This window comes from Strongylocentrotus purpuratus, unplaced genomic scaffold (genome assembly GCF_000002235.5).
Source record: "Strongylocentrotus purpuratus isolate Spur 01 unplaced genomic scaffold, Spur_5.0 spur5_scaffold_14, whole genome shotgun sequence".
NCBI classification, from domain to species: Eukaryota; Metazoa; Echinodermata; class Echinoidea; order Camarodonta; family Strongylocentrotidae; genus Strongylocentrotus; species Strongylocentrotus purpuratus.
The window spans coordinates 33,664,580-33,808,758 of NW_022145599.1; the positions used below are offsets into that span (position 1 = coordinate 33,664,580).

The following is a 144,179-nucleotide window of genomic DNA, read 5'->3' on the forward strand; positions in this document are numbered from 1 at the left end:
TTGAGAGATTTTTTTCCGGATTGTGTGCGTATCAGAGGGTAAGAACAGTAGTAGAAAGAATATATAAAGTAACATTTTATACAAAAATTATGCAATTTTTCACTTTAAGGTCATGATTATAATAATTTTTGGCAATATTTTATCAAATTTGCGGTAATCTGTTTCTCTTATTTTTCAGATTCCAACTTGATATAACGGTCGAATTTCCCTTTAAATGTGAAATATTATAAACCTACCTTCAAAACATGATGGGTTTGGAAGTCCGAATACGGGTGGAGGTTGTCTGCAATGACAATTCCCGGATGAAAGGCAGACATTGTCAGCGTCTACCATCCCGTGGATGATCACCATCAAGGAGGCTATAAGTATCCCTCGGATCATCTATAGGTAAGAAAATAAATAACATTTTAAATAAAAATGATGACTAGATGATAATATTTAAAATTATTTGCGGTGGAAGAGAAACAAAATGTATATCATCATATTTGTAAAATGATTGCAAAAACAATTGATGACTGTAAGCTTCATGCCCAACATTAATTTACTACTGCTACTACCAAGACAGAAATTACTATCTTGCTGCTGCTGCTGATAATGATGATGATGATGACGTTGTTGTTGATGATGATGATGATAATAATAATGTTTGTTACTTATTATTATTCTTATCATCATCATTACTATTATTATTATTGTTTATCATCATATCAATTTCACTACTTCATGTTCCAATTGTTTTATTATTGACTTTATACTATTATATGCAGGTTTATGTGTTGTATTTCTATTATTAGCGAGCCTTAGATTCTGACACCGAACGACCTCGACTTCGAGTGACGTCACTGTTATGCTCGTCTTTGAATCCACGTCGGGCCTTCACTTGCTGGCGCTTATAGATTGTCACACGACGCGGTGCCAATGGTTAGACGCATCCGCAGAGACATTCGTTTGTCTCGCGACAGATTTTCTTTGTTACGCCATATCGATATCGAATTGTAAATATCGGTACGTCTTTACAGACTGCACAAAATCCTTAATTCCGGAAAAAGTGAATGTAAATAGGCTGAACTAACGCGATTGATAAAGTTCATATGTATTTGTTGTTTTCATTGCAGTCACATATATCTTCCTGAATTATAGTCTCACCAAATACTGTAGTCTCACTGATGGATGGCTTCGGCATTTGTGTCCAGCTCGAAGTCGTTGTCAAATCATGAAAAAAGGCATAAAGGATGACGAGCTAGAAGCAGGTGGCGCATGCGCAGTTCTTCCAAATGACGTCACTGGTAGTTGAGGTCGTTAGGTGTCATAATGTAAAGCTCGCTTTTAAGTAAATTTATTAATCTATTAACCTTTCAATTCATTTCATTTCAATCAGCTCGGCAAATGAGTTCACTATCACTTCTTGAATATGGCTTTAATAACAATACTACTGTAGCAGTATTGTACTCATATTCTTTGACAAGACATTAATCTACATCTGCAACCTTCCACCCAGGTGTTAAATAAACACCCTGGGGGACGGTCGGGGCGGCATGTGTGCGTTTGTCAACGAGGTGCCTGAACGGAAGGCTGCCCATTGAGCGTATAGTCCATAATTTGGCCTAATTAATTTTGAGCTCCACCACACCAACACTACCTCCCCCTACTTACTTGCAACCAGCCGATGATGGCGTGATCATTCAATTCTCAGGTCGGACTGGTGAGCATAATTATGAGTTTGATGATAACGCCATCTTCGGCGGCTTAAATCAAGTGTGTAGGGAATAAAGAACCGGGCAGATTATGTACTTCACTGAGCGAAGAGTGAGCACAATCATGTGCGGATCAGCATTTGAATCCAAAGACTGGGTTTTTATAATTACAATGTAAAGCGCTTATAAACGGAGTATTAAGCGCCATTCAAATGTAATTATTATTAGAATCATTATTATAATGAAGATGATCATAATCATGATCATGATGAAATGTGTGGATCCAGGATTTCTTAGGGGGCACAATTTAAATCATGGTATTATTATTTATTGGTACGTAATGGTGACCAGCAGTGAGATCAAAAAGGTTTGGGGGCCGACAAAAAAAAAATCCGCATCAACACCACATTTACATGCAGGCCCCGCTGAACGTTTTTCAAACTGGGTGGTGAAGGCTAAAGTATTTACGATCAGGTAGAGCGTAGCGTAAATTAGTATGGGGTTTAGGGGCAACGCCCCCGGGATCTCGCTCAGGAGGTATGGGCATTTAATTACGGTCAGATGAGCATTCATGGGTCCGCGTTAACACCCTAGGTGGGGTCCAGGGGAACAGCCCCCGGAAGCTCAGGGCCAGTATTCAATAAACTTCTAAGACATTTTTCTTAAGTCTAAGAATTTGTCTAGGTTAAAGGTATAGATAAGTTTTGGAAACGCACCCCCCCCCTATAATACGTGATGATTAACATTTTCTGGGAAACTGCGTATAAATTATATATGTAGTAAATCTTGCAGTGCACACCAATACTTATATGCTAAATGTTCAACCTTTCCTGATTGATTCCACATCATTTCTTTCACAACGCAATCGTATGACCGAAACTCATCTTTATCTTTAAGAAAGTTGCCTAAGCCGTATTCTTAACACATAAAGCAGTTAATTTTAGCTAAAGCTACGGTTACAAAGTCACAAAATCTCCCTGTTTTACCATGGTCTTACCGAATTTCCATGGTCTGAAAATCGGTCGTACGGCGTTCGTGGAATTTGTGACCGAGGCTTTAGACGACAGATACGGGATGGACGCAACAAATTAAACATGTTTAATTTTTTTGCGTACCTTCGGCGTAGACTCTATACGCAGAAAGTACGCTGAAAGTACGCAAGTCTACGCAACACTACGCTACTGTACGCCATTCCTACGCAACACTACGCTACTGTACGCCATGCCTACGCAATTGTACGATACACTACGCCAGTCCGACCACAGCACACAAGACGATGCTGATGGTGAATGTTTATATGGGTTTATATGAACTGTGAATCATGAGAACTTTTTAATCGGTGTTTCAGGGTGATGAAATACTATCATTGTTACTGTGATTTTTAATTCATGATAACATGTATCTTGTAAATATGTCCATGAGTAATAACAAGTCTTGTTTAATTACACACTCTAATTTTTAGAGTGTCAGCAGGAGTTTATTGTCAGTTTTTAGGCTTTTTTTATCATTATGGTAATCATTACTTCGTGATTCGGTTACAGTAATGTAATTTGTGTTAGTTATTTTCATTTAAACTTCACGGTTTAAATTTCACAGTGTTAGCAGGAGTTTAAATGTCAGAGTTCTTTTCCGATAGTCATTATTACTGAAATTATAACTTCATGATAAATTTATACGGTAGTTATGTTCATGCCGGAACACATGTAAACGTCTTTCAAATGTCATAATTTTCAAACTGATTTTTATTAAAGTATGCATTACCTCATGATAAAGTTATAGTTGTGTAACAACATGCAAAATTTTATTTGTAAATCCAGAGTGTCAGCAGGGGTGTGCTTGATACACTTCTTGTTATACAAAACTGTACATTAGTGCATTGAAGTTGTAGTTTTTACAAAATTACCAGTCATGTTTATTTCTTCCACATCTAGGTGATATTTTCTTTGATCAACATTTCTTTTTCTGTTTACAAATAATCTCGTCCTTTTAGTATTTTGGTTTTGAAATCAGCATCAATGTTATGTAATACTTGTATGTTTAACTCTGAAAATTTTGATAGAAATGTAGAGGGCATTACAGTATTTTCTTTTATATACCTGGATGTAAACTTGGCAGGCATTTATAATTATTTTGAAGGACAATTATATTTTTGTTTACATGAGTGCGTTCTCACATTTATTCTTTTCATGAAGGAAAAGTGTTTCTTTGACTTTATTTCGTATTCTTAATGTTACAAGGTATTTCTGACTGACATGTTTTGTTTAGTTATGGTTTATTCAATTTGTGATTTTGACATCTCAAGATGTTGAAATAATTTTTTTTTAAAAGAGATAAGATTCACAAACTGATGCCTCATGCGAAATGTTATTATGTTTTGTGGAAATCTGTATGTATTTGTGTGGGGTTGATTTACTTGTGTGTACGTTTGTGGTCCTGTTGTTATGTTTGTAATATAAGTTTGTTCGATTGAAATGAGGGCCAAGGGCCCAACCAACTGTAATTCCAACAGCAGTGATGTGTTCTGAACAGCAGGCAGCAGTGCATTGAGGGGCATAACACTGGTTTATAAAGCGCAAATGGCGACACTAGCGGCTCCTACGAGCATCTATCGCATTTTTACACGGGCAAGCACTGAATCCAATGACCGGGGTAATAGTATATTTGTAAAGCGCTTAGGGACATTTGTATTAAGCGCTATATAAAAATTAAATATTATTATTATTATTATAAAGTAAGCAACCGTACGCAATCGTAAGCAGCCCTACGCCAGGCCTACGCAACCGTAAGCAACCCTACGCCAGGCCTACGTAAGCGTACGTAACCCTACGCCAAAAGCATACGCCGTAGTACGGCGTGCCTACGCACAGAGTACGTAACCATACGCCAGCAAACACATAACCTACGCAGGGACTACGCCGATTTTTCATGAATACGCAGCCTAACCGGTGTGAAAGGGGCTTTAGACCCGATGATGTAATATTGGAAATTCAAATTGGTCGAGTCGAGCGACTTTTTGCAGCTCAATCTGGTTATGCAATTTGAGTGTTAAAATAAAAATCGCACCGCACGACAATACACAAAACGTATGGGAGATAGAGTGTATGGGGGGAATTGTGCCAACATAATTGTTTTAGGGTTGACCAACTGACACTAAAACAATAGTAAGGCAGCACAGTCAAGACCCCCTGATCTAGATCAAAAATCCACCGTATGCTTGTTATACTTTTCTGTCAAACATCTTCGAAGAGCCAAACCGGGCTATCTTACGCCACGGATGCGGTCTTTATATCATCGATCTATATGGATCCATTAAGTAAGCACCGTCGCTAGCCGGCCGGCCAGCCAGCGCTAGCATTGGAGCTACCCCTACATCATATACTGCCATAGCTAGCCTAAAATCAATCAAATAGCTACATTTTACCTTTATCAGACTCATATATAACAAATTTTGTCTCACCTAACATTATGCTGATGACCATCATTCCTTGTTTCATATTTTAATGCCAATGACTAAGAGATGATTTCTTTTCGACAGCTAGACTATAGGTCAATAAACGGTAAAAAAAAAAAAAAAAAAAACCCAACCCCAACAAATTGCAATTTCTTTTTTCAACGGTTTCTAGGAGTATTTCGACCTCAGGAAGAAAAAAAAAAAATAATGGGAGTGAAGGGATGAGCTAAAAGGAGTATGGTCCTTATGCCATAGCCCAACCCTCATATATGATAATAATAAAAGGTAAATTAAATGTTGAACTATTGGAAGCATGGGGGGAAAATGGGGAAAACAGGGGGGGGGGGGGGGGGTTAAGAGCCTGGTGAGTTATTACACGTAAGATTCAATTACATACATATTCATATTTTCGTTAAAAAGTTTGTAGATTTTTGCAATTTTTTATATTTATTGGAATGGAATTCCAAATTTTTGGACCATCGAAAGATATTGTCTTTTTCATTAAAGTTGTTTTAATTTGAGGTTAGTGGAAATTAGATGCATTTCTAGTTTCATAATCATGAAAAGTCAATTTCAAATTAAAATACTTTAGAAGTGCACATGGTAAAGATTCATTTCGACACAAGTAAATAATGATTGGAATATGATATTTTCAGATATCAAATACACTGAGAAGCTTTAATTTATGAAAAAATAGGTTTCGAATGAGCTCTGTAGTGAGAATTTGAAATTAACTGGATGGCTTTCTTTTGCATTTTGAGTATTCTATTCATATTGGTTTGGCTTGTCATGGCCCATTCTTCAGAACAGTAATATAAATAAGGAAGAATTAAAGTATTATATGCAATTCTTAAAAAACATTTTGGTAGAAATCTAAGTTTGTTTAGAATGCCAGTATTTTTTGACATCTTGTTGCAGACAGCACCAGTGTGTTCATTCCATGTAAGTTAAGAATCAATTTCTATAAAGGCCGAGGAGTTTGTTTACAGATGCACGTTGGAATTCATGATTATTCACCTGAAGATCAATCTCATTAAAATGTTTTTTTGTTGTTTTGTAAATACCATGTAGTTAGTTTTATTAACATTAAAAATTAATTTATTTAAAAGAAAGCCAATGTAATAGCTTGTTTATTTTATTACCAATGTCCTGTTGTAAACTTTGAATATTTTTTATGAGACATAAACACATCAGTGTCGTCTGCAAATAAGATATATTTTAATTTGTCCGATATATTGCACATGTCATTTATAGAAAGTATAAATGAAAGTGGGCCTAAAATAGAGCCTTGTGGCACTCTACACACAACTGTTTGTATAGACGTAAGTATTAACTTTAATTTTGACAAACTGTTTTCTGTTTGTTAAATAGTTCTTAAACCACTTTAAAAACACACCACGTATTTCGTAACTGAACAATTTTGCAAGTATAATATTATGATCTAGAGTATCAAAGCCTTTACTGAGGTCTAAAAACAATCCCATCATGACTTCTGATTTATCAAAAACTTGAGAAACTTGGCATGTAAAATCAGCTAAAGCAGCTAAATTGTGAATTATTCAAAATATTATGCAGATTCAAAAAGGAATATAAGCGATTATAGACAGCTCTTTCTAATATTTTTTGAGAATACTTGAAGTAGTGATATCGGTCTACAATTGTACATTTCAGTTTTATTACCACTTTTAAATATAGGAATAATTTGAGCGATTTTCAGCTCATCTCTGGTACGATCCCAGTTTACTATAAATAATTGAATATTGCACATAATGGATAACTAGGCTCGACTAGCACTTGTGCTAACTTCTAGTTCCAATTAACAACTTCACCTAAACATAGTAATATGCATATTTAAGTATATATCTTTTGTACATTTAATAGTATGCAGATGTATGTCTACAAAATATTGTTTTAGAACCATTACTGTTCAATCGACATTACTCTTATGTTATGTATACATGTATCAGTATTATTATTATTATCTGTCATTATTGTGATGTGTTGTTGTTAATAAATTCAAATTCAAATTCATATTCAATCCATTTGTTAACTTATTTCTACACTTCTTGTATGCAGCAAGTCTATACGCGGTACGATTATTCAAATATTTATTGTAATATAAGCTTTTCTTTTTGTTCAGCTGTCTTAAGTCATCACTGAACCAGGTTTATCAAATCGTTTTTTCTTCCTTGATTGACATTTCATTGGAAAACATATTTCATATACATGTTGAAATTGTTTTAGAAAACAATCATAACTTAAATTATGATCGTTTTTTTCTTCAGAATCCAATGCGTATTGCCAATATTCGTAATAAAAGTATACATATTTTTGCTCTAAATTCTCTTTTCATTGTAATACACGGATCTGTTACGGTTTGAGTTCTTTGAGAATAAATGCAGAATATTGGGAAATGATCACTAATGTCTCCTAAGATTGTGCCAGATGAACAATTTTCGAGGTTGTTTGTGAAGATATTGTCAATGAGAGAGATTGAGTTATTTACAACAAGTGTTTGACCATGAACTAGAGGGTACATACCAACTGCCATAAACATTTCAATAAAATCTTTAACATGAGATTGACAATTTACTTTAAATAGGTTTATATTATAATCCCCAATCATGTAAAATATCATATTTTGAGTGTTTACAGTAGTAACATTCTCAACCGACTCAAGAAAACTTTGTATAGGTTGATCAGGAGGTCTATAAACGACTCCGAGAATTGCACTTTTATAAGCAGTAACAACTTCAATAAAAAGCGATTCAATATGTGGAGTATTTATATTAAGATCATGTCTACGGTACGAAGGTACGAAGTCCCATTTGCAGGCCAACAAAAATGAAAAGGTTACATTCCAACGGCATTTGAAAGATAATACTAATTCAGAACTTCCTTCAAAAAAAAAGGGGGGGGGGGCTTGAAAATGTCTTTAAGTGGAAAAATAATGACTATTACTTGTCGAATCGACTTAAGAGCTATGGAGCCAGTAAGTAAAGTCTGATTTTCAGACCATTGTACCGAGTAGTCGTATATTTTATGCTTCGCAAAGATTCAATCATTTTAATTTTGGCCATTACAAGAAGTGGGTAATTGATGTAGACAAATGCTCATGTAGCCTTGACAGCTCATTTTATGAATGTTATTACCAAAGGTGAAAAAAGGCAGTTAGTCACTCAATAGTGTCTGACAGTGAAGTCTAGTAAACGGTTTCGTTGCATAATTTGAATATTATGACACTGCTAACGTTTACATTTCACAGATAGGACATTACATATTCATAATTCCTGCAAAGTTCTACAGAATTTTATGTTGGCTGCAAAAGGGATATTGTATCTTAACACAACAATTATTTTGCCACTCAATTCAGGCCTGACTAAATGTTTATTTTTTCGTAAGGAAACCGTTATTTTGTCATATTACTTATTAACATTTATTTTGCCACTCAATTCAGGCCTGACTAAATGTCATATAACTTATTAACATTTGAAGATTTTCTACACTACGGTTCCTGGCCGTGCGTATCCCATATTTGATCAGGTTTAGAAAGGTTGCGGTTAACATGTGGGGGGGGGGGGGGGCCTTGGCACCCTACCCGATCCGAGTCTGGATGTTGATGACGATGCACAAACTATACAGAACTGTATCACTGTCTAGCCTATGCAATATCAATAAGGTATTTCGTGAAAGCGGTATCACTATGTCCACACAAAGATTGGCCTACAGTATCATCCATCACCACCGTCACATTCCGCACATATCAACGCTTGTTACGAGCAAAAACACCATATTTATGATAACATAAATACACATACTTACCTTTTTCATATGTTAAACATTCAAGGACAAACACTATATTCCCCTCGATTCGCGTGAAGTCATTTGAAACAAAACAAATCAAAACAAGGAATCAAAACTTGCAACTCTACAAAAATGTGGATGGAACACTACAAGAAATCTTGACAATTCATTTGTAGATATCATGTGCAAACATACACATGGAATGCATGAACATCAAAAGAAATACTAGAAGGCGTTTGGTTATACACTCCGTACGCAGCGTGTCCTCAAATACCTATAAAATCACAATCGTTCTTGGATATAAGTTGAGAGACCTGTAATACATTGCAGTGTGCGTAGGGAGTATTAGCGGGTTTCCCTTTGTCGTATATAGTGTGCATGGGACGCCTGTCTGTATTACAGTGCGTATAAATCATATATTATGGTAATGAAGGGTAACTAACCCCACTGTCTAATGGTAACCATGATCATACTTATGCTGCCACGGATGACTGAGCAGCAGGCCTTTTCAAAAAGTTTAGTACTGAATCCTCTCCCATCAAGTTTGGGCTGGAGCAGTGAATGTGGATCAAAGGCCATCATATTTGTGATATTATCATTTCAGACACAATAGGCTATTTTCGTAATATACTAACCAGGAAGCCGAAAGTTGAAATTGCTTTACCCGAAAGGGAATAAAAATAGTTTTAAATCATCAGTCATTGAAGCATGTTCTCCGTTTTCAGTGATGAGTAGACCGATGATGGCGCTATGCTGATCGTGAAAGGATCCCTTTGTGGCACTGGTGTTGAGTCAAGTTTGGCAATGAACGGAATTGGTTGTCGACTATGAAGAACAGATAACACCCGGGTACACGAGAACAATTTTCTTAAGACCCCGAAGATCCACTCTGGACAGAAAGCTGAGGGAATTTCAATATAAAATGTTATATAATTGAATTTATACAAATAAGCATCTATACACTTTCAAACATGCAGTGACCAGTCTTTGCTCCTTTTGCAATAAACACGAAGAAACCTATGAGCATCTGTTGTTTACCTGTGAAAAGGTAGCAAATATTTGGAAGGACTGCGGTGACCTTTTTGCTTTATCAGCGTTAAAAAATCTACGCTGCCAAGAAATTCATATCGAGATAAAAAAAAAAAAAAAGATTCAATGCGGGAGAAGAACAACTGTTAAATCACGTTATTCTTTTAACAATACATATGATTTTTAAATATAGTTCAACTAAAAATAGACCCTCAATTCCTCAAGACATTTAAAAAAGAATGATAGAAAATAGGCAAGAAGAAAAGGAATTAGCGGGGGAGAGAGGCACTTTAACACTTCACTTCAAAAAATGGGACAACTTCCACGGTTAAGGACGGCGAGGCACATACTTCTTTCTCAGACTCAGACATGTTTGTATATATAATTTGGTCTTAAGGAAAAGGAAGAGACAGGATTTCCCAAAAATGTGTAGATGTGAATGCTCGGGAAGGGAGGGGGGATTTGTTGAGCTTTGGAATGAAGGGGGAGGGGGATTTGTAAGTTTGTATGTGTGTCTGAGAATGTGAGCGTGCGTGGTGTGTCTGTCTGTCTGTAGGTAACTCTTTGATTTATAATATTCGTTCAGTATAATTAATTTGGAAACATTATGTACTGTGTATTAAACTATCTTATGTATTTTTTGAGAGATGTACAATTTTTTTGTTGATATTTTGATATGTTATGTAAATCAATGAAGCTGTATGTTTGTTTGTTATATATTTTGTACTGAATGAATACAATAAAACAATGCTACAATAAAACAATGCTACAAAAAAAAAACACCAATAAGACCAATACGGGACCGACAACAAACAGAACAAAATGGACCTTTACCCCAAAGAGATAATAATATATATTTTTTGAGGTACGGCGCCATCTTATTCCTTAAAAAGGAGCACAATTCTTCTCGTAATCTAGATAGTATAATAATACGAACCCGATGGCAAATATTTTCGACAAAAAAAATCAAAAGCAATTTCAATGCCCTACCGTACAGGCGGTACAGCCCATATAAGTCATGTTCGGATTATTTAATATGTTATTGTCATGTTCGCACATTTCAATAGGTGATGCACAAGGCTATTGAAATCGCCTTAGGTTGATTTTTTCAAAAATAGTTGCGATCATGTTTACGAAATGATGGTGATGATGGTGATGATGATAAGAGTGATTATGTTAAAGGCTTTTTGTATAAATGCTGGTGTCCGCCTCTGTTGGCGCTTAACCATGGTGCTTAATCTACAATGTCTCACAAATTCAACGTTGTTAGTCATTTCTATTTCTTACAAAATATAATTTTTGGCTTTGAAGATAAGAGAAACGATGCCCTAAATTTCATTGTTATATTAATTACACAACAGATGTTTATTTGTAAACTGAATAGTATTGTTCCGCTTTTTGATAAGTTGAAAAATAAAGATGAGAAATATATTGTACGTCGATCTGGAATGGAAAGACATTTTGCTGTAAAGTGGTAGTTGCTACAATTGATGTTTGTATAAAAATATTATTTTGAATGTGGTTAAACGTGCACACATATTGATTTGTTATTTGTGTGAAAATTGTTTCAAATAGCATGCAGAGGGCTCAAAAATTGGAAGAAAACAAATTTATATTAGCTTACCATGCTTACTTAACGCGTAATAATGAACTGGTGGCAAATTTGGAGGTATTACAAACCTGCCGTCTCGGTAAGAGGCTTAAGTGACTCTCACACTCTGCCGTGTAGGCCTACCCAGGCGCGGATCCAGGATTTCTTAGGGGGGGGGGGCCCAAATTTGAAATTATGCGAGCCAAATGTTGGTACGTAATGGCGACCAACAGTGACGTAATGCGGGGGGGGGGGGTCGGTGCAAGGGGGGGGGGGCCGAGTTTCTCCCTCCCAGGCACTGAAGTTTCATTATATTATTAGAGAAAGAAGACGATTCGTTGTACCGTTCTCGAAAATAATTCTCGCCTGAATTTAGTTTTTCCCCTCCCGCGCGAAGCGCGGAAAATTTTACGATTTATTTAATTATTAGAGAAAGAAGACGATTCGTTGTACCGTTCTCGAAAATAATTCTCGTCTGAATTTAGTTTTTCTCCTCTCGCGCAAAGCGCGGAAATTTTTCGATTTATTTAATTATTAGAGAAAGAAGACGATTCGTTGTAGAGTTCTCGACTCTTACTCCTTGTCTAAATTCAGTCACCCCTCCCCCTCCTGCGCGAAGCGCGAAAGCTTTGACGTTTAATTAAACTATTAAAGAAAGAAGACGATTCGTTGTACATTTCTCGACCCTTTATCCTCGTCTGATTTCAGTTCCCCCCCCCCCCTCCCGTGCGAAGGGCGGAAGCTTTTACGTTTCATTAAATCATTAGAGAAAGAAAACGATTCGTTGTACAGTTCTCGACTCTTAATCCTTGTCTAAATTCATTCCCCCCCCTTCCCCCTCCTGCGCGAAGCGCGGAAGCTTAGACGTTTTATTAAACTTTTAAAGAAAGAAGACGATTCGTTGTACCGTTCTCGACCCTTTATCTTCGTCTGATTTCAGTTCCCCCCCCCCCCTCTCCCGCGCGAAGCGCGGAAGCTTTTACGTTTCATTAAATCATTAGAGAAAGAAAACGATTCGTTGTACAGTTCTCGACTCTTAATTCTTGTCTAAATTGAGCTCCTCCCCTCCCTCTCCTGCGTGAAGCGCGGAAGCTTTGACGTTTAATTAAACTATTAAAGAAAGAAGACGATTCGTTGTACCGTTTTCGACTCTTAATCCTCGTCTGAATTCAGTCCCCCCCCCCTCCCGGGGCGGTGAAGACGGTAGAAGCACGTTCAACACCCGGTATGCGCCCGGTGAGAACGGTCAGAAGATGGCAACGAAACGGTGAAAAGATTAATTTTATGCATTTTTTTTTGCGGCCAGGGACAAGTTCGCTCAAAACCCAACGTTCTGGACTCTGTTTTTTTTTAATAGCCCGGCAGGTGGACGGTAGGCCTACACGGCAGAGTGTGAGAGCTCCATTAGGCTAAGAAGAGGTGACAGTCTATAGTATGACTTCCAAACCAATATTTAAGTGCTTTACTATTTGAATTATATTATTTGATTGCCGCATATCCGTACAACCAACAAGCGGTCCTTTGTCAATTCCAAATTACGCGCCTGTATAGCCCAATCTTTGAACCAAATTCGTACCTCAGTCACACCGACAAGACCTACCCTAGACAGATAACATATCGATCAAAATGATTTTATTCCTCCGACTAGCCAGGAATAAGCCGGTTTGGAGTCTGTTTGGTGGATGTGACCGCGGTAGAACGGCGCCTATTTAGAGACGCTGTGCGAGGACATTTCACAAAATGGGCAAATTATACATAAAGAAAGCTTATATCATTGAGAACAGGAATCATTTGCTTTAAAGTTTTGTAATTATTAATTAAACATTCCAATTAGCATTTTCGAAGACATTTCTCAGGACTTCCAATCCTGGCTTGAAAGCGAAATATACGGGTCCTCAATAATGACGTCACACTTGGGACAGGGAGCCGGAGCGCTAGCGCGCCATATACTGTCATACACAGAGTGTACACGTACAAGTTGCAGATTGAAAGTGGACTAAAAATCTCTCGACGTCAAGTAACTAAACTTTTAAATTGCTTATTATGGCATTTGTATAATGTAATCATTTCGATTATTCCAAATGTCTTGTTATTGTTTTTTCTCGTATAATTGGGGATGATGATAATCATGATGTAGATTTTCTTTGCAGTTCAAACGCTCCTGCTTTCAATCCTTAGGCTGAAAATCACCATGATGCCGTGCAGTTACATTTCAACTGTAGATCTACAAGGCCCAAAACGGTCATTTGGTTGTCCTCGATTGCTTTTCTGGAGCAGGGGCGGGCGGGCGGATTTTTTATATTTTTAATTTCATTTGTTTGGGGTCTTTTTATGTTTGGTTCTTCTAACAACCTTCTCTCGTTTCGCCCCCCCCCCCTTCCACACACACACCACTCCACTAAAAACTCATAGCATTAATCAACAAAGTACACTCCGTTTCTCATTCTTGTAATCACTTGCATCGACGCTCCCACGGACAGTCGCATAAACACTCACATTCACAAGTTATACACCTTCTAAAAGCCCCGTCTTAATATAACTTTTTCGATCTCACCCGAGCGATATGTGGATAAGAAACAGTTGGGGGTCTGATCGTCAAACACGGGGTGAGCTTTTGCCAGGTTCATGGACACAGTCTTAACCAGCCATCCGCAAAAACCTCACTCGGGTAGGTTACCATAACAACCGCACCTCCCTCATCGCGATCAGCTGGCGCGCGCTGTGTACGTTAGCGCGGGAAAGCAGTGCCCGACTGTTATTGAATTGAATGCGCACACTCAGATATTAGTTGTTGTGCTTACCTACTTTTAGCTTTTAAAATATGGCATTTATTTATTGATAGTATTACAATTCGTATTATTTGAGCAAATTCAAGTGTTAAATTAGGAACGTATTTATTAGTTTACGTATGTAAAGTTAGAGGAAGTTAAATTGGCAACCTTGTTTACAAGAGTACCTTGTGTTCGCATGACGTCATCTACCCGGTAGAGTTCGGCACGCGTCTTAATAGGCCGTTTATCTGGATTTTGTCAGGATGTCGTCCGGACGTTACCGCCATCTCGCCCTGCATGGCCCGACTAGGGTGAAACTCACCTCGATGTCACCTCGATATTGTCCTGATGTTACCCCGATTGACGCGTCTTCACTGGAACGGGGTAGAATGTCATCCGGACAATGTAGGGGATTCACTAAGTACAAACAGGAATGACCTGAGATCAGACAGGAATTGGAGATTAAAACACCTTTAATCAGGCGAGAACGGCCTCCGAAACAACGATCAGAATATCACAGACAACTGTCCATTTTTACAACGTCCGGATGACACCGCGACTATATTTTCCGGTTAAGACGGGGTTATACATTGAAGTAAAATAAGGAAAAGAGTAACAAACTTGGACACCGTCTGATCTGAATTGCCATGTCATGATTGATACAAAACCTTATCACTGCTCGATATGCATAACATTTACAATAGGTGTTTCAAGTGAATGGATACATAAAATATTTGTTTTATTCCGAAAATTGTCCTAGGGGTAATCTTCCGGGGATAATTTTCGGGGGGGGGGGGGGTGATTTCCAGCGGGTAGTTGTCCTGATATGGGCGCTACGTATGGAATATAAGGTCTTTGGCATGGCGTAGAGTGGACGATTGAGAGGCACTGTGTTATTAGGGCGGATTTAGCATTTTGTAAGAGATGGGGCGAAATTTAATTTGGGTTCCATTTTTTTTTTTTTTTTTTTTATTTGTTTTATTTCATTATTATTATTTTTTTTTTTGGGGGGGGGGAGTGGTAGGATATTGACCAATATTTTAAGTCTGACCTTTTATTTCGTTTATTTCCATTTCAAACAAAATAAATAAGGTATATGGGATTGCATTGTACATAGTAAGACAATGAAAGTGAAAAATATATTTGTAGTTGGTCCACAGTGTACAACAGGCATATAAAACAGGTTGGTCATGGAGGGGACTGCTGAAAAGCTGGGCTTGTAGATTGCAGCCCCCGTTATCTTATAATTTCAAAAATAGTATATCAATAATAAGGGAACGCACAAATACATAAATCAAATAGACATAACATAAAAAGAGTAAAAGGGACAGGGAAACAAGGGAAACAAGGGAAACAAGGAACATCCTAGAGATGCATAAGATTTGGTTACATTACGAAAATGGTATGGTAAACTTTTTCGGGGCTAGCACTTGAACAAGATGACCCCCAAATATTCACACATCTTTGATACATGGAGACTTACGTCCCATTTTGTGTGTGTTAGAATAACCATTGCCAAAGAGATAGAGGTTGATATGAGTTGATTATATTTTGTTTTATTTGCCAAGCTAAACATATCAAAATACGGAAGTACAAAAGACAAAGGAAAAAGCATATAACAGTAACATAAGAGATATTTGACAGGATGGCCCATGAAAGTTCCAAAGCAGTCACGTACATTGTATTTACATTTAGGTGCTTCTAGAACACTTTTTTTTTTCCCTCTTGAAAATAATACCTCCACCTGTTTATCATAAAATGTACCGCCAATGCATACATTACTAAAGATAACATAATTTTCATAAACACGTATCCACCATCGTCGCGATGGGTTTTATTGTTTTCTCCAAATTACTTTCATCTTTATTTTATTTTACTAGTACTCTACGTCTAATCTATATTCTAATGATTATGGAATACAATATATATATAGACTTACTGAATTTTTAAATGGAAATATTGTAGCTTCTGTATATAATATGAAAATCAATGGTAAAAATACAAACTTACAGTATTTATTTTATTTACAGCAATGTCCATGTAGATATTGGCTGGTACGGGAACTTCTATACTCAACAAATGACTCGACATAGCTACGGGATATTTAATCTTTTCTTAACCTAAAAAGATGACATATCCGATGTAATTATAAAGCAATCAGTACAACAAATTGATAGAAACAATTATAATGGTAATGATAATAATAATAATATCAATATTATCAATAATGATAATAAATACATAACAAATAAAATTAAAAAAAAAATAATAATAAGGTCATTGTATTGTGTATTTTAGAAAAGAAAGCTCTTTCAATACGCTTTACAATATATAATCTACAATAACTAAAAACAATTTTCTTTTTTTATTTTTTAAATACCAACAAAAACAGTAATTGGGGCGTTAAAGGGAAGTCGGAATGTGCATCAGCGTAAACAAGCTCATGCATGTTGAAAAAGAAAATGAATATGACTTTTGCCCATATGACAAATTTTCTGAAGAAAATGACATGTAAAACAGAAATTTGATGAAATATACCCTTTCTATCTTTTCGTGTATTTAGCAAAGTTTTGAATTTGCCTGTAAATGAAAGTCTACCCCAGAACAAAACCTCTAATTCAGAATAATAAAAAAAAATGTAATATGCACAGAAGTCATAATTGATATTTCTTCTCATCTAAACAATATTCATATTGCAGCACCAAGTAGCTATAGCCTACTTCAATTGTGGCCGCAAACCTTGTCTACATGTTATTCATAATGCTAATGTGTCATCAGTGACTCAAACTGTTATAACTTCGTTCTTTTTTGTTATCAAAATTAGAAATCACTATTTATTTCGGGAACCTATAATTTACAAGCTGTGCTACTTAATAGGTTCCTCATTATTTCACATCATCGATTTTCTATGTTAAATGTCTAACATTGTTTTATGTATTCTCTTTGTCAATCTTATGCATGAGACATTATTGTTATGTATAATGTTCAACAATAAAGCAAACTAAACAAAGAAACAAACGCACTACCCCTCTACAACCCTTTCGCGTTATTGCATATGATTATGTAAATAACAATGTGTCAATTAATCTTTCAAACAAATACCCCCACACTCACATCATGCATGATTGTGTATCAACCTATAATGCTTATTTATACATAATAATTCCAACAAGTCAGATAGTCCCTACCATCAATAGCAAATAACAAGCTACAAAGCGTTTCATTACATTCCAGAGGGTTTCAATTATGTACAGCATGGTCGCTAGGACTTTCACAAATTCTACTTCAGGCAATTTCAATAGACTTGGGTGTTACACATTGAAATGTAGGAACACGCCATTACGTAATCCGAACATAATTTCAAAAGGCAATGCATTAGGGTGTAGAAATTACCTTAATTAAATCAAAGTCTCAGTGCTCATGCCTACTATCATTTTCTGGCTATTAGTTACAAGAGATACATCGTTTGCACATTAATCATTGCAGCCTGATGGTTTTATATCTAATTTGAGTGGGTCAAAAGATGGATTGGCATGGGGTATTGTAGAGGAAGATTCAAACATAGGCTGAGAGCATCCAGTCCCACTCGTAGCTCTTGATGTTCCACCGGAATTTCCTTGGGACTCAGCGCTGCCTGCACCTTCCCGCAACAGTGCACAACAAATACATCGTCGCCATTGCATCCTGATGGTTTCCTTTCGAAGACAATAGAGGACGAAGATGAAGAAGCCTTGCAAGGAGTTGAAGATGATGAAAAGGAGTTCAGTGAAGTCCACGTTGATCAGGGTCAGGTATCCAATAGTCCAGGTGAAGCCAAGCAGGAGCAACATGGCGATGCCATTCTGGATCCGTTCTCGGGTCTCTTGTCGTTCGGTCTTGCAGTCTTTCTTCACACGTCCTGCCATTCGTGCAGAATTTTGCAGACGACGCATTGCCAGAATGAACACAGCGATATTGATGATGAGGATGATAGCCATTGGGACCAAGAGACCACCAATGAGGGGCCACTTCCGGATGTAACAACTGTGGATGGAGATAAAGAGAAAATAGAACATTGCTCGGGGAAGACTTCAGAAAACAAGGTTGACTACGAATAGGGACTTTTAGATTTGCACGTTGACAGCTTTGACTGCAACGTGTGACGTCATTTTAAGGCACTGCGCATGCGTCACGTCGTCTCAGTCGGCGATCGAGAATGCGTCAACCGTGATTTTCCTCAATCTAGTACGGTACTAGCTAGTATGCCGCGTGCGCATACAATATACAGTTCATCAGGTAGACAAAGGAACATCCCTTCCCTGCTATTATGTCAAAATGTGTAGAACAGGTGTCACATGCATATTCACCTGTTCTACTGACATTTTTACATAATAGCAGTGAAGGGATGTTCTACGTACCACAGCAATAGGCCATTTTCGTAAGAATAATAGTATTTCAATATAGACAGAATCCTAACTGCATACATTAGTTGTTGCCAGGTTGGACAAACATTATGGCTTGACCTACCTAGCAACACTTAATATATGCAGCTGCATTCTGACTATTGAAATACTATTATTTCTATCAGGTAAATGAAATAATTTGTATTGAGGCACTTCACAAAGACCTATGCATTAAATTTGGTTACATTACGAAAATGGCCTATTCTTGAGGGTAGAATGAGGAACTGTATATTTTGTCTTCTTTCTTTGTCTGTCATGTTCATAGTGTTATTTCCTTCATGCATGTATATCGTCGAGTGCAATCTAAAAGATTTCTAATTGTAGTCAACATGGGCAGTTCAGTACGTTGACACGCATGATCAGTCGGCGTTCGTCGTGTTCTCGTCCACTCAATCTAAAAGTCCCTAATACATTTAATCAGTACCCTAGTCATGAATAGTTCACGCGCATTTGTTGTATCCTCTATACCTGAGCTGTATTAGAGCCATTCCGCCGATATTCTAGAACAGTAGGAGTATTCTGTTAGAACGTCAAGACATAGATAAACACAAATTGAAATGCAGTAATTTTCATTAATAGTAACTTGCACTAACTATCTATTTTGGTGCAAGATTCCTCATGTACAAGTATGGATCAACTTACTAATCTTCTTCAGCATAATAGTTCCTAGTGATTGCCCCAGTTGCGGCAACAATCACAGCCGGGATACCTGAATTTGAAAAGAAAAAGAAAAAATATTAGGAAAATGTCCCCGTTATACTTTTTTTCCTCGATCTTTACACGTTGGAGTATATAATAGATAAATATATGAGTAATTCAAAAACTAACAAAATAAAGATATACTAGAATAATCAAACAAAGAAATAGAAAATGAATTAATAATCAAGCAAATAATTAAACAAATAATGAACAAAGGTTGACAGTTGCCCAAAGCGTTCTTCGCTTCACACAATGTGGTCCTGATCATTCATGGGGTAGAGGTGGGAGGGGGAGGGGGAGGGGGGAGGCGGTTTGGGTAGGGTTTACAATCGTCTACGTCTGTTAATTAACCACAACTGAAAACTCGATAGTAGACCCGACGATCAGGTAATTCCCAATAGTGAATACAGGAATCAAGTGTAAAAACAATCTCTGTCTGCTCTTGAAAAATCTGTGGTGATCCTCATCGTCATCTAGACACCTATAAAGGTCACGTCTCTTGTCAGTGTTTTGTTTTAATAGTACGCACTATAGTTGTATTTTTTTGTACTATCAAGAGAAATCAACGGTTCTTACCCCATCCTACAATCGAAGCTTTGATCATAAACTTCGGGATGTAAGTATTAAACACTTTTATGATGACCAGATAAGTGTTAAATCCCTCGATGCCCATCCACGTAAGCGAAGAGAGCACGAAGTAGTGGACGAGTGCCGCCAGGACGGAACACGGTATCAACTCGACCTCGGCATACTGGAACTCAGTGTCAAGAGCAATGATGGCGAGGGATACGGTGTACAAACAGAGCAGGGTGGTGCAAAGACAGATGAAAATCTTGTGAGTCTGAGATCTTCGTATCTTCCTGTTGATGAAAGATATTATCGTAAGTACGTTTTGTCTGGCTAGTTTTCTTTTTCTTCCAATAAATAAACGAACATTCTTTGATCTGATTGCATTAACAAGAGCAGTTCCGTGTAATGTGACCTTTATACGACATAATGTCTGCCCATCTATCTTATCCCAAAATGAAAACTCTCTACCCTTTTTTCATGGTATAAAAGACAACCATTAGGTAATGAAAACGTTAATAGTACGATTGATTTATAGCGCATCTAATGTAATATACTGATTTGCGCGGTGGTGGAAAAAAAATCATAAAGTGACACTTTACGGACACACAACCAAAACTTATTCAAAAGGCTTCTGATAATGAACAAAACTTTTTAAACGGCCACAGACGGGGCTCTTCCTATGTCTAGTGCATGGTAGGTCATTCCGAAGCTTTTGAGAGACACACCAGAAGCAGACTGGTGAAAGTTTGCATGAAACCCCCCCCCCCCCCCAAAAAAAAAAAAACAAAAAAAAAAAAAAAAAACAACAACAACAACAATAACAACAACAACAAACAAACAAACAAAAAATTATAATAATGATAATAATAATATAAAAAAAGGAATAAATAAATAAATACAAATTTATGAAACAATAAAAAAGTAAATAATTGAATAAATAAATACAAAATTATGAATGTTTGCAAGTTGTTATCCCTCTATGTAGATGGTGTATAGGTGCTCTTTATTGACACAATCGGTAGGAAGGTCCTTTCTTTTTAGAGAACCTATGGTAATATGCTATCCATAATATGTTTCGAATAGTGCCCCGAGGGAAAAGGCACTTAGGAGCAAAACATAAAATAATGATGTATTTGTACGCGACAAATGGTATAGTTGTCCATGACTACGTCACTTTCTTATCAAATTGCCAATCTGAGATTCGGATAATTTTGTGATATGATATTTCAAACATTCACAACTTTCATATGATAGGTCCTGTTTATTCAAACTTTCACTATTTTGTTTCTCTTATTTGTCTGCTTTCGTACGAATCGGAACTGTTCGATTGCCCTTTAATTGCCTTAAACATCATCTATTGAAATATGTGAACATTCAAATGACGTATTACGTAATCAGAATAATCATTATTCCTGAGGCATATAAGCCTTAAAATGGGTACATGTACTGAACATACCTGATGAAATGAATCAATTGAAATGACTTCTCGTATGTCTTTGCGATGGTTTACTGATAGACATCACTCATTCTGTTCTAAGAATCACTATCAACTCTTTCATTTTCAATCGCTTTTTGTACATTATCATGATTATACTGAGTTGTTTCTGTATAAATTCATGGATTTAGACTGATAATATATTATTATGTAATTGTTTTAGGGGATGGGGAGGGGGGGGGGGGTTAAAACAAACAACTGCCACAAACAATTTGACTCACTTGACACTAAGATAGGACGCGATAGCGATGACCAGACACACAATTGATATAGCACACCCAATGATACTCAATAAACGGAGTACAGGTTTCGGAGGTGCGTCCTCTGCATATATGTCCTTCAGCGTAAAACGTGTGCAGGAGCAATGAAATAAGATTACAGTAAAGGATACATTTTGAATTTGTATACATTATGAATTTCACTCATTGATAAAATGTTTAATAAAAAGGTGAAACCTACAAACATACAAACAGGCCATTGGGTTTGAAGCGCGTCACGGCAGTCAATTATTATGCGATTATCTTTAGAACTTCGGGCGAGCAATGTATCTGTCACTGCTTTATTAAATTCGTTTACTACCCGTGTCTCTGGATTCAATCGAGCCTGTCTAACCTGTAACCCAAATCTTGAAACCAAACTCACATTAACCACGTTTTGGAGGAAACTAGAGGCCTCTAGATATAGGCGAATGGTGATATCTAGGCGTCCCGAGTACATGTTTGCCAGGCTGAGACTCTGCTAGACATTGGGAGCGACCGACCTATTCTACCTTTATCCCTCGTCCCTTAAACCAAAATACTAGCTGTCCGTTAAAAACACAACATAAGCAAATCTTTGTTCATTATTTTGCTTTAAAAAGTGTGAAATCAAATTTCACGTCTGTTCGGCATTATTTTCATTTGCAAAACGGTCAAGAAATAGGACATGTAGCTTTAGCTGATAAACCTTATATGTTAATATAGGATCAAACCTTTGCAACAGCAGTCTCATGTTTACTTACTTGTTTAATAGTTTAATGTGACTACCGTACGTTAACACACTACTCATTGAGTTTGAAAAATAGAAAGAAAAAAAGAAAGAAGATATTTCAAACATGTTGAAGGAATCACGTACCACTAAGACGGCAAAGTTGGTCAGGTGGTCGCAGGCGCATGTGTAGTATTCATTATTGAAGCTATTGACGGCGTTATCAGGTAACACTTGACATCCCTCCATAGACCATTTAACAAGATTAAACTCCCAAAAGTTACAAGTAGGATCGCTGGAGTTAGGCTGAAAGCAGTAAATAAATAAATATAACATTTTAGAGACATGCGGCCCACAACCACTGGCAACAGAACTTAGCACATGCCTGTTTACGACATGTAAAGTACAAGTATAATCAATATATACTGTATATCCAGGCCTATATAATGTTAAGTAATCTGGGTTTTATAATAACATCGGCTAGTGTAGGGGAAAAAGTGTAGGCCTGGGGTGCTTGCAGGCAATTAATGGCGTTAAATTTGTTTAGCAATCCGCATAGAAAATGGCTTCTTGATCCATGTTATCGAGTGTCCTATGCTTTTGAATATTTATCTTATGACAACTTTTTTCTTCTTCATTTCCTTCTTTAAAGTTGTTGAAATGCCATCCTGGGAACCCTTGACAAAATTGACTTAATGATTAAATAGTGATTTATTAACACACCAGTCAGTGTTGTTATTACTACCGCCCGTTTCTTATGAGAATATGCTCCAGCTGGTGATGATTGCTCCGGGCGTGTTTCGTGATAATTGTTTGCATAATTATGGTGGTGTGTATAGGTTTCTAAGTGATTCTTAGGTTATGTTTAGTGTATAGGTATAGGTCGTTGGTCCAAGACTGAAGATACGAATTTTGTTCATAATATTGACATCAGAGCATTTGTCACCGGAGCATTTGTCATACAAATCTTCAGTGCACCTCATACCATGCTTACCTTGAATCTGTAGAAAGTGACGTTGACACGCTCCATGAGATTCTCTATCTTCTGTCCACCGATTGTTAAGGACACCACTGGTGTATCAATCTCACTGTTGAACTCGTGTGTTTCCCGGTTTAGTAGAGCAAGACTTGGAGAAGGAAACATGGCATCATTGGCATACCCAACGAAAGCAACCCTGAGAGACTCAATAGCGTTTCCCCCCACCTCGATGGGTACAACAACCCTGACAAAGGTGTCTCTTGGGACAGAGTCAGTAGGTGTGTCTTGGTGTGTTCCTACCATGATGTCACTGTTGCTCAAGGAACTGGTGTCCATACTTAACATGGTGATCACTATGCCGTCTCCAGCAGTGTCCGAAGATACGTCAAGCACCTACAGGAAAGTGTGTACAGTTTAATTTTCGTTATAATTATTCATTTATCTAAATTGTCGATATTGTTGCTTTCAACTTTGAGTAAAAATTTACAAAAAAACACCATATTTTTACAAAATCATGATAATGCACACACATCTACGCCTATGTCTATGCTAGTACTCGTCGAAAGCCCTTTCAGGCTCAGCAACTAAACAAGGACATTGTGGTGTGGTGTCTCTCATAGTGGTCATGATTTATTAGTGCACATTCACACGTTTGGAAATATGACCCCTTTTGAGGCTGTTTCTTGCCCTTATTAAACCAACAAATTGTTTTTCTTCAAATCCGCGAGCACGCCTCCGCAACCCAGTCAACATGTCAAACATTTAAAGCACTCAATAACTGAGCACGTCTGATTAGAGAAGGGACACAATTCATGTATCACTGTGTACTTGGATGCATGCATCGATCATCTGTAATTTTTCACACAACGGTCTACTTGGGCAGAAATAATGTAAAGATTTGTGAGAGTTAAGGTCTAGTTTACCTTAACTGCTAAATTAGGATAAGCTGCATCAAGCGTGCTGTTACCAACGTCGACGGTATTCAACTGAGATTCTAAGACCTGGACGATGAGGGCAGTATAATTTCCATTCTCTTGGGCAGAGGCTAGCACATCCTCGTAGACAAACATCACGTTATTTACTATTCCCACTATAAGACCTGTTACCTATGAAAGATGAGGTAAATATCATTACACAACAAAAGAGATTAGACTTTCTTCGTTCATTACAAACGACATATGCCAAACAATGACAAGCCGTAATTTGAAACACCAATGTAGAGGGTCTCAGGATAAACAAGCTTCTTATTTTAGACCCTTTACTATAAGTTAGGTTTGAAAGAATGTTTTTTCCCTGACCATTATTGAGGATCTGTATGCTTGTAATGAGGCTGTCACATATACGCTCCGGGGCCCCTACGGCGAGTAAAAACGTTTTTTTTTTACGAGCCTTTTACGGGCTTTCTACGGCCTAACGGTCAGATAAAAACGCCGGGAGAATTGAGAGCAGCCAAATCAGCACCACGGCGCCCGTACGGCTTAGAAAACTGTCCCGGCGCCCGTAGGAACTTTACGGCAGCCGGCCGGAGACCGGCCGAAAATTACCAAAATTTATGTTTTTACTCGCCGTACGGGCCCCGGAATGTATATGTGAAAGCCCCATAAGCAACCAGGGACTTGGTAATGATGATTTGATAATGCCTTATCAATCGATGGGCACTATTACATCGTCTTGGTTTCGAATCCCGGACCTCCCGATTAAGAAACCACTGTTTATCGCTGAGCCATTGCGCCTCTATTAATACCATGGCTTATATAAAGTATACAACCAAATTCATCATTCATCTAACATTGCATAATTTTCAATAATAATATTGAGTTCATTCTCTTCCAGACCTAGCAATACTGATAGGTTTTAACATGCTCGTTTTTATTCTCTCTCTACGTCAAATGATTTGGTGATATAAGTTAAGGTACGTAATGGAGCTCTCACACTCTGCCGTGTAGGCCTACCGTCCACCTGCCGGGCTGTTAAAAAACAACAGAGTCCAGAACGTTGGGTTTTGAGCGAACTTGTCCCCGGCCGCAAAAAAAAAATCATAAAATTAATCTTTTCACCGTTTCGTTGCCATCTTCTGGCCGTTTCCATACCAGGCCCATACCGGGTCTCGAACGTGTGCACCGGGTTTGTAGCAGCCACCTACCAGTCACTTAGCGTCCCCTCACCGCTCGGAGCGTCCTGTGAGCGAGTCCCCGGACTGCTGACGTCATGACAAGAAAAAGTAAAGCTCATCTGACGAAACCCCTCTATATATACCCAATAATTAGTGACAAACGGTGGCACACGGTGACAAAAGTAAATTTGTTGGTAATGGCACGTTCATATGACGCTACTGTGAAGGTAAGGACACGTTATGGACCCGTTATAGGACGTTATGGGAACGTCGAGGCGTTAACAGGATGTTACCCATGCGTTAGGGAGGCGGCGCCGTCAGAATCAGGCGGTACCGCTTTGGAAACACCCGTTGGCAGTCCGGTATGAACACTGTAATGAGGACGGTATGAATACGTTATGAAGACGGTGGCACAGTATCAACACGTTCATGACACGTTCACAACCCGCTTACAACCCGTTGCAGACGGTGGATTTGTTTTTGCCCGTTCATCACCGTTCTGTAACGGGTTATGAGCGTGGTGTGAACGTGTTCATACAGTGTGACCGTTTTCATAACGTATTCATACCGTCCTCATACCGTTCAACACCGTCCTCTTGCCGCTTACTTGCGGCCGGTGCCAGGCGGCCAAAGTTTTGAACATGCCCAAAACTTTCGCCGGGTCCCACCGGGTGTAAATAAGCGCCAACGCCCTATTAACGTGTTTCCCGCTTTGATAACGAACCACCGTGTGCCCTCGCCGTTCTCCACCGTCCGCAGACATTTTCGCGCACGGTGGCACACGGTAGGCCTACACGGCAGAGTGTGAGAGTCACTTAAAGGAAAGGGAAATGACCTATTAACTCACATTTGCATCAGAGTTCAGGTCAGCTATCACCTGCAGGATCTCATACAGCAAGCCGATATCGGTAGCGGTAATGTCCTCATAGTTCTGGGTTATTGTGAAAACTTCTTCAGCAACGTCTTTCACATTAGCATCATATATCCCGTTCTTCAAGTACAAAGAGACACACGATTCAGTTGTTTGTAATCTTTACTCCAAAACACATCAATTCTTTGATAGTATAAAGACGTTAGATTAGCGTAGACTTCTACTTTTGCAGGCCTCGACATTAACTTGCTAACAAAACAATTATTTTTACTGGACCCAAATTCTGAAACAGCCTGAATAACGAACTAGTTGAAAGTCCCTCAATTAATTAATTTAAACGAAAGCTCAGGTGTTTCCTTTTGAGTAAGTACGCATAAAAGTAATGTTTATGTCGCGATGGATCGTACATGTGGTTATACATTTGTTTTTGTTATTTCACAATGCCATTGATTTTTATCAATTTGCTTTCTCTACTTCTTCTTCTGCCTCTCCTTATTCCACTTCTTTTTCGTCTTCCTCTTCTTCTTCTTTCTTACCTTCTTCACCTTCTCCTACTTATTATTATATTATTCTCTTTACTCTCGATTCTATTCTGTTTTTTATGTAAAATGTGGAATAAATAAAACTTCAAACTTCAAATATTTTAAGAGGGAAGGACTAAATGTTATCATTCATCCTGAATCTTGTCTTTCTATATAGACTGATGGCTGGATAGGGCTGACGAACGAGCATTTCATTTTAAATAAAACAGTACATAGGACACTAAAGTACAGGAGGGCTGAGTGTTAGAGGAGGTTGGATTCTTACTCCCAAACTACGATTTATTGTTTGTTTTTTGGTAAGATTTGAAAAATCACGCGCATTCAATTTATGATTTTACGAAGTGACCTAAATGCTTATTGCGAGAAAATCAGCAGTTGCTGAAATGCCGCGATATGTTTTTCTACAATAATCATAATATTAAATTGAATTCATGCAAAAATAGTGCAATATTACAAAACTAGAGAAGTTATGCTTTACATTGATATCAAACAAAACGGAAGGTTTCTGTAAACTTCTAAGTAACGAGCGTCGGCAAAATGCCCTAACTTTTGAAGCGATTTTCTCCACAGTTTAGTTTTGCCTTTAAAAGTGGTTTATGACGGTTCGTAAAATCAACGACGATATATGCTGTTAGGCATGTTATAACGAAGGAATATTTGTTTCACTCGAAAAAAAGATGAATATTACAAAGTGGTAGTTAACATTCACCCAGGATGGGAGTAATTCAGAAGGTTCACCATTCAACCATACCAATTTTGAGATTAGAAATCCTAAAGTTCTGACATGTAAAATAGGGGCATACGATTTATTAAGCAGGGTTTGGGTATATGAACAACTGAGTAATTGATGAGATGCGACTAAGAAATAAAGAGCTAATAAGAACAACAAAAAACAGGAACTACAGATTAATCACATTTCACCAATTACGCTTTAATTGTAACATTGTTTTTTATCACAAAATAAATAGTTTTGTATACCGATTATACTATTAATTTTACATTTTTGACATTAGACAACATAATAGCGGATGGGAGACGATTACTTCATCGCGTTTTTATTATGATTATTACTTGCCTCTTAAAGTATAATTATTAAACCTCGTTTAGATATAAGGCGTTAACCAGCGGCGTTAGTTTGTAAATGATGTTGAAAAGTTAAATACGCGTAGGCTTATTTTGTTCCATCGGATCTTCGCGTCGGTCGAGTTGGCTTGTCTGGTTACACGACCTTTGGTACAAACGTACCGCTATATTCACAAAAGGTCGGGTGCTTCACGTCGGGCTACACGATATGTTGTGAAAACATGCCCCTTTATTCATGAAAGGTCGGGTGTACTGAATGCACAAAATAACAACGTTTCAAAGATTTTCCTAGAGAAAAGGTTTGTATTTTAGATGTCCATTTGTTTGTGAAAAAAATGCCTATACGATCAGACAATGATGAAGTGTCGATCGCTGGCCTTTTTACGAACTATCTTGTGATTATTTAACTCGTATTTAAAAGAAAAGTCGGTCGAGACGCCAGTTATCGTGGATTTGCTGTAAAGGCTTTTCAAAAAGTGTTGGTTAAACTAGACAAGGACAGGCTTTTTTTTTCTTCACAATTATTAAACCAGACCATTCTGAAATTAGGGCTTAGAGCTTGATTATTCACGAAAAGTTCGTGTAACCCAAAGACACGAAGAACTGAGAATGCCATAGAACCTATGTTCCGCGTAGTTGCCATTCATTCACACATTAATACAAACCGCCGTGAATACCCCTTCATATCTTAAAGAGCATCTAAAGTAATCATGGTGAAACTTGCCATTAATTTTCTCTTTAATTGTCGCGTGACATAATCTTGACATCTTATGCTGGCGTTCCAAGAAGTTGTGCCGTTATTAGAAACTTGACAAACAGCTCTTATAATTGGTGCAGCAAGGCCTATAAAAAAAAGAACATTAAACCAAAAATATAGGAAAAAGAAGGTAAGAAACATCATTTTAATACGTTTTGCTATCTCTGCTTCTGATCATGGTGATACAGCATGAAAATCATGTTTTACCTTGAGAGAAATAGTAACATAATATTTTAGAAAACGAAATCAGACAAGGAAATGGTGCGTTGTGTAGGAATTGTGTCGGGAATTTAACTTTATAAAAAGAAACGTTAAATGCCACCATTTGCAAAGAAATCCCCTGCCTTTCAACATAAAAATTTAATTACAATACATTTGAGACATAACTGTTTCTCCGTTTCGGTACCCTCGATTGATTCTTGATCCCAAACAGGGGCGTACGCAGGATTTTTTCAAGGGGGGGGGGGGGTTTTAAAATATTTTGCTCCCGAAAATTTGAAAATCGCGCCGGCCGAAAAGTCGCTCAGTGGGGGGGGGGGGGGGGGGGGTAAGCGGACACTTTTTTTTTTTTTTTTTGGAGGTCAAAAAAAATCGCAACGACTCAGCCAGCCGAAAAGGGGGGGGGGGTTTTAGGTTTTTTTTTTTGGGGGGGGGGGGGGGTTTACATACATAAAAATACCAAAGGGGGGGGGGGTTTGAACCCCCAAAACACCCCCCCCTGCGTACGCCCCTGATCCCAAAGAAGTTTAGGCTCTTCGTTTAGAGAAAGTGCAAATATCGCTAGAAAATGTGTTATATATTTCTGTGCAATAGGTCTACATTGTGTCGTTCAAACATAAGAGCGATTTAATCGATAAAGATCATTGACGTTTCCAAATCGGTAACGCTAAGTGAAATTTATATTTACTATTCTTGTGTACAAGTTGTGTGTTCAATTTCTTTTTTTCTTTAGTAAAATTTTATGCAAACTGGTTTATTCTATGTTCATTTTTATTGTTTAAACTGTGAATGGTCGGTGTCAATTTGAGGAGGTAAAGCTGATTGATTTACACCCTTAGAAAACTCTGAACTGCTATTGGTTTATAGTTGTATTTCTCTGTAACCCAAAACAGCCTAAAATCGATTACAGATGAGAGTCAAGTAAAGACTTAACTGATAATAAATAAAATATTATATATTGGATTCTTATCTAGCGCACGTATCGACCTTGCAAGGTCCTCAAGGCGCTCCAACATTACCCGGCTATGCTAGGCTGCCAATTTCGACGCTCACAGCATTTTAAGGATTACCGGTGCTAAATTACCGGTACCCATTTAGCACCTGGGTGGAGAGTGGCAAATGTACATCAATGTCTTGTCAAAGGACATTAGTGCCGCGGCGGGACTCGAACCGCGGACCTTGCAATCGACAGTCCTGCGACGTATCCACTCATCCGCGACACCTCTACATATTTACATACGTAGAGATCAAATACGTTATTACATACATAAGATCAAATAAAATAAGGAATAAAAAGGAATAAAATAAATGGTATTGTGGAGTTGGAATTGATGGTACATGTTTATGTTAAACGACGTGTGTGTCATATTCCTATACTAAACTTCACATGAAACATATTTAATATTCCTTTTTTAAAGACTACTTTGACATTATAATGCATAACTACTCCGCAAGAAAAAGAAAATTTAACAAAGTATCCAATTTATGTCTTCCATAATTTTTTTCTTCTTTTGTGGTCAGTGAATTTTGTAGTAATGTCAAATTAAAGATTTTTTTTTTCGGTATTCTGTTAAAACACATTTTGAACCCATCCCCCCCCCCCCAACCCCGGAAATTGTTAAAATATACAACTACACTTTAACCTACCTTCAGAATCTTCCTCTGGGCACAGTTCTTCCGAGTCAATAACGATTCCAACTTCAGTCATCGGAAGTCTGGCCTGTCCGAATTCAGTTTCCATCGTGACGTTCGAACATGTGCGTTCTAATTAATGGAATAGTGAAATCCGGTTACCCTTTTTTCTAGGCACGTAATTCGGAAAATGGCAGACGCCTGAATCGTTGCTCATTTTTTTTCGAGGGAGGGAGGGGGGGGGGTAGGTCACACTTTCAGAATAATGAACCTTGTTTCACTTCATGAATTTTAAAACTGGGAATAAACAAATCTCTTCGGAATAATGCTACAAATATTCGGAAATATGAACCCTATTTCAGTTTCGGAGTTATGAACCCCCTGGAAAAGTTGGGGGTTTGGAAAAAAGAATCATCGGAAATACGAGTGCGTCCGCAAGTCGTTATATAATCTGCATTATCTATCATCGTATACACATGGAAAAGGTGGTCAGACAAGCAATATCTGATATCACCTATCTTTTATACATGATGTATATTCTATTTTTTATAGCATAAAAGGATATCGTATACAATTAATGCACGTTTAATTTACAGAAGTTATTACAAGTTATGTAAGGGGTGTCGTAAAAGAGTGGTTTAAACACTTGAATACATAATTCAAAGGGTTCTCGGCTTGATCTCCGGCGAGGTACTTATTTCCTTAAGCAAGGAATTTTGTATAAACTGCTTCTCCCCACCCACGTATTAGCTTTTGTAAAATGGCGCCTGACTTGAATACTCCCTAGGGAGTGGGAAGTGTGAACTTCATGACCAGGTTGATAATTTATCTGCAAACCACATAAATCTATCTTAGATGTATTAAGAGCTTCATAAACCCATTATTGTTAGTGTTATGAGTATTATTATAAGCATTATTATTATTTCTCTTTCTCTTTATACTACGATAAGAATTACGTATGATACGAAAACAATGTATTTAGAATGTCTATTATCTATATCATCTGCAAACCATTTTTACCGTCTTTTCTTTGTTTAAACAAATTTTGGACAATTTTTTGTGAAAACAGAGACACGGAATACAAAGTATGCAAGTTCAAACTTTTAGAAATTAATAGCACTGATACAAAACTCAATAGAATGACAATATGCTTACTGATATCACAGGACCTTCCCAAATACTCAGGATTACATACACAGGATCCGACATCGACACAATCGCCGTACACGCAGTAGAAATCTCCACAAGCTATAGTTCCTAATTAGAAGATTAAAAATATATGTCAATTAATAGAAGGAATGTGTTATTGTTTTAAAAGTAATTCATTTGCCCAATACTTACTATAATGAAAATGAGGCTTTTAAAAATTAGGATTACATTATCCAAGGAAGATGTCCACAAACTCGAAACATACAGATATTAATTGTTTTATACACTGTCGCTCATAAAGGTGGAATATTTTAGTTTTACCCCAATGTATGGAATTATTTTAAAAATTCTTTAAAAATAATAGATATAGATAATAATATACATTCTCAGATTTTATTGAATAATAACTTGCCAACGTGTGTTTTGCGGAACTGCTAAAGCATGTGTATGCTACTATGCTTATTAACTAGGGGACCTACGCTCTCAAGTCATAAATGACAGTAATGAGGATTATATACCTCACTTAAGAAATCCAGCCATCTGATTGGTCGAATTGCATTCATAAACTTCAACTGTTCCTGTAAAATTCTCGGTAACCATGCATAAAACATTTCAATATTTTTAATAACCATGGTTATTAAAAAAAGTTGGTCAGCCTCCATGGTTACCCCATAGGTTTACATGTTAAAAAATGGTTTGAGCGATGGAGGATGCCGTATGTGTGCGAAGGATAGGTCGGTAATTTCAATACAATTGAATCTCGATCGATCTTACCGACAATTTTATCTTGCATTGTTGACATGAAGACGAAAATAAACTTCCAAAAACAAAAAAACAACATCTGCCGATAGATCTTGATCTAAGTTCGTGCCAATATGCATTGCAAAAGTAAAAGAAGAGTCCGTATATGGAGCTTTTGCGAAGCATTCATCACACGCGAAGCCGGTTTCAATCCATTTTAATGTATATATTGTACAAAACTGCTATACATGTTAACAACGCGCGATGGCCGAGAGGTTTGAGGCGCTGACTTTAGACATATCACCTTTTGTACGCAAGAGTTCGAATCTCATCTTCGACCAAAAAAAAAAGTATTTTTTATTTTTTATTTTTTAGTCTATTTTTTTTCGGCATATAAAAGTATTAATGACTGCTTTAATATTCGAGAAATAGTTGTTTTCATACGCTCAAGGGAAGGTTAGAATTGTGCTATTCCCCGAGGCTTGCCGAGGGGAATAGCCCAATTGTAACCTTCCCGAGAGCGTATGAAAACAACTATTTCTCTCAAAGCAGTCATTAATACTATATTAATGCCCCACAAAAGGGCAATAATATAGCACATCGACACGGTTTTGATCCTGGGGCCTCACAGTTACGAGGCCATTGTTTTGTCACTGAACCATGACTGTACGCAGCGGGGGCTAGGGTAGGGGGCAGTTTCCATAAATTAAAAAACACACAGAAAATGCAATAAATTTTCAATAATTTATTGCATTTTACCCCGGTCCCCAACATAAAAAAATCCTCTTGACGGCCATGCATTATGGCTTAAGGCATGGGCACACATAATTTTTTTTAATGTTAGGCACCGGGGTTAAATGCAATAAATTATTGAAAATTTATTGCATTTTCTGTTTTTTTTTTAAATTTATGAAAACTGCCCCCTACCCTAGCCCCCGCTGCGTACAGTCATGGTTCAGTGACAAAACAATGGCCTCGTAACTGTGAGGCCCCAGGATCAAAACCGTGTCGATGTGCTATATTAGTGTCCTTTTGTGGGGCATTAATCCTCATTACTGTCATTTATGACTTAAGGGCATAGGTCCCCTAGTTGATAAGCATAGTAGCATACACATGCTTTAGCAGTCACGCAAAACACACATTGGCAAATTATTATTCAATAAAATCTGAGAATGTATACTATTATCTAGATCTATTATTTTTAAATTATTTTCAAAATAATTCCATAAATTGGAATTTAAAAAAATATTCCACCTTTATGAGCGACAGTGTAACAAAATGTGATTTTCTTAAAATCACCTTTGTTTTGATTTACAGTGAATTCCTTTTCAGGATTACACATTTTTTAAAGGAGGAAGTTCCACTTTATAGTTCACTACACCGGCAGGCTACGAGACCGACAATCCACGAGACTGACAAAGCAAAGGAATACTTAACGGAAGATAGGAAACCGTCTGTCTCGCGGCCCGACAGTCTAGTGAGCCCTCGTGAATGTGGCTCGAAGGCCCAGGACAGACTGATATGTTCGGTCTAGCGGGCTGGCGCCAAGAAATCAGCCCCATCAACATCTTTCTCTCTGAATTTGTTAAGCTCATTTAATACAATACTTGATTCGAATGAAAATGTGAAACCTACTTAATTCACATCTTGTGCCCATGAATCCATCGCTGCAATTGCACTTAAAGCCGTTAATCTGATCGATGCAAGAGCCTTGTAGACACGGGCTAGAAATACACTCGTTGATATCTTTAAAAAAAGACAAAGAGTCGAAAATTTGAGCATAGACACTAAATATATGATAGGTTACAGTATTTAAGTTCGTCTATATGTACATCAATCAAAACCGTGAACTCTGAAGTATAAAAATATATATCAATATGAAGAGGGGGAGTGGGAGTGTATGCACAATCCAGGAATGTACATACCCTTTTTTGCAGAGTGTATTCATAGCTTTATTAGAGTTTTAAAACTGTTAAATAATTAAGCTAAAGATGAAAATATTTTTTTCAACTTTAAACGGGATTGGGTGACATCACAAATACATGAATCAAATCATAACAAATAAGCAACTTTTAAAACAATATGAATTGAACCCGATGCTTTTGATCGCTTCCCTCCTTAATTACTATGAAAGTTTTTTCAATATTACATTATAGATTTCTTTGACTTGTATTTGTTTAGCTTATTACAAAATTTGATTAGAATGAAAATGTAAAAAACCTACTTGTTTCACAGTTTGTGCCCGTGAATCCATCGTTGCAATTGCAGGTATAGGAGTTAATCAGATCTAAGCAAAAGCCTCCATATTGACACGGTTCAGAAATGCACTCGTTGATATCTTTAACAAAGCAAGTCGAGAATTTGAGCAAACACATTGATTATATGCATGGTTACAATATTGAATTTAGTCTACATATTCCTCAATCCAAACCGTGAACTCTAAAGTATAAACAAATATATAAATGGAGAGAGGAGTGGAGGTAGGAGTGTATGCAGCATTTTGGAACGTCCATATGGATTGTTTTATAATCAGGGTACACAATAGACAAACTCACTTTGATGGCCCTTTAAAAAAACAATGAACAGCCAAGGAAAATCTTCCTTGGGCAACTATTTTACACTGTTAGATCAACCTACAACAGCGAAGGAAATTGTTTGAAACAAGCAACTACTTTTCAAAATATGTGATTATATGCCATTTTTTCACAATTTACTGTCTCATTTCATTTTTTGCAAAGTTAGAACATGTGCATGTCTGACATACGTACCAAAGAAAACATTTTCAACTATCAGAAATAACCCTTCCAACGGGCCTATGTAAGATCTGAATTGGGTGTAATATTTTGGCAAATCTACATATTTTGACTATGCACCAAAAATGAGGTGCAAAATGGGTCAAAAAAGGTCCTCTCCGAAACCAGCGCTATAATTTAAAGTGAGACCACACTCAATGAATTATTTTTTCCTCCGTGAATAGAGTCACCAATATCCTACAAAATTATGATATTAAATTTTCCCACACTTAATCAGTTTTTTGGTAAATGCACGTTTCTAATTTGTTTGTCAGGGGTGTGTCAAAAAGTGTTCTCTCTGAAAAAGTGATATTTTTTATCAGCACTCCTTCAAGAAGAGCCACATTTAGAAACCAACTTATGTTATTAGTATACCTAACATTTTTTAATCTTGTGCAATGGATAATATTTGTTTTGTTTAATATTCACACTGATTTTGTAATATTCACACTGATTTTGAAGGTGTCAAACAAAATGTCCTCTCCGACCCATAATCAGTAGATGGATAAATGACAGTAATAAAAGTCTACAAAGTGCATGGATTTACAAAAACTACCCTAATTTTAATTCATCATGAGGTGGGTATTACAATCTTAACATCTTCCTGTTATTTGATGGGAGGTTATTTTAATTATGTCCAGTCACAACCTAATTTCACCCCTATAATTCCATGAAGCATGATGTAATGTATACCCGGAAGAATTAAGACTTTCAATCCATATAATTGAATTTATTGTTTGTGTTTATACCTTTCCACGTTTCCAGTACTGTTAATTAAACTATCTAGATACTATCTATATAAATAGTCTCTTTGGTTTCGGAGAGGACAGCAGTTTGTTCAACATATTTACATACTTCCATAAAAAGTCTTCATATTCAGGTTAATCACATAAAACAACTTTGTTGCTGTTATACTATTGGATGTGGGGATGCTTTGTCCTAGTCCATAAACATTTCAGGTTGACGATATTTCGTGGTGGAACAGATTTATACATCAAGTGAATATGCAGTGAAATCTGGTCCACTTTACATCATCAAGTTCATGGCTAATAAAACAAATAAAAATAATAATATACCGTACTTATTTAGCGCATATCACAATATGTCTCTATATGCGCTGTAAGAAGGAGAAAGAAGGAAAGGTGGATAGAGTAACATAAGAAGAGTTAGATATGCTCAACATACTTCCTCTCGTTAACATTGGAAATATTTGTGAAAAGAAAATTTTAAGACGCGCCTTAAAGTTGTCAACAGTATCACAGTTTGTTCAAGATTTTCCGGTAATTTATTCCAAAGTTCGGCCGATGCAACCTGAAAAAAGGGAGACCTGTAGAATTTAGTAGGCCTGTAACCGATCATCGGATCGGGGGACGATCGTTGGCCGATCAAGTGAGATCGAATAATATTTCTGAACGCCGATCAATAAAAATGATCGTGAATAAAAATCGGCAGATTTGTTTTTCTAATGCCAAAATCTTTCAAGTTTTTGGCTATCAAATGCTTTAAAAAAAATGCATATTTATGATTATTTTGTCATTTGGGGTTGTTGTAGTCCATATTTGTTGATATTTAGTGCCTTTCATGAGTTTGAAATTAATAATATTGGTCTAAGAGAAGAGGCAAAAACCTGCGGGCCGCCATCTTGGATTATAATGCGTGCTTAAGTTGGTACTGTTCTGGGGTGAAGGTTTCGCATAAATGAAATATATTATAGTATTTTTTAATCAATGAGTTACAATTGTAACCCTATTATATCTATCTTTCAGGCTATAGTTCACCCAGACGTTGGACACAGCCCTCCTCATAACATTTCCATTCTCTTCTGTCTCTAGCTATCCTAGTCCAAGCGGACGTTCCCATGTATGATGTTAGGTACTCTTTTATATACTTTTCACCAAATGTAATTTTTACGTTCTCGGCTATGATTGTACAGTAAGGTTTGTTTTGTTCAATGTAAAAGTCTTTCCAATTAAAGCTTTGTGCACGAGACTGTACAAATCCGCCTGGTACATCACATTTTAAAGAAAAATGGCTGCGCCCAGCCGCCCGTGGCATGCTACAAGGCATTACATCATGCCAATAAATATTCATTTATATATCTCTTGTACACATTGTACATCAAAAGGCAGGAATTTAATCCCATACAATGATTGCAATGGACTTTCAGTTAAGTCCTCTGTTGCATTACGATAAAACTAGTTTGAAGAGAACATTGTAGGCATTGTATATTATATGAGTTATATCTGCCGGTCTAGATGTTTAGTTGGTGGAGTCATATGAGGAGCATGCCCAAAACTTATGTTCATGAGACATACAAGTTCTGTCTAAGATTCTACATAAGTTGCACACATAGTATTGTTGTGTTTATAAGGAAAATGGATTACGAGCACAAACCAATCATATGTCAACAACTAATGTTCTCTCCGAATATTAGTGTAAAGCATGTAAAATCTTCAAAACACTGATATATGGTTAACTATTCCTAAAAACTTGTAACTTTAGAATCACAGCATTGTCCAGCTACCTTCTGACAATATTTAGTTCAATGTGAATCAAGTGTTTAGTACTGGTAAGTCTTAAAGTGAGGGAGAAGATAATTTCTCTACGATGGGTGATTGAAGATCTACATGCAGATCATAAATGGGTGCTAATAGGGATAAAATATGTTCTAATAAACCTCACATTTTTCCAGTTTCATTTATGCCATGAAATAATGAATCATAATTGTATCGGGCAGTTCCAACTGCATGTCAAAAATAATGTCCTTTCCGAACTAAAATTTGTCCTCTCCGAACATTTTTTTGACGCCACATATCTCAAGAACCATTTATATTTTTATTCTGGAATTTGGTATGCAAAAGCACCCTTACCATGTGTAGCTGTGCTGTACATAATATAGGGTCAAACTGCTCTGGTGTTTTTTTAATCAGTAACTTCACGCTGTCAGTCCATCATTTTGTGGTTTGAAAAGATCCAAAACTGAATTTTACACGAATAAAACCATTTTGCACTTGAAAAAATGAGTTTTATTCTGATTCTATATCATCAAGTTATCAAACTATGTCATTCACATTCATCCAAAGAAGTTATAGATATTTTCTTTCTGCATAATGTCAGCAGGTGACATTTGACCCTATATTTTCATTAAGGACATGTTTCATGCTTGAAGAAAAAAAAATTGACACCTGTAGCCCTAAAATTGTACAGACTTTACAAGTAACTTGTATACAACACACAAACAAAATTTCAGAAGAATCAAAGGAACTTTTTTTTTCACCCCAAGTGAGACAAAGTGTGTACCCTGATTGTAAAACAACCCATATCTCTATTCTTTATTTTGAAGAATGTATCCATAGCTTATTCCGAATGTTTAAGTTGTTAAGTAACTAAGCTACAGATAGAAATATTTCTTCAGCTTAATATGGGATTGGATGCCATTACAAATCCATGAACCAAATCATAAACAAATAAGCAACTTTTAAAACAATATATTGAACCAGATGCTCATGAGCACTTCCATCTTTTATGAAAGTTTTTCAACATCATATTACTGATTTCCTACACTTTAAAAATAAAGCCCATTACAATATATGTTGAGAATTAAAATTCAGAAACCTACAGTACTTTTCAGGACTTCACACACTCAAGACAGAAGGATTACCGGGAGCCTTTTTCAGGACTCCCCAATCCTCCCCTCTCTCATATGGTGCAACCGCAAGCCTACTGTTTAAAAAACCTACTTGTTTCACAGTTTGTGCCCGTCAATCCATCGCTGCAATTGCACGTATAGGAGTTATTTAGATCCAAACACAAGCCTTCATATTGACACGGTTCAGAAATGCACTCGTTGATATCTTTAGAAAAAATCAAAGAATCGAAAATTTGAGCAAAAACATTAAATATGTGATTGATTTCATTTCGTCTTCATATGCATCAATCCAAACCGTGAACTCTGAAGTATTAACAAATATATAAATAAAGAGAGGGTTGGAAATTGGAGTGTATTCAACATTCAGGAGCGTACTTATCTTTATTCTGTTTATGGCAACGTGTATCAATAGCTTTATCAGAGTTATTAAGCTATTAGGTACATAATTAAGCTACATAATAGTAATAATTCTCGAACTTTAAACGGGATCGGAAGATATCACATATCCATGAATCAAATTAAAAACAAATAAGTAATTTCGGAAAAATGTAAGTTGTACATTATGCTTATGATCACTTCCCTCCTTTATGAAAGTTTTTCAGTATTTCATTTTTAGATTTCCTTGACTTTTTATATAGCTCATTATAATATTTGACTAGAATTACAATGCAATACCTACCTATTTCACATCTTGTGCCCATGAATCCATCGCTGCAAAAGCACGTAAAGCCGTTAATCTGATCGATGCAAGAGCCTTGTAGACACGGGCTAGAACTACACTCGCTGATATCTTTTTGTTTAAAGGCAACACATCGAAAAATTGAGCATAGCCATTAATTTAAATGATCAGCTACAATATTACATTTTGCTATATAAAGATAAATCCAAAACGTGAACTCTGGAGTATAATAAACTATATATAAATAAAGAGAGAGGGGGAGAGGGTGTATAGGCAAAGTTCAAGAAGGTACATATCTTTATTCTATACTTTGCAGAGAGTATTCATAGCTTTATCGGACTTGTTAAGCTGCTCAGTAATAAGCATACGGATATAAATGTTTCTTCAACTTGATACAAATCCATGGTTCAAATCAAAAAACAAATAAGCAACTTTTAAAACGATATAAATCGAACTTATGATCACTTCCCTCTTTTATGAAATATTTTAAATATAACATTATAGATTTCACTGACTTTTTTTTGTTTACCTCATTACAATATTTGATGAGAATGAAAATGCAAAACCTACTTATTTCACATCTTGTACCCATAAATCCTTCGTTGCAAAAGCACGTAAAGCCGTTAATCCGATCGATGCAAGAGCCTTGTAGACACGGGCTAGAACTACACTCGTTGATATCTTTTAACAAATGCAAAGAATCGAAAATTTGACCATAGACATTAAATATATGATCGGCTTCAATATATGCATCAACCCAAAACATTAGCTCTGTAGTATCAACAAATATATATATATATATACACTGTTGGTCATAATGGTGGAATATTTATTTTTACCCCAGTTTAGGGAAGGATTTTAAAAAATTACTTATTTCTAATAGATCTAGATAATGGCATACATTCTCAGATGTTATTGAATATTAATTTGCGAGTGTTTGTTTTGCGTGACTGCTTAATCATATGTGTGCTACTATGCTAATAAGCTAAGGGACCTACGTCCTAAGTCATAATTTACAGTAATGAGGATTAATGCCTCACAAAAGAGTACTAATATATAGCTGATCGACACGATTTTTATACTGGGGCCTCACAGTAACAAGGCCATTGCTTAGCCCCTGAATCATGACTGTACGCAGTGATTGCTAGGGTACGCGGCCCCTTCCACAAATCCCCCAAAACGAAGAAAATGCAATAAATTGTCAAAAATTCATTGCATTTTCCCCCGGCCCCCAACAGGAAAAATTCCTCTGTGTGGCCATGCCTTGAACCATAATGCATGGCCCTACAGAGGAATTTTTCCTGTTGGGGGCCAGGGAAAAATGCAATGAATTTTTGACAATTTATTGCATTTTCTTCGTTTTGGGGGATTTGTGGAAGGGGCTGCGTACCCTAGCAAACACTGCGCACAGTCATGATTCAGGGGCTAAAGAATGGCCTCATTACTGTGAGGCCCCAGTATAAAAATCGTGTCCATCAGCTATATTAATGCCCTTTTGTGAGGCATTAATCCTCATTACTGTCAATTATGATTTAAGGACGTAGGTTCCCTAGCTGATTAGCATAGTAGCACACATATGATTTAGCAGTCACGCAAAACAAACACTCGCAAATTAATATTCAATAAAATCTGAGAATGTATGCCATTATCTAGATCAATTAGAAATGTTTTTTTTTTTTAATCCTTCCCTAAACTGGGGTAAAAATAATTATTCCACCATTATGACCAACAGTGTATATATATATCAATATATAGAGAGAAGGGGAGGGGTGGGAGTGTATGCAAAGTTCAGGAACGTTTATATCTGTATTCTTTATTTTGCAGAGTGTATTCATAGCTTTATCAGACTTTGTAAGCTGTCAAGTAGTAAAGCTACACATATAAATATTTCTTCAACTTGATACGGGATTGGATGACATTGCAAATACATGAATCAAATTAAAAACAAATAAACACTTTATAAACAAATATAAATTGAACATGATGCCTATGATCGCTTCTCTCCTTTACTATAAAAGTATTTTAATATTACATTATAGATTGATTTGATTTTTTAAAGCTCATTACAATATTTGATTAGAAGAAAAATGCAAAACCTACCTAATTCACATCTTGTGCCCATGAATCCATCAGTGCAATTGCACGTAAAATCGTTAATCTGATCGATGCAAGAGCCTTGTAGACACGGGCTAGAACTACACTCGTTGATATCTTTTTAAAAAGGCAAAGAATCGAAAATATGACCATAAACGTTAAAAGTATGATCTGCTACAATATTTAATTTCGTCTATATATTATATACATCAATCAAAAACATGTACTCTGAAGTACAAGAAAATATAAATCAATAGAGAGAGAGAGAGAGAGAGAGAGAGAGAAGGTGGATCGGAGTGGGAGTGTATGCAACATTCAGGAACGTACATGTCTTTATTCGTTTGTTTGCAGAGTGTATTCAAAGCCTGAACAGAGTGTTTAAGTTGTTAAGTAATTAAGCTACATATACAAATATTCCTTTAACTTGATATGGGATTGGATGATATTACAAATCCATGATTCAATTTTTTTCAAAGCAACTTTTATTAACAATATCAATTGAACTGATACTTAAGATCACTTCCCTCCTTTATGAAAGTTTTTAAATATTACATTATAGATATCCTTGCGTTTTTTTGTAGCTCATTACAATATTTGATTAGAATGGAAATGCAAAACCTACTAGATTCACATGTTGCGCCCATAAATCCATCGCTGCAAAAGCACTTAAAGCCGTTAATCTGATCGATGCAAGAGCCTTGTAGACACGGGTTAGAACTACACTCATTGATATCTTTAAAAAAAGGCAAAGAAATTGAAAATATAAGCAAAGTCATTAGTTAAATGATCGGTTACATTGTTAAATGTTGTTATATAAACATCAATCCAAAACGTTAACTCTGGAGTATAACAACATTTATATCAATAGAGAGAGGGGGGGGGGGTGGGAGTGGGAATGTATGCAAAATTCAGGAAAGTTCATATCTTCATTCTTTATTTTGCAGAGTGTATTCATAGCTTTATCAGAGTTGTTAAGCTGTTATTGTAATTGAGCTACAGATAGAAGTTGTTCTTCAACCTGTAACGGGATTGGATGACATAACATGAACAAATAAGCAACTTTTAAAACAATATCAATAGAACATGATAATTAGATCACTTCCCTTCTTTATGAAATTTGATCAAAATTACATTGTATATATACCCTTGCCCTTCTTAAAGCTCATTACAATATTTGGTTAGAATGAAAAAATGCGAAAACCTACTTGTTTCACAGTTGGTGCCCGTGAATCCATCGCTGCAATTGCACGTATAAGAGTTATTCAGATCCACACACAAGCCTCCATATTGACACGGCTCAGAAGCACACTCGTTGATATCTTTAAAAAAGCAAATAATCGAGAATTTGAGCAAACACATTAAATATATGATTGGTTACAATATTAAACATCGTCTACATAATATGCATCAATCCAAACCGTGAACTCTGAAGTATATAAACAAATATATAAACAGAGAGAGGGTGGAGGTTGGAGTGTTTGCAGAAATTCGAGGGGTTACATATCTCTACTCTATATCTTGCAGAATGTATTTTATAGCTGTATCAACATTTATCAAGTCGTTTAATAATTAAGCTACAGATAGAAATATTTCTTCAACTTGAAACTTGATTGGATTACTTTACAAATCCATGAATCAAATCATAAACAAATAAGCAACTTTTAAAACAGTATAAACTAAACCTGATGCTTAATATCATTCTCTCCTTCATGAACGTTTTCAATATTGCATCATAAATTTCCTTGACTTTTATTTAGCTTATTACAATATTTGATAAGAATAAAAACACAAACCTACTTAATTCACAATTTTTGCCCATATCTCCAACGCTGCAAAAGCACGTAAAGCTGTTAATCCAATCGATGCAAGTGCCTTGTAGACACGGGCTAGAACTACACTCGTTGATATCTTTTAACAAATGCAAAGAATCGAAAATGTGAGCATAGACATTAACTGTATGATCGGCTACAATATTTAATTTCGTCATTATTTTCTTCTTCTATCTATCCTCTTTGGAGGGACTTTATTTGTTCGTAACATAAAATAACAGTTTTTTTTTACAACAAATGTTTATATACAGGATTTATGCAATTGTAACATAACGCAAATATTGAAAATATTTGTGTTACTTCGTTTGTATCGAATTTCTTCTGGATACATTTCATATCGAGATAGGTGCGAATTTCTACCTTTAATTCTTTTATCAAATATACAGCATGTATCCTATGATTTTCACTTCCAAAACATTCTCTAATATAGTTCTTGTAGAAAATAAACTGGGCAAAGTTTAAAACAAGATTCTCTTCTCACTATTTCATGACCTATTAAAAGATTTTATTCGTTCAGAAAGATTTAAAAATTAAACAAAGTATCGATTAATTTTGATACAATCTTACAAAAAAGGCGAAACCTTCTTAGAAGCCAGGAAAAGGTGGTTAGTCGTATTTAAGATCTTACATATATCACATAGATTATTATTTTTTAATCTTTCATTTACATGATTTGTCTTGACTGGGTCATATTTTATGAATATATTTAAAATTAAACTTAAAATTAAGCTTAATTCTGTTGTCATTTATAAAGTAACATTTAAAACGGAGCACCGTCTTACAGTTAAACTCATTAGGTAAATCAAAATGAGAGTTCCAAAAATAAATGCACGGCAGATCCTGTTTATTTTTGTCTAACATTCCATTATAATATTGTTTGGTCCTCATGCCCGCTACATCATCGGAGTCACTTGTTACCATTTCTATTGTACGAAACTCCACTGCATACGGTGAAATTTTACATAATGTATCCTACTACGTAACTTCTGCATCCAAAAATTCGGAACTGCACTTTTTAACTTTGCCAATTGAAGGCGGAAAGTAATTAATTTTCTTTAAAATTAATACAAATGGAATCAACTTATTTCCAGATACTGCACTAATACATGTTTAACTGTAAGAATACTGTTCCTTATCCAGTTTGGAAAATGCAATAACTCATTCTTATTTTTAATATTGCTATTATACCAAATCATTTCATTATCACTATCTGTTACTGTAAACATATCAATATATGTCAATTCAGCCCACGAACAAAACATGTCAACATAAAAGTTAGGCAATACGATACATATCGCTCTTTTTGCAATTAAAATGTAAACAAAAAGGCAAATCCCCAATCTTCTGGATCCAGTATTTAAACAAAATGTTCCAAGCACTTTGTTCACCTCTTAAATACTTATACAAATCCTTGATAGACGGAGTGACCAGCATTTCGACTGTAAGTCGACCCCCCTCTATTTCAGGATGGTGACAGATGTTTCGTTTAACTTTTTCTTTTTTTAGAATTCTATACAAATGTGTAAGCCAGTTTATTTATACGTTTAATTATTTTAGAAGGGATCGGAACTGCCGTTTCAGCATGTACTATCTGAGACATAACTAACTGTTTAATCACATCAAATTTTACGTATGATGTAAGTTTTCTAATTTTCCATTAATCCAAGGTATTATTTATATATTTTCTCTACTTTACTTTCCCAGTTCATATGTTAAACGTCAAGATAATGTTCATCCACATATATACCGACACATTTTATAGGGTCTTCGGTAAAATATAAATCTTCAACTTCAAGTCATTTATATTGAGTTTCATGAGATTTTATTTGGTCCAGTTAATGTTTGGTCCCGCATGTTCTCCAATCGCTTCTACTTCTTTCATTTTTTCTTTAACAAATTGAACATAATTAGTAATAATCATTGTATCGTCTGCATATTGAACGATACGTATATCTTTAAAATCAGATTTGTCTTCATTGAAGTCTGGGACTTGGATTCCCTCTATTTGGGCGTTTGTTAAATTTCCATAGCTAAAACCTCTGCAATGTTTATAAATAAAAGGGGAGAAAGTGGCCAACCTTGCCTAACGCCTCTTTCTATTGCGAATTTCTCGGATTTTCAGCGAACATTTAAAACACGACCATGAGCACCATTATGTAATGTTTGAATCCATCTTAAAAAAACGAATCTTTAAATTAAAGTTCCCGTAACAAGGGCAGTACAAAATCAAAATCAATAGTACGAACGCTTTTTTTAAAAACAAGAACATCATAACAACTGTTTTATTTGCAAAAAGACAATAGTCAATGGTTTCCTGAATAAGGCTGGTACTTTCAGATGTGAGTAGTTTATTAGTAAACCAGCCTGATCCTGTGATACAAGTTTGCATACTACTTTCTGTAATCGTATTGAAAGAGTGCGAGCTGCAAGTTTATAATCAATAATTGCGTCAATATTTGTATACATGAATCCACAAGTGAACTCTAAGTGTAAACAAGTATATATCATTAGAGAGAGAGAGGGGCGGAGGAGTGGGAGTGTATACACAATAAGGAACGTACATATCTGTATTCTTCATTTTTATGAGTGTATTCATACACTGTAGCTTTATTAGAGGCGTTAAGCTGTTAAGTTATTAATCTACAGAAAAAAATTCTTTAACTTGATACGGGATTGGGTGACAATCAAATAAAGAAACAAAGAAGCAAATTTTAAAACAATATAAATTGAACATGATGCTTACGTTCACTTCCCTCCTTTGTGAAAGATTTCCATATTACATTATAGATTTCTTTACAATATTTGATTAGAATGAAAATGCAAAAACTTACTTGTTTCACAGTTTGTGCCCGTAAATCCATCGTTACAATTGCACGTATAGGAGTTAATCATATCCGAACACAAGCCCCCATATTGACACGGTTCAGAAGCACATTCGTTGATATCTTGCAACAAGCAAAAAATCGAGAATTTGAGGAAACACGTTAAATAAATGATTGGTCAAAATATTAACTTTGGGGGTGTGTGCGAAAATCAGGAACGTATATATCTCTATTCGTTAATTTACAGAGTGTATTCAAAGGTATATCAGAGTTTTTAAGCTGTTAAATAATTACGCTACAGATATAAATATTTCTTCAATGAATCAAATTGTAACAAATATGAAAAATTTAAAACAATATAAATTAAACATGATGTTTATAATCACTTTCCTCCTTCATGAAGGTTTTTCAATATTACATTATAGATTTCTTAGACTTTTGTTAGCTCATTATAATATTATTTGATAAGAATGAAAATGCAAAACCTACTTAATTCACAATTTGTGCCCATGAATCCATCGCTGCAAAAGCACGTAAAGCCGTTAATCCGATCGATGCAAGAGCCATGTAGACACGGGTTAGAACTGCACTCGTTGATATCTTTTTGTTAAAGGCAAAGATTCAACAATTCGAGCAGGCACATTAAATTTATGATTGTCTACAATGTTTAATTCCGTATATTTATACATCAATCATAAACATGAAATATGAAGTATAACAACATATATATCAATAGAGAGAGAGAGAGATAGAGAGAGGGGGTGGGAATGTATGCACGATTCAGGAACGTTGATATCTTCATTCCTATTTTTGCAGAGTGTATTTATAGCTTCATCAGAGCTTTATAAGCTGTTAAGTAATTAAGCTACAAATAAAAAAATATTTCTTTAACTTGATACGAGATTGGATTACATTACAAATCCATTAGTCAAATCAAAAACAAATAATCAACTTTTAAAACACTATAAATTGAACATGATAATTATGATCATTTCCCTCTTTTATCAACTATTTTTAACATTACATTATAAATTTCCTTGCCTTTTTTCTGAAAACTCAATACAATATTTCATTACAATGAAAATCCAAAAACCTACTTGATTCACAGTTTGTGCCCAAGAATCCATCGTTGCAATTGCACGTATAGGAGTTAATCAGATCCACACACGAGCCTCCATATTGACACGGTTCAGAAATGCACTCGTTGATATCTTTCAAAAAGTAAAGAATCGAAAATTAAGGCAAACATATTAAATAAATGCATGGTTACAATATTAAATTTCGTCGACATATGCATTCATTCAAAACGTAAACCCTGAAGTATAAACAAATATATAAATAGAGATAGGAGTGGAAATTGGAGTGTAAGCATATTCGGGAACGTTCATATCTCTAATCTTTCTTTTGAAGATTTTGTTCTCAAAGATATATCAGACTTTTTTAGGTGTTAAGTTATTAAAATACAGATATAAATATTTCTTCAACTTGGAACGGAATAGAATAACATTTCAAATCCATGAATCAAATCATTAACGAATAAGCAACTTTAAAAAACAATATAAATTGAACATGATGCTTATGATCACTTCCCTCCTTTATAAAAGTTGTTCAATATTACATTATAAATTTCCATGACTTTTTAAAGCTCATTACAATAGTTGATTATAATGAAAATGCGAAACCTACCTAATTCACATCTTGTGCCCATGAATCCATCTCTGCAAAAACACGTAAAGCTGTTTATCTGATCGATGCAAGAGCCTTGTAGACACGGGTTAGAACTACACTTGTTGATATCTTTGAAAAAAGGCAAATAATCGAAAATTTGAGCATAGCCATTAAATATATGATCGGCTACAATATTTTAATTTCGCCTATAATATAATCAATCCAAAACGTTAACTCAGAAGTATAGAAATAGATGTTTCAACAGAGAGAGGTTTAGACGCGGATGGAGTGTATGTACAACTCAGGAACGTATTATGTTTATTCTTTAATTTGCAGAATGTATTTATAGCTTTGTCAAAGTTATGTAATTAACCTACATATAGAACTTGATACGGGATCGGATGATTTAACAAATCCAATAATCAAATTAAAAACAAATCAACATTTTTTAAAACACTATAAATTGAACTTGATGCTTTCGCTCCTTAATGAAAGTTTTCAATACTACATTTTATATTTTACCTTTTTTTTGTTGGAACATTACAATAATTTATTGGAATGAAAATGCAAAACCTACCTAATTCACATCTTGTGCCCGTCAATCCATCGCTGCAAAAGCACGTAAAGCCGTTAATCTGATCGATGCAAGAGCCTTGTAGACACGGGCTAGAACTACACTCGTTGATATCTTTTTAAAAAAGGCAAAGAATCGAAAATGTGAACATAAACATTAAAAGTATGATTGGCTACAATATTTAATTTCCCCTATAAAAACATCAATCCAAAACGTGAACTCCGAAGTGTAAACAAATATATATATCATTGGAGAGAGAGAGAGAGAGAGGGGGGGGGGATGGGAGTATGCAAAATCAGGAACGTATTATCGTCATTTGTGTATTTTGGGGGGCAGAGTATATTCTTAGCTTCATCAGAGTATTCAAGCTGTTAATTAATTGAGCTACAGATATATATATTTCTTAAACTTGATACGGGATTGGATAACATTACAAATCCATGGTTCAAATAAAAAACAAATAAGCAAATTTTAAAACAATATAAATTGAACATGATGCTCATGATCACTACTAGACAAATTAGACATCGATCCCTCATTCTGCTTTCGTGTAAAAATGAGTAAAGCAGGGCTCCCACTTCGCTGAGTTGTATTGGCGATTTATGGCGAGCTGTGGTGAGTTGCCTCAAAGAGGCACTCGCAGTAACTCGCGAAAAGGTCTCTTTGTAACTCGGGATAACTCGCGACAACTCGGTATAGCTCTGTGTAACTCGTTATAACTCTCAACGACTCTTCTCGAAGTTGCGAGCAGTTCCCTAACTCGTTGTAACTCGAGGTGAACTCGCTTTACTTGCAATATACTCGCATTACTTGTAACAAGCTCGCGCTGCACTCTTCATAACTCGTAGTAAATCGCCACCTTCTTGAATTATCCTTAAAGCAGGGCTCCCACTTAGCCGAGTTGTATTAGCGAGTTATGGCGAGTTGTGGTGAGTTGCCTCAAAGAGGCACTCGCAATAACTCGCGAACAATTCGGTATGGCTTAGCGTAACTCTTTACAACATTCCAAGACTCTCCTCGAAGTCGCGATCAGTTCCAAAATTTTGAACATTTTCACAAATTTTCCCCGGTTCGTTGTAATTCGAGGAGAAATCGCCTACACTCGTAATATTCTCGCATTACTCGTAACAAGTTCGAGCTGCACTCTTCATAACTCGTAGCAACTAGCCACCTTATGAAGAGTGCAGCGCAAGCTTGTTACGAGTAATGCGAGTATATTACGAGTGTAAGCGAGTTCACCTCGAGTAACAACGAATTCACCTCGAGTAACAACGAATCAGTGAAAATTTTGAACATGTTCAAAATTTTCGCTGATTCGTTGTAGCTCGAGGCAAACTTGCTTAACACTCGTAATATACTCGTAGCAACTCGCCACCTTATGAAAAGTGCAGCGAGAGCTTGTTACAAGTAATACGTGTATATTACGAGTGTAGGCGAGTTCACCTCGAATTACAACGAATCGGGGAATTTTTTTGAACATGTTCAAAATTTTGGAACTGCTCGCGACTTCGAGGAGAGTCGTGGAATGTTGTAAAGAGTTACGCTAAGCCATACCGAATTGTTCGCGAGTTATTGCGAGTGCCTCTTTGAGGCAACTCACCACACCTCGCCATAACTCGCTAATACAACTCGGCTAAGTGGGAGCCCTGCTTAAGTTTACTTAGTTATACTAAGTTATACTTAAGTATACCGAGTTCTATTCGAGTTGCAAACGGTGGAGTACGAGCACGACGACCGTGCTGCGAGTCATGCCGAGTTGCCCACGAGATTAACGTGAGTTTAGATCGAGTACGGGGATTTACGGCGAGTTTTGTATGAGCATGAGCAGAGTGACATCTATCTTTTTTTGGAGAGCGCCAAAATTATGCATTTTCCGCCTTTTGATCGCATATAACTCGTTGGCAGATCGGTACTAGTCGTACATAGGTCATCGCCACTCATACCGAGCTCGCGTGACTCGTATCGCACTCGGTTTACTCTTACATCCATCGTAGGAAACTCGATGTTGCGTTTTCGATCACTCATGCAAATATTATAAAATTAGTAAATTTTACGCGAGTTAAAGCGAGTTTACGCGAGTTCAAGCTCTCACCAGTCGGGTCTTATCTGTCGGGTCGCACCAGCAGATACAAAGTAGCATGTGAACTATCTACTCAACAGTCTCTTGATTACGGCGTACCGCAAGGATCAATCGGACCGCGACTCTTCAGCGTGTACACGTGACCCCTATTGGAAATAATTATTGGACAGTATGAAGGTGTGCGCTTTCACTCATATGCAGACGATATTTCATTGTATGTGTTTGCTGATGCTAGAAGTGCAGAATCGGTGAATCATGCTTTTTCATCTTTATCAAGATGTGTTGAGTATCTCCGGAAATGGATTGCGTATAATGTATTGAATCTAAATTGTTGCAAAACTTAGTTTATTGTAGTATTTACCCCTCAAGCACGGCAGTATGTGTCTGATGTCAAACTGTCGATTTCCTACCTCTCGATAAATCCAACATTTGCTGCAAAAAGTCTTGGTGTGGAGTTTGATGGATCATCATGTGTCATCCCTCTGTCGTGGACTTCACTACCACCTATCAAATATAGCTCGTATTTAAACATTTCGTAAATGCGAAAGCATGTGAGCATAGGCGCCGGAAGTGGGGGGGGGGGGGGGGGGCAGGGGGGGCAGCTGCCCCCCCCCCCCCAATAAAAAAAGTGGGGGGCAAAACGCATTTTTGCCCCCCCCCCAAAAAAAACGCCGCCCCCCCCTCAAAAAAAAAAAAAAAAAAGCAGTAAAGGAGTAAAGATGGTTTGTATTTTTAACCCAAAAGAACATAACAATAATTAAAAAAACTCAATTAAATGACGTATAAAATCCTATTCAAAGAAAAGGAAAGTTAACAGGAATTGAATTTCCTAAACATTGCGCATGCTAACTATATCAATATTCGTGGACATATTGTGAGAGAATGGGAAAGCGTGTCTGTGTTTTGTTATAGGGGTGAAAAGCTCATGAGCCCCTAAACGCTGGCGTGCTGATGGGGGAGGGGGGTAAATTTTTATTCTATACCAGTGATTTACAAAATTTTGTTGCTGAAATGACATGATTTTCCGGTATTTTTTCTAAATTTTTTCGTAAATCATACCTTTTTATGCTCATCTGACCAATATTAAATGCTTTAAAACCTAAGAGCTTACGGGGGCTCAGCCCCCGGGCCCCACCAAGGGCCCACTAAGGCGGTCCCCTGTATGCTCATCTGACCGTTATTGAATACCTTAAACCCCTGAGCTTCCGGGGGCTCTGCCACCCGGACCCCACCAAGGGCCCGCTAAGGCGGGCCCCTGTATGCTCATCTGACCGTTATTGAATACCTTAAAACCTAAGAGCTTACGGGGGCTCCGCCATCGGGCCCCACCAAGAGCCCACTAAGGCGGGGCCCTGGATGCTCATCTGACCGTAATTAAATGCCTTAAAACCTAAGAGCTTACGGGGGCTCCGCCCCCGGGCCCCACCAAGGGCCCGCTAAGGCGGTCCCCTGTATGCTCATCTGACCGTTATTGAATACCTTAAACCCCTGAGCTTCCGGGGGCTCTCCCCCCTGGACCCCACCAAGGGCCCTAAGGTGGGGCGCTGGATGCTCATCTGACCGTAAAAAAATACCTCAAACTCCCGAGCTTCCGGGGGCTCCGCCCCCGGACCCCACCAAGGGCCCTAAGGCGGGCCCCTGTATGCTCATCTGACTCCGATATTAAATACCTAAAACCCCGAGCTTCCGGTGGCTCTGCTCCCTGGAATCTCCGCCAATTGGTGGTGGTGGTGATGCAGATTTTTCTTCTCCCCTCCCCTTCCAAACGTTTTTGCTCGTTACGTCACTGCCCCTGGAAGGTGAGCCCCCTGGAATGTTTGCCCCCCCCCCCCCCCCAATCCCAAACTGCTTTTGGCGCGCCTGCATGTGAGCATGCTGTCCGAGCTATTGTGTTGGCTCGTTTTGACTATGCCAATTCATTATTGTATGGGATCCAGTCATCACAAATGCAGCGTCTCCAAAAGGTTAAAAATCGCGCAGCAAAGCTAATCTCCTGGGCCCACAAGCACGATTATGTCACCCCGTTGCTAAAAGAACTACATTGGCTTCCAATCAAGCAACGTATTGTGTTCAAGATCCTGACGGTTGTCAACAAGTGCATCCAAAACGAAGCTCCAGTGCATCTCAACTCTCTCATCGTACCTGGCCTTCGCTCTTGTACTGATAGCGCCCTGCTACACGTTCCTCGACCATACACCACATCTGGCGACAATGCTTTCAAGGCATGTGCTCCTCGACTCTGGAATGAGCTTCCACGTTTTATTCGTTTATCATCTCCACTGGATGTCTTCCGAAAATGTCTGAAAACTCTCCTCTTTGACCATGATCAACAATAGATTCTTCGATAATTTTTATGTAAAGCGCTGTGAAACAACAGTCAGTTTTTTTAAAGCGCTATAGAAATGACTTTATTGAATTGTATTCCCTCCTTTATGAATTTTGTCAATGATTATAGATTTCCTTGAATTATTTCTAGCTAATTACAACAATTGATTGGAATCAAAATGCGAAAACTTACTTGTTTCACAGTTTGTGCCCATGAATCCATCGCTGCAAAAGCACTTAAAGCCGTTAATCTGATCGATGCAAGAGCCTTGTAGACACGGGCTAGAATTACACTCGTTGATATCTTTAAACAAATGCAAAGAATAGAAAATTTGACAATAGACATTAAATACATGATCGGCTACAACATCAAATTTCGTCTTCATATACATCAATCCAAAGAGTAAACTCAGAAGTATAACAAATATCAATAGAAAAAGAGGGGGAGCAGAAGTGTTTGCATAATTTAGGAGCGTATATATTGTATTCTTTATTTTGCAGAGTCTATTAATAGCTTTATCAGAGTTGTTAAGCTGTAAAGGAATAAAGCTACTTATATAAATATTTCTTTTAGCTTAATATGGGATTCGATGACCTTACAAATCCATGATTTTTCAATCTTAGATTATCGATTTCCTGGACTTCTTTGCTCATTACAATTTTAGATTAGAATTAGAAATAAAAACACGTACCTGTTTCACAGTTTGTGCCCGTGAATCCATCGTTGCAATTGCACGTATAAGAGTTATTTAGATCCACACACAAGCCTCCGTATTGACACGGCTCAGAAATGCACTCGTTGATATCTTTAAAAATGCAAAGAATCGAAAATTTGAGCAAACACATTATATATATGATTGGTTACAATATTAAATTTAGTCTACATATTCATCAATCCAAACCGTAAACTCTGAAGAATAAACAAATATATGAATAGAGAGAGAGGAGTGGAAGTTGGACTGTATGCGAATTGAGGAGCGTACTTATCTCTATTCTTTGTTTTGCAGAATGTATTCATTGCTTCATCAGAATTTGTTAAGCTGTTGAATAATTAATTAAGCTACAGACAAAGATATTTCTTCAACTTGAAACGGGATTGGATGACATTACAAATCCATGAATCAAATCATTAACCAATAAGCAAATTATTAAACAATATAAATTGAAAATGCTTATTTCGATCACTTCCCTCTTTTATGAACGTTTTCAATATGACATTCACTTACCTTCACTTACTTTTAAAGCTCATTACAAAATTTAACTAGAATGAAAACACAAAGCCTACTTAATTCACAATTTGTGCCCATGTCTCCAACACTGCAAAAGCACGTAAAGCCGTTAATCCTATCCATGCAAGTTCCTTGTAGACACGGGCTAGAAATACATTCGTTGATATCTTTAAAAGAAATGCAAAGAATTGAACATTTGAGCATAAACATTAAATATATGATCGGCTACAAAACTTATTTTCGTCTATATATACACGAATCCGAAACGTGAACTCTCAAGTATGAATACAATATATATATAGAGAGAGAGTTGTTGAATTTGGGGGTGTATGCAACAATTAAAAAAGTACATGTCTTTATTCTTTATTTGTTGCAAAATGCATTCATAGTTTAGCAGAGTTGTTATGCTGTTAAGTGATTAAGGTACAGATAGAAATATTTCTTCAACTTGATACGGGATTTGATGAGATTACAACTCTATGAATCAAATAAAAAACAACAACAAAATTGTTAAGACAATATAAATCGAACATGTTGCTTTTGATCACTTCCCTCTTTTATGAACGTTTTCAATATGACGTTAAAAATTTCCCTCACTTATTTTTTAAAGCTCATTACAAAATTTGATTATGATGGAAATGCAAAAACCTACTTGTTTCACAGTTTGTGCCCGTGAATCCATCGTTGCAATTACACGTATAGGAGTTAATCAGATCCACACACAAGCCCCCATATTGACACGGTTCAGAAGCACACTCGTTGATATCTTCCAAAAAGCAAATAATCAACAATTTGGGCAAACACATTATATATATATATATATGATTGGTTAAAATATTAAATGTCGTCTACATATGCATCAATCCAAACCGTGAACTCTGAAGTTTAACAAATATATAAATAAAGAGAGGGATTGAATCTGGAGTGTATGCAACATTTAGGAACGTATATATCTATATTCTTTAATTTGTAAAGTGTGTTCATAGCTTTATCGACGTTTTTAAGCTGTTAAGTAATTAAGCTACAGATAGAACAAATTCTTTAGCTTGAAACGGGATTGGATGACGTTACAAATCCATTAATCAAATCATAACAAATTAGCAACTTTTAAAACAATATCAGTTGAACAGGATGATTATGATCACTTCCCTCCTTTATGATAGATTTTCAATATTACATTATATATTTCCTTGACTTTTCCTTTACCTCATTACAATTTGTAATTAGAATGAAGAAAAAAAGCAAAACCTACTTGAATCACATCTTGTGCCCATGAATCCATCGCTGCAAAAGCACGTAAAGCCGTTAATCCTATCGATGCAAGAGCCTTGTAGACACGGGCTAGAACTACACTCATTAATATCTTTATTTTAAAGCAAAGAATCGAAAATTTTAACATACACATTAAATTTAAAATTGCCTACAATATTTAATTTCGTCTATATATATATATATTAATCATAACGTGAATTTTGAAGTAAAATAAAATATATATCAATAGAGAGAGAGAGAGAGAGAGAGGGGGGGGGATGGGAATGTTTGCAAACCTCAGGAACGTTCATATCTATACTCTTAATTTTGCAGGGTGTATTCATAGATTTATCAGAGTTTTTAAGCTGTTAAGTAATTAAGCTACAGAAAGATAGATTTTGTTCAACTTGTTATACGGGATTGGATGACATTACAAATCTATAAATCAAACCAAAAAAAAATAAGCAACTTTTAAAACAATATCAATTAAACATGATGATTATGATCACTTCCCTCCTTTGTGAACTTTTTTTAAACATTACATTATAGATTTCCTTTCCCCCTTTTTTGTATATATTTTTTTAATTCATTACACTATTAGATGAGAATAAAAATGCAAAAAACCGACTTGTTTCACAGTTGGTGCCCGTAAATCCATTGTTGCAATTGCACGTATAGGAGTTATTCAGATCCAAACAAAAGCCTCCATATTGACACGGTTCAGAAATGCACTCGTTGATATCTTTAAAGAAGCAAAGAATCGAAAATGTAGGCAAACACATTAAACATATGCTTGGTTACAATATTTAATTTCATATGCATCAATCCAAAACGTGAAGTATAAAACAAAAAATATATCAATATAGAGATGAAGGGGGGGGGGGGTCGGGAGTGTATGCGAAATCCAGGAACGTACATGAACTTATTCTCTATTTTGCAGAATGTATTCATATCTTTATGAGAGCATTAAAGCTGTTTAGTAATTAAAGTGATAGTTGAGTTCTGTTTTCAGACCGCAAATGCCTTCAAAGTGCGAGGTTATTGCTCTTATTATTATGTATGACATTTCTTGTGCCCTTTTAGAACATAAATTTGCTATGAAGGTAATTTTAGACCCCCAAATGTGTGACATTTAGCCAATACGATCATACCAATTCAGCTCCACTTTCCCCCAAAATACAGTGACCGTTAATTAATTATTTAATTAAAATAACAATACAAGGGCCGGCTGGTTGTGCGTAATATAACCAACACGAAAATGCCAACAACAAAAAATCAACATCGGCATTGGCTGATATACGACGTAAAAGGCGCTATTTTGTTTTGTCAACGGCTTTTTCAAGTTATCTAATATTTGTGATGGTACACAAATATTAGAAGTCGTTATATTTATGGATATTTCAGCCGTCTCTGAACCGATTTTGATGAAACAAAGATGATTTTGTCATTTAAATTGTATGTTCTTTCAAATTTGACACTCAGTTTTTCATTATCTCACAAAAAATATTTTGTGTAGCGCCCAACATAACTCAACTATCCCTTTAAGCTACGGATACAGATATTTCTTCAACTTGATATGGTATTGGATGACATTTCAAACAAATTAATCAAATCAAACACAAATACGCAACTTTTAAAACAATATCTATGGAACAAGATGCTTATGATCACTTCCCTCCTTCATGAAAGTTTTTTAATATTATATTATAGATTTCCTAGAATTTCTTTTAGCTCATTACAATATTTATATAGAATGAAAATGCAAAACCTACCTATTTCACATCTTGTGCCCATGAATCCATCTCTGCAAAAACACGTAAAGCCGTTAATCCGATCGATGCAAGAGCCTTGTAGACACGGGCTAGAACTACACTCGTTGATATCTTTCAACAAATAAAAATAATCCAAAATTTGAGGATAGACAATAAATATACACTGTCGCTCATAAAGTTGGAATATTTTTGTTTACCCCCATTTATGGAATTATGTTGACAATGATTTATTCCTAACAGATCTAGATAATAGTATACACTCTCAGACTGTATTGAATACAAAATTGTCAGTGTTTGTTTTGCGTGACTGCTAAAGCATGTGTATGCTAATATGCTTATCGACTAGGGGACCTACGCCCTTAAGTGATAAATGACAGTAATGAGGATTAATGCCCAACAAAAGGGCACTAACATCGCACATCGACACGGTTTTGATCATGAGGCCATTGTTCTGTCACTGAACCATGACTGTACGTAGCGGGGGCCAGGGAAGGGGGTAGTTCCCACAAATAAGAATTAAACAAGAAAATGAAATAAATTATCAATAATTCATTGCATTTTATCCCGGTCCCCAACATAACAAAATCCTCTGTACGGCCATACATTATGGGTCAATGCATGGGCACACGGAATATTTTTTTCTGTTGGGGACTTTAACTCGGAGTAATAACAATGTATATATCAATAGAGAGAGAGAGAGAGAGAGAGAATGGGGTGGGAGTGGGAGTGTATGCAAACTTCAGGAACGTACATATCTTTATTCTTTATTTTGCAGAATGCGTTCATAGCTTCATCAGAGTTTTAAAGATGTAAAGTAATAACGCTACAAGTATAAATATTTCTACAACTTGATACGGGACTGGATGACATTACATATCTATGAATCAAATCAAAATTCATTAAGCAAATTTTAAAACAATATAAATTAAAAATGACGTTTATGATCACTTCTCTCCACCATAAAACTTTCAAAAACCCACTTGTTTCACAGTTTGTGCCCATGAATCCTTCGTTGCAAAAGCAGGTAAAGCCATTAATCTGATCGATGCAAGAGCCTTGTAGACACGGGCTAGAACTGCACTCGTTGATATCTTTAAAAAAATGCAAAGATTCGAAAATTTGAGCATAGACATAACATAAATGATCGGCTACAATATTTAATTTCGTCTAGATATATATATATACATCTTTCCCAAACGTGAACTCTGAGGTATACAAAATATATATATCATTGGAGAGAAAGAGAGAGAGAGAGGGCAGGTGAGAGGGAGTGTATGCAAAATCAGGAACTGACATATCTTTATTCTTTATTTTGCAGTGTATTCAAAGCTTTATCAGAGTTTTTAAGCAGTTAAGTAAAGGGGTTGTGGACCGGCAAATTCTGATTAACGCCATCTACGTCTTCTTTTGCACAACTGCACGTAAACGAATGGATTTGATATAACGGTAGTCAGCGACTTACTCAAATGGTCAGCGTTCGCGAAACAGACCGAATTTGTCCGCACGCTTCGGTTTCGCGTATGTTGCACGCACGTGATTGCTGCGGTCCGTCGTCCGTAGTCGTATTTACCCGATTTGCCCCGAATCAGGCTACACCCCCTTCAAGCTACATATAGAAATATGTCTTCAACTTGATACGGGATTGGGGGACTTAACATAGGCATATCCATGAATAAAATCAAAATTAATTAAGCAAATTTTAAAACAATATAGGTAGGTATAGCTCATCAAAAATAATTACAGCAAACACATGTTATTTGATAGTTGCAAATGATCAAGCTTTATGAAAGCTTAAAAACAAAAATAGAATTAAAATCGGTCAATGCGTTGTGATTTTAAACCATTTCTTTGATATCGCAAAATTACTGAAAAACCTGCCAGAAATGGTCAAATTGGCAAAAATGGCATAATTCGACAAAGTTGACAACTTAATTCATCACTTTCTCGGACACAAATAATAAATTAAATTATCAGACACTAAAATATCATCTTTGCGGAAAAAATACAAAAAAGAAAATTCATATATCTATTACCGTTTTGAAAACAGAAGCCAACAAAATAAGTAATTTTTGCAATTTTTGCGAATCTGCAGATATAAAAAAGTTGTGAAAATATATGCGCATATGTAATCAAATCAAAACCGAACATGATACATCAGTGAAACCTATGTATATCAGACAGCTATGGACATATATTTCATTTGAAACCGTCACAGCTATTTTCTCATGTGTTTCACAAATTATTCAGAAAAACCGATCACATGATAAGAATTTGTAGACTTTCAGCTACATCACAGTATAGTTGCTTATTTAAAAAATGTCAGATTTGAGGATTTATGACGATTTTCCGAGAAACCATTCAACAGGCCATAACATTCCACAAGGACTGAATTTTAGAGTAGCAAAAACGTTGGTGACCTCAGTACAGTTGTGGCTACCTTGAGTGTAAATAACAAATTGATTCAATGAATGAAACACATGAGGATATTGCATTCTTGTAGGGGAGTTTTATACATTGAGGTGCATTTTCACCACGCAGAATAGCAGCGCGAGTCAATGGGCGATCAGCGGGCCATGTCACACATAGCTGAAAAGACAATATTCTAATTAAATAATTAACATATTTCCCTCATGGCTATAACAATGAAACTACACAGAATTGTAGTGTATGCTAAAATATATGTTAAATAAAAATTTAAAAATATTGGCTAGTTTTTTTAAAATACATTTACAACAATTGCTATTTCTACCAACTGACTGCTGTTGTGTGTGTTTGTTCGCGAGCAGACTGTTTGCACAGGCAGTGTGACCACCCTAATATAAGTTGAAGATGATGCTATGATTACTACCCTCCTTCGTGAAATTGTTCAATATTACAGTAAAGATTTGCTTTTTTTTTTTGTACAGCTCATTACAGTATTTGATTATAGTTAAAATGCAAAATCCTACTTAACCTACTTAAGATAACAAACAGTCCTTTCCAGGACTATATACCCCCAAGTAAGATTACCGAGTCAGAGTCCTTTCCAGGACTCCTCAACCCTCTCTCTCTCTCTCACATGGTGCACCCGCAAGCCTACTGTATAAAAACCTACTTGTTCCACAGTTTGTGCCCATGAATCCATCGCTGCAAAAGCAGGTAAAGCCGTTAATCCGATCGATGCAAGAGCCACCATTGTGACACGGGTTAGAACTACACTCGTTGATATCTTTTAAAAAAAAAGGAAGAGAATCAAAAATTTTAGCATTGATATTAAATTTATGATAGGCTACAATATATAATTTCTTCCGTATATATATATACATCAATCCAAAATGTGAACTCTAAAGTATATAAATATCAATAGAGAGAGGGGGAGGGGAGTGTATGCCGAATTTAGGAACTTATCTTTATTCGTTATTTGCAGAGTGTATTCATAGCCTAATCAGAGTTCTTTAGCAGTTAAGTGATTATGCTACAGATAGAAATATTTCTTTAACTTGATTACGGGAGTGGATGACATCACAAATTAATGAAACAATTTGTCAATTTACCATTATATGTTTTCTTGACCTTTTTTGTTAGCTCATTACAATATTTGATTGGAATGAAAATGCAAAAACTTACTTGTTTCACAGTTTGTGCCCGTGAATCCATCGTTGCAACTGCACGTATAAAAGCTATTTACATCCAAACACAAGCCTCCATATTGACACGGTTCAGAAATGCACTCGTTGATATCTTTAAAATAGCAGCAAAAAAAAAAAAACGAAAATTTGGGCAAACACATTTAAATATATAATTGGTTACTGTAAAAAAATGTCGTCTTCATAAATTATGCAACAATCCCAACCGTGAACTCTGCAGTATAGAAAGAGAGAGGGTTGAAGTTAAATGTTGAAGAATGTATTCATAGATATTTAGCTATTAAGTAATTAAGATACAGATATAAATATTTCTTCAGCTTAAAACAAGATAGAATAACATTTCAAATCCAGTAATCAAATCGTAAACAAATAATGAACTTTTAAAAACAATATAAATGGAACATGATGCTTATGATCACTTCCCTCCTTCCTGAAAGTTTTTCATTAGTACATTATAGATATTCGTGACTTTTTTTTTTTTAGCTCATTACAATATTTGATTAAAATGAAAATGCAAAACCTACTTAATTCACATCTAATGCCCATGAATCCATCGCTGCAAAAACACGTAAAGCCGTTAATCTGATCGATGCAAGAGCCTTGTACACACGGGCTAGAGCTACACTCGTTGATATCTTTGAAAAAGGCAAAGAATCGAACATTTGAGCATGGGCATTAAATATATGATCGACTGCAATGTTTAACCTCACTGATATAAACATCAATCCAAAACGTGAACTCTGAGTATAATAAATATATATCTTTAGAGAGATAGAGAGAGAGAGAGAGAGAGAGAGCGGGGGGGGGGGGGTTGGGAATGTCTGCAAAAAGCAAGAACGTACATATCTTTATTCTTTATTTGCAGACTTTATTCATAGCTTTATCAGAGTATTTTAGTTGTTAAGTAATTATTAAAGCTAATGATGTGATTGGATGACATTCAATCCATGAATCAAATAAAAAAGAAATTAGCAACATTTAAAACTAAATAAATTGAACATGATGCTTAATTTCAAGTCCCTGCTTTTTAATAGTTTTTCATTATTACATTATAGATTTCCTTGAATTTATTTTTTAGGCCGTTACAATATTTGATTAGAATGAAAATGCAAAAACCTACTTGTTTCACAGTTTGTGCCCACGAATCCATCGCTGCAATTGCACGTATAGGAATTATTCAGATCCACACACAAGCCTTCATATTGACACGGTTCAGAAAAACACTCGTTGATATCTTTAAACAAAGCAAATAATTTATAATTTGAGCAAACACATCAATATTTAATTTTGTCTAAATATGCATCAAGCCAAACCGTGTATTCTGATTTATATATAAATAGAGAGAGGGTGGAAAGTTGGAGTGAATTTGCAAAACTAGAAACGTGTATAACCCTCTTCTTTATTTTGAATAGTGTACTTATAGCTTTATCAGATTTGTTAAGCTGATAAGTAATTAAACTACAGACAGAAATATTTCTCCAACTTGAAACGGGATTAGATGACATTACAAATCGTGTATCAAATAATAAACAAATAAGCAACCTTCAAAACAATATCAATTGAACATGATGCTATTTATCACTTCCCTCTTTTATGAAAATGTGTTAATATATGACTTTTTAAAGCTCACTACCATATCTGATAAGAATGAAAAGGCAAAACCTACTTAATTCACATCTTGTGCCCATGAAACCGTCGCTGCAAAAGCACGTAAAGCCGTTAATCTGATCGATGCAAGAGCCTTGTAGACACGGACTAGAACTACACTCATTGATATCTTGGAAAATGGAGAGAATCGAAAATTTGACCATAGACATTAAATATATTATCCGCTACATTATTCAATTTAGTCTTCATATCCATCAATCCAAACCGTGAAAAAAAAAAAAAATAGAGGAAATTGTAAAGAGTTACAAAAACGCTTCCAAAAATATTTATACACGGCTGGTTGGCAATTCTATTTTTGTTTTGGTTTTGCTGGTCATTGTAACGCAACAATTTAAGCTTGTTTACATTGTTGTCAAGAATTTGGCGCCTCTTGACAACACGCGCATTCGGAAACGCGCCACAATTTGCACACGAAACGCATATCACGCGATTGCAAGAGTGCGTACATGCACGTGGGAATTGTGTCATTCTCTCGTGGCGTTTGGTAGTGGCAAGACCTGTTGATTTCGACAATCAAAAATATCAGTGGATTCTTACTCAAATTAACTGACATTGACTTTGTTTTGCATCGGCAGTGGATATCCCTTTAATTTCCTTGAATACCTAGTTTGATTGTTGGTATTCGCTAATGTGAAAATTGTTATTAACTCCTTTTCACGGTATCTGCACTCCCGCCCCCCCCCCCCCACTCAGTGTTATTAAGGGTACGCATATGCTCGTTCCCTCTTTTTGAAAGCACCCCCTATCTGAGGACTGCCAACATTTTTGAACCCCCCTTTCGCGGGCTTTTCACGGGCTTTTCCTGCCTTGGAGACCCCCCTAAATCAGGAAAAATGCTCAATGTACCTCCCTAAATTCGGAATAATTTCTCAGGAGTCCAAAGAGATGAGAGAGAAAAAAAGAAAAACACCCCCCTTTTTAAAGAAATCTCCGGGTGAAAAGTGAAATACACCCCTTTTTTTACAATTCTCGGGCCGGACTTTGAGGCACGAAAAGTACCCCTTTAATGGACATTTTGTCAACACGCATGCGGTCATTCCGACCCCTGAGTGAGGGGGCCGGGTCTGCACTGCAGTGGAGAGGTGATTACATTTTTGAGCTGCAGTGTGTTCGTTTGTACGGTAGACTATGAGCTAGTTCAGTGCTGTAAATAGGAATCAGCGACCGGCATGCCGCAAGTAAAAAGAGAAAGACGGGTACACTTTCAAGGCGAAAGAGTCGGTACGAAATGAGCGACTTCGTAGGCGAGGGAGGCCTATATCTAGACCTATATCAGCTAGTTCTGCAGGCCGAGAAACATCACAGCCTCAGGCAGCGGGCTCGGATCTTGCGGACTAACAAGATCAAGGCCAAGTCCCAGCCCTCAGGACCGGAATCTCAACAATTATCCGGTGAGTCGTGAAACGGTATTGACGAAGCTTGGGGCCTGTCAACTTGTCAAGAATACCCCTCCCCCCCCCCCCCCACGTATCCGCTGCGTGTCTTAAAAGGCGACTAAAAGGGGACCATTCCCCCCCCCCCCCCCCCCCCAGGCGCGGATCCAGGGGGGGGGGGGGGCCGGGCGGGACTGAATCTAAGGATTAAGAGTCGAGAACTGTACAACAAATCGTCTTCTTTCTCTAATGATTTAATGAAGCGTAAAAGCTTCCGTGCCGTTCGCGCGGGAGGGGAAAAACTTAATTCAGACGAGGATTAAGAGTCGAGAACGTTACAACGAATCGTCTTCTTTCTCTAATGATTTAATGAAACGTAAAACCTTCCGCGCTTCGCGCGGGAGGGGGCCGGGGGCGAAACTGAATTCAGACGAGGATTATTTTTCGAGAACGGTACAACGAATCGTTTTCTTTCTCTAATGATTTAATGAAATGTAAAAGCTTCCGCGCTTCGCGCAGGAGGGGGAAAACTTGATTTATACGAGGATTTAGAGTCGAGAACTGTACAACGAATCGTCTTGTTTCTCGAATGATTTAATGAAACGTAAAACCTTTTGCGCTTTGCGCGGAAGGGGGGGGGAACTTAGATCAGACGAGGATTATTTTCGAGAACGGTACAACGAATCGTCTTCTTACTCTAATGATTTTAATGAAACTTAAAAGCTTCCGCGCTTTGCGCGGGAGGGGAAAAACTTAATTCAGAGGAGTATTAAGAGTCGAGAACTGTACAACAAATCATCTTGTTTCTCTAATGATTTTATGAAATGTAAAAACTTCCGCGCTTCGCGCAGGAGGGGGGGGGGGGTGGACTGAATCTAAGGATTAAGAGTCGAGAACGGTACAACGAATCGTCTTCTTTCTCTAATGATTTAATGAATTGTAAAAGCTTCTGCGCTTCGCGCAGGAGGGGGGAACCTGAATTCAGACGAGGATTAAGAGTCGAAAACTGTACAACGAATTGTCTTGTTTCTCTAATGATTTAATGAAACGTAAAAGCTTGCGCTTTGCGCGGGAGGGGGGGGGGGAACTTAAATCAGACGAGGATTATTTTCGAGAACGGTAGAACGAATCGTCTTCTTTCTCTAATAATTCAATGAAACGTCAAGAGGGAGGGGAAAACTCGCCCCTTCCTGCACCCCCCCCCGCATTACGTCGCTGTTGGTCACCATTACGTACCAATATTTTGCTCGCATAATTTCAAATTTGGGCCCCCCCTAAGAAATCTTGGATCCGCGCCTGCCCCCCCCCCCCACTCAGTGTTATTTAGGGTACGCATATGCTCGTTCCCTCTTTTTGAAAGCACCCCCTATCTGAGGACTGCCAACATTTTCGAACCCCCCTTTCGCGGGCTTTTCGCGGGCTTTTCGCGGGCTTTTCGCGGGCTTTTCGCGGGCTTTTCCTGCCTTGGAGACCCCCCTAAATCAGGAAAAATGCTCAATGTACCTCCCTAAATTAGGAATAATTTCTCAGGAATCCAAAGAGATGGGAGAAAAAAAAGAAAAAAAACACCCCCTTTTTTAAAGAAATCTCCGGGTGAAAAGTCAAATACACCCCTTTTTTTACAATCCTCGGGCCGGACTTTGTCGCACAAAAAGTACCCCTTTAATGGACAATTTGGCAACACGCATGCGGTCATTCCGACCCCTGAGTGAGGGGGGGGGGGACCATTCAGCACCAGGGGCTGGTGGTGGTACTGCATGGGTGGCACCAGTAGGACCAATTCAAACTTGCATATCCCCTAAGACATTGAATTGTGAAGGCGAGTTTGGGCCGCCTTTAAATAAGCCTAGCTTGCTTTGCATTGGGCAGCAGCGATGCAGTATTAGTGTTTCGGCGGAAGATCCTTTTAGGACAACGGTGAATCTCTGATAATGTCTGGCGTGCTGGATAACCCCAGATACGGCTACATACTGCGGTGAAGAAGGCAACGGAAAACCACTTCACTATTATTCCAAGAACAACTATGATGAACCACAACTCTAAAGCAAAAGACAAAGGCGTGAAGGAGGCTCGTCTACCTCAAGGGACAAGTACCTCGCCTGGTAGGGTGTCCCATGTGCGACAGGTGGACCCCGACTGTCAGCCAGCTACTGTTCGCAATAGGAATACCATCAGAGTTGGAACATGGAATGTGAGTACACTGTAATTACAGGGACACCCTTTAAACATCTCAATTATAGTGGTTTATACACCAACGGGAAGTGCATTTTGATGATAACAGCCGTAAAAAAAGGTGCAACAAAAAGGAATATTGCACGCTGCGTGTTATTCAAGTCGCATCATGCACTGCACAGTCTGTGTACGAGGCCACTTCTGCCGCGATCGTCTGTGTGCACACGTTATTTCTTATAAAGGTTGCAGGCTTACAGTGTTATCGACTTGCTAAGTAAGATTGTCGACCAATTTTATCAATTAAATAATACACAGGTTTTCGTTCGTCGCTTCATATGGCGATGCAGGGCTATTCAAGTATTCGCAATGGCACAAAATACACTCAGCTACGCCTCGTGAATTGTATTAATTGCACCATAGTGAATACACTTATGCGCCGCATCGACCATAGTCTAGTTCTGAACCCTTTTCTGAACCGATTATTTTTAATTCGCCGACTATAAGCGTTAAGCCGAGTAATAGCGCGATCCTTAGTGACGGCGTGCGCCATCTCTCGGCTTAACACTTATAGTCGGCGATTAAAAAAATCATTAAAAGGGTCCAGAACTTGCTCGAAACGCGCCGTCACTAAGGATCGCGCCATCACACGGCTTAAAGAGAAGGTTTATTGATTTAAATAACTAACTTTAATGTCATTATTGCAAAGGTGACACTTTGATTGGCCAAGGTTATCAAAAGCCAATGCTTGGAAACATTTGAAGTAATGATTATTAACAATTACAAAACGCTTAGATACAGCCCTGACATAGCACCTGAAAAGCTCTCCGGTCGCTGCTGAGATATGACGTCACATGTTGAACATGATGTGCACAAGCAGACGATGTTCCATGACATCTCACACAATTTCAGTGCCTGTTTTGTCATATTTTCTTCAGTAATTTCTCTTACTTCAATGCCCTCAGGCGAAATTTTTAAACTATTGCCTCACTCTAAACCCTGTGCATGGTATTATTTTGTTGAAAAATGCAAGGATTAACAAAAAAAGGAATCCGTCGCTTGTAAACAAAATAAGACGCCATTGTATTTTCAGCTGCACACACCGCGGCATGTTCGGCGTTTCAAGAGGGAACAAATGACGTCCATGCTATCATTCCGGAGGTTTTTTAATTTGAAAGTGTGGTTTCTTTGATTGTTCATTAACTCCTATCCTGTGTATTTACAAACAAAAGAATTTAGTTATCAGAATGGGGGTCATATCCCTTTTTGAATGGTGTAAGATTCCATCACATTTATATAGACTAAACTCATTATAATTTGAGAAATAAAAGCATTGCAATTATGTTCATTCTTTATGGGATGTCGTCTGCTTGGGCAGGGTTGGTTCATATTGTGACGGCATTAAAACATCGTTATTTTCTGGCGAATCTCTCGCATATCCCAGATGCTATGGAAGTTGTTTGATTTGTATTTTTATAAATCACCCGATATGTAGTTAACCTAAAACTTGCATGATGGCCATCTGTTAGCAGACCAGTTTCTAGTAATACGATATTTGCCATATTTGTGATTTTCTATGAACCCGCACTTTAACGCTTATAGTCGGCGAATAAAACAAAATCATGAGAAGGGTCCAGAACTAGACTACATCGGACCATAACGCATTCACACCTATGTATTATTTGTAAACTATGGGTGGTTATTGGTGGCGGTTTTAAAGTAAGGTTGTAACATTATGGAGTAAAGCAATTTCTTTTAGGGAGTTATGTCTGAATTTTGGTTAAAAGAAGTGGGAAAAAGCAAGGGTTGCCTGCAGTACTGGGTATATGGTTTCCGGAGTGGTTATACATTCCTGCTTGGTAATTAGTAGGCTTCAATTATTCAATTCAAGAATGTTCACCTCGAGCTGAATAGGTTATCCGGTAAAACTCTGTTCTTTGAGGGCGAGCTATTTAATTTGCTCGTTGGTGGATTTTTATCAATTTTGGCCTTCACACACTTACATCATATTAGCAAGAAATTATATTACCATTCGTAGGACAAGTCATTTCATGATCCTCTTTCGTTTTAACATGCGGGGAGGTATACCTGGAGGGAAGTGATGGGGCCCGGTTGGGAACACTTTTGCTGGAATCGTTGATGAGAGCTGGGAATTGGTGGTGCACCCGGGTGAAAAACACGTTTGGTCGGGGGGGGGGGGCATTCCTAATTGCTTAACGCTTGGATATGAGGTTATGTATGGGGTGAGATTTTTCCTCATTTTCCAGCATTGAGCTGGGAATGGGTGGTGCACCCGGGTTACATCAAAATTTTCCTCGTTTGATGGGGCGGCATTCCTGATGGCTTAGTACTTGGATATCAGGTATGTATGGGGTGCGATTCTCCTCATTTTTCAGCATTGATTCTAGCACTAGTTCTATAATCGGGTTGGATACTCCAATTTGTGTGTAATGCACTTTTGCTGGAATCGTTGTTGAGAGCTGGGAATGAGTGGTGCATCCGAGTTACATAAAACAATCTTCCCCGTTTGATTGGGCATTAATGACGGCTAGCAAGAGGTGCTCGTGGCAATGCAGAGGGACATTAGTTTACGAATAGGGGTTTCTATCCGTTGTTTAACCCTTCTCTGGCTATACGAATGGATTTCACATAATTAGACTTTAAGGTTCATGTTTGGGGTGCAGATTACATTCATTCACATGAATCCTCATTTTCCATCTTAGATTCCAGCACTAGTTCTGTAATTGGGTTGGATACTCAAATCTGTGTGTAATGTTATTATAATATTGGTGTGAATTCATGTACCGCCATTGTTAAATTAAACATGTAGGAATGACAGAATTCAATGTTAAATAAAAGCTACGAAAAATGCATACTTCGAACGGTTTGTCGTTTCCTCATTTATCAGCCGTGAATAAAGAGGTGTTAAAGTTAAAGCGTATGCAAAATTCAGGAACGTACATATCTTTATTCTTTATTTTTGCAGAGTGTATTCATAGCATTATCAGACTTTTAAAGCTGTTATTGTAATTGAGCTAAGGGGGAACATATTTCTTTAACTTGATATGGGATTAGGTGACATTACAGATCCAGGAATCAAATAAAAAACAAATAAGGAACTTTTAAAATAGTATAAATTGAACATGATGCTAATGGTCATTTCCCTCAATTAAGAACGTTTTTCAATATTAAATTATAGATTTCATTTAATTTGTATAGCTCATTGAAAAACTTGATTAAAATGAAAATGCATGATCCTACTTGTTCCACAGTTTTTGCCCGTGAATCCATCGTTGCAATTGCACGTATAGGCGTTATCCAGATCCAAACACAAGCCTCCATATTGACACGGTTCAGAAATGCACTCGTTGATATCTTTAAAAAAAGCAAGGAATAACAAATGTGGGCAAACACATTAAATATATGATTGGTAACAATATCCTAATTTCTTCTACATATGCATCAATCCAAATCGTGAACTCTGCAGTTTTAAACAATACGTGAATAAAGAGATTGGTGCAAGTTCAAGTGTATGCACAATTCCGGAACGTACATATCTGTAATCTTTATTTTGAAGAATGTATTCATAGCTTTATCAGAGTGTTTGAAACTGTTAAGTAATTAAGCTACAGATATAAATATTTATTCAACTTGAAACGGGATGGTATGACATTACACATCCATATTGGTCAGATATTAAAGAGGAATCCGTTGGATCATTTGTAGGAATTGAAATTGATTGTCATCTTTCATGGAAAGAACATATTCAGACGATAAGCAAATGCATACGAAAGAAAGTAAGCATTCTGTTTAAACTAAGACATTTTGTTCCTTGGAATATACTTGTGTTAATATATAAGGCCTTTATACAACCTAACCTTTATTATGGAGTAGAAGTATGTAGGAGCACTTACAAAAGTAATCTAAATTGTATATATTTAAGTTAAACAAAGGCAATTAGAGCAATTACAATAGGTCCACTTTAATAGAACAGACTACAAATCTCTTTTTCAAAGTCTAGAAATATTAAATATTTTTAAACTTCATGAACTTCTTGTATCAACATTTATGTATGGTTTGGTAAGAGGTGTTTTACCACACTCTCTAGTCGATTATTGTCAGATGATGCAGCACAGATTTGCAACTAGGAGAAAAGAAAGTGGCTTACTCTATATCAGCCAAAATGTAAAACAACGCAAGGGCAATTTTGTATTTCGTTTGTAAGAACAAAGCTGTGTAATGATCTCCCAGATGAAATTAGATTACAAACATCGAGGTTATCTTTTCGGAGACATCTTTCAACCTACCTTCTATGTAAATGACGTGGGGTCAACCCCGTCCCCTTTCTTTTTTCCTTTTATTGTACTTGTCTTCTTTATATATATGTATACACTTTCTTGTTAACGATTATAGCTGCCCGTAAGCTGTTACATGATTTATCCATGTACGCACATTTTTATGATATTATTAATTTGTATTGATACATCCTTTTCAATTTTAAGAACACATTGATGATTACATTTGTTCAAAGATGTGTTATCTTTCTTTATAATGATTTTATAGCAAATTAAACTTTATTTTTTGTTTTTTCTTTTCTTTTCTTTAAGAAATGTAAAAACGTTACATGATACTGTATTATTTGATTGTATATATGTAAATACAAAACAAACAAGTTTTACATTCATATCTTTGCATTGTATGATTGTTCATGATATAATGTACTGTCATTATTGTGATGTATTTTTGTTAATAAATTACATATCTATTGACTGAATATCGAAATCTCAGGAATTCAGTCACCAAGCTGATACGAAAAGAGAAGAGAGAATATTTTGATTCAGTATCTGAGAGATATAGTAATGATAGTAAGAAGTTATGGAAGGAATTAAGCAAAATTACTGGAAGGGGGAAAAAAGACTTTGTTTTACCATCTGATTTAGACAGTAATAAATTGAACGATTAATCATGATTTATCATGGAAGCACCCTGAAAGTATACATACCTTCGTCTTGAAATTAAATTAGTCCCGGGAAAACGAAACATAATCTCTCTCTATTGTCGAAAGAGAGTAGCCTTGATATCTTAGAATTTGATAGAAAATTACTTCAAATCTCAGCTCCTTATATTAATATTTCTCTTAATTGTTTTTTTAATGAAAGTTTAAATTGTGGATTTTTACCTAATGATTGGAAACTGGCCATAACTACGCCTGTTTATAAAGGTAAAGGTCATAAAAATAATATTTCAAATTATAGACCCATCTCAGTCGTATGTCATATTGCTAAACTGCTTGAAAAGGAAGTTCAGTCTCAATTTTTATCTTACTTGCAGACTAATCATCTTATTAGTGTTGACCATAAGCTTTTTTGCCAAATCATTCAACTAATACATGTTTACATAGAGTCATTGATGATTGGTACGAATCTTTTAATGAAAAGGTAAAAGTTGGTGCATGTTTTCTTGATATTTCTAAATGTTTTGATTGTATTGACCATGAAATTTTGTTGTCCAAATTGAATAAGTATGGAATTTTAAATACTGAACTTAAATGGTTTTCTAGTTTTGTATCTGGTCGGAAACAAGCAGTTTATTGTCATGGTAAACTGTCCGAAACAAAGGACATAACTATAGGAATTCCTCAGGGGAGTATTTTAGGCCCCTCCCTCTTTCTTGTTTTTATAAATGATATAACTGATTGCTTACGATTAAGTACATGTAATATATACGCTGATGATGTTGTCTTATATGTTTCTGATATAGAGATTAATGTCATTACATCTAAGCTCCAAACATATTTGTATGCTATAAATGAATGGTATTGTAAAAATAGATTACGTATTAATACTAATAAGAGTAGTGTTATGATGTTAAGTAGTAACACACGAGGTAACGATGAATTAAGTCTGAAGGTGCATATTGATACTGAAACAATAGAACAAGTAAGAAGTATCAGATATTTAGGGATTGAAATTGATGATAGATTATCTTGGGATATCCACATTAAATCTCTTACCAAATCATTAAGTTATAAGATTTTTACTTTGAGAAAGCTCAGTAAATCTTTAAGCTCTTCCATTTTGAATAAAATATACAAATGTACCATACAGCCAATCTTAGATTATTCTTGTTCCGTATGGGGAAACTGTTCTTTACAAAACAGAAATATTCTTTTAAGACTACAAAATAGAGCTGCACGTATTGTCGTAGGGAATTTTGATTATGATGTAAATAGCTTGAATATAATGAATTCATTAAAATGGCAATCCATTGATACTAGACGGGACTATTTTTTATTATGTATAATGTACAACTGTATTCATGGAAAAGTCCCAGTACGATTATGCAATGAAGTGGAAATGGTTTTTGACAGACATGGTTTTAACACTAGACTTGCCAATACGCTGAATGTTGTTTTACCCAAGCCTAATCTTGAATGTTTTAAGAATTGTTTTAGATACGCTGGAGGTAAAATCTGAAATAGTTTACCTTCTGCTTTTCAAAATGCTAAATCTATCGATGTTTTTAAACGTATGTACAAAGACAAATTTGTTAAACCCGTGTGATACAATGCTGATTCATTTACTGCTTTGACATGGCTTATTTCTCTCTCTCTTTTTTTTCTCTCTCTCCATTTCCCTCTCCCTTCTTTCTTTCTTTCTCTCTTTCCTCCTTTACTTGTTACCAGTTTCCTTATATCTTTTCTCCTCTTCTATTTGTTTGATGATATTTTAATGCCTTTTATTCAAGTGATTCGATGTTTTTTCCGCTGTTAATTTCAATTATTACATTGTCGTGTTTTTTTTTGTTTTTTTTTTGGTGCTTTTTACTACTTTTAATGCGTATTATGCTTATATGTTAGTTTTATAATGTTCTTACCATTGCCTGTGAGCTTTGGTGATATTCATTATTCATATTTCCATGTTTACATTTTTATCCTGTTCAGGACCATGATGTAAAACATATTTTGTATCTACAATGTATATCTGATTCTTGCTATCCTGATAAAATATATTTCAATAAAATAAATAAAATAAAATAAATAAAATAATAAATTCAAATTCAATTCAATGAATTAAAATCTTCAAACAAATTTTTAGAACAATATAAATTGAAAATGATGCTTATGATCACTTCCCTCCTTTGTGAAAGTTTGTGATATTACATTATACACTTCCTTGAATTTTCTGTTAGCATTACAATATTTGATTAGAATGAAAATGCAAAACCTACTTAATTCACATCTTATGCCCATGAATCCATCGCTGCAAAAACACGTAAAGCCGTTAATTCGATCGATGCAAGAGCCTTGTAGACACGGGCTAGAACTACACTCGTTGATATCTTTAAACAAATGCAAAGAATTGAAAATGTGAGCATGGGCATTAAATATATGATCGGCTAAATATTTAATTTCGTTTATATAAACATCAATCTAAAACGTGAACTCTGAAGTATAACGAATGAGCATCAAAAGAGAGAGAAGTAGAGAGCGGGTTTGGGGTGGGAATATATGCAAAATTCAAGAACGTACATATCTCTATTCTCTATTTGCATAGTGTAATCATAGCTTTATCAGAGTATTTGGTAATGATGATAATAATAATAATACACAGTTTTTATATGGGGCTTATTACAATATCTAAGCGCTTCCCAACTTGGAGATTATTACCCCGGCTTAAGCTGTCAAGTAGTAAAGCTACACATATAAATATTTCTTCAACTTGATACGTGATTGGATGAAATTACAAATACATGAATCAAATCAAAAACAAATAAGCAACTTTTGAAACAACGTAAATTGAACGTGATAATAATGATTAATTCCCTCCTTTATTAAAGTTTTGCAATATTACATTATAGAATTCCTTGACTTTATTTTCTAGCTCATTACAATATTTGATAAGAATGAAAATGCAAAAACCTACTTGTTTCACAGTTTGTGCCCGTGAATCCATCTTCGCAACTGCACGTATAGGAGTTATTCAAATCCAAACACAAGCCTCCATATTGACATGGTTCAGAAATACACCCGTTGATATCTTTAAAAAAAGACAAAGAATCGTAAACTTGAGCATAGACATTGAATATATAATCGGCTACAGTATTTAATTTCGTCTATATATACATCAATACAATACTTGAACGTTAAAGTTTCAATATAGAGCATGGGCGTCAATCCTTACGTAATACCTATTGTTCAGGGGGGTGAATTAATAGATCATCCCCCCCTGAACAATAGGTATCAATTACAGATCTACGCCCATGATAGAGAGAGAGGGGGTATGGGAATGTACACATCTTTATTCGTTATTTTGCAGAGTGTATGCAAATCGTTATCAGAGTGTTTAAGATGATAAGTAATTAAGCTACAGAAATCAATTACAAAAACAAAATTAATAAGCACATTTTAAAACAATATCAATTAAACAAGATTTGTATGATTACTTCCCTCCTTCATGAAAGTTTTTTAATATTACAAAATAGGTTTCCTTGAATTTTCGGTTAGCTCATTACAATTTTAATGCAAAACCTACCTATTTCACATCTTGTGCCCATGAATCCATCTCTGCAAAAACACGTAAAGCCGTTAATCCGATCGATGCAAGAGCCTTGTAGACACGGGCTAGAACTACACTCGTTGATATCTTTTAAAATTGAATTGATTGTATATATTCACCACCATTGAAACAAATGACATATACATGTACAATGACAATATGAGTATTATATTAATATAAACATGACATCAATTAAAAATACATATTCTACAGCGATGTAAATTATTAAAAAAACAAATAGTTATAAGCAAATTTGTGTCAAGAGTAAAACAATAAATGACTAGTTATAATAAGCTTGTGATTGATGGTAAAATAGAGTCAGAAATAGCACATGTGCTAGTCGAGCCTGACTCTCGTTATATAAAGCCTAAAATAAAGTAAAAGAAGAATACATGATGGGTTTGCAAATCCTATAAATAAGATTTGTGTATAGCATTACATTATATTATACTAGAGTGATTGCTATATATAACTAAATAATTACAATAGGCAAAATGTCGAAAATTTGACCAAAGCCATTACAAATTTTACCGGCTACAATATTTTATTTCGTCTTTATAATTATACATCCATCCAAAACATGAACTCTGAAGTATAAAACAATTATATATATGAAGAGGGAGAAAGGGAGGAATGGAAGTATATTCGGAATTCAGGAACGTACACACCTTTATTCTTTATTTCGTAAAGGATTTGTCATAGCTTTATCAGAGTTTATAAGCTGTTAAGTAATTCAGCTATAGATAAACATATTTCTTCAACTTGTTACGGGATTGTATTACAAATCCATGAATCAAATCATATTAACAAATAAGCAACTTTTATAACACTATGAATTGAACCAAATGCTAATGATGACTTCCCTCCTCTATGACAGTTTTTCAATATTACATTATGGATTTCTTTGAATTTTTTTCAGCTCATTACAATATTTTATTGGAATGAAAATGCAAAACCTACTTAATTCGCATCTTGTGCCCATGAATCCATCAGTGCAATTGCACGTAAAGCCGTTAATCTGATCGATGCAAGAGCCTTGTAGACACGGGCTAGAACTACACTCGTTGATATCTTTAACAAAAGGCAAAGAAGCCGGAAATTTGAGCATAGGCAATAAATAGATTATCGGCTGCAAGTGTTAATTTCTTTTATGTATACATTAATCCAAACCGTGAACACTGATGTATAACAATATATATCAGAAGTGAGAGGGGAAGTTGGAGTGTATTCACGATTCAGGAACGTACATATCTTTATTTATATTTTGCAGAGTGTATTCATATCTTTATCAGAGTTTTTGTATTTAGCTGTTAAGGAATTGAGCTACAGATACAAATATCTATTCAACTTGATAGGGGATTGGATGACATTTCAAGTCTATGAATCAAATGGTAAACAAATAAGCAACTTTTTACAAAAAAAATGCTTATGATCACTTCGTTCCTTCATGAAAGTTTTTCAATATTACATTATAGATTTCTTTGACCTTTTTTGTTTAGCTCATTACAATGTTTGATAAGAATGAAAATGTAAAACCTACTTAATTCACAATTTGTGCCCATGAATCCATCGCTGCAAAAGCACGTAAAGCCGTTAATCTGATCGATGCAAGAGCCTTGTAGACACGGGTTAGAACTACACTCGTTGATATCTTGGAAAAAGGCAAAGAATCGAAAATGTAAGCATAAACATATATGATCGGCTCCAATATTTAATTTAGTCTATATATACATAAATCCAAAACGTGAACTCTGTAGAATTAACAAATCTACATCAATAGATAGAGAGAGAGAGAGGTGGGGGGGGGGGGGGGTGCACATTTCAGGAACATACAAATCTGTATTCTTTATTTTGCAGAGTGTATTCCTACCTTTATCAGAGTTGTTTAAGCTGTTTAAGGACAAGTCCACTCGAACAATAACTTACTTTCAATAAAAGCAGAAAAATCTGAAAAACCAATCAACAAAAGTTTGAGCGAAATCGGATAACTAATAAGAAAGCTATCAATTTTTTGAAAAAGTATGTAAAACTATGGAACAATGAGAATCACAACACAAATTGCCAAGATGGTTATCAGTTTGTGACGTCATGTCCTCACTAGTTATCAATTGCTCTATATGGTTTAATCCACTTAATTTTTCTTTTTATTCCCCAAAACTTGATTTCCCCATGCCTTTGCCCATACACTGTGGCTCATATAGTTGGAAAATTTTTGTTTTTCCCAAATTTATGGAATTATTTAAAAAATGATTTGAAAATAATAGATCTAGATAATAGTATACATTCTCAGATTTTATTGAATAATAATTTGCCAATGTGTATTTTGCGTGACCGCTAAAGCATGTGTATGCTACTATGCTTATCGGCTTGGGGGCCTACGCCCTTAAGTCATAAATGACAGTAATATGCTCCACAAAAGGGCACTAATATAGCACATCGACACGGTTTTGATCCTGGGGCCTCACAGTTACGAGGCCATTGCTTTATCACTGAACAATGTCTGTACGCAGCGGGGGCTAGGGGAGGGGGCAGTTTCCATAAATAAAAAAAAAAACAGAAAATGCAATACATTTTCAATAATTTATTGCATTATACCCCGGTCCCCAACATAAAAAATCCTCTGGACGGCCATTCATTATGGCTGGATGTAAACCATTATGGGAATAGACTAATTGGGAAGTAGACAAACTGGTTGTAGACCAAACTACAATTCACCGTCGGAATTATTCCTACATGTAAATGATGCATGTGATTCCTCTGTTGGCCCAATGAAGGGGCGAGAGAAAAAAAAACAAATATTAAGCTGCCCCCACCCCTCTCTTTTTTATTTCAGGTAATGCTGAAAGAGGAGAATTGTGACTAAATTTCTTGTGAAATAATAACTGTTAACTAATGAATTAACTCGTAATTTTTTTTTATCTTCCTTTAGTTTATGAAGAAAATAATCATTTATATGAAGTTGCATATACATATACATAAAAATACACATACACACACGAAGAGCTCGGTCTTAAAAGATACTACATCCATAAATCCAGGTTCTGAGAAGAACACAATGTCAGTTTGAAATAATACTTTGGCTGATTATACTATTTTATGATACAAGAATAAAAGCACTCTTTACAAAAAAAATCTGCACAAAGTCTGCACAAATATTTTTCATAAAGTTACGTTTTATTTCATTCGTGAGAGATGGGCATTAACCCTATTTCCTTTTTGTCTGCTTTGTTAGTCCCGTGGCTGATCGGTCTCGAAGGCTTTCGGTCTCGAGGTTTTCGGTCTAGTTGGCATTGGTTTCGTGAGTGTTGGTCTACTAGCGCGGTTCAAATTAGTGCACACCATCAAATTGTGTTCTAGGACGATTTAACTAACATTCTACCTTTCTGCAAATATATATGAACGCATGTATATAATATATTTTCACCGGTAACTGTCCACATATTATGGTGGTTCGTCTTTTTGTTTACATGCATTACAAAATGTAAACATAATTATATAGACGAGATCACAACAATTACGTAAGCAATCATGGGACCGACGGCTTGGGACTTGGTAATGAGAATTTATGCCTTAATTAGCAAAGGGCACGAACGCTTTGACTTGGTTTTGAACCCGAAACCTCCCGGTTACGATACCACTGCTCTACCACTGATTCATTGTGCCTCCTCGATAACATATGAGGGTGCAAACATTAAACAAAATTAACATACATGAATCACGTCGTATGCTTACCTTGTGCCACGGCGAGTAATGCCAGCAAAAACAGAATTACACAACCAAAAGTAAAGTTCATCTTGCTCGGCATTGCAGAATTAGTGAATCTTGTAAAATGGTCCCCTCTGCACAACTGCATTACAATAATGCGAAAATACGAAGAAAAGACAGAGGAAAAAAAGGTGTCACACCTTATGCCTTGTGTCGTTTTTCGCGATATTAAAGACGAATATTGAAGTCTTGGATTGGTCGTGTAGTCACTCCAAATACCATGCAAAGTAGTCGAATGAGTGTATATATTTATGTTTCACGGGAGGGGGGGGGGGGGGGGGGGTCCGAAGTCATTTCTGGGAATCAGTAGCCCTCGCCGGACGCGAATTTTTTTTCCCAAACAGGTTTACCTATGAGAGTAAAATCCTGCCTCCTGATTGGTTCAGAGGTATACGCGTCATGAATATTCACGACTGAGTTCACAGCACTGTGGCTGAGCTGCAGTACCTAGTGCATGCGCGTGGACTTCAGTTTTGCTGGCCATTTAGGTGTACAAAATGTATGTGAGCTAGCTGTGGTGCGAGGGGATTTTTATTGGGGAAGGGGGGGGGGGGGTCTGTTTGTTTGTGAACATTTCTGGTTATTCTGATGCTTGGTTTATATAGTTTTACACTGCGGATTTTTTTTCTCAAAGAGTTCACTTACAGTACACACACTAATATTCTAGTTTCGCACATAGGCTATACATACAAACACTATCTCTCTCTCTCTCTCTATAAACACAGACCCACCCACCCTCATGTATTTACAAACACATAAGCAACAAATGCACACACTAGCTGTCAAGAATACACAATAGACACACACAAGGGGTATGAATTATCTTATCAGGATGGTCCGACATGAGATGGTTGGATGTGGGTCAAAGCCACTGTGTTGCTCTGAGCATGATATCTTGACAAACATTTAATATTATCACCCGTAACTGAAACCAACACACAATTAATATCACGGTATTAGTCTCTTTTTTGTTCCACCAAGCTTATTGTTGCACCTTGCACAAATGCACTTCTCAACACGAAATATTTCACTAAATTTGTTTTGTTATTTTCACTCAAAATTAATTCAGCCATGCTCACTTTTAATCACTTCACTTATATCTTATTTAACATTGAATACAATGCAGTTGCATGGGTTGTTCTTTTATTTTGTTAACTCGGCAGAGGCCACGTACGGTCATGTTCAAGCATTTACGCTTACGACATGTGGTCTCCTGCTTTTTCCTTTTGTATGAAACTTTTATTTTAACTAGAAACAAATTTTGTCAAACTTACATGTTATTCATTATATTTATTTGTATGTTTCTTTGTATTGATATGAAAAAGTGGAAATAAAACAAAACAAACAAACATATCAGTGGTTCTGGTTCCTTTGTGACAGATGAACCTGGCCAAAGAAAACAAAGGACATAAAGTAATATATACAGGCTCTACACATGTCAAAGACAAGCTTTTCCATGCATGCAGTGTATATCCTACGTACTATAGCTGCGCTGCATCAACGAACTCAAACTTGGATTTCGATGAGCTGCATGAGCAGCTTCGCCTTGTGTCACGCGCATGCGTAACACTACTAGTATCTTTCAGCTCAGTCATGAATATTCATGATGCGTATACCTCTGAACCAATCAGGAGGCAGGATTTTACTCTCATAGGTAAACCTGTTTGGGAAAAAAAATTCGCTCCCCGGACGCCATCATAATCTTATTAAGCGGAGAGTAAAGTCCAAACAAACATTTCCGAATTGAAATATATTTATCCTTTTTACTATCTTCTACATGCTCTTGTTCTTCTTTGCATTGGCGTTCTCCATCGTTGCCTTGTATTCGTTCTTCTTCTTCTACTTCTTCTTCTCTTTTTCTTTTTCTTCTTCTTCTTCTTCTTCTTCTTCTTCTTCTTCTTCTTCTTCTCCTATGGAGATATTTTGGCATTTGCATTTAATACGCAAATTTAACTAATTAAACAAGACCTTAAGAAAATACAACATGCAGTATACCATTCAAAATCTAATACGTTCGATACGTATTTATACAATTGGGCATACAATGATGGTGATAGCCATCACTTCAAACCCGTTATCAAGGCATACATGATGAGAAATTAACGTTCTTTTACCTTTTAACAGCAGATGTTGAACATTGTTGAAATTTGGTAGATCTTTATCAAGTTAGATTATCTATATGATGTCCGGTACGCTCTACTGGTACCTTTCGAATGCAATGTGGACAGTCTTGTATCGTCAGTACAAGTCATGTGGAAAAGCATAATAATCGATCACCCCCTGAAATGCCAGGAGAAAACTTTTTTTTTGTGGTGAAAAACATTCGTCTCCCAGTCGTTAGTAAATCAAAAGAACGCAGGAAGGACGTCATCCACCATTGTTCCTTATTTCTTTGAAGTGCTTAAATATCTTTGATAGAGTGTCACTTCCAAAGCTTCAGTCTCTTATTACTAACAAGTCTTTATGTAGTTGGATGCATGTATAATGTAGGGAGTGATTAATGACTATGTACCGGCCGTAAGCCTGTTTAATAGTTATTTGAAACCATCAGTCAGTATCATCTGAAATAACAAAAGGAACTGTTCGTGGTGAAAAAGATACTTTAGTAATGATTGCAGCCTACTAGTACTTCAGTAAAATTAGAAAGGTTGATTTATCAGACAAAGTGTTATGACTTCAAAAGATGATGATGATGATGATGGAGCTCCTAGACGTCAAATCGGGCAGGCTAACCAATTTTTTTTATAAATCGAACTTTAGTTTTGCAGATATCTACAGGATTCAATAGAGGAGACAAAAAGGAATAAGAAATAGGGGGTAATGCAAGTGTGTGTATGTGGGTGTGTGCAGGTGAAGTATTAAAGTGTCCGATTCGTTTTATTCAAAAACATCTTAAACTAATTTATAAAGTATAAACAAACAGTTAAAATCATTAAGACCCTTATAATATTTATAAATAATTGGATATTAAATATTTTTAATCGAGGCTTTGATTGAATAAAGAAATGCAGAGTGTTAAATATTGCAAGGTAAAGCATTCCAAATATCTAGACCATGGTGTCCCATGGATTTATAACAAAGTGATTTAAGTGTTTGATTCGAGTGTATTTTTTTTCTTCCTGACGTCAACTAAAATTAATTTAAGAAAACAAACAATCAAATAAAAAAAAATAGAACCATATAATGTTTATGAATATTTGAATTTTATATATTTTTTCATCGAGACTATAAATGAATAATATTATCAAGTGCGTCATTCCAAATACCCGGACCTTAAATATCGATTTCAGGATATGTGCACGTTGTGTGATTTGATACTACCAGTAAGCGTACTCCTTCATAAATATATAACGGATATTGTTGTCGAGGAAATATACAACAGCATATTCTAGCATGACTTCAACATGACCATAAATACGAAATCAGTATTCAATTTATGTTTGAAGTATTGTTTTTTTTAAAGGGAAGAAAGTTGTCATTTTATATTCTTTTTGTTTGTTACGTCCATAGTTTTCTAATAATTTTCTAATGATATATAAAAGTGGACATCCCATTATGTGAGGAGAATATCAGATTTCCGAGACGTATCAACGCCCTTGTCATTAGTTCCTTGTACTCATCGATGTGAGGGGAAAGGGTTACATCTCCTCCGTGTAAGAGGGACACATCCAAATTCTCCAACTCGGAAAGAGAAAGAAAGAAAAACAAGAAAGGGGGCAGTCGCATCCTCGCAACCCCCCCCCCCCCCCCACATCTATGCGGGTCTGGTGTCCAGGCGCGGATTCTGGATTTCTTAGAGGTGGGGGCCCAAATTTGAAATCAATTTGAAATTTAGTGTGCTGAAATTTGAAAATCGTGCCGGTCAATATTTCGCTCAGTAGGGGGGGGGGGGGGCATCTCCAAAAAAAATTAAACGTTTTTTCCCAGGGGGGGGCGGCCCCCCGCCCCTGGATCCGCCACTGTGGCCACCCGATGTAGCAGGCGGAAGAGGAGAACCTGTGATTCAAGTGCAGAAGATGTATGTACATTCAAAATGTTTGCATGCTTTTTGTAGTTGTGCAACCGAACTGTGATTTGGAAAGAAAGCCCTCCTTTATATTACATTGTTATTGATATTTATTGTTTATTGGTTTCATTTTTTGTGTTAAATTAAATTCTTTGTATTCATCCACATTCACAAGAACACATGAAAAATTGTCTTGGTCACACATTGTAAAAATACATATGATAAAAATATATGAAAAACTATATCGTCGTGTTTATAATCATAGAAGAACCAAATCCTTGTTGCTTTCGAAGAAAATCATCTGGAAATCGCATATTTTGGTTTTATCTTATGACAAAATGGGCCTAGGCTGGATAAGAGGTGGGTGCTACTTCCTTTTTTTTTTGGAACTCTCTTGATCTTTCTTTCCTTATCCTGGAGCAGAGCTTACCTCAGATGATTACGGATCAACGGAATCTACAGAAGTCCCACAAAAGTATTAAAAAGGTATACATACAAATATTTTTACAAAGAGATCGAGAGATATTGAGCGAGATTGAGGGAGAGGGGGGGGGACGGATCGAGGAGAGAAAGAGAGGGATGGGAGGGGGAGAGGGGAAAAGATAGAGATTGTGAGTGTGAATACTAGGACACTGCTAACGTTTCAATTTCACAGAAAGGACATACGTCACATATTAATAATTCCTGCAAAGTTCTACACAAATTGATTAGGTCTATATCTGATCCAAGGAGAACTGTAACAGTTTTTTTTTTTTAACAGAGCCTCCAGTGCTCCCACTCGTTTATATAGAATGAAAATAATCAAAGTTATTGTGAAAGCAAACTGTTTTTGGTATAAATGAATTGTTTATGATAACATTCTGATAATTAGAATTCAACTAATTGATTAAGTAAAATGTCCCCGTTTTCCGGTGACAAAACCATACCCCCAATTCCAGGTCCTTACAAGTATGTGTGTGTGCGTGAGTGTGCGTGCGCCTCTCTCTCTCTCTCTCTCTCTTTCTCCATCTTCCTTCATTTCCACCGGTTAACACGGCAAAATGACCTCACGGAGTGCAGACGATTATAAGTTATTGGGAATTAAAAGGGCAGCATGACAACTTTCCTAGTATTGTTGACGTACACCCCTCCCCATCCCATCTTTCTCTATCTCTATCTCTCTTGTCATTATCCGTCTCTTTGGCAGGGGTACAACGTTTTGTGCAATGTTTTAACGGGTGTGCTTTAGAATTTGCAAATGATTCATGTGTGTGTATAATTGTGTGTGCGGTCGCGCGTCTCTCTCTCTCTCTTCATCTTCAACGGGCCTCACGGCAAATGAACTTAAAGTCCCATGACGTCACGGGGTTCAGACGATGATAAATTATTGGGAATTACAAAAGCAGCAGCATGAAAACTTTCCTACGTAGTTTACACGTACATCCCCCCCCCCCCACCTTCCTCTCTCTATCTCTCTCTCTCTAATTATCTGTCTATTAGACAGGCTGGGGTGGTGGCCTAGCGGGTGCAACTTTTTTGTGCAATGTTCCGGCGCGTGTGCATTAAAATGTGCTCGTGTGTGCGTGTGTCTCTCTCACCCTTGTTCTCTCTTTTCCACTCTGGTAATTCATTATTAGTAGGGAAATCAGATTTTGACAATATAAGCATGTCAATCTTTTGTCGAGGTAATCATTAACTATAGGAGTGCTTTTGAATCCTAAGTAACTGAGAGCTAGTGATGTATACATGTTGAGATGAAATTCATGGAAATTGGACATTGAAAATCGCGCCGACCGATATTTCGCTCAGTTGGGGGGGGGGGGGGGGGGGGGGGGGGTGTTAGTGAGCAATCATTTTTTTTTTTCTACTCAGCACCCCCCCCCCCCCCCCCCCCCTTGAGCAAAAAAAGAAAAAAATGAGGGGGGGGGGGGGTAACCCCCAATACTTTAAATTTGTTTTTATAAACCGTCAATCAAATATAAGAACATATACATTAAAAGACTTCATTCTCTTCCAACATCAGTAAGGGTCAAGTTATTAAATTGTCATGCTTGAATGGGCTCTATTATTTAAACGTTAGAAGGTCTGATCAAACAAAAAAATTATAAAATAGAGCAAATAGCCATGTAAGTGTTGATGAACTTGTGTATATATGCAAGACATTCTCGGTCAGCAATATAAATGAGAAACATTTAGGAGAAATGTGCTCTGGATGTCACCTGCAGTATCAGGACTGCACGGTTTTGACAAGCAAGGCCAATATGCCTCTCATCTCCACCCAAGATAGCGGACGAGCCTTGGGAAACCTCCAATGCTCATCAACATTTGAAAGGCCAGATGCCCCATTTTTGCAATTTTCTCTCAGACTCGTTTATTATTAAATGGCTATACTCACTCATATTCATTAATGGGTCGATTCCAATTACCTATCATCTTAAAGAGGATTAATTCATATTTATTTTCATGTAGGAAACATAAGTATATATTAAATATTTTTTGAAATCTTACTTGAAATAATGTATATTCCGAGTGTATACGAAATTGTATACAACTCACTCCTAGATCCTAATCAAATGATTGGTCATGCGCGGTCACGTGTGATTCATTTACTGAGCCTATTGCACTCATTTTCATGAAAAGTAGTGCAATATATTGAACTCGTTTTCAGAGCGCGCAGTACTGCGCGTAGATGTTAGAGCGCTAAAGTGCATGGGCCTATTCTTGCGCAGCATCATGCGTAAATGGGTATAGAGGTAAGTGCGCTTGCTATATCTATACTTAAGTGTGCACACTAAATTGAGACTTATTACAACTTGAGATTTATTTGTCAGCCATATACTGTCACGAAACAATCTTGAATTAATTCTTTTTACATCAAATAGAAAGGATCTAGGAGTTTCGTTGTATAAAACAAATGATGCATGTTTTCATTCGTTTATTATACGTTCTATCCGCCCTCGTTGGCGTGGGGTCCAGGGGGCGGAGCCCCCGAAAGCTCAGGGGTTTTGGGCAATAAATTACGGTCAGATGAGCATAATTTTATACCTTATTTGTGACACTGGCAGGACACTAATTGGAGTTGGGTCCAGGGGGCCGAGCCCCAGAAGCTCAGGGGTTTTAAGCATTAAATTACCGTCAGATTAGCATCCAGCCGTCCGCCTTAGGGCCCTAGGTGGGGTCTAGTGGACAAAGCCACCGAAAGTCAAAGGGTTTTAGGCATTTAATTACGGCCAGATGAGCTTATTTTTATACCTTATTTGTGACACTGGCAGGACACTGATTGGCGTGAGATCCAGGGGGCCGAGACCCCATAAGCTCAGGGGTTTTAAGCATTAAATTACCGTCAGATTAGCATCCAGCCGTCCGCCTTAGGGTCCCTGGTGGGGTCGAGGGGGTGGAGCCTCGGAAACTTAGGGGTTTTAGGCATTTAATTACGGCCAGATGAGCATATTTTTATACCTTATTTGTGATACTGGCAGGACACTAATTGGCGTGAGGTCCAGGGGGCCGAGACCCAGAAGCTCAGGGGTTTTAAGCATTAAATTACCGTCAGATTAGCATCCAGCCGTCCGCCTTAGGGCCCTAGGTGGGGTCTAGTGGACAAAGCCACCGAAAGTCAAAGGGTTTTAGGCATTTAATTACGGTCAGATAAGCATATTTTGATACCTTATTTGTGACACTGGCAGGACACTAATTGGCGTGGGCCCAGGGGGCGGAGACCCCAGAAGCTCAGGGGTTTTAGGAATTTTATAACGGTCAGACAAGCATGCAGGGGCCCGCCTTAGGGCTCCTGGTTGGGTCGAGGGGGTGGAGCCCCGGAAAATTAGGGGTTTTAGGCATTTAATTACGGCCAGTAGAGCACATTTTGATATCTTATTTGTGACACTTGCATGACACTAATTGGCGTGAGGTCCAGGGGTTCGAGACCCCAGAAGCTCAGGGGTTTTAGGCAATAAATTATCGTCAGATTAGCATCCAGCCGTCTGCCTTAGGGCCCTAGGTGGGGTCCAGGATGCAGAGCCACAGGAAGTCAAGGGGTTTTAGGCATTTAATTACGGTCAGATGAGCATATTTTGATACCTTTGATATCTTTCCCCTTTTATTTCTTTTTTCCCCCCTTCTTTTGTTCCCTTTTTTTTCCTTCTTTTTTTTTTGCCAGGGGCCCCCGCCCCCCCCCCCCCCCCTGGATCCGCCACTGCTGGAGTCAGGTGTTGACATCTGCTATTACGTTGTCTGTCCCTTTGGCCCCCTTCCTTCTTTCTATTCCGTTCGATGGGTTGGGGACGGATGGTGGTGTGCACATTACTTAGGGAGGTGGGGAGAGGGGTTAAATGTTGCCTGTAATATATAGCCGGACAGTTGTTTCATCCCAGTCTTTAGTATATGAACTACATCCTTTAAGATATTGCTTACTGGAGCCATATATCCTCAGTATTCATTAGTCAGCATAATGTCTATATAGGGGTGACGGGACATTTTTCAAAGGATAGGGGTTACTTCATTATAAAGGGGGCACTAATATAAACGTTTCTTCGTTTTGTTTATATATTCATCACCTGTTTATATAGTAAGTGCGCTGTATAACACATTATACCCCCCCCCCCCCTCTCCAACATAGAATAAATGCGGGTTCATGCTTGAAAAGGAAATGGGTTATTAACAAGCACAATTATTTCCATTCGGGGAAGAAAAAAAGGAAAGACAAAACTGGAAGCCAGAGAAAAGGTAATTCTAGACTTGTATGACAAACATTCTTACTCTCATATTACAGCGGTAATAGTGACGGATAATTAAACAGGCTTGTTTTCATCAGCTCGAGTTTGCCAATCACCCGCTATTTTTTCAGACTCGGGATATTAGGCCAAACAAAAATCATTCGGTTGTCCTCGACCGCCCGCTCGTCATTTTCGGGCCGCTCATTTTTTATTATTTTTTTTATTTTGTATTTATTAATTATTATTATTTTTTTTTTTTTTTTTTTTTCGGGGAGCAATCTTAAACGCCAAACATACCATTTTAAGCATTTTGCAATGATCAAAATCCGTCCCGTAGCCATAGTCTTTTTAGTACGCAATTCTGTTATTAAACTTGCCATTTTAATTTTTCTATGTCAAAATGCCATTCATTCTAATCAGGTGCTGAGCATTCTTTAACTCATTGTAAAGACCATTTGTACTAGTTTACAGGAGGGATTAGACCCCCCTGCAAGGTCACTGGACAGGTGGTTATCTCATCAAATCAGCCCTCAGTTAACATATTATGATAAGGAGGATCATGGGGGACAAATGGTCACCGATTAGGCATTAAACCTCGTATCTACTTCTGTATCAACTCTCTCTTATGGTAATCGCTCCTTTCGCAAAGCTTCTGCTGAACTTTTGAACAGATTACCTTTAAATGTAAAAAATTGTCAAACCGTTAACCTATTCAAAACTAGTCTCAAGACACACTTATTCAAAATCGCGTTCGATAATTAATTAACTCTGTTCACTTTGATGTGTATTCCATATGTAATGTAATTTGTAGGTTTATTTGCATTTTTAGTTTTGTATAAGATGTAATTGTATATCAGTCTACTTTTGTGTGTATAGCGCTTTAGACTTCGGTGGTAAGCGCTTTATAAGTAACGTTTGTATTAGTATTATTATTATTATTGTTTGCTATATAGAGGGCGCAAGTAGCTATAAGTAGTACAGTACAGCTATTTAAAAGGTGCTGTATTTCAAAGCCAAAAATACTCATAATACAAATAGAAATACTAATGAGTGTTTTATTGACTTCGTTTGTTTAAATGCTTGACATCCCAATGATTTTTTTTGTTTTTTTTATGGAAAAATATTAATTAAAAAAAATAAAAAAATGGGGGGGGGGGGGCCTTATCCCGAAGCTCAAAATTGTGTTTTTACCAGACGCTCATCACAAACTAGCACGGACGGGCGCAAACTAGCCTGCTACTTCCCAAATAGCTGAATATTTTGAAAACAAGACCAAGATTTCTCTCGATATTTTCTCTACCAAATATCCCGCTAATTGCAACTGCGGGCTGATGACAACGCATTTAGGGTGCTAGTGCAATAGACATGAGGAAAATTCTTCAAATAGAAACAGGGAAAACAGGACTTTATTATAAAAACGATTTTGAGAAAGTACACATTCAGTGTTGTAAAAATATCTTAGGGGTAAACCGCAAATGCAGCAATTAACACTTTCAGCTGAAATTGGAAGGCATCCTAATATTTCGACGGGATAGGAATGATATTGACCACTTACGTGGCAAAAGTGGTGGCGGAGTTCTAACTGTGGTCAATGGAAAATTGTGTCCCCGCAGACTATCCACTCTTGAGCATCCGAACATCGAAATGTCTTGCGTTGAGGTTGTTATTGGCAAAACTAAATGGATCATGATCACTATTTATAGACCGCCGAATGCTAGAGTGGAGTTCTGGGATTGGTTACAGGAATGTGCTGATAACATCCAGGAAGCACTGTCAACCGATTATTCTGGTGCAATCATTGCAGGTGACCTCAATGTTAACTTGCTAGATCAGGATCTACCAGACTCTGTTCGTCTACTATCTATTTTCAGCACACTGGACTCTTCTCAGCTTGTTGAATCCTTCACGAGGCCTTCTGCAGATAACCCGGGCACAGGCACTCTCCTGGACCACATTTTTACGAACCGTCCCGATCTGGTAGTCCAAGCATCCGTTGGTGCTAACCCAGTATCCAGTGATCATCACGGCATATACTTCAAGGTCAAATCTTCGCGCAGTTTTGTCTCAAGGAGCATACTCTGTGAATTTATGAACTACAAAAGAGCTGACTTTGAGCATCTTAATCGTTTGCTTGAATTGGTTCCCTGGAGCTTGTATATCGACCCAGAAGACATCGAAACTTCATGGGAAGGTTTTCTTGACTTCTTTGAAGCTGCCAGTCGGGACTCGGTTCCAAGGTCTAGGCGGCGTTCCAGGAAATTCAAACCCTGGATCTCGACCGACATCAAACGATTGATCAATAAGAAACTCAAATCATTCTTAAAGGCCAAGAAATCTAACCTTCTATGTGACTGGAACTCATTTCGCCTTTTACGTAACCAAGTGAAATACGAGTCTCGTGCTTCCTACTGGCAGTATGTCAATCATCTGTTCTCGCTTCCTGACAATCGTAAGCGCTTCTTTGCCTTCGTGAGAGAACGCAAGAGAAGTTTGCCTCCTCCTGTGATCGTAGTTGATAACTGCGTCGTAAGCAACCCTGCTGACATCGCTAGTGAATTTCTGTGTAGTTTTCAGAAGTCTTTCACAGAGCAGAGCATAGTTCCTCACGAACCTCCAAAATGTGACTTTCCTATTAAGTCTCTGAAATCCTTTGATATGTCCGTTACTGATGTTTACCAGAAATTAGTTACTCTCCAGACAAAAAAAAGCACCCGGTCCGGACGGCCTCTCATCTGTGTTACTGAAGGAAACCGCACTTGTGTCATGCCATATCTTACAACGCATCTTTAATATATCTCTAGCCTTAGGTAAAGTTCCAACCTCTTGGAAATCTGCTAACATCACCCCTGTTTTTAAAGCCGGTGATAAATCCTGTCCATCCAATTACCGTCCTGTTGCATTGACATCCCTGGCCAGTAAGATCATGGAGTCCTTCGTTGCTAAAACCATACGGAGCCACTGTGATTCTACTTGTCCAATCACCAATGTGCAGCATGGTTTTCAGAAAGGGAAATCATGTGTAACTCAAGTCCTGCATCTAACTAATGATTGGTTGCACTGTCTCGAAGGTCCCTCCTCTTGCCCAGTAGATGTCATCTCACTTGACTTTTCGCGAGCGTTTGATAAAATGCCACACGACATCCTGCTCAACAAGCTATCACTGCAGTATAACATAGGCGGAAATCTATGGCATTGGATCAAGTCGTTCGTATGTGGTCGTCAACAGAGAGTGATCTTCAGAGGTGCATCTTCTCAGTGGGGTGGTGTACCCTCAGGGGTACCCCAAGGGAGCATTGTTGGCCCCCTGTTCTTCAACCTTTTTGTTAATGACATTCCGGACTGTGTGTCTTCTAGGTGTGCTATGTTTGCAGACGACACTCTAATTTATCGTCCAATCAGGTGTGCTGACGACTCCCGTGCTCTCCAATGTGATCTGGACAATGTATTGATATGGTGTTCGAGAAATCGAATGGAACTAAATGCAAAGAAAACAAAAGTAATGCGGATAGCAGGAATGAAGAAGAAAAATGTTAGTCTTCCATCTTACCATGTAAACGTAGATTCTGTAGAGGTTGTAGGTGAATTGAAGTATCTAGGGATGATATTAAACCACAAACTTTCCTGGGATAGTCATGTCGTTTATATCATCTCCCGTGCAAATATAATGCTAGGTTTACTTACCTCTCTTTCTTCCGGTCTCTCCTCCTCAGCAATATTTGCTCTGTATAAATCATTGGTTCTCCCGATACTCGAGTATGGATTACCTGCGTGGAATCCTTACAATAGCTGTCTTTCTGACAGATTAGAAAGCATCCAACGCCGCGCAACCCGTCTTATCCTAAAACAACAACGGCAACAAATGTCATACCAAAATCGACTGAAATTGTTAAACTGGCAAAGTTTGAAGTCTCGCCGCACCTTCCTCATCATTACCTTTGTAGCCAAGTCCCTTCTCCGTCTCACTTCTTGTGAAGATGTTCAAGCTAGCATACACGTGGTTGCAAGGCGTCTGGATGATCTTCGTTTTAAACATCTTCGTGCTCGCACTCAGCGACTAGCCAATACGGCACTATTTCTTTTCCCGATTCTATGGGACAGTTTGCCCATTAGTTTACGTAATGACCTTATCTTAGTAAACTTCGTCAATTGGAAACAAAGCCTCAAAACTCACCTCTCATCCCTCGACATCAGTGTATAACGCTGATACAGGCATTCTCAATTCAATAATTTCAATTTAAGTTTTATTTATAAATTATGTGTACAATCTAATACGCGATATAAGTCCGAAACATGATTCCATCTTATTTCAAATTTGTTTAATGCAATATGTTGATTTACTTAGGTAAATGTAAACCATGGTATTATAACCGGGTATATCATTAAACTTGTGAACCTTCTTATGTAATACATGTATATAATGTGTACTTAATTTTTATATTGGCTTACATTTGCTCTTTCCTCTCATTTCTTTTTTATGTTATTGTTTATCCTTGATTTGTTACTCTCTTTATTGTCCGTATGCTGTGTTTTTTTAACAGTCTTCTGCACTCAGTTGGACCTCAATTTCCAATTCAATAATCTCAATTTCAATTTCATTTATATAATATGTGATCAATCAGATATGTGTCATAAGTCCGGATAATAGTTTCATTTTATTTTAAAGTTATTTAATATACATGTAATACTTTGATAGCATTTAATCAGGTAAAGAAAACCCCAGTATAAATATTGAACATGCTAGTTACATTATATTTCTATGGAGAGTCAATGCTATTATGTTATTGAAATTGTACATTTGTAATATGTTATTGAAATTGCAAATTTGTAATATGTTATCTATAATTTCATGTTGGCGTTACATATGCTCGTGCCTCGCCTTTCTTTATATTTTTATTGTTTATCCTTGATTTGTTACTTGATTTGTCTTATTTGTCCTTATGCTATATTTTTACCAGTCTTCTGAGTGCATCAGTTGGTTGGGCGGAGGGACCTTCACGGTTACAGTAATTAAGTTTGCTCTCTTCTTCCCTGGCCGCCATCTTTTGCACTCAGAATATTGCTACAAAAATTTGTATTTGCAATTTGTTGTCATTCCAATTTTGTATTTACCATGTTTATATTGTTAAATTGTTATATTTCTTGAAAGTGCCGAATAAATAATACAATAATACAATACAATCCTCAACTTATTCAAATTGCAATAAACATGCTCAAATATTGGATACGAATACGAAGTTTGGATGAAAATGGCCTGGTCTATAAATCTTTTGAAGAAAACAAAAACTTACAAAAACGAACAAAGCTGTTGATTAATGTCAATTCGGGATATCTTTAGTTCACTAAATATTTATAATATTAGAAATGAGACCGTATTGGACCCTGAAAATGTACAAATTTATCAAAAAGATTTTGTCGAGCTATGTAAACTTTGTTTGGAAAGAAGATTTGATGAACAATTAAAACTGGATTAATTTTGATGATAGGGATACGCGTAAATGAAATAAACTCAGAACCTTCAGACAAGCAAGAAAAGTATTTATCTCCCATACCAAATATAAATTTAAGAACAAATATCACCAAACTACGTCTGAGCGCACACAACTAAGATATAAAAGACCAGAACAAACGCTCCCGAATTTACGATTCTGTGAAGACGGTAGTATGAATCTTGTAGGAGATGAATTCCATATTATTATGAAATGTGACAAGTATAAAGATTTACGAGTAGATTTTATAGAAAAAAATAATAATCTGGAAGAAAATTTTAATAATTTGGAAAGTCAAGAAAAATTCATGTTTATAATGAGATTAGACACTAAAGATGTAATAGATATTTTTTCTTCGTTCACTAAAAAAAATATTGCAGTAAGGGGTAGTAGTAGAAATGTACAATCTTATGCTTTTGGTTTAAATCTGCAGTAGGTCGCAGTTATGTATAAGTACTATTACGTCATTTATTTTAGGCATTCCATGTACCTCATTTACCTATTTTGTATGGCATGAGTTATAATTTATTTAGAAAAGTGCTGTATTATGTTTTATATATCTAAAACTTCGGATGTATTATGGTACATTATATTACTCTATGCATTATGTCATGTTATTACTAAAAGAAAAAAAGAGTGTTTCTGCTGGATATTATTTTCCTTCTGTTTTGCTATAAACACTGCATTGTAAATCGTTTTGTACGATATATATGTTTACAAACAGAATGTTGATTTGTTTCATTACATTGTAAATTGATTTATCTGTTTATAAACAGAATATTGATGTACATCAATGAAGTTTAATAAATACAATACAATACAATACATGAATAATTCATTATTAAGGGGATTCGATGGCAGTGCAAAAGGCAAAAGGTAAGATCAAGGCGAAAATGTAAGATTGTAAATACAGACGACTTATTATAAACAACCTTGGTATAATAAACGAGCTTATCATAATAAACCATTTTCTAATTTTAACCAAATTTTAATGCATACGTCGTTCCTTCCTTCAAATTGCTTTTAATCACTCATGCGTGAAATATGCATTATCTGAGTAGCATCACATGAAAGAGGAGCCTCTTAGCTTTCCAAATATGTATCATTTATTAATTATAGTTGTGATTAAGTTATGATAGAACATCGATACTTCTCGGTTTCGTTTTTTCTGGGACGCACTGTATATACCATTCAAGACATTTAAGCCTTGACAGATTTGTTAAAGCCTGTCTTATTTTCATAGAAAAACGGTTGGGAAAATTCAAAAATGGTTGGGAAAATTTACTGTTAGAAAGTGTCGCATAGTGGCACCTTCAAAGAAAACCATAAATATCTTTGTGGTTTGAGAATTTGTAAAGGATTTTTTGCATGTTAGAGGGTAGAGTAGAAGGAATATAAAAAGTAACAATTCATACAAAAATTACAATAGATTAATGACATTATTCTTATCGAGGCACATCACAGAGGTGCATGCATTAAATTTGGTTACACTATGAAAATGGTATATTATGATGATATTATTTTGGGGATAGCACTTGAACAAGATGACCCCAAAATATTAAACAGATCTTTGATACATGGAGACTTACCTACGTCCCACTGTGTGCATGTGAGAATAATCATTGCTAAAGTGATAGAGGTTGATATAAGTTGATTTTGGTATTGTTTTTATTTGCCAAGCTAAACATATCAAAATACAGTAATACAAAAGACAGGGGAAAAGCATATCGGATAGGCATAAATTGACTAAATTTCATTAAAACATTATCTAACAACAACAACAATATAAAACACAAAAACTATTTGACAGGATGGCCCTAGAAATTTCCAGAGCGTAGACGTGCATTGTATTTACATTTAGGTGCTTCTTGAACACCTTCTTTATTTTCCTTCTTGAAAAATAATACTTCCACCTGTTTATCATAAAATGTACCGCCAGTGCATAAATGAAAAATGATTACATAACCTTCACGAAAACGTATCAACCATCGTCGCGATGGGTTTTATTTTACTAGTACTCTACGTCTAATCATCCAAAGTCTACAATGTATATAGATTTACTGAGCTGCTCAGCGGAAATATTATAGATTCTGTGTATGATATGAACATTGATGGTCAAAAGACAAAATCATTGTATTTATTTTATTTACAGCAATGTGCACGTTGATATCGGTTTGTACGGAAACTCCTATACTCAACAAATCACTAGACATAACAAGGGAATATTCAATCTATTTTAAGTCTAACAAGCTGGCATGGCCAATATAACTATGGAGCATTAAGTATTTTTAAAAAGTAATAATTGAGAAAAACAATAATAATGATAATGATAATAATAATGATATTAATAGTATCAATAATGATAATGATAAAAAAATAACAAATACTTAAAAAAAAAAAAAGTTCTTCTATGGCGTATTTCAGGACAGATAGGTCTTGCAATACACATTACAATTTAGAATTTACAATAACTGAAAACAATTGTCAAAAAGATAGCAACGAAACAGTATTTGGGGCGTTAAAGTGGAGTCGGAATGTGCATCAGCAGAAACTAGCTCATGCATATTGAAATAGAAAATGAGCATGACTTTTGCCCATATGACAAATTTTCTGAAGAAAAAGATAGGCCTATGTGAAACAGATATTTGATGAAATGTACCGTTTCCTATCTTTTCGTGTATTAAGCCAAGTTTTGAATTTGCCTCAAAATGAATGTCTACCCCATAACGAAACCTCTAATTCAGAATAATAACACAAATGTAATGGGCACAGAAGTCATATTTAATATTGCTTCTCATCTACAATATTCCTATTGCAGCATCAATTGTGGCCGCAAACCTTGTCTACATGTTATTCTAAATGCGAATGTGTCCGTGACTCAAACTGTTATTACCTCGTTATTTTTTGCTATCGAAATCAGAAATCGATATTTTGTATTTATTTCGGGAGCCTATAATTTACAAACTGTGCTATTTAATATGTTCCTTACAATTTCACATCATCGATTCCCTATGTTAGATGTCTAACATTGTTTTATGTATTCTCTTTTTCAATCTTATGCATATTGAGACAATCTTGTTATGTGGAATGTTTACAAATAAAGCAAAATAAAAAAATAAAAAACAGACTACCCCTCTACAACCCTTTCGCGTTATTGCATAATTATGATTATTTTTATATAAAAGTCTGTCAATTAATCTTTCAAACAAATACCCCCACACTCACATCATGCATAATTGTGTATCAACCTATAATGCTCATTAATACATAATAATTCAAACAAGTCAGATAGTCCCAACCATCAAGAGCAAATATAAAATTACAAAGCGTTTTTATAAATTTCCAGAGGGTTTCATTTATGTACAGCACGATCGCTAGGACTTTAAACAAATCAACTTCGGGCAATTTCAATACACATGGGCGTTACACATTGAAATGTAGGAACACGAATATGCCATATTACGTAATCCGTATATAATTTCGATAGGAAATGCATTAGGGTTTGGAAATTACCTTAATTAAATCAAAGTCTCTCATGTCTACTATTATTTGTTGGCTATTACTTTGATTCGATTTGATTCGATTTATTGGTTTCTGCATCTTTTTTCTTTTTTTTCATCATACATTTTCATGAACATAAGTGACAAGAGATACATCGCTCGCACATGAATCTTCAGAGCCTGATGGTTTTATATCTAATTTGAGTTGTCAAAAGATGGATTGGTATGAGATATGGCAGACGAAGATTCAAACATGGGTTGGGAGCCTCCAGTTCCACTCGTAGATCGTGGTGTTCGTCCAGAATTTCCTTTGGACTCAGCGCTGCCACCTTCCCGCAACAATGCACAGCAAATACAACGTCGCCACTGCTTTCTGATGGTTGCCTTACGAAGACAATAGAGGACGAAGATGAAGAAGCCTTGCAAGGAGTTGAAGATGATGAAAAGGAGTCCAGTGAAGTCCACGTTGATCAGGGTCAGGTATCCGGTTGTCCAGGTGAAGCCAAGCAGAAGCAACATGGCGATGCCATTCTGGATCCGTTCTAGGGTCTCTTGTCGTTCGGTCTTGCAGTCCTTCTTCACACGTCCTTCAAATCGTGCAGAATTTTGCAGACGACGCATTGCCAAGATGAACACAGCGATATTGATGATGAGGATGATAGCCATTGGGACCAAGAGACCACCAATGAGGGGCCACTTCCGGATGTAACAACTGTGGATGGAGATAAAGAGTTAAAAGAACACTGCTATAGGGGAAGACTTCGGAAAAAAAGGTTGACCACGCGTTAATACATTTAATCAGTACCCAATTCATGATTGTAAAGCTGAAGCGCTTTCGTTGTTTCCTTTATACCAGAGCTGTATTAGAGCCATTCCACTGATATTCTCGAACAGTAGGTCTGTTCGAACTTCGATACATAGATAAACACAATTATAATATTTTTTGCAAGATTCCTCATGTACAAGTGTGGATCAACTTACTAATCTTCGACGGCATAATACTTTATAGTGATCCCCCCAGTTGCAACAACAATCACAGCTGGGATACCTGAGTTTGAAAAGAAAATGAAAACAAATATTAGTAAAAAAACTATTATGTCCCCGTTATACTCTATTACTCTTTTCACTTTGGAGTAAATAATAAATAAATACATGAGTAATTAATAAACCAACACAATAAAAGAATACAAGAATAATAAAACAATGAAATATAAAATGAATTAATAATTTAACAAATAAAATAAATAAATAAACAAAAAATGAACAAAGACTGAAAGTTGCCCAAAGCGTTCTCCGGTCCACACAAGGTGGTCCTGATTATTCATGGGTGTGGCAGTTGGGTGGGAGGGGGTGCGGGTATGGTTTACAGCTGTGTAGGGTTAAGAGTCCTCTACGTCTATTAATTAAGCCCCCATCACACCAAACTACGTTTTGGAACCGTCCTAGAAAATCGTAAAACGGGTTTTAATCGGAGTGGAATTTTTTAATTATGTCTATATTACGACCCTGTTTCGATCATAAACAGTCCTCAATACGTCCATCTCGTCTGTACAGTCAGATCAGGTAAATATGCCATTTTCAGGCAGTTCAAGCCATTTCGTAGTCAGTTTATACCCGTTATTAACTAGTTCTAACTCGTTCCGAATACGACCGAATCCATTCTAACAAGTTCGGAAGCAGTTCAGCTCGTCCTTAGTCCTTAATGCGTTCGAACGCGCTTCTAAAGCGTGTGGAAGCACGTCCTGGCTCAAGGGTTATAAAACCCCAGTGCGTTGTTGCCATTCCTTATTCCCGTTCAACTTTAACGATTCAAGCTTTGCAAATCAAGACTGTCAAGTGAAGCCCCCATCACACCAAACTAGTTATCACTACGTTCTGTAAAATGTTGCCAAACGTGCTCAAACTGTGCGCCAACAGAGTGAACGTAGAAGCAACTGTTTACGATCTGTTTAAGAACTCTATTGACAGGCTCTGACTGGCTTGGACGGGAAGGGTGCCCCAAAAATGTTGAGCCTGTCGAAATTGTCCCCGTCCTGCAATAAGACGGACTGGCAACGAACTTAAAACGAGATGGACATACTATGAACGGAATTGTCGCACTCCGGTCCTACTATGAACGTGTTACGAACTAGTTAGAATGGTTTGAACGTATTGGGAACGAGGTAGAACGAATTAAGAACTGGTTTAAATTGATTACGGCTTTGACTGCTTGGAAATGGCAAATTTACCCGATTTGAACCTGATGTGAACTGACTGTAAACGGGGTACAGACGAGATGGACGTATTGAGGACTGTTCATAAACGATCTATGATCGAATTATAAACATTATTTACACATTTTACCCCGTCTCTTTTCACTTTGGAGTAAATAATAAATAAATACATGAGTAATTAATAAACCAACACAATAAAAGAATACAAGAATAATGAAACAATGAAATCTAAAATGAATTAATAATTTAACAAATAAAATAAATAAATAAACAAAAAATGAACAAAGACTGAAAGTTGCCCAAAGCGTTCTCCGGTCCACACAAGGTGGTCCTGATTATTCATGGGTGTGGCAGTTGGGTGGGAGGCGGTGCGGGTATGGTTTACAGCTGTGTAGGGTTAAGAGTCCTCTACGTCTATTAATTAAGCCCCCATCACACCAAACTACGTTTTGGAACCGTCCTAGAAAATCGTAAAACGGGTTTTAATCGGAGTGGAATTTTTTAATTATGTCTATATTACGACCCTGTTTATATCATAAACAGTCCTCAATACGTCCATCTCGTCTGTACAGTCAGATCAGGTAAATATGCCATTTTCAGGCAGTTCAAGCCATTTCGTAGTCAGTTTATACCCGTTATTAACTAGTTCTAACTCGTTCCGAATACGACCGAATCCATTCTAACAAGTTCGGAAGCAGTTCAGCTCGTCCTTAGTCCTTAGTGCGTTCGAACGCGCTTCTAAAGCGTGTGGAAGCACGTCCTGGCTCAAGGGTTATAAAACCCCAGTGCGTTGTTGCCATTCCTTATTCCCGTTCAACTTTAACGATTCAAGCTTTGCAAATCAAGACTGTCAAGTGAAGCCCCCATCACACCAAACTAGTTATCACTACGTTCTGTAAAATGTTGCCAAACGTGCTCAAACTGTGCGCCAACAGAGTGAACGTAGAAGCAACTGTTTACGATCTGTTTAAGAACTCTATTGACAGGCTCTGACTGGCTTGGACGGGAAGGGTGCCCCAAAAATGTTGAGCCTGTCGAAATTGTCCCCGTCCTGCAATAAGACGGACTGGCAACGAACTTAAAACGAGATGGACATACTATGAACGGAATTGTCGCACTCCGGTCCTACTATGAACGTGTTACGAACTAGTTAGAATGGTTTGGACGTATTGGGAACGAGGTAAAACGAGTTAATACCTGGTTTAAATTGATTACGGCTTTGACTGCTTGGAAATGGCAAATTTACCCGATTTGAACCTGATGTGAACTGATTGTAAACGGGATACAGACGAGATGAACGTATTGAGGACTGTTCATAAACGATCTATGATCGAATTATAAACATTATTTACACATTTTACCCCGACCAATCCCCATTTTTTAACGATTTTCTAGGACGTTCCGGAACGTAGTGAGAACTAGTTTGGTGTGATGGTGCTTAGCTGCTGCTAATTAATGCTCGACCACAGCACGTTTTAAAACGTTCCAAGTCGAATTGAAGTACGGCAATTCCGTTCAAAGTACGGCAATCAGTCAGTTTGTAGTACGTCCTCCTCGTTTTAACTACGTTGTCACTCCGTCTCATTGCAGGACGGGGACAATTTTAAACAGGCTCAAAGTTCTAGAGCACTCTCCCGTATAGCCTGTCTGAGCTCATCCATGAAGTTCTTAAACAGATCGTAAACAGTTGCTACTACGTTCAACTCCGTTCGCACACAGTTTGAGCCACGTTGGCAACATTTCCCAGAACGTATTGAGAACTAGTCCGGTGTGGTAGTGGATTTAACCACAACTCAACAGTAGATCCGTAGACCCGACGACCCGACGAATACAGGAATCAAGTGTTAAAACAACCAATGTCTGTTCTTGAAAAGTCTGTGGTGACCCTCAGTGTCAACTAGGCACTAATAGATGTCACGTCTCTTGTCACTGTTTTGTTTAATAGCACGCAGTAGAAGTGTATTTGTTGTATTATCAAGAAAAATCAATAGTTCTCACCCCATCCTACAATCGAAGCTCTGATCATGAAATTCGGGATGTAAGTATTAAACACTTGTATGATGACCAGATAAGTGTTAAACCCCTCGATACCCATCCACATAATCGAAGAGAGCACGAAGTAGTGGACGAGTGCCGCCAGGACGGAACACGGTATCAACCCGACCTCGGCATGCTGAAACTCCGTGTCGAGAGCGATGATGGCGAGGGAGACGGTGTACAAACAGAGCAGGGTGGTGCAAAGACAGATGAAAATCTTGTGAGTCTGAGATCTTCGTATCTTCCTGTTGATGAAAGATATTATCGTATGTAAGTTTTGTCTGGCTAGTTGTTGTTTTTCCTACCAAGAAATGGATTGTACTAACAAGGGCAGTTCCGTGCAATGTGACCTGTATACAACATAATGTAGCCCTGTCTATTTTATCGCAAAACGAAAAGTCTCTAGACACTGTTCATGATATTAAAAACAACCATTAGTGATAACATCAATAATACGATATAGCGCAGTTAATGTAATACTGACTTGCAGTGTGGTTAACAAAAAAAACAGCCAAAACTTATTCGAAAGGCTTCTTAGAACAGGTGTGTCTCAAACAAAACTTTGAAAACGGCCACAGACGGGGCTTTTTTTTCATGTCTAGTGGTGAGTTATTCCAAAGCTTTTGAGAGACACACCAGAAGCAGACCCCATTACAACAATAATTTGAAAAAACAAAAGAAATAAAGAAAAGAAATAAATACAAATATGAATGTTTGTAATTTCTAATCACTCAATGTACATGATGTAAAGTTGCTTTATATTGGCTTAATCTGTAAAACGGCCACAGACGGGGCTTTTTTTTCATGTCTAGTGGTGAGTTATTCCAAAGCTTTTGAGAGACACACCAGAAGCAGACCCCATTACAACAATAATTTGAAAAAACAAAAGAAATAAAGAAAAGAAATAAATACAAATATGAATGTTTGTAATTTCTAATCACTCAATGTACATGATGTAAAGTTGCTTTATATTGGCTTAATCTGTAATGTCACGGTGACGACAAATTCGATTTTTTTTTTTTTTTTTATTATTATTTTTTTTTATATACACATAATAACAAAATTATCACTTTTTTTCTTCAAAATGCATGACTCAGGAGGGTCCTTTCCTCTTAGAGGACCTATGAAGTTATGCTATCTATAGTATATTTTGAGTAGTGCCTCGAGGGAGAAGGCCCTTGCTACATGTAAGAGCAAAACAGAAATTAATAATGTATGTGTACACGACAAATTCCACTTACCCAATTGACAATCTGAGATTCGCCTATATTTTGTGATATGATATTTCACTACATTCATAACTTCTTTATTATTGGTCATGTTTATTCAAACTTTCTCCATTTTTATTATTTTATTTTGTCTGCTTTCGTACGTATCAAAACTGGATTGCCCTTTAATTGCCTGTTACATCATATATTGTGATATGCGAACATCACAATGACGTATAAAATAATCAGAACAATCATTAATTATGTGGAATATAAGCCAGCATATAAGCCTTAACCCTAATACGGCCGGGGGGCCATTATGCCCCCCCCCCCCTCCATGATTTTTCCGATTGCTCGGGAACGCATATGGATGGCGCCCCGCCGCTCGCTGACTTATTTTCTTTCGAGTCTTGCGCATCTTTAAAAAAAAAAATGAAATCGGACCTACAGTTACAAGGTCACGTGACCTTTTTTCTTTGCATGTCTGCCCGAAAATCGCTAATTTTTGTGAATTATTTACACAACATATGGAAATATCATTTTTCCTCAAAATTGGTTCTCGGGTCTTATTTAAAGTTTAGGTGGTTGTTTTGGGAGTCAAAACAGTTGAATTGTAGTAAAAAATGAAATAAAACAATAAAAACAATAAAATACATAAGTTTAAAAAACAATGAAATACATAAGAAATTATAAAAACATGAGTTAACATAAGGAATAAGCTGGCTCTTTCAAATTTTGTTGTCGTATTTTTATTCAAGATAGTCTAATGAATATATGTAGTGAAGAAGAATGCTTAAATAGGAATAGTATTGATTTATGGGTAAAAATGTGATTTTATGACCTTATTTGCATTAATCACCATAAATATGCAAATAAGTGCATTTTCAAAAAAATTGAAATATCATATTATTCTATACACTTCACTTGACATGCGTGCAAATTTTCGCTGAGATCGGCCAATTCACGGCCGAGATTTTACGGGGGCATAATGCCCCCCCCCCCCCCCCGACCGTACTAAGGCCTCAAATAGCCAGGCCTTTTTAGGGTTAAAATACCATTGACATAATTTTTCGAATGTCTTTGCGATCGTTTTACTGATAGACAGCACTCATTCTGTTCTGAGATTCACTATAAACTCTATCTTTTTCAATTGCTTTTGTACATTATCTTGATCATATTGAGTTGTTTCTGTATAAATTCATTGATTTAGACTGAATATATCTTTTATATAATTGTATTGGGGGAAGGGGGAGGGCTGGTAGAAAACAACAACCACAAACAATTTGACTTACTTGACACTAAGATAGGACATGATAGCGATGACCAGACACACACATGATATAGCACACCCAATGATACTCAATATACGGAGTGCAGGTTTCGGAGATTTGTCCTCTGCATATATGTCCTTCAGCGTAACACGTGTGTAGGAGAAATGAAATAAGATTTAGTACAGTAAAAAATTAATAAATCTGTATACATTATGAATATTACTCATTGATAACAGGTTTACAAGTAACGGGTGAAACCTTGTATTGTTTTAAAGCGCGGAACGCCATTCAATTGTATCTATTCTAATTGTGAACATTGTGATGGAGACAATCCCTTCTTTCTTATTATGTGATTAACTTTAGAACTTCGGGCAAGCAATGTATACCTGTCACTAAAATATTCAATTCGTTCACTACCCATGTATGTCTCTTCATTGAATTCCACATCAGTCTCATGTTTACTTAGTTGTTTAGTTGAATATGACTACATTTACACACTACTCATTCAGTTTGAGAAGAAGAAAAGGCGACATTTCAAACATATGGAAGGAATCACGTACCACTAACACGGCAAAGTTGGTCAGGTGGTCGCAGGCGCATGTGTAGTATTCATTACTAAAGCTATTGATGGCGTTATCAGGTAACAGCTGACATCCCTCCATAGACCATTTACCGAGATTAAACTCCCAGAAGTTACAAGTAGGATCAAGTGAGTCGGGCTGAAATCAGTAAATTATTTGACAAAATATATATGTAAGATGTTAGAGACATGCGGCCCACAACCACTGGCAACAGAACTTAGCACATGCCTGTTTACGACATGTATAGTACAAGTATAATCAATAATTATACTGTATATAGACCTTTTAAATGTTTAGCATCTGGTCCCGTATTCAATTCCATACTTAATTACAAAATGTAAGCTTTTTACTTAGAATTTGGCTTTAGTAAATTGCTTAGCCTAAATTAATATTCAATTCATTGGCTAAGTATTCAGTTAGTATTAAGGTAAGATTATGTTTTAATAAATGACTTGAGTATTTTAGTAAGCAAGGTTAGTATTCAAATATTTCTTTTCGCCTAATTAATTAGCTCATTATGGAGCTTTCATATACACTCCGGGGCCCCTACGGCGAGTAAAAACAGACATTTTGGGAATTTTCGGCCTGCTGCCGAAAAGTTCCTACGGGCGCCGGGACATTTTTGTAAGCCGTACGGGCGCAGTAGAGTTGGCTACTCCCGATTCTTCCGGCGATTTTATCTGACCGTAAAGGGCTCCTTACGGATACCGTGCAGGCTCTGGACGGGCCCCTCACAATTTTGTTGGGTAAATTCTCATGACAAATCTTTACGGGCGCATTGCGGTGCTAAAGGGTGCCGTACGTGTACCCTACGGCTCCCTCACGGCCCCTCAAGAGCCCCGGTGATATGCACAACACCGGGCGTCCATTTAGCTCCGTTTAGTCTCATCTGAAAACGCCCCCTATCGTCAGAGTCCAGCAGCCTATAAACATGTTAGGCTATGGACTTTTACCCCAAAAATCGTTAAAAATTCAATTTTTGTTTAAACGAAAAGCACATCAACCCCGACGTACGTTGACACTAGCTCTTTCATTCGTACCTTCATGTTCCATTGACTTTTGAAAGTTCACCCACCGTAATCAAAATAGGTCGCAAGCTCGCCATTGCATGTATAACGCATATGTAACAAGTCGAACTTTGAGCGCAATTTAACACGCGATTGTAAGATTAAAGGTCAAGCACAAGAATGATAAGAAGCATGAATTATCATAGATCAGTTCTGCTTGGTTCATCATGTCCACTTCAGCCAGCCCTCCCCCCCCCCCCCCCCACCGTAATTGTCCATTTAGTACAGGCAAACATTTTGCCGAGGTAAGCAAAAACATGAATATTCATGACACACCATGGACTATTCGATTATTAACAGAGGGGTGCAATTGTGCACCACATCAAACTCCCCTACTTTTAGTCAAGTATTTTATTGTATTATGTAGTTTGGTAGGTTTATTTTACTTACTGTTTAATTATCAGATATCAATGATAGTTTAAAGATATGGAAAACGTTCTTGTATGTTATATTTAGCAAAGCGATCTCACATTAAAAAATCACTATCAAGTGTCATCTGATCCGCCGATTGCCGTCTGCTATATACGTTCTATAGACGGCGAACTAGCTACGTTTGTGCTGGCGAAAATGGGACAACCGGAGCAATATGTGCCGTCCGGCGGCCTTTTGAAATGAATATTGCCCGTGCGGGCCCCTCACGGCGGCATCTCAAAATGTACAACGCTTATTTAAATACAGGAGGTGCGGATGAGTGGACACATAGTTTAGTGCACCGTACGGCACCCGTCCGGGTGCCTTGATGACCCCAACCGGGCCCCGACAGGGCACCTTCCGGGAGCCAAAGGTACACACTGCTCATCGGACGGAGCCTGTAAGCTTATCGGCCGGCACCATGCCGGCACCCTTACGGGCGCCTTGCATTTCACTCGACCAATTTTCACCGGGCACCGAAAAATATGTGACCACACATGCCGTAGAAATGAAAATCGGAAGGTTCCCGTAAGGTCTCTAAATCCACGGCGAGCCGCCGGGTAGCGAAAATCGTACGGGCCCGGTTTATATGTGACCTAGGCATAACCATGCTTACCTCGAATCTATAGAAAGTGATATTGACACGCTCCATGAGATTCTCTATCTTCTGTCCGCCGATTGCTATGGACACCACTGGAGTATTAATCTCACGGTTGAACTCCTGTGTCTCCCGGTTGAGTAGAGCAAGACTTGGTGAAGGAAACATGGCATCATTGATATACACAACGAAAGCAACCCTGAGAGACTCGATAGCGCTCACACCCATCGTTTCCCCAGGATCACTGGACACTACTGAAGCGGTGGTTGTGCCGAGGCTGTCTCCATTGGTAGTGTTATTAGAACTTGATGGACCTTCCATGACCTCTGGATTAGTGAAAACTTTGGCCACCTCGATGGGTACAACAACCCTGGCAAAGGTGTCTCTTGGGACAGAGTCAGTAGGTGTGTCTTGGTGTGTTTCTACCATGATGTCACTGTTGCTCAAAGAACCGGTGTCCATACTTAACATGGTGATCACTATGCCGTCTCTAGCAGTGTCCGAAGGTATGTCAAGCACCTACAGGTAAGTGTATGCAGTTATAAATATGGAATTATCTAAATATGCGATAATTTTGCTTTAAACATCGAGTGCACATTTACAACGATACACCATATTTTCACAAAATCTAAATAAACCCACATTCACGCGTTTGGAAATATGACCCCTTTTGGGGTTATTCTTGCCTTTTTTTTAAACAAACAAATTCCTGTTTTCGATTCGGCTGGCACGCTTTCCGCAACCCAGTCAACTAAACAGGTTAATCATTTAAAGCACTACAACTGAGCACGTCTGATTAGAGAAGGAAGATAATTGCACAACTCATATTTAAAAATGCAAGCATCTAAAAACTTTCACACAACAGTAAACGTGGGCAGCAAGAATGTACATATTTGTGAGAGTTAAAGTCTAGTTTACCTGAACTGCTATGTTAGGATAAGCTCTGTCAAGCGTGCCGTTGCCAACATCGACGGTATTCAACTGAAATTCCAAGACCTGGATGATGAGGGCCGTATAATTATCATTCTTTTGGGCAGATGCTAGTACCTCCTCTTCGACAAACATCACGTTATTTACTATTCCCACTATGAGACCGGTTACCTATGAAAGACAAGGTCAATATCGTAAAAATCATTGCACAACAAAAGAGAGTAGACGTTCAGTACAAACGAGACACGCCAAAAAATCGCAAGCCGTAATAGGACACACAAATGTGCAGGGTTTTGAAAATACATTAAGCTTCTTATTTTAGACCCTTAACTATAAGTTAGGTTTGATAGAATTTGTTCAACCTGACTGATACTAAGGATCTGTATGCTTGTAAGTAACCAACCAGGGACTTGGTAATGATGATTTAATAATGCCTTATCAATCAATTGGCTCCAGCACATCGTCTTGGTTTTTAACCCCGGACCTCCCGATTAAGAAACCACTGTTTATACCACTGTGCCATTTCGACTCTACCAATTTATCATTCATCTTACATTACATAATTTTCTCTCCCCTACTTAGCAATACAAATGTGCTTGAACATGCTAATTTTCTCCCTTTTTTCTCGTTTTGTCTCTACTTAAAATGATTTTGTTCTAACAGATAAGGTACGTGAAAGAAAGAGAAATGACTCATTAACTCACATTTGCATCAGAGTTCAGGTCAGCTAAGAACTGCAGGATCTCATACAGCAAGCCGATGTCGATCGCGGTAATGTCATCATAGTTCTGGGTTATTGTGAAAACTTCTTCAGCAACACTAACATCATATATCCCGATCTTTAAGTGTAAAGAGACACACATATTATTCGTTTGTAATCTTTACTAAAAACACATAAATTCTTAGCTTGCATAATACAATTAGGTAAAGATGAACTTTTACTTTTGAAGGCCTCGAAATTGACTTGCAGTGGCGTTGCAAGAAGATTTTTAGAGGGAAGGGCGGGGCGGGGTCTAGACCAAATGTTGCCATTCATGCTAAGTCTTGTCATTCTAGACCGCTGGCTGGGTAGGGCTGACGAATGAGCATGGATGATATCCCACTAGTTTATTTTTTACTTATGATAAATGCTCCCACGATTGAAATAGAATCAAAGGATAGAATGCGTAAGTCACTTCCTGGGGGAGGGGGGCATAGTTGGTAACATAATCGAAGTTTCCTACAACCCTGTGAATCCGCAAATTAAAGTTTGAATGATAAAAACAAGTTGGACTAGTTGCACGTAGAAGTTCCTCTTGCCTATATCATGTATATATAAAACCATAAAACAAGTGTTTAATTTTAAAGAAAACAGTGGATATAACACTAAAGTACAGGAGGGCTGAGTGTTAGAGGAGGTTGGATTCTTACTCCCAAACCACGATTATTTTTTCTTAGTTTTGGGTAGCCCATATAGGAGGCATGTTCTTACGAACAAATCTGTTGTTCCCTGGAAACAAAAAAGATGAATTAAATACTGCAAAATGGTGGTTAATATTCACCCAGGACGGGAGTAGTTGCGAAGGTTCGCCATCCGACCATAAACATTTTGAGATTAGAAATTCCAACATTCTTTCATGAAAAATAGGGACATACGATTTGTTAAGCAGGGGATGGGTATAAAGAACAACTGAGTAATTAATGAGTTGCGACTAAGAAATACAGAGCTAATAAGGAAGAAAAAACATCCAGTAAGCTTTAATTGGATTGAATATTTTGTAACGGAATTAATAGATTTGTATACCAATTGTACTATTCATTTTACATTCAAGATATTGACAACATAATAGCGGATGAAAGACGATCACATCATCATTTTTGTATCATGATTATTATTGCCCCTTAAACTATACTTCTTAAACTTCATTTATACATGTACATGTATATGAGGCGGTAACCGGCGGCGTTTGTTTCTTTCTTTTAAGAATGACGTAAAGTTAAATACGCGTATTTTGTTCCATCGGATCTTGGCGTGTTGGCTTGTCGGGTTACACGCCATTTTGTATAAACGTACCGCTATATTCACGAAAGGTCTGGAGCTTCAATCGTGCAGTACTATTGTGTAAACAAAACATGCCCCTTTACTGATTCACAAAAGGTCGGGTAGATTCAGGAATAATAATAACCATAATGTTTTCAAAGATTGTTCTAGAGATAAGGCTAATCTTAATACATGTACATTTTTTGGTGAAAAAACAAGCCAATACAATGATAAGGTTTCGATCGCTGGCCTTCTTACGAACTCTTTTGTGATTATTTATCTCGTATTTAAAACAAAATGTCGGGTCGAGACGTTAGTTCACGTGGATTTGCTGTATAGGCTTTTCAAAAAGTTACGGTTAAACTACACAAGGACACGTTTTGTTTTATTCACAAACATTAAACCAGTTAGGGCTTGATTAGTCACGAAAATTCGCTTTACCCTAAGTCGCGAAGAACTGAGAAAGCCATAGAACCTATGTTGCACGTAGTTGCCGTTCATTCACATGTTAATACAAACCGCCGCGGTCTAAATACCTCTTCATATATGAAAGAGCAACTTAAGTAAACATGGTGAAACTTGCCATCAATATTTCCATTAATTGTCGAGTGATATCATCATGACATCTTGTACTGGTGTTCCAATAAGTTGTGCCGTTACTAGAAACATGGCAAACAGCTCTAATAATTGATGCCGCAGGGCCTAAAAGAAGAGAACGTTATATAACAACAACAAAGAGGAAAAAGAAAGTATCAAACATCATTTGAATACGTTTTGCTATCTCTGCTAATGATCATGCTGATACAGCATGAAATTCGTGTTTTTCCTTGTTAAAAAATGGTTACATAATAAAGTAGTTAACAAAATCAGACCAGCAAATGATGCGTTGTGTAGGAATTGTGTCGGGAAATTAACACTAAAAAGGTAATTCTAAATGCCCCTATTTTTTTTTTTTTTTTTTTAATTATCAAATGAAATCCCTCGCCGTCCAACCTAAAAATTAACCTAAAATCCATTTAGTAATATACTCTTCCTCCGTTTCGGTACTATCGATTGATTATTGAACCCAAAGCAGTTTAGGCTCGATAGAAAAAGTGCAAATGTCGCTGATATTTTTAGTCCACTTTTGTGCAGTACACTGTGTAGTTCATACATAAAAGTGATTTAAACGAAAAAGATCATTGACGTTTCCAATTTCGGAACGCGCAGTGAAATTCTATTCTTGTGTACAAGTTATGTGTTCAATTTCTTTATGATTTTTTTTTCTTTGGTAAAGGTTTTCATTCACACTGCTTTATTCTATGTTTATTTTAAAAGTGAAACAGTGGAAAGCACGAATGGTCAGTGCCAATTGGAGGAGTGAAAGCTGATTAATTTGCACCTCTGAACTGCTATCAGGGACAGATCCAAGGGGCACGTGCCCCCCCCCCCCGGCCCAAAACAAAAACCAAAAAAAAATTAGTGCGCACCACCACCCCACCCTACTGCGCAATTTACTGCGCAATTTCCCCCCCCCCGGTTTTTCAGCGGCTGGCTGAATCATTGCGATTTTTTGTGGGACCAAATATATATATATATGTCCTCTTACCCCCGTGTCCCCCCCCCCTCCTCCCACCATGTGCCCCCCGGGAATAAATTCCTGTAACCCAAAACAGCCTAAAGTCGATTGCAGATTAAAGTCAATATCAATGATACATGTGTGTACATTGTTTATTTGACAGGACTCAACTGATTATAATTTGAACATCAATTAAAGGGAATGAAATACATGGTACTTGGGAGTTGTAAATGATGGTACAAGTTCATGTTTAAGGGCGTATGCATCATATTCCTATAATAAAAATGTACAGGAAAAATTGTCATGTACTTGTACAGCTCGTACTTCAATAATTGGTTCGTTGCCCATCATCCCATCTGTCTGGGAGTAAGCAAATTGGTTATGTAAATCAGTGTACTACAAAGAAAGTTCACGTGTAATTTAGATTGCGAAATTTTGTTATACAACCACATATCACTTACATAATAGAGGTGTGAGGAAGCACCTATAAGGCTAGCATATCAGAAGTGTATTGCATTCACCGAAAATGGAAGTGTTGTGCATAACATTTAGTGACTCGAGAACTATTTAAAAGATCGCGAATCCTAAATGTGTATAATTGACATGACTATCTATGTATACGTTTACATTTGATATGTTAAATAACAATTTCCTCATATCTATTATAGACTACTATGACATTATAGTGCATAGCTACTTCACTACTCCACAAGAAGAAAAAAAAGAAGGTACACAGTTAAGTCTTCCAGAACTTTCATTGTATTTTGTGGTCAGTTAATTTTGGAACAGTTTACCTATTATTGTCAGATTAAACAAGTCTAGGAATAGTTTTCAGTATTCTATTACCATACGTTTTTGAAGAAAAAAATATATACGAAAAGTCCATTAAAATAGTCGCCCTACCCCGCCCTCCCCCTAGAAATTTTGAAAACCTGCCACTACACATTACCCTACCTTCAGAATCTTCCTCTGGGCACAGTTCTTCCGAGTCAATAACGATTCCAACTTTAGTCATCGGAAGTCTGGCCTGTCCGAATTCAGTTTCCATTGTGACGTTCGAACATGTGCGTTCTAATTAATGGAATAGTGAAATCCGGTTAACACTTGTTGCCTTTCAAAGGTTCATATATCCAAAGGATCGGAAGTAATTTCGAAGTACGCGTTACTCATAATTCCGTATGCTCGTAATTCGGTAAATGACAGAAGCTCGAATCGTTGCTCCTTTTTTTTTTGGGGGGGGGGGGTCACATTTACGAATTATTTTGGGGTTTGGGTAAACGGATCATCGGAAAACGAGCGCCTCCCACATTTATAGTAATTTAATCTCCATCATCTTTCATCGAACAAATTTAGAAAAGGTGGTCAGACAGACAAATATCTAAGTTTTGCACACAATATCTTTTATCATCTATTTTTTTGTACAGGATGTACACCCACAATAAAAAGTGAGTCATTTGACACATTTAAGCATAATTTTCGTGAGTCAGGTGTAAATTGACTCATTGGTAACAACCAATGAGTCTCTATTGACTCATTTATAATTCACCAGTGTGTCAATCATGAGCTGACGCATTTGCAAAATGCTTCGACTGACTCACATGGTCGTAAAAAATGAGTCAAGATCGACATAAGAGCATTTTAGAAGAAAAAAGTGAGTCAACTTGAAAGTGAGGCTGTATGCATGCGCGCGCATGCTTTCGTGACGTCATCCAAAATGCGCATTATCGAGCCATATTTGAATTCCCGATCGACGACGCGACGTCGCCATCTTATATCTTGGATTCAGAAGAGTTTTGCCTGCAGCTAGTGAAAAATTGGTACGCATAATTATTCATATGGTTTTAAACGATGATTTTTATGACTGGATTCGTGGGCTGAATCTTCTGATTATTATACAAATGATGCATGCGTTCATATTACGATATCCGCACTCGAGTTGATGAGGCTGTGTGTAACTTAACTATCACTATGAACATGACTGACAATGAGAGCGGACAAAATATACAGTTCCTCAGGTAGACAAAGGAACATCCCTTCACTGCTATTATGTAAAAATGTGTAGAACAGGTGTCACATGCATATTCACCTTTTTACATAATAGCTGTGAAGGGATGTTCCTTTGTCTACCTGAGGAACTGTATATTTTGTCTGCTCTCATTGTCAGTCATGTTCATAGTGTATAGATTCTACCGTATCGCACGAAGCCGTGTCGAATGAAAACATGCATGATCTTGCATCATTGTTTTATACAACGAAACTCCTAGATCCTTGTTATTTGATGTAAAACGAATTAATTCAAGATTGTTTCGTGACAGTATGGGTGACAAATAAATCTCAAGTTAAGGCTTAATTTAGTGCGTACAAAGTAGATTTTTCAGATTCGGGTAGCGGGACCACCGATTACATCGCTAAAATGTGATATTTTAGGATATATTTTCCATTGCAAATGTGGACAGTGACTCACATGATCCTTCAAGTGTTTCGCTGTACGGACAAACCAGTGACTCATCAATTTGAGTAAGGGTGACTCACTTTTTGTTGTGGGTGTATATTCTATGTAATATGTTTTTAAAATATTTGAAAGCATTAAAAGATATACAATACCATGCACGTTTCATTTAGAGTTCGCCTTTAAGAGGTGTCGTATAATAGCGTGGTAAAAACACTCGGGGAGAAAAAAAAAAGGTCGTTGGGTCGATCCCCGGCGCGGCACTCATTTCCTTAAGCAAGGAATTTTTAAATAACTGCTTCTCCCCACCCAGATGTTAGCGTCTGTAAAATGGCGCCTGACTTGAATACTCCCTAGGGAGCGGAGAATGTAAATTTCATGACCAGGTTGATTATTTGTCTGTTAGCCGCCTCAAGATATCTTGATGTATTAAGAGCTTCATAAACCCTTTAGATTAGTTTTATCATTACGTGATCTGCCGGGTAGTGTGGCAGAGCACCTATTGATTTCGTCAGAATTTTTTTCCCCCCCTTTTTTCTGTACGGAATTTGTTCGCTTCATATCTCGTGAACGATATGGTCAATTTCATGACATTTGCCATATGCATTATTATTTATCCTAACAGAGGGATTTATATTACCGATGCGTGACGTCATCTAGGCGTCATTTTGTTAATTTATATTATTGACCACATTTCCATCATTTATTTCCACCACATTAAAGAAAAAAAAATTACTTAATTTCTAAATGATATTTGCTTTGCATAAACTTGACGGTACAGGTTAAAATGTTGTCACATCCATATCCGTGCGCGTCTTATGGCGGACGCGTACGTGTGCGTCAAAATTTAAAATTGGTCACAATGCTTATTGGACTAATACGTTTTAGACCTTTATGATCATTTTTAAAAAAATTGCGCGCGCGGACGCTTGGGCTCTTGTTTTTCGTGTGCCATTCGTGCTGAATGCATTAATTCAATTTTTTCCTCCTAATGTACTATTCTTAGCAAAATTCGAATCAACATTTTTTGGGGGGCCATTATTGAGCTTCATTCAGCTCATAGATTTTCTTTCGTTAAACCTCAACATTGACGCACACGCGCAAATGCAAAATTGCCAAAAGTGGTCAAAAAAAGTACCTATTTTAATCCGCTATAATTGCTGGTTAGTGGTTACCCCCAATTTGTCTTTTATGTTCTGATAAGATATGAAATGTAGATGCGATGTCATATATCACGTTTGCTGTCAGACGGCTTTGACGTCAACATAGTGCCACTTAAAGAAAAACAATTGAATTTGATTCGATTAGGTAATATTTGCGGTTGTTGATTTAAATATATCTCGTCTATCTCTTCTCTGATGTCTCCCATATGTATCACGATGTAGCTGAGAGTTTACTCTACAAATGTACTAAGATATAGTTTTTGAGCAGAAGGCGAGATCGTGGTCAGAATTCCGATTTAAGGTGAATACTGCAAAATCTGCCATTATGGTTTCTACTCGTACGTGTTATGGAAAGAGGCTGTTTTTTTCTCTTCAAAGTCCGAATTTTTCATTGACTCTGTATTATGAGGTGGAAAACCGATTACCGCTCCTTCTACTCGTTATCCTTTTCATCGACCCACCCAAGCCGCCGTCAAAACATATTACTTGGCTGGGTCGTAAATCTAAACTTGCAGTCTAGCCTTTTGGTCTCCTGGTCAGATTCAGCGCAAGCCTCTTACTATTCTTCATCGATACTTTACCTCTCTTACAATTTTCATCTGCACATTTTCTCTTCACGTTTCTCAACCGTCAACATCGCTTTTTTTGCTGCTCTATACGATCCGACATATTCGTATAAACATAATCGGTGCTTTAACTTTATGAACGCAGTGAAATTATGTTTTTTCGCCTACACCTGTCATTAATTTAATGGTAACATGATTGTACAGAACAACAGTCATCACAATAATTTCCACTGTTTCCAAATCTTGGTTACGAGATGAGCTTGTTAATAGGCGTGTTTTATGAGTGGAGAGTGGAATTTGTTAAAACACTAAATCTCCCATTGAGTTTCTACATGTGTAATGTTTCGATCAAAGCGAAAAATCACCTATACCGTCTCAATGACGATTTTGATGTCTAGTTATGATTATTATTATAATCATTATTATTTCTCTTTCCCCTTATACTACGGTACGAATTACCGTATAATACAATCGAAACTATGTAGAATATATATTATCTATAGCATATTCATAACATTTTACCGTCTCTTCATTTTTTTTAAACAAATTTTTAACAATAGTTTGTGACAAAGAGACACGGTTGGCACATAAGTATAAAGCATGCAATTTAGAACTGTAAGAAATAAAAAATAAAATAAAATAACAAATATGCTTACTGATGTAACAGAAATCTCCCATATACTCAGGATTACATTGACAGTACTCCTCGTCTCTACACGAACCATGAACACAGGGGTAACCTCCGCAATCTCCAAAAGCTAATGAGAAGATTACAACTATTATGTCAATCAATAGAAGAGATGTGTTAAAAAATGTAAGCAATTAATTTGCCAACTACTTTCCATGATGAAAATGAGGCTTTTTAAAATGAGGATTAAATTATTCAAGGAAGATGTACACAAGCTCGAAATACACGTATACTATAGTTAAACTATTACTATTACTACATGTATTACTATTGTTAAACTATAACAAACGTGATTTTTTCAGTATAGTTCAGTTTATTGTTCTTACCAATCTCACAGTAGACACCAATAAAACCAGTTTCACAAACGCATTCGAATGAATTCTCCAAGTTCCTGCATACTCCACCGTTCTGACAAAGGTCACTCTCACACTCATCGATATCTACAAAATAAAGCAGAGAAATGAAAGGAAATCATTGATGTGTTCCTTTAGGAGTAGGCTGAGTCCTGTGAAAAGGTGAACAACTAGTCTGTAAGCTTTTTCATTGTTTTACGGTAATCAGATTAGTGTGAAAGAATTTCCCACAAATGTTGTAAAAAATAAGTTTTAAGTTTTAAAAAAATGCCTGAAGTATTTGCACCAAACCTTCATGCCATATAGCGTGAGCATATTTATACTTACGGGGCGTTTGACTGTCAGCAAGACAGAGTCAATTTCTTATAATTTTGATAGTTCCAAAACCTCACAGGATACACCATTTCTTATGTGCGACATAATTAATCCTTTCTCTGCGTAATTTCTTAATATCTTAAGGTGAATAAGGTTATTTTCTCGAACAGCTTATGAAAACCAAAAGATTTAGTAAATGCCACAATGAACACAATTTCTTAAAATTCCAAAGATATTGACAATTGACTTCTATGACAATTCTAAATTAAATTGTTACCATTTTTAATGACTCAATAGTAAAGCCAACCTTACACAAGGGATACAAGCGAACCCAGGATTACATCGTCATAGCAGAATATCATTCATTTGATTATAAAGGAGTTGTTTTGTGAGTATTCAATTCCCAAAAATCAATGAAAATAAGTCAGCGATTGTTTTCGGACTTAAATAGCAACGCGTATTAAAAGAATATTGCCCCTCTAATAGCCGAAACTTGGTAGAATTTTAAAGGCTGTTGCTCACTCATCCATGGAGGCACAGTTATGAATAAGGTATCATTAGACAGAATGCTTCTTACTCTTTAAAATAGGTAATAACTTTAAAATGAGAATCTACCAAAGTTTGATATATATTTGTATAAGCACTGTTTATTAAAGTTCATGAACCGTACTTTACTGTACTCGACTTCTTGATATCAAGATGGCAAGAGGCTTTACATGTACAGTCTTTATTTTCCCCAAATACATTTATCAATCATTCGTTCTATCTACTACTTAAATTTGCACTATTTCCAACATGAACCTATATTATCTTTCCGATTGTTCACCCTGTGCTGGTTCAGCTAGTTGTCTATTACTCAAACTGTTAGTAACTTATCACATATACAATATACACGACCATAAACAATGCAAATTAAAGTAATGGGACCGATATTAAGAAGAACGAAATTGCTATAGATATTGGAAAACTATTGCCCAACACTACAAGTATAATCCAATCACTATTTGAGGTCATTCCTTGCCTTTCACCAAACATATGAATAAAAAGTTGTGCGTGATTTGACCGATTATTAGTTGCGCGTAGTTTGAGAAAACATTACCTGGGCAAAGAATTGTTCACAATATTTCAATAAAAAAAAAATCAACTAATCGGAATTATTCACTAAGTATGTTATTATGGGAGTAGGTACTTAGGTAGGTAAATGTGTTTGAACACGTTGTACTTCCTGATTTAAAACAAATCTTGTACAGATTCATTGTAAGTTTCACAGAGATGATGTATGCCCTCTGATCTCTTAAGTCAAAGTAAGTCGGACTCTTTGGCCCAATTCTCTGGTGAAGTTGAGTTCAGTCTCGTGATCTTTCTTTTTCCTTCTCAGAGAGTTCCTAAAACTACGAGAATGGCAGCAAGTACCGACATTTTGTTTGTACCATGGGCAGGGGCGGCGATTTCTTTTCATGACCGGGGGACGAAATGCTAGGGACGGGGAGCAGTGTAGTAATGAGTAAAAACGTGTTTTGTTTTTTTTTGGGGGGGGGCAGAATAAAAAAGTCCGTATAACCCCCACTTTTACATGGTACATGCAGGCCCCGCGAAACCTTTTTCAGGGGGGGGGGCTAAAAAAAATTTGGTCAGGTAGAGCAAAGCGAGCGAAGTTAATGGAGCGTAAATTTGCTTGAGGTCAAGGAGCAAAGCCCCGGCTGGGGTCATGGGGCGGAGTTTTAGGCATTTAACAACGAATAGGTGAGCATCCGGGGCCCGTATTAGGGCCCCTGTTGGGGTCCAGGGGGTGGAGCACCCGGAAGCTCAGGGTTTTTAGGCATATAATTATGGTCAGATAAGCTCGCCCAGGGCCTCTGGTGGGGTTCAGGAAGCGGAGCCCCCGGAAGCTCAGGGTTTTCAGGCATTTAATTACGGTCATATGAGCAACCAAGGGCACGCCTTAGGGTCCTTGGTGAGGTCCAAGGGGCAGAGCCCCCCCGGAAGTTCAGGAAAAAAATCATTCCATTTCATCAACATTTGTAAATCACTGGTATGGAATTAGAATAAACCACGTTTGAATTTTATTCGGGGGGCAAGCCCCCCCCCCCCCCCCCCCACCCCCATCATTACGCCAGTGTGAGGGAGTATAGTGAACGAGAGGGGTGACGATGACGGAAGTGACTATTCCTTCAAAACTTTGATGTATTAACAAACTACATTCCTTAGCAAAACAGTAGTATAAAAACAAGCACTATATCTTTTTCACACTTTACTTTTCTACAATATTTACTTGTACACTCTGAAGAATATTATGCGAGAGAGCGTAGCTCCCGAGCGAGAAGATTTTTGCATTTTTATTTGTCTAAACGTTGCACTCTTGGGCCTTAAAGTTTGTTTGCAGTCTTTAGTCAGTATTTACTACACACTTATTTTTTGCACTTTTCAAATTTTCAGGGGGGACGACGATACCCCCCTCCCCTAAAAAAATTGAGGGGGGGGGGGGAACGTGTCCCCCATCCCCCCGGGATCGCCGCCCTTGACCATGGGGCATCTAGCCATTTTCTTCAGGCTTACTTCGTTTCAATCGTGTTTTCGAGTTATACATGAACTTCTGTCAAAAATAAGCCCTAATTAATTCCCAAATGGTCGCGTGTAACGTTTGTGATCGCCAATGCTTCATGTCCAGATTCCTCGATATTTCCTGGGGGAAAAAACCGACAGGAAATCTGCGAAAACCCGCGTTTTGACTGGATACCTTTCCTTAAAAAAACTATAAGAGTAACTGTTATCAACTTCGTTAAAAAAAGGACACTTCGTCACTGTCCAAGTTACGGGCATGGTTTCACAAATGTCCATGTAAGAACGTTAGCTTTATCCCGAGGAATTTCTTGGAACAAATTGCGATAGTTTGGATTCAGTTTGACCGACCTTTCGTAAATATAGGGGCAATTTTCAAGACAGTTCGTGTAACCCAACAACCCGACCTGAGGTGCCGACCCGAGAACCGCAGTAAGCCTCCTGTTTACATTACCATTTTTCTTCATCGCTTTTCTCTTTTCTTTTCTTTTTGTTTCATTTGTCCCTTAAAGACAAAAAAAAAAAATTGTTTGTATGTTTCGGTCAACTCCTCTTATCCTCACTTCACCCCTTCTTTTACATTTCTCTGTCCCTATAATGTTAAGTAGGATTAGATATCAAGTCATACACATTTAAGATACAATATTCTAGTAGAAGCACCAACACCCAAATTAACTCAATTCAGCGTGTTTCCATTTACCATTTCACTTTATACCATTTTGTAAAGAATATGAGTGGCTCATAGTACATTGTGTTATTATTTTTACTGTTTGATTAAAATGAAATGAAAACTAACGAAACCTACATATTTCACAGAGATCACCCTTGTATCCATAATAGCAGTTGCACGTAAAGCCGTTAATCAGATCAATGCAAAAGCCATCATTTAGACACGGGTCGGAAATACAAACGTCGATATCTTTTTAAAAGGCAAAGAATAACAAATTTGAGCAAAAAATATTAAGTATATAATTGGTTACAATGTTTAATTACGTATCCATCGATCCAAAAAGTGAAATGTAAGACAAATACAAATTGGGAGAGGGGGTGGGATTGTTTGCAAAGTTCAGGAACATACATATCTCTATTGTTTATTTTGCAGAGTGTGTTCATAGCTTTATCAGAATTTTTAAGCTGTGAAGTATATAATTAGGCTACAGATAGAAATATTTATTCAACTTGAAACGGGATTGGATAACATTACAAATCCATTAATCAAATAAAAAACGAATAAGAATATTTAAAAACAATATATTTTGAACATGATGCTTATGATTACTTATCTTCTTTATGCAAGTTTTTTCAATATTACGTTACAGATTTCTTTGACATTTCTTTTTTTTAGCTCGTTACAATATGTGATGAGAAGGAAATTGCGAAACCTACTTATGTCACAGAAATCACCCGTGAATCCATCCCTGCAAAAGCACGTAAAGCCGTTAACCCGATCGTTGCAAGAGCCACCATTGTGACACGGGTAAGAAAGACACTCGTCGATTTCTTCAAAAAGGCAAACAATCAAAAATTGAGCAAAGACATTAATAATAATAATAATAATAATAATACAGAGTATTTGTACTGCGCCAACTCCACATGAATAATGTGTTCGAGGCGCATGGAGAAGAAAAGATATAAGTACACAAGAAAATACACACAAAAATGAACGACGACAATGTGAAAATAAAACTAAATCTACTGAAAAGCTGCTTTGAACAAATGAGTTTTAAGGGCATGTTTAAAGCAATCTACACTTGAAATATAACGAATATGTTGTGGCAATTGGTTCCATAGGTAAGGTCCAGCGTGTGCAAATGACCGATCCCCCCATGATTTCTTAGTTTTCGGAACAACAAGCAATTGAGAATCGGAAGATCTTAAGCGTCTGGGAGGATTATAAGACATTAACAAATTAATATTGTACTCTGGGGCAGATCCATGTATACAGTGAAAAACAAGCAATAATAATTTAAATACAATACGGGATTCAACAGGTAACCAATGTAGTGAAGACAAAACAGGAGTAATGTGAGAAGTACGTCTGGTAAGGGTAACAATACGGGCTGCTGAATTTTGTAATTTTTGTAACCGTGAGAGTTGAGATTGTGGCAGCTGAAACAAAAGTGCATTACCAAAGTCAAGTCGAGACGATATGAGGGCATGAACTATTTTTTCTGTGGCCGAGCGGGTTAAATACTTGCGAATAATATATGATCGACTACAATATTTAATTTCATCTATAAATACAGAAATCCATATAAATATTTCTTTAACTCGAAACGGACTCGAATTGGGTGACATTATAAATCCATGAATCAAATTAAAAACGAATAAGTAACTTTTAAAACAATACAAATTGAAAATAAAGCTAAAGATCGTTTCTCTCATTCATGAAAGTTGTCAATATTATATTAACGATTTCCATTACTTATTTTGAGCTCAAATTATTTTAAGAATAAAAATGCAAAAACCCTACCTGCTTCACAGAAAGTAGTTGTAAATCCATCCCTGCAAGCGCACGTAAAGCTGTCGATCCTGTCGAAGCAAGTGCCATCATTGTGACACGGGTTAGAAATACACTCGTTGATATCTTCAAAAAAGGCAAACAATCGAAAAAATGAGCAAAGACATTATTAATATATGATCGGCTACAATATTTAATTTAATCTATGAATAGATGAATCTAAAATGTGAATTCAGAAGTATACATATATTTATATCAATAGACAGAGAGGGGGTGGAAGTGTATGTACAATTCAAGAACGTACACATCTTTATTTGTTATTTTGAAGAGTGTATTCAAAGCTCTATCAGAGTTTGTAAGCTGTAAGTAATTAAGCAGCAGATATGAATATTTCTTCAATTTGAAACGGGATTGGATGACATTACTAATCCATGAATCAAATTAAAAACGAATAAGCAACTTTTATAACAATGAAAGTGTAACATGATACTACAGATCAATTCCCTCATTAATAAAAGTTTTACAATATTACATAATAGATTTTCTTGACCTTTTCTTTTTTACTTTTAGCTCGTTACAATATTTGATAAGAAGGAAATTGCGAAACCTACTTGTTTCACAGAAATCACCCGTGAATCCATCCCTGCAAAAGCACGTAAAGTCGTTAACCCGATCGTTGCAAGAGCCATCATTTAGACACGGGTTAGAACTACATTCGTTGATATCTTTAAAAAGGCAAACAATCGAAAACTTATCTTACACGACACTCATCCGATTTCCAGTTAACTTACCTAAAACATATTATGGTCTTTAAATCGATTAAAGACACCATGGTCCAGATATTTGGAATGCTTTACCTGACAATATTAAACACTCTTCATCTCTTTATCCATTCAAAGCCTCCATGAAAAAACATTTAATATCTAAATATTCACAAACATTATAAGGGTCTTGGTGATTTTAATTGTTTGTTTATATAAATCAATTTTAGATGACCAGTTTATGAACAATTCGAATCGAACAATTACTTAACCTGCACACACTCACTTGCCCATATTTGCAATTTGTTTACTTTCTTTACTTTCTTTCCACTATTATTTAGATACTTTCTGAACGAAATCTGTATACGTAACACTCTATTCTCCTATCATACTCCTATCTACAATACTCAGTTTCGTCTATAAATACATAAATCCAAAACGTTACAAAAATATATATCAATAGAGAGAGGGGGGGGGGGGGGAGTGGGAGTGTACGCCGAATTCAGGAACGTACATATCTTTATGTTTTATTCGAAAAGTGTATTCATAGCTTTATTAGAGTTTTAAAGCTGTTTAAGGTAATACAGAGTTTTGGTTTCGGGTCATGAATTTGGTTCAAATAAACATATTGGAAGCATATGCGACCTTACAATATTCAGTGATTGTTGTCGCGGTTGAAATCGAAAATGTAAATAATAAACCCTTTATGTTTTATAGCTCCCTCTCAAGGTCAGAAATTGATTTAGCTATAAAACAATGTTTCTTGACTAAAATCTACCAATTGGCTATTCCCGTTTGGGAATTAGATATCTCAACTGCATATCCTTAGATTTGCATGGTCGCAGCTACCATTGTATGGACGGAGGCGCTATTTAATATGTATCAAAATTTACCGGGAGCACCGTTATTATAATATTTTTTTTCGAAAGCAGAAGTGTTTTAGGGGCTAAATATTTTCATTCTTATAATACATCCACAGGGGCATCCAAATACATCAATCCAGCCAATTTTTTCAAAATTTCCCAAAACTTTGTAATTTGTAAATATTTCTTCAATTTGAAACGGGATTGAATGACATTACAAACCCATGAATCAAATAAAAATGCATAGGCAACTTAAAAAAAAAAATTGCTACTGGTCACTTCCCTCATTAATTTAAAAAAATTATATTACATAATAGATTACTTAACCTCTTTTCTTTAGCTCATTACAATATTTGGTTACAATGAATTGCAAACCTACTTGTTTCACAGTCTGTGCCCGTAAATCCATCGCTGCAAAAGCACGTAAAGCCGTTAACCCGATCGTTGCAAGTGCCATCATTTAGACACGGGTTAGAACTACACTCGTTGATATCTTTAAAAGAGGCAAACAATCGAAATTCAAAGCAAAGATTATGAATATAATTATGATCGGCTACAATATTTAATTTCGTCAATGACATTACACATCCATAAATCAAATTAAAAAATATATAATTATTTTTTTCGAACAATATTTATATAACATAACGCTACAGATCACTTCCCTCATTCATAAAATTCTATCAATATTACATTATAGATTTCCTTGATCTTTGTAAGCCAATTACAATATTTGATTAAAATGAATTGCAAACCTACTTGTTTCACATCGTGTGCCCGTGAATCCATCGCTGCAAGAGCACGTAAAGCCGTTAACCCGATCGTTGCAAGAGCCATCATTTAGACACGGGTTAGAACTACACTCGTTGATATCTTTAAAATAAGCAAACAAACGAATATTTGAGCAAACACATTGAATATATGATCGGCTACAATATATAATTTCATCTATAAATACATCAATCCGAAATGTGAACTCTGAAGTATAACAAAATATGTATATTAATAGAGATAGATAGGGAGGGTGGAAGTATCTGTACAATTTAGGAACGTACATATCTTTATTATTTATTTCGAAGAGTGTATAATAGCTTTATCAGAGTTTTTAAGCTGTTAAGTAATTAAGCTACAGATAGAAATATTTATTTAACTTGAAACGGAATTGAGGAACATAACGAATCCATTAACCGAATGATAAACGAATAAGCAACTTTTAAAACAATACAAATTGAACATGATGCTACAGATCACTTCTCTCATTTATGAAAGTTTTCAATATTACATTATAGATTTCCTTTACTTATTTTTAGCCAATTACAATATTTGATTACAATTAAAATGCAAAACATACTTGTTTCACATATTGTGCCCGTAAATCCAGCAATGCAAATGCACAAATACTCGTTAGCCCCGTCGACGCAAGAGCCTTGTAGACACGGGCTAGAAATACACTCGTTGATATCTTTTAAAAGGAAAACAAACGAAATTTAGAACGAAGACATTCAATATATGATCGGCTACGATATTCAATTTCGTCTATAAATACATCAATCAAAAACATGAACTCTGAAGTATACACAGATATATTTATAGAAAGATAGGGGGAGCGGGAGTGCCAGCAAAATATAAAAACGCGTGCATATCTTTATTCTTTATTTTGAAGATTGTATTCGTAGCTTCCTCACAGTTTTTATGCTGTTAAGTATTTAAGCTGCAGGAAAAAAAATATTCATCAACTTTAAACTGGATTGGATGAAATTACACATCCATGAATCAATTTATAATAAAAAAAAAATTTAAACAATTTTAGAACCATATTAATATAACATAACGCCACAGATCACTTCCCTCATTCGTTAAATTTTGTCAGTATTACATTATAGATTTCCTTGACCTTTGTAAGCCAATTACAATATTTGATTACAATGTAAATGCAAAACTTACTTGTTACACATCTTGTGCTCGTGTATCCAGGGCTGCAAGAGCACGTAAAACCGTTAACCCCGTCGATGCAAGAGGCATCATTTCGACACGGGTTAGAACTACACTCGTTGATATCTTTAAAAAAGACCAAAAAAAATAATATTTGAGCAAACACATTGAATATATGATCGGCTACAATATTTAACTTCATCTATTAAATCATCAATCTAAAACGTGAACTCTGAAGTATAAACAAATATATATATTATTAGAGATAGAGAGGGAGGGTGGGAGTATCTGCACTGTTCAGGAACTACATATTTGTACTCTTTATTTTGAAGAGTGTATTCATAGCTTTATCAGAGTTATTAAGCTGTTAAGTAATTAAGCTACATATATTAATATTCCTTTAACTTGAAACGGGATTGGGTGACATTACAATCCATGAACCAAATTAAAACGAAAAAGCAACTTTTAAAACAATACAAATTGAACATGATGCTACAGATCACTTCTCTCATTTATGAAAGTGTTCAATATTACATTATAGATTTTCTATACTTATTTTTAGCTAACTACAATATTTGATGTAAAAGGCAAAACCTACTTGTTTCACATCGTGTGCCCGTAAATCCAGCAATGCAAGTGCACGTAAAGTCGTTAACCCCGTCGATGCAAGAGGCATCATTTTGACACGGGTCAAAACTACATTCGTTGATATCTTTCAAAAATGCAAACAATCAAATATTTGAGTATAGACTTTAAATATATGATAGGCTACAATATATAATTTTGTCTATATATACATCAATCCAGCAAACTCTGAAGTATAACATAAATATATAGAGAGAGAGAGGAAGTGGGAGTGTACGCCGAATTCAGGATCGTACATTTCTTTATTTTTTATTTTCTAGAGTGTATTCATAGCTTCATCAGAGAGTTTAAGTTGTTAAGTAATTAAGATTGAAACGGGATTGGATGCACACTCGTTGTTATATTACGCACGAATATATATGTATCATCATACAGTTGTTAATTAGTCGTCATAAAAACATAAATTTCTCACAAATGTACACTGTTGGTCATAATGGTGGAATATTTATTTTTACCCCAGTTTAGAAAAGGATTTTTAAAAATTATTTATTTCTAATAGATCTAGATAATGGCATACACTCTCAGGTTTTATTGAATATTAATTTGCGAGTGTTTGTTTTGCGTGACTGCTTAATCATTTGTGTGATACTATGCTAATCAGCTAAGGGACCTACGTCCTTAGGTCATAATTGACAGTAATGAGGATTAATGCCTCACAAAAGGGCACTAATATATAGCTGATCGACACGATTTTTATCCTGGGGCCTCACAGTAATGAGGCCATTGCTTAGCCCCTGAATCATGACCGTACGCAGTGTTTGCTAGGGTACGCGGCCCCTTCCACAAATCCCCCAAAACGAAGAAAATGCAATAAATTGTCAAAAATTCATTGCATTTCCCCTCGGCCCCCAACAGGAAAAATTCCTCTGTGTGGCCATGTTTTGAACCATAATGCATGGCCCTACAGAGGAATTTTTCCTGTCGGGGGCCGGGGGGAAATGCAATGAATTTTTGACAATTTATTGCATTTTCTTCGTTTTGGGGGATTTGTGGAAGGGGCCGCGTACCCTAGCAAACACTGCGTACAATCATGATTCAGGGGCTAAGCAATGGCCTCGTTTCTGTGAGGCCCCAGGATAAAAATCGTGTCGATCAGCTATATATTAGTGCCCTTTTGTGAGGCATTAATCCTCATTACTGTCAATTATGATTTAAGGACGTAAGTTCCCTAGCTTATTAGCATAGTAGCACACATATGATTTAGCAGTCACGCAAAACAAACACTCGCAAATTAATATTCAATAAAATCTGAGAATGTATGCCATTATCTAGATCTATTAGAAATAAATAATTTTTAATAAGGTCCTTCCCTAAACTGGGGTAAAAATAATTATTCCACCTTTATGACCAACAGTGTATATCATATTAAAAACCCGTACATTTTTTCGACATAAATTCACTACAGAGTTTACTATAAATAAGACCATTAACTCTTACTCTATCCTTTATTCCTGTCTATGTCAAATTATTTGTCATAATACTTGTTTCATCCCGTCTATACAGTCAAACCTGTCTACGGCGACCGCCCAAGGGAAACATGAAATGAGGTCTTTGTAGACAAGTGGTCACTAATGCAGGTTTGACTGTTTTTCGTATATTACAATCATCGTTTTCTTTATCACCATCATCACTAACCTTATATTTAACATTATTTTACTTTAGTACTTATCAACAGATTAATGAAAATGCCTACTTTGGGTATTTTGACCTGGCCTAGAGTGGAGATTCAATAAATTGTTATCCTGCCAAGATCACACAAAAAACACATCGCTAACAAGAGGTGCCTCACACCATAAGGTTTTTTTTTTTTAATGTCTGAATTTTAATACGAATTCAGAAATCTATAAATAAATAAATAAAAAGATAACTGAATATTACAAATTTAACAAAAAAATAATAACAGATTATTATAATCTGAAAGGTTATTAATCTTAATTTCTAATGTCTTTACACTAAATCTTCTTTGTAACGCGACACGAAAAATGTTTCGTTACTATAAAATGGAAGTAAGTATATTTTATTGTTTACCTGCAGTATAGGTGATGTGAAAATATCCTCGTGGTGGTGTGATAATGCTATCTGAGATGAAAGTGAGGAAGACTTGGTTGTTCGCCAATGTATAAGTCCTTTCGATCAAGGGCAAGCTCGTGAGGTTCCCGGTAATTGAGATAACGTTTGGGCCCTCGTAAATGACTTCTGGACCCTCGCCGAAGATGAGGAAGTCTTGATCTGGTTCGGTAACAAAGTCCTGCATTATCAGTGTGATTTTCTTCGCAGTCCAGATCTTCAATTGATAGTTGCACTCTAACCTAGCTCCGTAACCCTCAGGGTAAAATGGACTCGTAATATTCCCTGTACTGTCGTAATAGTTCCTACTGCACGAAGTGTTTCCTGGAATACAAAATCAAGACAAAGCGGAAATATACAAATATATATTACAAAGGGAGATTTGTCACTCAGTATATGTTATCAAGATTCGGAAATCTGAATAAAAATGTAGGGTTACGAGAAATAAGAGTTACAGTTATAATGGTTTTGGCATATTATATACAAAGACATTAAATGTTAAAGAATTTCATTTTTGTTTAATCCCTTTAGAGATATATGCCTACTAAGAATTTATACCTAGCTTATCTTATACAGGACATTATTTCACTATTGAGGATAACCTTAATTATATAATATTATTATATTAAAGAGCCTATACTTCTCGTCTCATCATATCACAAAACTTGATTCTCACTTGTCTATTGCACTGTTTCACATGCTTAAGGTGTGTAAGGTGCATAAGGTATTTGTCTCGAATACTCTCTAAAAAAATCGAGTGATCACGAACGTCATTCCTCTGGAGAGTGAAAATGTAGTGAAAATAGAGTGAACATTCACTCTTTTCTTCTTAGAGAGCACTCTAAAATCAATCGAGTGTCACTCGTAAACAAGTGATCACGGACGTCACTCCCAAGAAAGTGAAAATAGAGTGAAAATTCACTCTTTTTTTAAAGAGAGTACCACATGAAAACTTGGAGGTTAACTAACAAAGATATTGACAGTAGACTTTCATGAAAAAGAGAGGTCGGTACTAGGTAACATATCCCTAGTAAACAAAGAGAACATAAAGATTATTATTGATTATTTTTATTTTTATTAGTAGTAGTAGAAGTAATAGTAGTGTTAATATTAACAGTTTGAATAACATACGCATATCAATATGCTTGTCAATAAGAAGCCAGTATGATTTCTCCAGGGTGTGGATTATATGCTGTTGCCAATTCCCAGGTAAAAATAAAACAGTTAGGGACCAGTTGGAATCAACTGGTACTGGTACCAGTTGATCCCAGTTATTAAAGTGAACTGGTTTCAACATGGAAATTGGTATGGTGGAATCAACTGGAATCAACTGGTACTGGTACCAATTAGGACCAGGTGAAACCACAATTTGGGAACTGGTACCAGTTGATTCCAGTTAAGTGAACTGGTTTCAAAATATACATTGGTATAGTGGAATTAACTGTTTCTAGTACCAGTTGAAATCAACTGAAATCAATTGGTACTGGTACCAGTTGGAAAACCAGTTGATTATTCAGTAGCGACCATCAATCAACTGATAATAAACAATCAATATTGTATGGCATCTGGCCACCAATTAAACCATATTTTTATAGACTCTAGCAATTGCCCCATCACAAAGATCATTTGAAGTGAATTGCAGTTGAGTCTAATGTTAATTACAGAATTTAGAGATTGTATATACATAAATACAAAATTATACATGTTTTTGCTGGGTATTAATTACGTATATCTTTATATCTATTAGTATGTCTTAAATTAGATGTAAAACATGATCAGAAATATATAATATATATTTGTCAATAATTCGTCCTTGTTTTCACGAAGTGACGGTAGTGAGGAAAATCGTCACGCAAAGTGAATGCATTTTTTTTCACTACCGTCACCTCGTGAAAACAGCGACGAATTGATTAAGAAAATATAAATCACACAATTGATGTGCATTGTCACATTTGCTAGACAGATCATGATAATTATATTTTCTGTGAAAATATGCAAATTAAGCATGAATAGGCACAAGATATAATTAACTGGTTTTTAACTGGTATTCAACTGGTTTCAACTGGTAAATCAACTGGCAATCATCTATTGGTTTCAACTGGTAATTCAACTGGTAATCATCTATTGGTTTTCAACTGGTTATTCAACTGGTAATCACCTATTGGTTTTCAACTGGTTATTCAAGTGGCAATCATCTATTGGTTTCAACTGGTAAATCAACTGGTAATCATCTACTGGTTTTCAACTGGCAAATCATCAAGCAATCATCTACTGGTTTCAACCGGTAATTCAACTGGTAATCATCTACTGGTTTTCAACTGGTAAATCAACTGGTAATCATCTACTGGTTTCAACTGGTAATTCAACTGGTAATCATCTATTGGTTTTCAACTGGTAATCATCTACTGGTTTTTAACTGGTATCTATACTGGAAACAACTGGTGTCAAATGGTCCACTCTGGTTTGATGGGTTTTAAACTTGAATCAACTGGCAGATGTACCAGTAAGGCATATTGTTTTTAACTAATTTCAGCTGGTGTAACAATTTAATACCAGTATGGTTGATTGGTGTCAACTGGAATCCACTGTTTGTTTTCAACATGCCAGTAGAGTGAATGGGTCTAAACTGGGATATACTGGTGCATGTGAAGTTTACCAGTTGTATCAACTGGTTTCAACTGGTACCAGTTAAATCAAGTTGAAACCAGTAAAATAAACTGGCACATATCCCAGTTCCGTCAACTAGAATCAACTGGTACCAGTTGATTCCAGTCGATACCAGTTGAAAATGATTGCGGGTTATCATGATCCAAGATCCTTAGGTACATCACATTCCCTCGAGAAAAAAACAATCGGATTTCTTACCATTATTCTGTAATTCACAGTTCTGACCAGTGTAGGATTCAGGACAATAGCAGAAATAACCATAATCATCTTGGACACACGATGCTGACTGTTCACAAGGATTGGAAGAGCAGTCTGCAAATAACAAATTAGGATAACTTTACCTGTATAGCATGCAGATACATCACTGTAGATTACAGAATCCGTGGTTAACCATGCGTCTGTATACATCGAAGTAATATAGTGGACTTTGCTTGAGCATTAGCCTGTATTAATGGTAAGTTAAATATCGATTTACCGCTACAACCCAAAAGAACTTTAAAAAACCTGTTGCTGATATTTGCCTAGTCCAGAATCTGGCCGATTTAATTTTGATCTCAACCACACCTACGCTACCTCTCCCAGTGGCGGATCTAGGGGGGGGGGGGGGGGGGGGGTCGCAATTTTTTTAATTTTCGAGGACCAAACGAAAAAAAATTGCTCACTACCCCACCCCCCCCCCCCCTCCCCCTCTTCCCCACTGAGCGACTTTTCGGCCGGCGCGGTTTTCACATTTTCGGGAGTTAAAAAAAAATGTTGGGCCCCCTCCCCTTAGAAATCCTGGATCCGCGCCTGACCTCTCCCTTCTTGCTTACTACCAGCCGATGATGGCGTGATCATTAATTAGGACGCCCGGCGAAAAAGGCTGGGCTGGTGAGCATAATTATGAGTTTGTTGATAACGCCATCTTCGACGGCTAGCTTGAATAAAGTGTGTAGGGAATTATAAAGGACCGTGCAGATTCTTGACTAATATTTGCCTTACCTGGCCGCCAGAGGGGGAAGGGGGGCAATATGAAGCTAAGCCCGTAGCTAGTTAACGAATTATACACAGGTATGAGTGCGTTATGGCGATGCAGCGTATTGGTGTAATCACAACATTCAATTGTGCCATTGTGAAATTCCGAATAGCGCCTCATCGCCATATTAGGGACTTTTAGATTTGCGTGGATTGCTACGTGTGGGAACTGATGACAGTGCCCTAAAAATGACGTCACTCGTAGCAGTCCACTTTGTCGACGTGCGAGTCTCGAGCTCTCTATTGTCACCAATGCATACCTGTGTATTATGTGTTTTATAAAATAGATCATTGTACATTTCTTTGCACGGTTGCCATCACAAAAATGCACTCCCCATGCATATAGTAGCAACTAATGCACGCACACGTGATCCATTTCGACGCTTCTATTGGGCTACATTCTTAAACCCATTTCTGAACGGACCAGAAACGGACAAAGTGGCACCTGGATGGTTACGTATGAAGGATTTCGGGGAAAAAATAGTCAAGTGACCTAGATTGGATATCAGAAATTCCGCCTACTAAATTTGAAAGGAATCGGGCAAGAGGAAAGGACCTAGATAGGAACAACAAGCACTACGTGCAAAACGAATGAGATTTCTGGCATAAGATCAAGAAGACGACAAAGAATAAGTTTGCAGAACGCGAACGGAAACAAATCGTAGTAGAATGTGGTGCATGCATTGTTCTACAATTCTCGGCATGTCCAAAATTCGACTGTTGATAAACGGGCGTCTTTCTGGCATATTGGCATAGCTCCTATAGTGTAAAACGGACTTCAGGGGGCAGTGCCAGTATAGAAGGACAAAAGATCGAAAATCAAACAAAAAATCTGAGATTTACGATCATGTAAGCAGACGACACTGGCATCTTCCTCATGGTAGCAGTTGTGGCTTTCGAAGCCGTTATGCGGACAGTCGAAAATATGTGTCTCATTGCCCCTGCAATCGACGTCATCCATCCAAATAGGACCACTGCCCTGGCCGAAGCGAGCGGAATGCGGGGCACTGAGGGAATCCTGATAGCCTAGACTTCTACAGACCACACGTGCGTCATAAATGCTCCAAGAGTCATCACAGACGGTCCCTCAAGATCCGTTGTAGAATACCTCTACCCTTCCATCGTGTGCTCCGGTACCATTCACGAGACGAACTGTAAATGAAAATAAAATCAGGGAATTTATTTCAACGCATAGGCGATGGGATTTTACAAAAAGACGGGGGCGGGGACAGTATTCCAAAAATATATATTATTACCATAAAAAGTAGAAGAATACGGAGAAGAAGACGACGTTCATCGATAGATAATTTGGTGCAATTCTAGTGTCATATTCTCTTTGGGCAAATACGATCCTAATTTAAAGTCGTATTCGCATTCAGAAGCCACTTTCGACATTACCACCTGACTACGTCAAAGGGCAATTCCCTGATATGCCTCCCGCACAACATAACTTTCATATCAATTTATCTCATCCGAAAATCTCTTTTGTACGGATTGAATAATGGTCCCCCTGGTATCACAAGTATTAGTCATTGTCAAGTTTAGAGATTAATTATTTATGGATGACAATTGGAGGGGAAATATGGTTGTGTTGCTCGGAACACTTGAATTTCATATGAATAAGATAAATAACATGACGCCACAACCTAGACAATTCTAAAAAAAAAGAATGTCATGGTCCGAGTCATTTTACAGAGACTTACCAGAACTAGGTGCATCAGTTGGAATCGGGCTAGTTGTGGAATCTTTAATATAAGTGAGAGAAAAAAGGATAGGCCTACATCAAAAATGGTGATGGATAAGTCAAAAAAAGGGAGGCGAAGTGAGAATAGAAACTAAGGTCGGTTAATTTTAACTCCTGCAAAGTTCTACCATTCTCTGTTCAACGAAGGTCGGTTTTCTTAATCTCATTGGACTTTAGTGGAGCAAATGATACGGTCGTTCATGTTAATGACAAATACCGTATTTGGATTCATTCGAAAGGCCACTTCATCGTGGTCAGTTTGACGCCATTTGGACTAGCGTGAAATGTACTGCAAATAATGAACGGGCTGTTACGTAATGCATAGTAAATTCATTTTGGGGGGCAATAACTTAACGGTAACGTCATCTAATTTTGACAAGCTTGGCAGACCTGTTGTCACGTGTATGGATACATTTTACCAAATCAGAATTCCTCAATGAAATAATACCTTGTTCAAAAATAAACTTAACATCTATTATAAGTAGTATTACAAAACAATATTGCTATGATACATTTCACAAATATGAAGGAAATATGGAAAAGACCTGGAATGAAGTTATTAATATATTTGGTTATAAGAAGCAAAATGTTAATCAATGTGAAATGTTCTCTGGGTAATTTTTTCTTTTCTTTCGCGTGAACAGATTGTTGAGGATTTTCATTCATATTTGCCAGTATAGCACCCCATTCACAGTGGCCTCAAACACCGCGACAGCAGCGGGACTGTCCCGCTGCTGTCGCGGTGTTGTCTTCAGTGTGAAGGCTCGGACCCGTTATAAACTATCGCGGGATAACACCGCCTCGCGATAACGCCGCGACAAACTATCGCTAGGCTCGCCTAGCTACAGCAGCGGGACAGTCCCGCTGCTGTCGCGGTGTTTACTCAGTGTGAAGGCTCTCCGCTATAACACCGCGACAAACACGTGTGATTTGTTTACTTACCTATCACTGACCTCTTTTCTCCAGCAATGGGGAACATAAAGTGAAATAGAAATAAAGTAACCAGTGGATTCAAATTGATTTTATTATTATGTAGATATTATAATTATCCAAATAAAAATATTTCACACTTCAAAAAATTAAAATATTCTGACTGGAAGCAATAAAAATGCTAGTTTTTTAAAAAGTAATATGATCGAGGATACAAAAAGCAACTTGACATGTTTACGCGCTGAAGTATTTCCGGTCATATCGGGGTCACTCGCGGGTCATGAGCCATGCATACACGTATTTGTTACGGAGGTAATAAAAATCACCCGCTGCAGCGTGAATGGGTACATGATATTTATCCCGCTGCTGCAGCGGGATAACTTTTCTACTGTGAATGCATTTGTAGCGGTGTTATGGCGGTGTTGCCGCTCCGCTACAACGCCGCTACAAATTTCAAAACCACTGTGAATGGGGTATAGGTAAAAGAAAATAATCAATTTTCTATTCCATGTGTACATAAGAATTATTAAAAATGTCTCATTTCACAACATATTGCCTCCATGCTTTTAAAGCCTACTTTCGTTTATGAATTAACGAAGATGTATCCTTCGTTTAATCCGTCTAAAGCAAGTGGCTGTGATGACATATCCCCTCGGATAGTGAAAGAAGCAATCTTTTGTTGTGTGGAACCATTGTGTGACATATTCAATAATTCAATAAAGGGATAGTTGAGTTCTGTTTTCAGACCGCATATGCCTTCAAAGTGCATGGTTATTGCTCTTATTCTTATGTATGACATTTATAATGCCCTTTTGGAACCTAAAATTGCTTTGTTGGTAATTTTAGACCCTTAACTGTGTGAATTTAGCCAATACGATCATACCAATTCAGCTATTGACCTGCTGCAATTTTACCTATATTTTCTGAATTGTTGGAAAGAATAATGTTTAATTGATTGTATAGTCAAATATGAGATATTAACCAATGACAAATTTGGATTTAGGAAAGGTCATTCGACCGCTCATGGTGTCTTGAATATGTCAGATTATGTTATAAATACATAAGATAATGGTATTTTTTTGTTAACGGTTATTTATGGATCTTTAAAAAGCATTTGACACCATCGTCCACGGCATTCTTTTTGATAAATTGTTTTATTATGGCGTAAGTGGAGTAGCCTTAAACTGGTTCAGATCATATTTGATGGGTAAAAAGCAATATGTGGTGGTCGAAGGTGTCGAGGCCAACTTCAAAGAACTATCATCTTGATGTGAGGAACCGCAAGGGTCTATTCTGGGACCTCTCCTGATCTTGTTGTATGTTAATGATGTTGCTAACAGTTTTTTTTAGTATCTTTCGGTTTTCATTATTCGCCGACGACACCCTGGTTGTCATATCCCATAGAAATGCACAAAGACTGATTTCGCTGGTCAATGGAGAATTAAGTAAATTGCTTTTATGTTTTCAGAATAGTAATTTATTTCTCAATCATGAAAAAACAAACTACATGATATTTCGTTCGAAGAACAGGAGAGTTCACAGAGACATTAATTACATTGACAGTCCTTCAACGTGTACATTCACTTTACTTTCTTGGTGTTACTGTAGACAAATTCCTGGACTAGAAGAGCGACATTAAAAATGTAACTTTGAAAGTATCTAGAAGCATTGGGGTATTATCAAAATAAAATTTACCGTTCCGCAGGATGTGCTAATAGGGCGCTTTCGCAAACACGACGGAAGGCAAAGACGACCGATGTTGACGCGATCGAAAAAAAAACAATCCGCGCTTGCGCGAACCAGAGTTGTCTTCGTCTTGTTGATTTCCACGACCGTACGCGGCCATGATAGCGGTCGTTTCCCCAAACATGACGTAAGAGCTGTATCGCCGTAATTCTCCCGTCGTCTTTGCTTCCGTCGTCTTTGCGAAAGCGCTCTAGTGTTATTATATACAACTCAATAGTATAACCCCACGGTATGTCAAAAGTTTTTTAAATATCACAATTAGCTGATGACGCTGTCCTTTTTCTTAATTCCATTGAATCTGCTTACACTTCACCTGAAGAAGTCAGAAGGTTTGGACATTTTGCTGGGCCAAGCTTAAATGTCATGAAAACTGGTACTGGTACTCGTACTGGTCGTAATTACGTAGCGTTGCCCTGATGTCGGCAAGGGTATGGTTGTCGCGATGGTTGCCCCTAAGCCACGACTTGGTGACGATAAGTACGTGAAGGCCAGTGTCAAAGATAAGGTCATAAATGATATTGGTCTATTATTCATAGATCTGGAATTCCAATGACCTATTCGAACTCTTCTCTCAGGAAGACATTTAGTGACAGAAGGAGGAGTTCCAGTGGGTTGTATGAGTTCACCAGTATCCCGCATTGATATTCCACTAGAAATATTGGTACATAGCTAGTCTAAATGAGTACATAAATGTTGAATCTACGCCTCATTACCCCTCCTCGGCAGCCACGCTTAGTTCTCCGAGCGATTCCCAACTCTTTGAATAAACTCCATTTATGTGCACTAAGAAGCTTAGGCTGCATTTCATTGTCAAGGTTCTGCCCTACACACAAGAGCTCCTCACGGTAGCAAGTGCAGCGAACTATGTTAAAGGGCCACTCTAACCCAGCAAACGTAGCCTTTCAAAACATGTATACACCTCTACTTATTAATATTCCAGCCTCAGATTTTTCAGAAAATCTCTGAATTGACCCCAAATATTTTCATAACCATTCATTTTTCACAGTTCTCACGCTTGCTGGGCTACGCCCCTCGCAAAAAGGTTATACGATCACGTAGCTTGATGATGCATTTGACGTCACTGTAGGCATGTTCGATTTGATAATTTCATAATTTCATAATTAAGAATGACGAAATTGCCAGAAACGTACTGGGATTATCAATTGCATATTATTTTTCGGATAAAAGTCTTTTTTTTTGCTCAGTCGTCATTTTTAAAGCTAGATTCCAGAATTATTGAAGTTTTTTAGGAAAAATCATTGTCATGTTCGGAATCTCCGTCAAAAATTATTGTTCATGTCTTGTTTTCATTTTTAGCCCGTTTTTGGTTAGAGTGGCCCTTTAAGAGACAGCGTAGACGGATGGGCTACCACAGTAAGACTGTTATGCATAGGTACGTACAAACAGCAAACAATATGTTCACAATTTGATGTGAAAATATCGAAATGTGAAAATGCATGATTGCAAACACGAGTGATCACAAAAAGTACGTCAAAATTGTCACCGAACATCAAGAATACATGTCACTAAGATCAACAAGTCAAATTTAATTACAAATTGTGCAAAATTAACAAATTCAGATGAAAATCTGAAAACTGAAAACAGTGCGGCCTCTATAAAAGGTTGCACTCTGCAACTCTGTAACTTTAAAATAGTCAAAAACAAAGCATAGTTACACAAATAATACAACTGAATAAAGATTAGAGAAATTTACACAATCATCGACCCATTTAACTGCTCAATATGGAAGCCAAAATATGTATAAAAGCCTTAGCCGCAAGATCACTAAATGTTTTGAATGAAATAATCCACCCCGACCAACATGCATTTATAAAAGGGAGGACAATAAGTAAAGCTATACGTAATATACATGATATTTTTCAATATTTAAATAATGAACAAAAGATCGTTTTTATTATATCGGTATACTTCCAGAAGGCATTAGATTCTGTTGACCATGATTAAATGTACTGTGCTCTTAAACCGTTCGGTTTTGGGACTTTTTTCATAAGATTTGTCAAAACGTAATAATATATATATGCTTAGGAACACTACATGCCCGAGAGATGGGCATTAAAACTATTTCCCTTTTTTTCTGTTTGTTGGTCTCGTGGCTGATCGGTCTCGACGGCTTTCGGTCTCGAGGTTTGCTGTCTAGTGGGTTTCGGTTTCGTGAGCAGTGGTCTACTAACGCAGTACCAACTAATACACACCATAACATTGTATTTTGCCCATTTAACTTACCGTCTGCCTTTTTGCATAATTAACACATGTTTATTGATTTACCGATTGTTCTCCATAATAATGGTGGTTCGGCTTGTTTAAATGCAGTACACAATGTCAACATAATTACAGACATATGAAGAATAAAATGATCACCTAACTGCTGAGAAAGCATGCATGTGCTTGTAAGTAAGCAACCAGGGACAGAGACACTGCTCTACCGATGAGCCACCGCGCCTGCTCGATATAAACATACATTTCGTATGAGGGTGTAAACAATAACAAATGTTGTAAACAAACAGGATATGTTTCATATGCTTACCTTGTGCCACAGCTATTGATGCCAAGAAGAACAGAATTGCACAACCTAAAGTGAAGTTCATCTTGCTCGGCATTGCAGAATTAGCGATCCTTGTAAGATGATCCCCCTCAGTACAACTGCATTACAATAATGCGAAAAAAAGAAGACAGAAAGAAAAAGGGAAAGAAAGAAAATAAAAGGGTGTCACATCTTATGTCATGTGCCCGTTTTCGTGATATTGGTCGTAGTCACTCCAAAGACCATGTAAGCAGTCGAAGGAGTGTATATAGGTTCCTCGGTGGGGGGGGGGGGGGGTCCAAAGTCATTTCAGGAAATCCGTAGCCCTGCCAGACTCAATTACTAACCTGAATAAGCGGAGGCTAAAATCCAAACAACAATTTATTTATCCTTTTCACATTTGTTTGTTGTTTGTGTTCTTCTGCTTTGCATTGGCGTCCTCCGTCAATGCCTTGTATTCGTTCGTTCGTTCTTCGTGTTCTTCTCGTTCTTCTTTTTCTTGTTTTCCGTCTTCTTCTTCTTCTTCTTCTCCTTCTCCGTCTTCTTCTTCTCCGTCTTCTCCTTCTTCTTCTTCTTCTTCTTCTTCTCCATCTTCTTCTTCTTTTTCCCTTCTTATTCTCATTCTTCTCCTTCTTCATCTTCTTCTTCCCCTTTTCCTTCTCTTTCTTCTCCTACTTCTCCTTCTTCTTCTTCGTCTTATTCATTTTTTTTTTTTTTAATTCCATTCGCCTACTTTTATGAGTATGCATCATTATATGGCTGCATTAGGCGTTTAAAAAACTCTCAACTGCTTTTCGGATTTCCTTGCTTGTAATGAAATTGATATGTACAAACCTAATCTTAAGGCCCGGTCACACATAGACGAGGCACGACCTACGCATTGAAATTCGGAAAAATGAGGTTACTGCATCATTCAGCACGCTCATATTCGCTGTATATTCGCTGGACATGTGTTTGAAGCGCGCTAGGTATGCGATAGATGTGCACTAGGCGTTCGCTAGACTTCGGCCGCCAAACTTACCACGAATACACAGCGTGTGCTCCGCGTTTTTCTGGCATTGGTCTAGCGCTCTGCGCGTGGCTGGCGTCCTTTCGGCATTTACGTTCAAGCGTCGAGCTCCGTGCACATTTGTGAGCATGCTCAAAAAATCACGACGCATACGGCGAATGCATATCGGTGGTCAAGCGTGCTCGACGTCCCGGCCCCCCCACTCAGTGTTATTTAGGGTACGCATATGCGTGTTCCAACCGACCCCCCCCCCCCCCTTTTCAGCAAAAGTCCGGTGTGTAAATTCAATACGGCTCGACCTTTTTCTTTTGTAAACGAGCATTTTTCCGCACCCCCCCCCCCCCTTTTCAGCAAAAGTCCGGTGTGTAAAGTTAATACGGCTCGACCATTTTCTTTTGTTACGAAAAGGACATTTTGGCAACACGCATGCGGTCATTTTGAAACCTGAGTGGGGGGGCCGGGCTCGACGTACGGGTAACGAACGCAACGCACTGGCCAAAATTGCCAATGCGCGGGCCGTGCGTCCCCCGTGCGTCCCCTATGTGTGACCGGGCCATCATAGAGTAGAACAAAGTATGGGCAACTCCTCCCCTATCTTTCCCCAGGAGTAAAGATACATACCATCAAAAGAGAACAGACGTATGACTTCGACTCTATCTTTTAAAGTGGTAGCTCATTTACCGTCCAATTAAGCAAGTTCCTAACGTGCTCACACCAACTTACACGTACACCTGCTGCAACTGCAACTTAACCGCTTCTGAATTGTACGCACCCACTCTTCGACCGACTCACAAAAAAGAGTTTTGAAAATGATAAATGCATCCTAAGTGTAAACATTTTCTATCAATTAGCACTGACAATGTCAAATAATATCATAACACATATTTATTGTGAATGTTCACGCCACCGTACACGCTATCGGCGGTTCCACCATTTCCTGATGAATGCCCTTTGGAAGCTAGCTTGGTGGGTGGCAAAAAACATTCGTTGATGGGAAAGAAAAAAACTTCAATTATCTTTGATCTTTAAAGTTAAAGATCAAAGATAATTGAAGTTTTTTTTATGTTACAGGCTAGAAATTTATGAACGTATTTTGTATTTTGTATTTGTTCATCATATAAAACACACAGTGCTTTCCGGGTCTCATCTCCTTTGCGTTTAACGTGTTTTCCTGACCCTTAAAGGGCAATCAATCCTTTGTACTAATTTTGGAGAAATAAGAGTAAAAAAGGGCAAAAGTTGGACATTAATCGTATCTAAAATCGGATCAAGATCGACTATACCTAGGTATTAAGTCAACCGAGTTCAGGCTCCCGTCACTACAAATGGCACCCCAAATCGGCCGCCCCGGGAAAACAATGCCATGCACACACTCACACATCAGCACAATAGTTACTGCTACGTCAGACAAGCCCTACCATTGCACCGATGAAAGAACGCATGGCACCACCGTCCTGAAACATGCGACTGAGCGCCCCTAGCCATGACAAGGAGCCTAAAAACTCGCTATTGTGTTCATGAAAGTTTATGTTATCATGCATGTATGCATCAACCATGAAGCTACTACCACAGCAGTGCATTCTGTAATACACAGTTGGATGTTTCTTTTTCTTCAAAAGGGAAAAAAAAACGTTATTCATGAACTCTGGATCACCGCACCTTGACAGTAGTTAATGTCAAATGCACAGTACAGAGTGCGAGGCGACGTTTCTTTGTTTGGTTATTTGAGGTTAAACGCTAACTCCGAACTGGTCCATTGATTCACTCACTTTACTTCCCGTGTTATCCATTCACTATGTAACAAAATAATGACGATCACCTTCCTTAAAGAGGTAGACATTATTGAATAATTCGTGGTTCCCCTAAACTGAATTTGTTTTATAACAATAATCTGCGTCTAAAAAGTATGCAGGCAAAAAATGCACAACATTTTCCATTTAAATAAAAAAATTCCTGAATTTAAAACGTTTTCTTGTGAATTTATTATTTTTACAAATTAATAATTTAAACTCTAATATGTTTAAACTCGGGTAATCTTTTCTTTATTTTGCAAGCATACACCACGTGTCGCACCACAATCATTAAACAGTTTAATGCATAATTATTTGAACCTCTTAAACCAAATAATTTAACTTGTAGTGAAAATATTATTCTACTTCCGGTTCCAGTATATATATTACAGCGTTTCAACCTATCCCAAATATGTTGAATATGCGTATAATCGCATAGCACATGTATAACTGTGTCACTTTGTTCATTACAAAATGTAAATTCTTTTCTCTGGACTAAATTCCTTTTAAACAGTCAACCGTTCGCATGTACTATGCGTTGCAAAACCTTAAAGGTAAAGACCAATATTGGAAACGCCCCAATTTCAAAAAATGAAATGGAAGCTCTCATTACCAATCATGTGAAACAATACGTTTTGACTAATACATGATGATACAAAAATTGCCGGGAAACCGCCTACTAATTAATATATTTGGTAAATTTGTTTCTCTCATGGACTGTGAGAGATATAGGGTAGTCCCATATACATCTTTCTGTGTATAGTGCTTGTAACTTTACGAAGAATGGGCCAAATTTCTTATCATTTTGATGATTCCAGAACCTTGCAGATGCTAGATGATCAACCTTCTGCCCACCGGTACCACGGCCTTTACAGTGACCAATTTGCCGAAGTTGACTTCGGAACGATATCCGTGCGATTCGTAAAGGTTACATTTGAGGACCAAGCCGAGAGCTATTCTCATTTCCTGAACCATATACACCGGTTCGAATGCATATATAGTAGCTGCTGACCATCCATAATAATTAATAGTGGTACACCACGGGTTCGATACTATATTTTCTTTTTTTGTTGTTGTTGATAATTATAATAGATCTGCGATAGTACGATATCTACAAACACATCGAACCCTCACAAAGATCCGTAATAACGGTTTTAAAAATGTGAAATAATTTATTCATATTCATAATGTTATTAATCTTTTCAATTAAAAAAAGATTTAATCAAACATGTAATTATACTTTCAATTCAATTCAATAGTGGTTTATTATGTAATTTCAAAATACATGCATCATAATTGTTATTTTACATGAAAAGCAGCAAAAGCTGGATTATTCATGTTTACATGTTGACATAACAAAGTGACAGGTTGAATTTTAAATGTTTATAGTATGATTGCTACAATTGTCCGATCATACATTCATAGCGTATTTTCGCCGCGATCTCCGGCAAGGCCAAACAATTGCGACAGCAAGATACCGGTAGGATCGTGATGAAATTACCTTTCATGATCTATCAAAAAATGGATGAAAACGATTTGATTAGTGATTTCAAATGACTGATATTATATATTTTTCAAATGCACAATTATTATTTTTTGACTTTCATTCTCCTTATAATCGTGACAAGTTGGACCGAGTAAAAGGATGCGGACAACTAAAGTCAAATATTAATGAGACATTTACCTGCTGCGGGAATTAACTTACGCCGACTAGGAAGCCCCCGTCTGAACATGGCTTATAAGCTGACAAGCTCTACTCCGCAACTATAATAGAACTATGTTTCTTTGTTCTCTCTTGAGTTATAACGATTTCCGCTTGAACGGGCTTCAACAATCAGGTTCCCAATGCCCTAAGGTTGTTCATACCAACGATTAATTTTGTACAACATGGTAAATGGGATGACATGTTTTTTTCCCAACATTTGCATGTGCTCAGTGAAGGCATTGTTTAATAATGTTTCCGCTTTTACAAATCTGAGATACATGGCTCTACCTCATATCAGTGTCTATGATATGGTGTTATGTTGAAGCCCTACAAAAATAGCGTGTCAAAATGATCTTAAAGTGCTTAAAAAAGGAAAATATTTTAGTGACCGGTTTTACCATACTTGTTTACCCCAATTGCTGTAGTGTAATACAAATTCCGTTGGGAAATTGGCTTTTGAAATTCCGAATTCCAATCCTAAATATCTTAATAATCCAACATGCGAGTAGAAAGGCATGTGATTCATTTCTGACCAAAATGTTTCTAGTTATGATTGCAGAATTAGCTAAATCCAGGATTTTGTTTAGAATCAGAGGCAACGTTTCCTAATACAATGCACCTTTAAGGGCAGCAGAGAGATGGTTATCAAACAGTTTGACATCACTAGGATCGATACCTTTCCCCCAAACGTGCAAAACTTGCATTCACCAGAATCAGAAATCTCTTAAAATTAATTAACAACAGCAAATGAAACCGACAAAACAAAGAAACATATAAGGGAAGATTATTTTGTTTAAAACCGGTCTGGTTCGTTGTCGGGCTCGTGTACCATGGATAATCAATCCCTTGAAACATTGTCAGGAGGCATCGGTCTCAAGTGCTGCTGGTCTTGTGGATCGTTGGTCTAGTGCCGTACTGGACCTTATTGCGAATTTCCTCTTTTCTATTTAGTCGTTCTCTTGAGCTGTCAGACTTGCCACGATCTCGTGGCAAGTCGGTCTAGTGAAAATTTGTGAATGTCGATCTAAGGGTTGCAAGTCTCGTGACCTGTCAGTCTAATGGCATGACCCTTACAGTGCTGGTTAGTAGGCCTGCATAGGTATACCTACCATTTGAAAGTTTCTAATGAAACAGTTCAAATAACGTTTTAAGGGTTCATTATTAACGGCCCGCGAGCTTGACAGCCAACCAGACCGCCATTTTTTTCGATCTGCCCACATGTATTAATTTGTTTTGTCCGTCTCGTTGTTCGGTTGACCTTTAAGTTCATTTCGTGCTATAACGACTAATAACCGCTCTCCTGCAGGAATGGAGAAATTCTCAAAAGGTCATCTTAACACCCCCTTTAAAAAGAAGGTTGAGTTCCGGGAAGAGGTGAAAAGTAAGTTGTGAGCGTTGTCATTGTTAGTAAGCAAGTGTGGAAGAACATCAGATAAAAGATGTTCCCTGAAAAGCAATTCTCTTCAAATGCCTTAATATTCAAAATATGGCATGTAACAGCATACAAATCAGGACGGATTGTTATGCCACATGTTCGTGTAGTCCCATATACATCTTTCTGTGTACAGTGCTTGTAACTTTACCAAGACTGGGCCGAATTTCTTATCATTTTGATGATTCAAGAACCTTGCAGTAGGCCCCTACACACCAATTATTATATGCTAGATGATCAACCTTTTCTGATCGATTCCACACCGTTTCTTTCGCAATGCAATCGCATGACCGGAACTCAACTATATCTTTAACATACCTGTATAATTCTGCTATTGATTCCATGACATCGCTTCCTGTTAACGCCAATACTAGCCCGAATTGAATTTTGTTCGTTGGAATCATTTCCTTAAGCAGGGCTCCCACTTAGCCGAGTTGTATTAGGAAGTAATGGCGAGTTGTGGTGAGTCGCCTGAAAGAGGCACTCGCGATAACTGGCGAAAGCTCTTCTTGTAACTTGGAATAACTCGCAACAATTTTGTATGGCTTAGCGTAACTCTTTACAACATTCCACGACTCTCCTCGAAGTTCCAAAATTTTGAACATGTTAAAAATTTGTGCCGATTCGTTGTAATTCGAGGTGAACTCGCCTACACTCGTAATATACTCGCATTACTC

General features: G+C 37.0%; 5 protein-coding genes and 2 long non-coding RNA genes across 7 annotated transcripts; all 7 read right to left on the reverse strand.

Annotated features, from left to right (window-relative positions):
* Positions 1 to 17,236: 17,236 nt before the first annotated feature.
* LOC115923853 (adhesion G-protein coupled receptor G2-like) lies at positions 17,237 to 28,065 on the reverse strand. Its single transcript, XM_030985240.1, has 9 exons — positions 28,061 to 28,065; positions 26,452 to 26,635; positions 24,415 to 24,597; positions 23,507 to 23,884; positions 22,660 to 22,818; positions 21,768 to 21,883; positions 20,058 to 20,341; positions 19,425 to 19,491; positions 17,237 to 18,363 (listed from the first exon to the last, which is right to left on the reverse strand). Exons 1-9 carry the CDS (start codon positions 28,063 to 28,065, stop codon positions 17,814 to 17,816), a joined length of 1,926 nt encoding a protein of 641 aa, XP_030841100.1. The 3' UTR covers positions 17,237 to 17,813.
* Positions 28,066 to 28,788: 723 nt separating this feature from the next.
* LOC592913 (fibropellin-1) lies at positions 28,789 to 55,696 on the reverse strand. Its single transcript, XM_030985241.1, has 19 exons — positions 55,588 to 55,696; positions 54,992 to 55,105; positions 54,396 to 54,506; positions 53,803 to 53,916; positions 53,304 to 53,414; positions 48,709 to 48,819; positions 48,150 to 48,260; positions 47,561 to 47,674; positions 46,953 to 47,063; positions 46,473 to 46,586; positions 41,819 to 41,929; positions 40,289 to 40,399; positions 39,719 to 39,829; positions 39,131 to 39,244; positions 34,823 to 34,936; positions 34,234 to 34,344; positions 31,864 to 31,965; positions 30,724 to 30,840; positions 28,789 to 28,943 (listed from the first exon to the last, which is right to left on the reverse strand). Exons 1-19 carry the CDS (start codon positions 55,694 to 55,696, stop codon positions 28,789 to 28,791), a joined length of 2,166 nt encoding a protein of 721 aa, XP_030841101.1.
* Positions 55,697 to 56,171: 475 nt separating this feature from the next.
* Positions 56,172 to 74,842, reverse strand: LOC115923854 (fibropellin-1-like). The gene is made up of 12 exons (XM_030985242.1): positions 74,733 to 74,842; positions 74,124 to 74,237; positions 73,429 to 73,539; positions 69,460 to 69,573; positions 62,655 to 62,765; positions 62,109 to 62,222; positions 61,513 to 61,623; positions 60,969 to 61,082; positions 60,457 to 60,570; positions 58,343 to 58,453; positions 57,363 to 57,473; positions 56,172 to 56,332 (listed from the first exon to the last, which is right to left on the reverse strand). The coding sequence occupies exons 1-12, from the start codon at positions 74,752 to 74,754 to the stop codon at positions 56,172 to 56,174; spliced, it is 1,308 nt and encodes a 435-aa protein (XP_030841102.1). The 5' UTR covers positions 74,755 to 74,842.
* Positions 74,843 to 75,763: 921 nt separating this feature from the next.
* LOC115923762 lies at positions 75,764 to 78,707 on the reverse strand. The gene is made up of 3 exons (XR_004064072.1): positions 78,489 to 78,707; positions 76,297 to 76,407; positions 75,764 to 75,827 (listed from the first exon to the last, which is right to left on the reverse strand). It is a non-coding gene; the product is annotated as an uncharacterized LOC115923762 (long non-coding RNA).
* A 17,621-nt stretch (positions 78,708 to 96,328) lies between these two features.
* Positions 96,329 to 111,149, reverse strand: LOC105439246 (adhesion G-protein coupled receptor G2-like). Its single transcript, XM_030985243.1, has 9 exons — positions 111,051 to 111,149; positions 107,228 to 107,362; positions 106,512 to 106,694; positions 105,612 to 106,112; positions 103,497 to 103,655; positions 102,958 to 103,073; positions 100,419 to 100,702; positions 97,189 to 97,255; positions 96,329 to 96,919 (listed from the first exon to the last, which is right to left on the reverse strand). Exons 1-9 carry the CDS (start codon positions 111,147 to 111,149, stop codon positions 96,403 to 96,405), a joined length of 2,061 nt encoding a protein of 686 aa, XP_030841103.1. The 3' UTR covers positions 96,329 to 96,402.
* Positions 111,150 to 119,386: 8,237 nt separating this feature from the next.
* LOC115923658 lies at positions 119,387 to 121,374 on the reverse strand. Its single transcript, XR_004064033.1, has 3 exons — positions 121,267 to 121,374; positions 120,668 to 120,781; positions 119,387 to 119,694 (listed from the first exon to the last, which is right to left on the reverse strand). It is a non-coding gene; the product is annotated as an uncharacterized LOC115923658 (long non-coding RNA).
* A 5,499-nt stretch (positions 121,375 to 126,873) lies between these two features.
* LOC115923855 (fibropellin-3-like) lies at positions 126,874 to 131,565 on the reverse strand. Its single transcript, XM_030985245.1, has 3 exons — positions 131,448 to 131,565; positions 129,789 to 129,902; positions 126,874 to 127,247 (listed from the first exon to the last, which is right to left on the reverse strand). The coding sequence occupies exons 1-3, from the start codon at positions 131,563 to 131,565 to the stop codon at positions 126,874 to 126,876; spliced, it is 606 nt and encodes a 201-aa protein (XP_030841105.1).
* Positions 131,566 to 144,179: the final 12,614 nt, after the last annotated feature.

Coding starts and splice junctions, on each gene's coding strand:
- LOC115923855 (XM_030985245.1), bottom strand. CDS start 131,565: ATGGATGACGTCGATTGCAGGGGCAATGAGACACATATTTTCGACTGT. Junction 129,903..131,447: donor TGTCGTCTGCTTACATGATC/GTAAATCTCAGA, acceptor TGTTATTTGCAG/ACTGCTCTTCCAATCCTTGT. Junction 127,248..129,788: donor CTGTGAATTACAGAATAATG/GTAAGAAATCCG, acceptor TTTGTATTCCAG/GAAACACTTCGTGCAGTAGG.
- LOC115923854 (XM_030985242.1), bottom strand. CDS start 74,754: ATGGGCACAAGATGTGAAATAG. Junction 61,624..62,108: donor GGGCACAAACTGTGAAACAA/GTAGGTTTTTGC, acceptor CCTTTTTCAAAG/ATATCAACGAGTGTAGCTCT. Junction 61,083..61,512: donor GGGCATTAGATGTGAATTAA/GTAGGTTTTGCA, acceptor GCTATTTTAAAG/ATATCAACGAGTGCATTTCT.
- LOC105439246 (XM_030985243.1), bottom strand. CDS start 111,149: ATGGAAACTGAATTCGGACAGGCCAGACTTCCGATGACTAAAGTTGGA. Junction 97,256..100,418: donor AGCTTCGATTGTAGGATGGG/GTGAGAACTATT, acceptor TTTCAAACTCAG/GTATCCCAGCTGTGATTGTT. Junction 96,920..97,188: donor TATTATGCCGTCGAAGATTA/GTAAGTTGATCC, acceptor CTCCATCCACAG/TTGTTACATCCGGAAGTGGC.
- LOC592913 (XM_030985241.1), bottom strand. CDS start 55,696: ATGAGTGTAGTTCTAGCCCGTGTCTACAAGGCTCTTGCATCGATAGGA. Junction 47,064..47,560: donor GGGCACAAACTGTGAATCAA/GTAGGTTTTTGG, acceptor TTTAACAAAAAG/ATATCAACGAGTGCAGTTCT. Junction 28,944..30,723: donor CCCAGAGGAAGATTCTGAAG/GTAGGTTAAAGT, acceptor TTTTTTTTATAG/GCCTTGCTGCACCAATTATA.
- LOC115923853 (XM_030985240.1), bottom strand. Junction 20,342..21,767: donor GCGTCCTATCTTAGTGTCAA/GTGAGTCAAATT, acceptor TTTCATCAACAG/GAAGATACGAAGATCTCAGA. Junction 19,492..20,057: donor AGCTTCGATTGTAGGATGGG/GTAAGAACCGTT, acceptor TTTCAAATTCAG/GTATCCCGGCTGTGATTGTT.